Source organism: Erithacus rubecula (assembly GCF_903797595.1).
Source record: "Erithacus rubecula genome assembly, contig: SUPER_Z_unloc_1, whole genome shotgun sequence".
Classification (NCBI taxonomy): domain Eukaryota; kingdom Metazoa; phylum Chordata; class Aves; order Passeriformes; family Muscicapidae; genus Erithacus; species Erithacus rubecula.
The window spans coordinates 4,404,164-4,524,605 of NW_027635590.1; the positions used below are offsets into that span (position 1 = coordinate 4,404,164).

Consider the following 120,442-nt stretch of genomic DNA (forward strand, 5'->3'; position numbering starts at 1 on the left):
CTGAGCTTTGTAATGTATGTCTGACCCTCAAAACATCTGTTCGAAATAAATTCAATTTTATTGGTAGATGAATGTATGAGGGTCTGCTAAGGTTTCTATCTCAACTAACCTGAATGCTCCTGCAAATAAGCAGGAACTGTAATAAATTGCTGCCTTAGTTAGACATAACGCTTTCTTGCTATTAGCCAGTGTATTCACAAGTTGATTTCATTCAATGGGTCTACATAAATTATTCTTTACATCAGCCCACGGTAAAAAAAATTCCAAAATACGAAGTACAGCAGAGAAAACAAGTGCAAAAAAACTGAACAAGTTGATGGACTTACTCTGCAGACCTTGAGCATGATGTCAAAGACCAGCCTGTACTGCTGTTGTTACTGACACTGACACTTCACATGCTGGGGGAAAAACATGTCTTTAGTTTGTTACTTCTTATTTGTGAGCTCTTGCTCACACAGGTTGTCATTATCCAAACTGGTCACTGAAAAGTGATCAAACTACTGTAATGGAAACATAACATAACTCCAAACTCACACCTGGGATCAATCTCATGGCTTAAAAATTGACCTCTATAAAACAAGTGGTATAAAAACCTTAATAGAGCCACTCACTCATTCACTGACTGGAATGACAAATAAGATTGTACTTTACTACTATTTCTTTTTCTTAGTCTGGAGGTGGTTTTGCAGGATTCAAGGTAGACCTAGTGCATTCATTCAAAACAGTTGCTCTAACAGTTATAGGCCATATTCAGAAGAATGAAAGAAACCTCCCTGAGAGGGACCAATCTGATTTTTATTTATGCCTCAACATATGTTACATATGAGGTAAAGGATTCCTATAACAGCTGCACATGTTCTGACAGCTGATCAGGGCAGAGAAAACTTCCAAAGGTAGAGGCTGCGAGCAAAGCCCCACACGGGCAGGTGGGGCAAATGCCCCGATGCCCGCAAAGAAAGCCTGCCAAAAGCACCCGTGAAGTCGGGCTGTGGAAGGAGCCTTAGCACATAAAAGCAGACACCTGCAACACAACACTCCCCATTTTTGCCTTACGTTTCTTGGAGGCAGCAGGTGCTCACTCGGAGGCTCACAGGCAGGTGCCATCCGTGGAGCCGATACTGAGAGCGCGTTCTTACTGTAGCGCTCTCCCTCGTTCTGTTTCTTTCTGTGTCTCTGTCTTTTCCCCTCTCTGCTCCTTTTTCTATTCCTCTTTAGTAGGAACACTTACCTCTTCAATAAACAGTTTTCAGTTATAATATTGCTGCATTTGTGTTTTATTTTCATGTTAGGAATCTACCAGAAAGAATCCTCCCCGACTCACCTTTTATAGTGGAACGGGACATTCTCTTTTTTTTTCTAAAGGAAGGAGATATGCAGAGCACAGAAAGCCACAACACAAGTGATTGAACAAGAAAGGTCTTTGAACCAATAAAAAAATAAAAGATGATAAACAGAGATACAGTATTTAACATTCCTAGTGAAAGACCTGGAAACAGTTACTGATTAAATATTTTCAAGTACAAAGTCTTGTACAGTATTGTAAACGGTATTTTATTTTTGCTCTTCTAGTTCCTATATGAAAGTAAAATATCTGCTGTTGCCCATGTACTTCTGTATTTAAATGAAAGGAAACAAGTCTGGATCTTCTATAGTTGTTTTACTGTGCAGACTTGAAACTCTTCAGATTGGGGTTTTTTTCTTTGTTTTTTGGTAGGGTGGTTGACTGGGTTGCTTGGTTTGGTTTTCTTTTTTTTTTTTTTTTTAAGCATCTCTGCTTCTCTGCCTTAGACTTTCTGTCCTAGGTCTAGGGAGAAGCAAAAAAACAACAGGAAATGTCCAAATCCTTTTGTCTTGTTATTTCTGTAGGCTAAAATATTTTTCTTAGATGTCAAATGCAACTCCATGAAAGTGAATTGCTAAAATTCTGGTCAGAGTAAAGCTGTGGCAAGAAATAATCAGGTTAGAAATGGCATTGGAACTCCTATTTTTAAGGTTGCTGTGTAATCACTATATATATATATTAGTTATAAGATGGAAAATCCATGGTTTTTTTCCAAGTGGAATGCAACATACTCCATTTGCTAGCTTTAACTAAAAACCTAGTTCTGTAATTGATGGACAGAAAGAAATTGATGAGGAGAACTTAGTTTCTAGACTAATATGAAGTGCCTCATATTTTATTCTGTTCTGGAGTTTAATTCTTTCTTTGCTTTTTGGGGGTTTTGTTGGGGATTTTGTTTGTGTTTTTGTGGGAATTTTTTGTTAGTAACAGCCTCCTCTGGTACTTGTTTTAGGAAAAATGAAGAAGAGAAATCATAGAAAATGATGTCATTGAAAACCATCCACAGGCAGGAAGTATTGGCTCTCGTACACTCAGCTGGTTCCCTTCTGGAGCATGTAATGAGGGAAAAGAGAGGAGGAGATAATGCTAAGTAGAATACATGTTTATGTGTGGAACATAAAGCATTTTCAAAGACCATGACAGTAAATTTGCAGGATAAATATCATTAACTTTGCTCCTCTGGCAGTGCTTATTCATTAAAATGTCAGGCAGTATAATTATATGTTGAAAAATGAAAATGGAAGAAAATCTGTGATCTGTGGTAAAAGGAGAAAAGTAAATAATAAGACAATTAGATCTTGTAGATCAATTGCAAGATAGCTAAGAACTAGTAGCCTAAAATTAAATATTTTATATATTATCTGTATTATACAGATGCACACATATCTATTAATGTTCACTGTATGGAAACAAAATATATACCTAACCAATATGGATAATTTCAGTGTCATGCAAGGAGTTTTTTCCACTGCTCTTGTTTGCCATGTGTCCAGTTCTGCTACCTCAGCCTCTCAGCTCAAAACCACATTTGCTCATGTCTTAGAGTACAAACACCCTGGCAGCTTTTAACATTGCTTTATACCCCTATTCATTAGTCAATATGAATCCAAATCTTTAGTGTCACACATATTATGCTTAATCTCAGCTTGAATTCCTTGGGGAAAGGTCTGTGCACTGCCTGGAATGACTGTGTAGGGGATGACTGCATGTCAGTTGCCTTTGTGTCATTCCTCTCCTTTGGAGTGTGGGATTTATCACTTGAATTCAGTCTACCTCAGCCAGAAGTTTAACCTTTCTTTTCCTCCAGAGAGAGATGCACTCATCTCTGATGATAAAAAAGATGTTATATTTTCCAGCAGAAAGAGATCAAGGGCTTGTGGCCTAGTGTAGGCTTGAAAAAGTAGTGACTGTTACATCTATAAGTTAATACCTCTGGGAACAGAGATGTCTCTCATAGTCCATTTCACTGTGTCAAAAACTATTTTACTGAATTGCCAAGGGCTGCAGACTGGATCTGAAAGTGCCACACAAGAAATTCTCCTCCTTCTCATCTTTGCTTAATCTGTCAACTTTAAAAATCTTGCTTACATATATGAAGTGAATCAATGGTAATTCAGCCAATGAAAGTGCTGATTAAATAAATATTTGCAAACTATGGACTTCTATTGTCCTAATATAATTATTGTTTCTCAGTTGCTTGATATTATTTGTATTTTTGTTCTGCAACTCTCATTTCTCTCTTGTTTTTTCAGTTCACATTTTAAAAATCTTGTCTTTCTGTAGTCAGCAGAGGGAGCCATGTCATTTACTTATGTGAGACCTTGTCCCTTCAGCTCATCTTAATTTGCTCTTTTTCACTTCAGCTAAGCTAGAAATATTATCTAGCCTAAAAATTTCTTCAAAGTGCTCTGGCTCAGGGGCAGTCACATAGTTAATTTGGCAGACTTTTACAGACTACAAATAGGATATATTTCCCAGGTATTTTATTTAGCGTTAACCATGCCAAAAATTACTAAGAGTCTACGCTCTGCATTATCTTTAAAAAATAGTGAGGTTTGAAATAGTTACATTAAAAATAACCAACCTTGTACTCACAAAGATGTTTGAAAGAGTTGTAGCTTACGGCCAAGCAAAAAGAATAGGTGAGGGCTGAAAGTCCACGTAAGTGAGGCTGACCTAGAATTTGGAGACTGCTGAAACACGCAGTTGCAGGTGACTCCAATCTGCCCAGTTATGCTTTTTCATCTCATATTTGAGCATACAATTGAGTGTGTCCACGATGAACATGAAGTTCCAAGTATCTCTGTTTCTTTATCCAAGGAACAAGCTGACGGATTTCCCTTTTTTCATCTGGTTACTGTTTTTATGAGGAAGATATGAGGAAGATATTTTTTATGAGCTATGTGCTAAAATATGGAAGCTGTACTTCAGGGGACAGTGAGAACTGCAGAGTTTCATTTTAAATATAAATCCTTGAAAATAGTATAGTAAACCAAACCTAGTTTTTAAAATAGCTGTAAAGCTGGTTTCAGTCCTCAAAAAAGAAAAATGTGCTTTTGATGACATAGTTCCTTCTAACTAGGTCAGCCAATTAAATCGGAAAAGACCTTCTGGATGTGGAATAGCTGTGGCTACATTGGGGTTCGTTTTTGGTGTACAAAAATTCCCACCAGGCCTCTTCAAGGGAAGAAACTGACACTGCAGACTGGAACTTAAAATATGGGGTCTAGGTGACCACATATTGATATGACAAAACCACGTAGAATCTCAAGTTTCATTTTTCTCTAGGCGTTGAGTCTCAAAGCTATGGAAGAAATAGCAAAGATGTAGAAGCAGCTGTTCCTTGTGTTCCTCAACTTTCTGAACTGCTGTTTGCACATGAGCAAGGACAGGATAGGGTGTGCCAAAATCTTCTGGAGGCAAAAAACTAAGTGGCTACCACTAAACCAGCTGCCCAATGTAACATGTTTCTCACTCACTAAACTCCGAAACATCAGATGGCCCCCAACTCATATTAATCTCCCATCTCAGAGCTCTTCATATGAAAATTAAGTAGACTATTACAACAGTTTAGGTTGGAAGGTAATTCAAAGGTCACAAACTCCAACCATTCCTGCAGTGATCAGGGAAACCTTCAAGTAGATCAGGTACTCAGAATCCAATCCAACCTCATCTTGAATGTTTCCAGGGATGGGGCACTTCCCAGCTCTCTGTGCAACCTGTGCCATGTTTATGTGTTTACTCTTTTCATAAACAATTTCTTCCTCAATCTCAATTTGAAACTAGCCTCTTTTTAAACTATTTTTGAAGCCACTTCCTGTTCCTGTTTTGCTACAGGTCCTGCTAAAAACATGTATCCCAATCTTTCTCATAAGCCTTTAAACTATTGAAAGGTGGCAATAAGTTCTCCCTGAAACCTTCTCCAAGTTGAACAACCCCTACTCTCTCAGCTGTTATTCAGAGGAGAGATGTTCCACCCTCTGATCATTCCTGTGGCTCTGCTCCGTATTTTGGAGATGCACTCATCTCTACCTTGTGGTAAAAAAACTGCTGAAGAATGCTGCTGTGTATGGAGGCCAAAACTAGTGTTGGTGGTGGAAGAACCCAGTGAAAACACATCCAAGCAAGAAGTCTGAGATTTGGCCATGGGAAGGGGAAGCAGTGTTGGGCTGACAGTGAGCATCCAAGGGCTGTCTGCTTGTCCCTCTTGCTCCAATCTTAGAGGTTTCTGCCAGCCAAACAGGGACAGCTGAGCAGGATTGGTGCCAGCCCCATGTGCTGCCTGGCCCACTCAGATAGATGAGAACTGCTGCAGGTTTGCTGCCAGGTTTTGTGGCACAGAGGGAGCTGGTGACCGGGCCACTTCCTTGCCTGCCCCTGCTGTGGAGGAAGATGCCAGTCAGCACAGGAGAGGGGGGCATGCCAAGGCAGACACTGCTCTTCCTGCAAGCCAGAGCTGAGTCGTCTGCCCTGTGCCGCTTGTGTCTGTGTGTTTCTGAGTGCTAGAGGAATCCGCCTTGACCCTGTTAAAAGTTAATTTTTGAAAATCATAGTTCCTTTATCCTTTGTCTGTTTCCAATTGGTTTCTTTTTTCCTTTTTCCCATTGGGCGGCATCCATTTCTCAAATCAGCAGAGCCTCTATCCAGCCTCTTCTGACACCTGATTGCTGTCATCCCTGCAGCAAAGTGATGCAGGAAGCAGAGAGATGACCAGGAGCACTCCAGCATTACTTTCTCCAATGCCAGCTCACAGCCACACTAAGAATAAAAGTCCTAGACACCCCCAAGCCTGTTGTGGGATTCCCTTCCTGGTCACCCAGGGAATACTGCTCTACGTTCATTTCTGAATCGGCCACTCTTGCTCTAAGGTGGAAAGTCCCTCCTGTGGGTGTTCTGGTGTGGTTTGAAATTGGGAAAACTGGGAAAGGTCTCTTCCCTTTATTATTAACTCCATCCTACACTGCCTTTGGAACACTGCTTACTGGCCAGGTTTTTCCCAGCCGTGGATTTCTGCATGAGGAAAAAAGTGCAATTGCATTTCTACCAAAAGGTAATGAAGAGCAGGGCAGCAAAAACATCCTGTGGAGACACAGGCTTTCAGCTGTGCACACCGAGGCTTTTGATTCCTGCCTCATGCAGTGGACATGTCTCCTCTGTGGCTGCTCCCACTTCCCAGGTGCCCATGTCTATTAGGTACAAGACTCTGCAAGTGGAACTGAAGAACCTGGGTATGGCTGCTGGCACTACAGGAGAATGGAGACTAAACTGTCTGGGATGTGCCTGGCCAAGGAGGGAGGCACGTGCAGGATCTGCTCTTTGTCAGCAGAGAACAACTCGTGGGTGACGCCACGCTTGGGGACTGTCTGGGGCTCAGCAATTGTGAAAAGTCTCTGTGCTTGACTGGCTTTGTCCCTCGTTGTGTGCCTTCCCTTGTCCCTGGGCTTGGCAGCTGCTCCCCAGGGCTGTGTAGCTGTGTGGCACAGCTGAAATGCAGGAGAGCCTCATTTGTCTGCCCTTAGAGTGGCTGCTGGCCGCAGTCTCTTCAATCTGGAAGCTCAGTCTGGAGGACGAGTTCCCCTGTGTTTGGTCTCAGAGCCAGGACCTGTCATCTGCTGTCCCAGGTGGCACTGAGGGCTGCCCAGTGCCTCAGGCTGGTGTGACCCTACTGCAAACAGCAGGAGGCAGTGGCAGGTGATTGTTTCCAAAGTCATGTCCTTCAGGGGCAGTGTGCTGTGTCCTTTGTCCAGCCCAGTCCCAGAGTGAGGGATCAGGTACAGGAACTGCTGCTGCTGCTATTGCTGCTGAAGTCAGTGACGGGCAGCTTCTATGCCAGCAGAACTGGTCACTCATGAAGGTGGGTGCAGATGGTGTCCTGGAGGGTGTGAGGGAGCTGTCCCTTGTTGTTATTCTCCACCAGGGAAAGCTGGGCCAGCCAGGCGTGCATCAACACAACAAACAGGAATTGCAGTGCGTGAGTGACTTCCATCAGTGTCTGCTGAGAGTTTTGACCTTTGAGATGAAGTGGTACAAAGTCATTTGCTATAGGTCCTCTCTCTGTATGTCCATGTTAGGTAAAGCTGCTAAATCATCCTGCAGCACAGCAGCAGGGAAAAAGGTCTCTCAACTGTGCAGGTGTTATAACTTGCCATCAATCTGAGCAATGTCTGTTTACAAAGGGGGCCAAAATTTCTTGAAAAGTGAGACAACAGTTAATGATTGTTCCAAATAATGGAACAGTTGTGGTTTTGCTGTTTTCCTAAGCCCACCTTTCTGTAGCCTGTCCTCCTGGTCTCTGCCTCATAGCTCCCATTTTGGATGGGGCTTGTCCGTTTTGAATTATTGGTTTCTTAGCACCACCATCTACTGAGCTCTAAGTTCCACATTCTCTTTAAACTGTTTTTTCTTGCTTTCTTTACATCCATTACAGCCAGTTCCCTACAGCTCACAGATATGTGCAGAGAAACAATGTAGAAAGTTGTTATGTGCTACACTATAAAAGAATATAAGAAGATTATTTATAAGGAGACCTAATTGTCCTGCAGGTAAATTTACAGTGGGACTTAGGCTCTTAAAATGCAGAGTATTAAGAGCTATTGAACTTCTGTGACATAGTGGTCTGGGGAAAAATTTGCCACGGAAGGAGAGTTTCACATCAAGTAGCAGAATAGTAATTTATGTCTGCTTGTTAGAAATGTATGAGAGTATAAGACAAGAATCTCTTTGTACCTGTGAAAAGTTCTGTACAGAAAATGGAGGAATTCCAGCAGATGTTGTCAGCCAGGTTTGCCTGGAAGTCTAGAAAACACCCTTGGAGGTACATTTTTATTCACCTCACTGACTGGTAAGAATGTAGTTAAGCTGTAATTGCAATGCCCATTGGCAAAACCACTGGCCGAGTAGTCTCTTTTGAAAAATATGGTGGGGTTTGTTTCTCTTTTTCTCTTTTTTATTTTTTTTTTTTCCTCATTGAGCTGTTCTGTGCTCCAGTGAATTGGTGTGCTCTTTCTAAATGTGAAAGGAGAGATCAGACTCAGGGTTCTAAGGCAGAGTCAGTTTATTTCAGTTTGAACTGGATGCCACCAGAGAGGGACCCTGACCAAAGAAATCCCTGGGCCTTTGTACCCTTACACTCTGTGCACCTGACCTTCACGCACTCATCACGTGCCCTGCATGAGCTTCTTAGTCCTATGGTGATTTATGGTCTGGGGTCTTCTAACACCTCACTGGATTCTCCATGTTCATGTGCCATTAACTGCTCTTATCTTACTGCTGGGGAAGTCTTGGGGCCCTCCAGGGTCTCAGCCCTTACCTGAAGATAACCACTCTTTCTTTGTTTTCTCCCCTGCTTAGCCATTATGATAACAGAGTTCATTTAAAGTTCAGCTACTCTAAGGTTTGAGCAGGGTGCTCTCATGCTAAGGAAAAAGCAAGTTACAATTAAACTTTAACCTACACAGACAATTTCTAATATTCTACAAGTAAACTTATTTTAATCCCCAACAATAAACTCCTAGTTTACATCTAGCACCTGATTTACAGTGCAAGTTCTACCTATCTCAAGGCCGTACAAGTCATCTCAGCACCCTTGTTTGTTGGCTTCTTCCCTTTTAATGGAGCTTTTGGTGCTTCTGTTTGAGTTAGTCTGTTGTATGTCATTCATGTTACTCTCTATTCTGCTGGGATACCCCCACCTTGTAACCAATCACATACCCATCCACAATGTAAGAATCAGAAATGGAAATCTTGCACTCTCTCAAGCATCTTTCTCCAAGTCTTAGGGGATGACTTATTGCACCCAATGGGGAAGCCACTGTGGTCTGATGGACAGTTATGAGCTGGTAAGTCAAGGGCAAGAGGGGAACATATGTGCAAAACACGAAGTTTTGCTAATATGTAAAATTTGCATACAGTAAATCCACCAAATCCCTCGTACTTGGCTAGACACCAGGACCTGAAGCCAAGCCTGTCTCTATTTGTCTTACCTAAGAACTAGGGACCTTTCTGGCATGTCAAATATCACTGTTTTGAAGCATTTGAGTAGGATATTGTTACCACACTATAGGCAGAATGAGAGGGTAAAATAAACAAAAATAAGTAAGCCCTGCTTGTATATAATAGGTAGTAATTTATAGGTATTCAGTGAAATTTTTAAATGAAATACAAATGGAATAAATCTCCTGTATATCCAGGCGAGCTGTAAAATTGTGGTTTACAATATGTAGTAGACTTCTCAACACTATGTTTCATGAATATTATTGTATGGCTGCCTGTGATAGTATTAAACACTTCAAAATAAATGTATGTTTTGCATATGAGCAAAACCTGACAGTCACACTAGAAAGAGCAATAGCATGCCTTATATCTTATGAGTGTCAACAGAACTTTTGACTAGATTATTTTTACTAGCTGACTTTGCATTCAAACAGGAGTCTGTCTTAATTATCCTTGTTGAGCACACCGGCTTGCAGCTGCTGTTGTTGCACTCTAACTGCCCAGCATTTTTGTTTCAAACACAAGGAAATGTATATGGAATACTGCCAAGTTACCACTTGGCTATGAGTAACTCTTGGAAAATATAAGCCAAAACCTCTAAGATGGCAATACCTAATGCATTACAATATGTATGTAGACATTATATCTACATGACTATGAAAAAAAGAAAACCCTGTCTGAAAAAACAGATTTCATGGCTTCAGTCTGTAGCTGCTTTGGGCAGTATATACACTTCTACAGCCTGTGAGGGCACAGGTTACTGTGTGATATACACACTGTGGTGAAACGGTGTTGCTGTATTGTATATAGTTAGAGCTATACACAGTTCTACACAGCACATCACATTTTGAGCTCCAGCAGATTGAAGTTTGGTTTTCTGTGATCAATCACTGATGAAGGAAGATTTGTCCCATCTTAAGCAGCTTCTTCAGCGGAGCAATCAATGCCTGCATAAGTAAATTTCTCATATAGGGTAGTATTCACATAGGTCTGGAAAGGAAATAAACAGAGCAGGTGTGATGCAAGGTACATTACCTGAAGAACCCTAAATAATGTTGAAATTACACATAGCCTAATTCTGTCATTATAGGTACATTTATATACACATATATTTATAGAAAACAGTTTTACCTTTCTGTCTTCTAACATCCTGTTCAGTGACACCAATATCTGAGCAAATGATGGTCTTTCATATGGTTTCTCTTTCCAGCACTGTCTCATTAGGTCATACCTTTAAAAAACCAACACCAACATGTCATAGTTTAGGTACCTAAGTTCTAGTTAGAAATTTTTGATAATTTAATTATTGTGCACATTCCGCTTTTCAGAGGGAAATGGATTTCTGAAACTGAAATGACATTTTCTGTAGTTGGTTACTTAAAAGAACTTCTTTTACTCTGGAATAATCAAAAAGCTCTCTTAGAGCTAAAACCCTGGCATGTTGTCTAAAGAACAGGATAACTACCTGAAGCAGAGTACTTGGGAAAGTATTCATAGAAAATTAACAGTGTATGCTCTGTACAAAAGCACTTTTGCATTTTTTAATTTTTTTAATGTAGTTTTTATAATTTCCAGTAAAAAAAAAAAAAAAAAGAGTCTGTTAGTTTCTTATAGAAATCGTCTAATTTCTATAGCTGAGGTTGTGTTTCTCTGTTTCTTTTTGTTTTTTTTTCTAAGGCAATACTCACACTTCATCATCACAGTTGAGAGGCTTTTCCAGTCGGTACCCTTGAGGGAGTTTTTCATATAGTTCTGCACATGTCATTCCACAATATGGTGTTCCACCTAAAGTTTAACCGTTGGCATTAACAGAAGCAGGCTTTAGTAAAAGAAAGTTTAATTTCATAATAGAATTGGAAAAGTATGACTGACATAGTGACAGCTAAATTAATCCAAAATTGGGGGATGCTTCACAGTACATTTTTGTTGTTAATGCTTCCTTACTGCTTGATGCACAATATGGAGGAGAATGATAAAACTAAGTGTCAGTTTTCTCAGTGGCTGGTCTAATTCTCTCTACAAGTCTGAGGGCCAGGATCTGCTAGTCTTCAAAGTGTTTTTTCACTAGCGTTGCTATCACTGGGCAAGTCATTCCTTCATTAGCATCATCGTAAGAACATCTGGTGTGCACTCATGGAGCTCTTGCTGTCAGCTGATTTTGCCCCTTTCTGCAGCTATTTGCTTGCTTAGACTCTTGATTTTCCACACTGCATCCATATCTAGTGCAAACCCATTTAGTAAGGAAGGGCAGGAACAAATCACAAATCCAGAGCCCAGTTGGCAATGTACACTTCAGTCAGTAGCATCTGCTGGCCAGCAGAGCATGGGAACACCTCCAGGGCAAATCACAAGAGAGGTGTAACACAATGATTTTGAGTGGTGCAAGGCTGTATCACAGTCATGGTGGCTAGAGGTGTCTGCAGAAATGAATTCTAAATTTGATTTGAAGGTTAATGTTCAAAAGTTTTCTTCATGAATATTTGGAGTAGGAGGTAATTAGTCCCCCAGCCTGCAATAACATTAAAATAGAAGTCTTGATTCAAAATGCAGGAAAGCTGAGAAAATCCACTCACCAAAATCAAAACGCGCTGTATTAAGGCTATAAATCATATGATATTCTGGAATTTATATTTAGATATGGCCTGGGTTTTATAGTGTCATGAAAACATGGTCATTATGGTTCTTTCTCACTTAAAATGGTAACTGAATTGAAAATTTGACAATTGCATTTCCAAGCCTACTGAACCTAAATAAAATGTAGTAGAAAAAAAAACAACCAGGAAATTGAAAACTATTGTGAAACAGCATTTTTTAAAAGACTGAGTGAATGGAACTGCCTTGGTGCAGATTGTTTATTTGTGCAGTTCAAAATTCAGATACTTACCCAAACTAACAATTTCCCATAAGAGGACACCATATGACCATCTGCAACAGAGAGAGATTATGAAGCGCAACAAGAATGCAACAGGAATTAATATTTTTAAAAGGCAGGTAGTTTTGCTAGTATTCAGAGAATACAGGGAAGTGTGGTATGTTTTTCTGTATTTTTTATACAGTTTTGTATAATGATGGGGCTTGTAGAATCAGAAAGCAGGAAAATTAGAAAAATTAATTCACACTGAGTCAAGCAAAGACATTTCTCAGGCTGTGAACTTTCAGCAAATACTGTAATTACAGAATTGCTTTTCCAAATTCAATTTCTAGGTTCCTAAATAAAATACAGATTTCCTCGGGGTTTCCCAAATATTGATTAGGTCTCCAACTTTGAATGAGAAATACAGCTAAAGTAGTGGGGCAGATCCAATAGGTTGTGAACACAGAACTTGATCAGACCCCAATGAAGAAAGAAATAGAACTTTTTTGTTATGTGTTTTATTTTTTGCTTCCATTGGTCACTCATGCTGACATGATTACTGAGGATTTTGAGTTAAGAGTGGATGTCTCATGATAGCTGTCAAACTTTTCTTGATAAGGAAATATATTTATTTGTTTAAAAATTGCCACTTGAACACATACTTACACATCACTATTTGTGGTGTAAACACTGTAATTCAAAGATTCAATTGCCATCCATCGCACTGGAAGCCGTCCCTGGAAATTATTTCATAAAAGTTTATTTTTCAGTTCTTGGTATAGCAATAAATTAGTTTGTATGCCACCAATCATTCTGTGTTACCTTAATGAAAACTGACTTTATGCAAGTAAACTTTGTCAAGTAAATAAACTTAACTTGTGCAGTTTTACAGAAGAAATTCTTTATTGTGAGAATGGTGAGACACTGCAACAGGTAGCCCAGAGAAGCTGTGGGTGTGAGAGTGTTCAAGGCCAAGCTGGATGAGGCTCTGAGCAACCTGGTCTAGTGAAAGTTTGGGTTGGAGCTAGATGGTCTTGAAGGTACCTTTCCAAACAAATCTTTCTATGATCCTATGATGATAGGATTTGCTTTCCAAATGAACAGTTCACATGAAAGCTAATAGAAAAATGATCCAGTCAGCATCAAATGTAAACAGTACCTCAGATGATGCCTCTGACCATCCTGTTGCCTTGACAACACAGGGCTATTTCTAGTCTATAGCTATATGATGCTTTTTACGTATCTTCCTCTTTCAGATCTCCCAAGGCATTAGCTCTGGACAGTCCTGATGTATGTCTGATTACCTTCTTGCTAACTTTGGCCTTGTTCAATAGAATTAGACCACCTTGACACATCTGTTTTACTGTCATCCATATACATACAAATAATCTAAAATTACATCATATATTATAGTAATGCTATAGGATTTATTTACAAGTAGATGTATTCATGTCTATATTAATAAACATTCATATTTTTCATGGTAATTAATAACATTTAAATAATCAGTTCTGTAATGCCTGTAAGTTTACATTTTTTGTTCATATGAAAACAAGATTAAGTAATAGAAAATCAAAATTATGAAAACAGACTGTATCAAGTTGTTTTGATCCTTACCATGGTCTTCTTAACATAAACTTCTTGACCTCTGGATAAGCCAAAGTCAGCTATTTTTGCAACATAATTTTCTCCAACCAAGATATTTCTTGCTGCCAAATCTCGATGAATAAACTAAAATGATGACGATGATGATGATGATAACAATGATATAATAAAATAAGGAAATCAGTATAATTGATTTTGACATGTATTACTTTATTGCTATATTGCAAACACTTGGAATATGAATATAAAGCAAAGAAATTGGCATGATATGTCACTAAAAAGAAGATTTTCAACTTTCTCTGAAAATTAAAGCAGTTAACTACCATATTTTAAGTTTTAATGCCTCTTCCACAATTCTCCATGACATAGTACTTGATAGATTTATATGGAGACAAGAAAATAAATCTCATTCAGTGGTGCTGTAGAAGTGACAATTAAAAATTAATTTAATTAAAGGGCATATTCCCAGAGAAGTATTTGGCATGCTTTCAGTGGATAGAGAGCTGAAGACTGACCTGTTTCTGGCTCAAATAGTCCATCCCTCTGGCAACATCTGCTGCAAAATGCAGAAGTTGCTGAGAGGAAAGTGTAGATGCAGTACTGTTGGCAATAGCAAATGCTGGGTCTGTCTCTAGTACTCTGCTTTTCCGAAGGAAGTCCAGTAAATTTCCATGGGGGGCATATTCAATAGCAAGGTAAAGATATCCTAACAAAACATCAGATAGTGAGTATATCACAAAGTAGGAGAGAGTCAGTAATAGCCTTTGGAAATTTACACTATCTGGAGTGAAAAAAGAAATAAAACAGACTAGAGGGAAATGTCCAGCAGGCTAATTTCTAGCAGTAGAGAGGAATTTAGATCTGGTGTTGAACATGATTTCTGGAGTATTAATGTGGTCTTGGGGATCCAAAGACCAGTTTATCTGACCTTTGAACAAATGTTGTACACAGATCTGCTAGTGTTTCCGTGGACTGTGTGGGCTATATTATGAGAGGGGTTTTTTAAACTAATTTTTAAAGTACATGCATTCAGTAGTATCTTACCCCTGTGTTCACATGCTCCCAAAAGATTGATGATGTTGGGATGATGTCCCAGTTTACAAAGAACTTCAAGTTCTCCAGCAAAATCTCTGTGATCATCTTTTGAGGCATACTCTGAAAATCAAGAAAACATGCATTTATGGTTTACTTTGAACTCAATTTAAAATAATATGTTTCCAAATTTTGCGGAGTCTGAGATGCTTGGGCCACTGCTGTTTCAACCCCAGTAGAAAGAGAAGAACTGAAAGATACATTAAAAGAACTGAAAGATACAGAAAAGAACTGAAAGATACAGAAAAAGGAACGATTTTTCAAACAGAGAAAAAAATATGAGAAATTAATATCTGTAGAAGCTACCTGCAGAGAAAGTAAGCATCTTAATACATCCTGTCACTCGCCTTCTTACCTGAGAAAAATATTGCAGCAGATCTTATGAAAAGTAGCTTCCTAAAGATCCCTCCTTATGTGTGCTGTTGATTATTTCTGCCCCATATGCAGACCTTGGCTATTATAAAATTAATCATCACACTGAAAAGTGTTTTTCAATTTGCCTAGACAATGACCTAGTGAATTACAATAAAACATGCACATTCTTGCAGTATTGTAGGCATTGTAGCTCTCTCTGGATCGTAGATGTCATACCCAATGACAGAAAAAAAGAAAACTGATGATCATCCCCGTGGTATGTGTATATACAGATGCATAGGTGCTGTTGTCTCTGAATAGCTGAAGTGAACAAGATGAACAAATGCTGTGCCCCAAGACTAGCTCTCTGCTCCTATCTATCCAATGCACCTTGCCTTGCAGATGAACTCATGTGAAGCTCATACTGATCTACGAATTGAAAAATACACCAGTTAATCATGTGAACCACTGAGGAGAAATAGAAACCAGCTTCACCCAGAAGAAATACAGCGGTTGACAAATCTTGGCATAGTGACACCTGATACAATTTAATTAGCAATTTTGAATATTTATTTTAGCTTGAGAACAGGGATACTAAGCATTTTATACAACAGATAAACATTTCGAATACACAATCAAGAAAACGCTTTAGTCAGAATCCCTGGGTTTTACTACCTTTCATCCTTTTTATTGCAGCATCCATGCGTAAGCCATCTTTCTTAATGCGTGCTTTCAGGACTTGCCCAAAGTTACCTTCCCCAATCACATCTTGAAATTTTATGTCATTCCATTCAAGAACTGGATAAATAGTAGGATCTGGACTGTTTTTGGCTTTCCTGCTCAGAGTCAGAGTACCTGAGTTAAACTGCAGAGCTGGCTCTTCCCTCTGCAACAGAATTAAGCAAATTGTATTAACTGTGATTTCTACTTCAGTGAGCAATGCCCTGCTTACATTTCCCAAACATCTTTGCTCACTCATCTACACACACACACACACACACACACACACACAGAGAGAGAGAGAGAGAGAGAGAGAGAGAGAAAGCTCAACCCATCTCTTACATATACAGAGTGAGTACACTAGAGAGTTACACCTACTTTAGGTGCAACAAGCAGTTCTGCCTGGATCCACAAAATTAATCAGTCTTTTTATTTGTTTCTAAGTACCTTTTGGACTGGGGCCTCCTGAACAGTTTTATAATCATTCTGAAGGACATGGGGAAAAATAGTGTAATAAAACTGATCTCAAAACTCACATTGGGCTTAATTAAATCTTGTTTTGTTCAGGCTCAGTAGGAATTGTGAGCCAAGAAGAAGCAAGGAAATACAGAGAGAGGAAATTGTCTTCCTCCATACTTAAGGAGACATCTCTTCAGTTATACATTGTCATGAAATATTGCTGTGGGAAAAATGTTAGGACTAGGAGACAAAGCTACTCTGTGTGGTCTGCAGACTGATCAGATCATTGGCTGAGCCCTCCACCACTGTTTGTGAATGAACCTTTTTAGATACACGTGGAAGAGCTCTTTGGGCCAGCTTCATTCTGCTCCACAGGTTCCCCTCTGAAGGCAGAGAAAAGCACAGAAAGCAGAGGGATTAAGAGATTGCAGCAGGATACAAATGCATACATGTGTATAGAGATATCTCCATGGGATGTTAAAACCTTCAGCAGTTTTCTCACAGCCAAAGCTGTGATGTTGCCATTGACAGATACTTGGTGTACTGTCCCCAGGTTGAAAAAGGATAAATATGTACCAGCAGCTGCTGATACTCAAAAGCAACATTAAATATTTGGTTGTTCATCAAAATCAGGCAGGACTTCACAGAGGCAGAACAGGCTCCACTATTCTGTCTGACTTGGTACTTATCATACAAAAGTCACAAGTGTGACAAGGCAGAAGAGGCAGTACAGCAAATAGTCTGCAAATCTTTTTTCAAGTTTTCTACTTCCTAGCCTGTAACTGTGATGGCTTTACCTTTGGGGTCCCTAGTAGAGAAGCTTTACAACAGTACTAATTGCACACCTAAAGAGAAGACAAGGTTTGGGAAAGCCAGGAAAAAGAAACTGGAAGAAAAAACAGGAAAAAAATGAGCTAAAGTTAATAACCAAACTGACACTGGGAAGCTGGAAACCCACCACCACATTTTGGAAAGCCTGAGCCATTCGATGCTGGAAGTTGGCTCGCTTTAACTGCAGCATGATGAGAAAGGCCAGGAGAATTGTTACACAGGTCATCCCTGCAGAGCCAAGGATAGCAATAAGCAGCATTTTGCCTCCTTTTGATTCATATGGAGCTGTTGAGGAAGGACATAAGAATTCATTATCATTTTCAGCTTCTTCTGAATTTAGCAATATACTAGGAATGTGTAACTGAACAGTCCTGGCTTGTAAACTGTTTACAGACCTAAGGATGCATCCCTTTGTTTTCCAAAAATGTCAGAAACATTGGTTGCTCTGAATTTCAGATGCATGAGCACCTGCATATTCTGTTGAATTCAGTCAGAGCAGAGATGAGGCCACATCCAGTGATCCAATGATCTTGCCAGATGCAGCTTCTTCAATTTTTGAGTCACTGGGCCCTTTTTAGTGGATATACACAAACAGCGTATATTGTCACTTCATCAATACCATGCAGTGAATTAAGAATTAAATTTTGGTGCTGTGTTGTGCATCAAAATTAAGAGCAAAAAAAAACTCAGATCAAGAAATTAGTACCATGAGAGTCTCTTAGCTAGTTAGTTAACACGACCAGTCCTGGTTTGTGCAAAGCCAGTGTGGCAGATTAACTGACCTTTAGTTTCTGGAAGAGTCTTCAATTCAAATGATGTGTTTGGGTTGCTCAAGCCAATGTTGTTCTGAGCATTAATCTGAACCTGGTACACAGTATCTGGCTCGAGGCCCTTGAGGTGATATTGAGTAATGCTGGTGTTCTTGATGATAATATCAACGTGGTTGTGCTCAGCCTTGCCATAAATTTTGTAGCTGATGATGATGGAGGAGATGGAATGACCCTCGGCAGCTGTCCAAGAGATGACTGAGGATGTGTCTGTGGTGTTAGAAAACTTGATGTTGTTTGGTGCAGGAGGGATTCCTGAGAACAAACACAAACACACAAGGCATTGGTGTGTACATCCACCTCTATCTCATTTCCACAGAGAACAAAACATTTTCCTCGGTACTTTTGCTCTGCACCAAAACAAACACAATTTGTTGATGAACTGTGGCAAATGGATGCAAAAATTTTATGCTCTTGATGGGCTGTCATCCTTGTAGCAGGATTCCATGCTTCCAGCAGAGGTTGGAGTGGTGTTGTAATCCAATACCAGAGGTGTAAGGAATGCCTTAACCCTTCCCTCCTGTCCCTATCTTATTGGCAGAGAGCCAAATTTCCCTCCCTGACCTTTTCCTAGAAAAGACTGTTATCTGAGATCCTCTTTCTCTTTTGCCCTGGGACCACCATGAAGTAAACTACGAACACTGAGAAAGGCAAGGAGCCTCTTTTGAACCCTTGTTTATCTCATGCAGTGCCCAGCTCCTTCTTACAGATACTGCATATTGCAGTTGGCGTCCAACGTGGGGCTTGAAATTAAGAGCCCACAGGTAGCTAAAATCACACTTGGGGATTTTTACACTTATTAGGTCGATCAACTACCTCCATGCTTGGTAGCTGTTTTTATACAGCCCCAGGTGTACAGGATTGAGCCAGTAGCTTTACTCTAGTGCCAGAGTGAGTCAGCTCAAGGATAAACAGCTTCCACGAACCACACGACAGCCCAGGTCTGCAGGACAGGTAAAAAGTCCCTTGTGGGAGGCAGGAACCCCAAAATTTGCCCCTAGTGGTGGGGAGGGAGTTTCCCAGGTGGGCTGGCAGCAGCGCAGCAGTGGGAACGAGCACTAGGACCCTGCAGTGCCGCAGCAGCAGCAGCGATTCGGGCAGAGTGGCTCCTGCCAGTGCACACAGGAACCACAAAAACAAACCCCGCTCGGAGCAGTGCAGCTCATGGCTCTGGCATTGTGCAGCACCTGGGAGCCCCACAAAAGCAGTGCAAGGTGACAGGGCTCCCCCGGGGTTGGCACAGCCAGCAGAACTCATGACACGTGTTCGAGGTTAAATCATCCAGATCACAAAAACCCCTGCATTCCCTTTTCTCCTGGCATTTTTTTAATTTCGGGTCAGAAAAGAGTCATTTTTGTTTGTGTGGGTGTTGTGCGAAAGTATAAGGTATTGCGCAGATCGCTTTTAAAACATCATAATGGGTGCACAGTTGTCTGCACATCAAAAGAGTGTGTTTTCCCAAATTCAAGAAATTTTACATGCTGAAGAAATGACAATTTCTAAAAAACTGTTAAAGCATTTTGTCTCTTGGCTGTTTTTTGAAATTCCAGACTGCAAATTACAAAATATAAATTCAGTTTTATTTTGGGATAATGTGGGAAATTTATTAACATCTAAGGTAGAGAAATTTAATTCTAATGCTGCTGTGTTTCTTCCAATATTTTTACAAGTACGCAAATGCTTATTAGAAACAGAGAACAAAAGACAGCCACAGATCAATCCTTTAAAACTCCCCCATCTCCTCCAAATTCCCCAGTCTCTGAAAAGGGCAAAATACGAGAAATACCTCAGGAAGCTACTAAGCTTCCTCCTCCCATATAACCAAGTTCTGAAAAATCTGAACACCCTACTAGACAATCCTCTGTATACCCGTCTCTTTCACTCAGTTTACCTCATGGACACTGTGATAATAGTTTGACAGGAAACTTTCCTTTGTCTCACAGTGGGGACTGCATGGTATATGGCAGCAGTCATGCTTCAGCTTCCTCCTCCCACAATCCTTTCTTCTCCTCAATCCCCTTCCCTGCCCCCTTCCCTTTCCCCTCTCATAATCCGTTTCTGCTCCTGTGTAACCCTACACGCACAAGTTCCCTTCGTCACCTCTTCCCGGCTCAGGTTACAGATCCCAATCCTCCTAATTACAGGAAATGCCAGGGAGAGAGTGATAACCTAGGGACTGCAGGCAATGGGGGAGGGGAAGGTTCAGCTAACAGCAGCCATGCTGTCCCTTCAGTGGGGGAGGCTGCACTATCTCCGAGGCTGATATATAAAGAGACACCTAGCCCTAAATCTCAAAACTTAGAAGACTATATACCATCAGGTGCTCCTGTAGTCTATGTTAGTAGGAGAAATGGCAAGAGAAATTACCAACCTCTATCATACCAAAATAAAAAAGAAATTAGTAAAATACAAAGAGAATTTGGTAGAAGTAGTGAAATTTTAAAGGCATGATGAAAGCAACTTTTACTTCAAATGAGATGATACCTCATGATTTGAAGGATCTTTTCAGGTGTTTGCTAACTCCCTCAGAATATGAATTATGGTTTAATATTTGGAAATGTTCTTTAATAGTTCTTTCAACAGAGCTTCACCAAAGCCCTGACAATTCCAAAGATTCTAAAAATAATAATATTATACTTAATCATTTATGTGCTGAGGGAAGTTTCCATTGCCCTGAAAAACAAACTCAAGTATTATCTAAATTCGTTTTAGATAAAATTTGCAATATAGCTGAGAAAGCTTTTAATCAATTGCCAACAGTTAAAGTAACTGGTAGTTATATTCATGTTAAACAATATGATTCTGAGAACTTTTTAAGATTTGTAGATCGTCTGCACACAGGTGGAAAGACAAGTACACAATCCAGCAACCCAGGCAGAATTGATAAAAGAGAGGGCACAGAGAAATGCCAATAAAGCATATTGCAGAGTTATTCTAAGTCTTCCTATGTATCCAGAACCAATTTTAGCACAAATGATAGAAGCCTGCTGCAGTAAAGCAGAGCTGTTCAGTGCACCAGAAAGGAATCCAAGGCCAGCAGCATCCAAGCCTGCAGCAGCTGAAACACCACAAGCAAAGAAGCAACCAGTGCCACCTGAACAGCTGCAGCATATCACCTGCTTCCAGTTTAAAAAGCAAGGACATTTCGCTAAGGAATGCCCTCTTAACAAGAAACAAAAGAAATCCAACAAACAAAAAAAATCCAACAAGCAAAAAAAATCCAACAAACAAAAAAACCTGAATGTTCAGCGCGAGCCCGCTATTAACATAATAACGTGCAAAGATATAAATACTGTGGGCACTACTCTGGCAAAAGCCTCTCTCTTAAAAACAAAGGAGGAGAACTGGATAAAAAGTGTGGGTATACAAAACAAATTAAATGTCAAATGTTCTATTAACCAGGTCCGACAGCCTTGTGGTCGTTTCAGGCTGGAGACTACCAAAGTTTTCATTTCAGTCTACTGACTGGACAACTATTACAGTAGACTTGTCAATAGATGTAACCATATTTCACATGGAAATGGAGAGTGAGTATTTTGTTGTTAGAGACACAGCACACACACCCTCAGAAATTGAAGTAGCCCCCATGATCATGAAAGGAAAAATATCCTGCCTCATAATATTAGCACGTTGTTCTCAACCACCATTCTACCTGTGTATAGGGCAAATCTTAGCCCAAGCCATTCCCATTCCAGCAGAGGTCACAGCAGATGGAAAATCACCTGAGGCCTGCTGGGTAGAAATGGTGGGTGAGGAAAAACCTTCTTTAGCATGCAACCTTACACATAAATCAGATCATCTCCATGTGGAAGGAGTGCTTGACACAGGTGCAGATGTGACGATCATTCCAGAAAGGATATGGCCTTCACACTGGGAACTGCAACCTGTGGCTGGAAAAATTCAAGGTATAGGAGGAATCAAATTGTCAAAAATATCAAAAAGCATCGTGCAAATTGAGGGGCTGGATGGAAAACTAGCAAGTGTCCGTCCGCTTATTACAGATTACAAGTGTCCCTTATGGGGGAGAGACACCATGTCCCAGAGGGGAATTAGAATGATTATCCCTAAAACTCCTCGGGATTTTTAGACATGGACACTGTGGAGCGCCCTGCCCAGAAATTAACGTGGCTAAGTGGCACCCCAATTTGGGTAGCACCATGGTCAATGAAAAAGGAAAAGCTTAAGGCACTTGAAGAACCTGTAGAGGAGCAATTGGCAAAAAAACACATTGAAGAAACAACGAGCCCTTGGAATCTCCTGGTCTTTGTAATAAAAAAAACAGGGAAGGACAAGTAGAGACTGTTACATAACCTTAGAGAAATAAACAAAGTAATTCAGGACATGGTGTCCTGAGATGGGATACCATCTCCAACAGTATTACCTCGCGATTGGCAATTGGCTGTAATAGACATCAAAAATTGTTTGTTTTTTCCAAATCCCCCTAGACCCTGAAGATGCCCCAAGGTTTGCATTCTCAGTTCCCTCCATGAATCGAGAAGCCTCAATGAAGTGTTACCAATGGAAAGTGCTTCCACAAAGTATGAAGTGCAGTCTTGCCATTTGCCCGTGGTATGTAGCCTCATTTCTGTCCCCTGTGAGTGCACAGAGAAGGGAAGCCATAATATTACATTACATCAATTATATGCTTGTGTGTGCTCCCAATAACCTGATACTCCAACACAAAGTTTTAACCTCTGCTGAATTTCAATTGCAGGAAGACAAAGTTCCGAGGATGCCACCTTGGAAGTATCTGGGCTTAGAGATTACTGCACAGACCATTGTCCCACAGAAATTGGAAATCAATTGTAATCCCAAAACCCTAGCAGATGTCCACTCCCTGTGTGAATCTTTGAATTGGGTAAGGCCCTGACTAGGCCTCACTGATGAGAACCTACAACCCCTTTTCAATTTATTGAAGGGGGAGAGAGAGCTGTTTTCTCCCAGAGAAAATGACCCCAGAGGCAAAAACTGCAATCAAAAAGGTACAGAAAGCATTGGCAGAGATGCAGGCTCACCATTATCAGCCCGAGCTGCCTTTCAAATTCATTGTGTTGGGAAAACTGCCACACCTGCATGGTCTAATATTCCAGTGGATTGAGGGGCAGAGAGACTCACTCTTAATCATAGAATGGGTCTTCCTCTCTCATCAACGATCCAAAACCATCACTCAGCCACAAGAGCTGATGGCTCAGCTGATTCAGAAGGCAAGGATGAGACTGCATGAGCTGGCTGGTTGTGACTTTGCATGCATTCACCTCCTGGTCAAACTTTCTGAGAGAAAGAACTCTCCTGAAAGGCTGACCAAAGAGATGTTTGAGCACTTGCTCCAGAGCAATGCCAGCCTCCAAATATCTCTAGACAGGTACAGTGGACAAATATCAGTCCACGGCCCAGCTCATAAGTTGTTCAATGAGGAATTCCACCTCATTCCTCATAGAAGAGGAGCCAGAGACCACTCGAGGCTCTCACAGTGTTCACAGATGCATCAGGGGCCTCTCACAAGTTGGTGATGACTTGGAGAAACCCACAGACTCAGCATTGGGAAGCTGATGTCGAATTTGTGGAGGTTTGCCCCAAATAGCCAAGCTGGCTGCCAGGAGAAATCGCAGAAGGGAATCAAATGGCAGACTCCCTTGCAGCTGAGAAAGCAAGCCTCCCTGGCATCTTCCAACAGGCAAAACTGAGCCACCAGCAATACCACCAAAATGCTCCAGGTTGGTTAATCAGTTCCAGCTAACACGGAGTCAGGCTTGAGCTATTGTGGCCACCTGTCCCAGCTGCCAGCTCCAGGCCATGCCATCACTGGGTATGGGGGTTAATCCCCGGGGCCTTGGCAGCTGTGAAGTGTGGCAGACAGATATCACACACATTCCCAGTTTTGGTCACCTCAAATATGCACATGTAAGTATTGACACATATTCAGTCAGTTTATGCCTCTGCCCATGCAGGAGAAAGAGCTGTGCATGCCAAACAACACCTAGTGCAAGCCTTTTCAGTGTTAGGGATGTCTAGGGAAATCAAAACAGATAATGGCCCAGCGTACACATCCAAGGAGTTCCTGGAATTTTTTCAGCAGTGGGGAGCGGAACATAAAACTGGCATCCCCCACAGGTCAAGCTGTGATTGAGCGTGCCCACCAGATGCTCAAACAGGTCCTTGCTAGACAGAGCAGTTCCACTGTGTGGATGTCTCCACAGCAAAAGCTCTGTAAAACCCTGTTCACTATCAATTTCTTGAATTGTTCATTTGAAAATATGAGTCCTCCTGTGGTATGTCACTTTAACGGCAGTAAACAGTTCAAATTGTCTCAGCATCCACCAGTTTTGATTAAGGACTCAGAAACATGGTAAACCAAAGGTCCCTATGAGCTTGTTACCTGGGGACATGGTTATGTGTGCATATCTACTCCCTCAGGCCCCCAGTGGATTCCCCAGAAGTGGGTGAAACCTTTTGTTCCAAAAAATCCAGCTCCAGCAGAAGGAGATGAGAAGCAAGTAGCCATTGCTTCAAAAAGAAGATGCCACCGGAAAGAAGAGAAAAAATCTTCATAAAGAAGTACATTCTGGCAGATAAAGACTTTTAATGTGTTTTAAAATGTTTGTTTTTCCTTTTAGAGGAAACCTACCCTCCACTCAACCCTGTGAAGAACCCCTTCCAAGTTGTCTTCTCGTTAACACTGAACAGTCTAGCAGCGGCCTGGATCATCCCTCAACCACGTCAAAACGTTTGGGTGACCCTGGCACAGACACTCCAACAAGAAAACATATGTCTGTCCAATGCAGCAGCAAAGGATCCTATGTCCACCTGCCTGGTAGGGGTCCCATTGAAGGTTGGAGAATATTCAGCCAGCTTTGAAATACAGAAGCCAAATGAACTTGCCAAGTCACACACCATTCCATTTTACAAAAATCCTAGGCAGCAAGCTGTAATGAGTAAAAATCCCATAGAAGAGTTGCTGTCAAAGTTGCCCAAAGCAGCTCAGGAACCTCAAGAATTAGAGTTATTGGGTTCCTACCCAGCACAATACTACATTCATTTATATATCATCCCAAAATCTACTAACACTAACAAGTTCCATCTCATACGACAATTTCGTAGAGAATTCATGGCAAAAATTGGTGTAACATTCTAAACCACATTGCAATGGGCACTCCAACGTATTCAAGTCCCAAAAGTCTCCCAAAGGGATTGTTTTTAATCTGTGGAGACCGGGCATGGGCAGGGATTCCTTCTTGGCTTCTAGGAGGGCCATGTACCTTTGGGCAGTTGTCCCTGTTAGCACCCAACGAAACCTTCATTAGTGATTGGACCCACAAAAACAAATCGGCTGACAAAATACAAAAAACAAGTGCTGACAATTTGGATCCAAACTGTAATGGTTACATTTTCCATTGGGCCAAATAAAAAAAAAAATTGCTGTGTCCGTGTTTCTTCTGTGGGTCGCAGCAGCCAAAGCTCTAGGTGAATTAGGCCACCTACAGTGTTGTTGTTAAACAGGCAAATTTAACATCAACTGCCATCAGTTCTCTCCTAAAAGATGAGGAAATTACCAGGCAGGCCACACTCCAAAATTGTGCTGCTATAGATTTTCTTCTGCTACTGCATGGACATGAATGCCAAGAATTTGATGGACTTTGCTGCATGGATCTGACCTCAAAAGCTCCTAATGTCCACGCTGGCCTCTGAAACATGAACAGTTTGATAAGACAAGTGAAGCAAGAATCAAAAGATTGGTTCAATGAACTGTTCAAAGGCTGGGGGTTCTCAGGGTGGTGGACTTCAATAGTTAAAACAATTTTGTTATTCTTTATTATTCTTTTCCTTGTAATAATTGTGTTCAGGATTCTATGTCACTTAGTTTTTAAAGCTATTAATGGTATCATTCCTTCTACCTCGGTTTTTTTCATAGAAATGAAAAACATAAAACAATCTAATTCTCCCACCAATTACAAATGGTGGGCAAAATCATAATCCCAATCAAAATAAATTTAATATTTTTCCCCCACTTAATAAACAGAAAACGGGGAGATGTTGTAACCCAATACCAGAGGTATAAGGAATGCCTTAACCCTTCCCTCCTGTCCCTATCCTATTGACAAGAGCCAAATTTCCCTCCCTGACCTTTTCCTAGAGAAGACCGTTACCTGCGATCCTCCTTCTCTTTTGTCCTGGGACCACCATGAAATAAACTATGAACATTGAGAAAGGCAAGGAACCTCTTTTGAACCTTTGTTTATCTCATGCAGTGCCTAGCTCCTTCTTACAGATAGATAGGAAGGAGTTACAGCATATTGCAGAGTGGTATTCACTATACTGTCTTGGATGAAGATACACATCCTCTGAGTTCTCTCCAAGCTACACCATATTTGCTTTCAGATTAATGCAAAAAGGATTAATTTCCTTTTATACTGAATCATCATTCCCTTGTAATTCCCAGGTCTCATGCTTTCACCTGCTTCAGAGAGCAATTACCTGCCAGGCTGTTAGAAAGAAAAGAAATTGATACCAGCATTTCTAAAAATCTAATCAGATAAACCACCAGCAGTGCTGAGTGCTACACTTGTGGACGCAGCCATGAATACCAAGCTAACTAACTTCCCCTGGAAAACAGTACCTTTACGTGTTCTTAGTGCAGCTTGGTGTCAGAGCTCAGGAAAGCGGAGTGTCCCATGACAGCCATTGATACTTCCACTAATACATGTAGGATTTCCTTGAGGTCCTCCTTATATGACCTCTAAGGAGGAAGAAGCCCACCTTTCCAGTGTGTGGTAAGGGCAGTGTCATGCATCAGCCATCCAGATGGACAGCTGATTGGAGGTACTTCATTCACATAGAGGCTTTGTTGAGGTGTTGTGAAAGCACACTGCTCACACTCAGGGAATTCAAGGGTAGTCTTCAGTGTAGCACACTCGACTACACTTTGCTCACAGGGCTTTTATATTGCATTGTATCTTCTCTTCTTTAAGTGCTGACTATTTCTGTATTGTCATAGCCGAATTGGGAAACAAAAGAGCTTGGAGTAGTGGACTGTGATGGCTCATCATTCTGAGGAGGAAAAAATGCTACTTGTGTCAGAACTACGAGTTGCACTGAAATGAAGATGTGGATTCTCAAGCTTGTTTTTCTCCATTTAAAAAAACCCACATTAATAGTTCCTGACAATATCCAGCAGAAGAATTCCTTTGGATGCTGAGCTTTCCAAATAATAGCAATAACAACCACAAGCGATCATCAGGAACTAAGTGTTACCAAAATAAAGGATTACATTTAATGTAGTCATCAAGTGACAATTAGTCTCATCACTGGGGGTAACATGAAGAATTAAACAGAAGGATGTGAATCAGCACTTACTGTCACTGAAAGTCCATGCATACAGATAGTTGCTCCATTCTCCTTGGGACCTGGTGTTCACCCGTACCCTGCACATGTATTGCTGTCTAGGCTCAAGATCTTTAATGATCAAGGTGGACATATTTCCTGGCACTTGAGTAATAACACTGTTCTCGTCACCGTTGTCATTCACGCTCTTCCTTTCCACTTCAACACGAATATCATCCTCTGTCCTCAGTGTTAAAGGATGCCATGACAAATTCAGTGATGTCATACTTTTTGGAAAGAGAGTGATACCTTCTGGTGGAGGAAGACCTTGGAAAAGCCACAGTGAAACAGGGAACAACATTTCATGTCTGGTATCTAAGCTAAAACAGGGGTACAAGTTATTCCCAACCACTTGCCCCAGTTTGGGGTGACATAGGATAATTCTCTCAGCCATCCCACACAATGTGGCAGAAGTTACATCTAAAAGGTGTTGATAGTGCCACAGTATCTTATCAACAGATGGTGTGCCAATAAAATAGTATCTTCAAGGAGCTGGTGTTGCAGATGCACTTTTTAGATGTGAGAAGCCAACAGCTGTTGTCATGCTAGATAGGTCCTGGTGCAATCCTCATTTATTCTGTATGTCAGTATTTAGTTTGGGATCTATCCTAAAGGGACTAAAAAATTTCCCACTTGTTAAAATATCTTCATTTTTAAAGTAAATTGATCTAATACTAAGAGGAAGAATGGCAAAAAAGTGATTTTTATCTCCAACTCTGCTGCAAAACCAGCCAAAATATAAAAATTTTCCTTTCTCAGATCCCTCATCTCTAAATCAGGTAAAACAATAGCTTTGCCTTTTTCTGATTTTCTTCACCTCTGTTTTTTGGTTTGTTGAGTTTTTTTTTTAACCTTGCCTTTTTTTTTTTATTTTCAATATCCCTTTGCCTGAGATTCTTTTGAAGGAGTCTATAAAGTTTTCAAGTACAACCGTTTTTTCTCAAGTGAAAGTGTTATTGCAGAGATCAGGGAACAGACCACAGAGATAAACAGCAGAAATACCACATTTGTGAAAAGCCATGGTGGTGCCTTACCAAGTGCAGCCGTTGTGAAGCTGGCCTGTGGTCCAGGATGGCCTTCCCCACCTTCCCCTTGCCGACTCAGCTGAACACAGAACTGATATTCAGTTTTGGGTTCCAAATTGTCCAGTCTTTTAGTTGTGCCTTTTACTGACAACAAAAGTCAAAAGAAAGTTAAGCCATGGCCCGTGTTGAAATATGTTATGGGAGAAAATGTTTGGAAAATACAAGGTAGGATACTCAGGTTCCCTTTTTAGTTGTTGTTCTTGATTCAGTAGGATAAACTAACCAGAAGTATAAAAAAATATTTTTAAGTTGAGCTCCAGCCTAATCCAAAGGTGGCTTCATCCACCCTTCTTTCAGGACAAAACAATACTGGTTGCTTAGTCAGTGTTCTTTCTGTACACGGATCTTGGGTTATACTGATTTAGTAACAGTTGTAAAAGTTCCTGTAATGTTTCCTGTAGTATTTTAGGGTACACATAAAATTTGGAAGCTTATCTGGAGGTCATTGAACTCGTAAGTTCATTTCATTTTGCCCATACCATTACTGATAAATATTTTGGTAAGTAATTTGTCTCACTAGGGGCACAATGAACACAACACAAGATAGTAGATGCCCCATCATATCTCCATACTGCCCACTGCTTTTGAAAACCTTCTGTTTACACAGGAGTTTAAAACAACTGGGCCCAATACTGAGTACACTTAATCCTAAGGAAGGAGGGGAAAACATTTTGTTCCTGAAGTGAATATACAGTTCTGACTACTGTTGGTGTAACACATCCACATGAACACTATGTATAGTGATAGAGTCACACAGTCACAAAAGGTTTAACTTCTATGCATTGTAGAGTCTTTTGAGGCTTATTAAGAGCAGAAACACATGATGTTTCAGTTAGTAGGTGAAGTTTGTCTGAAAGGGAATTAAAGAACATCCTCTTACCTTCCACAGACATCCAGGACTGATAACGTTTGGCTGGCTTGTACAGAAGCTTTGTTGATACAACAGGTCCATCTCCATTGTGTAACTCAGCATTAATATCAATTATGAGAAAATTATGTCCTCTGTCTGTCAGCCTTGGGGCATATTGTGGCACAGGAGGAACTGAACAAGAATGCAAGTATTAAACTAACCTTTTAGGTTCCTATATCAGTAAGACTCTGGTTATTCCTAGATCTTTAGGAGAATGAAACATGCTCGTCAAAACTCTCACAAAACAGATGGGGCTTTATGCACTAAAGCTGATAGCTAAGATATTTAAAAAAAAACCCTTGGGTTTTCTTCTAAACTTTATCATTACACTTATTCTTTCAAGATACATAATTAGTATGTTACTTATAATGGGTTTCTTTTCATATTCCAACTTTAAATATTTATTCAGGTATTTTCTGGCAGTGAAGAGAACAGAAAGCTCAGCCATACTAGAGTATAAAGCTGTGCTTAAAACTAGAGAGACAAAGACACTTGAAGAAATTAATGCTTTTACCTTTGACTGTAACTTGAAATGGTTTCTCTGCCATTCCTGCTACTGTCTGCACACTGCAAACCCAAGTTCCTGTATCACCGGGCAGGATTCGATTAATTCTAAACATGGCTTCAGAACGGTTACTGGTAGAAATTTCATCAGGCTGAAATTACAAAATATGTACAGGACCTGAAAAATTTGGGCATTTTGGAGTATTTCAATGATATCTTCAGTTTAGTGATATCTACAAAAAGCATCTATAATGGTCTACTCCATATTTTCATATGTGCTGAAAAGCTAATGTTATATAAGTTAATACCCCAGAATACCAAAATTACCTATTATGCATAAAAACAATAGTATGTATTAACTACAGATAAAATCATTAGAAAAAATATTAGAAATAGCACAAAGCATCAGGAGCCTACCCTTAAGACAGTTCCATCTTGCTTCAAGAGTTTGAATTCTTCAGATTTAGGAAGTGGCATCCCTGTTGCTATACAAAATGGCTTGAACTCGACGCCAGAATTGAGTTCCACAGGATCTTGCAAATTTACTATCTGAAGCGAAAGATCTGCTGAACCTACAGAAGATATATTATTGTTATGTCACCCTTCCAACAGACATTTGAAAAAACAGGTTTAGGTGTGCAGGTAGTGTAGGTGTCTGGTTCTGCCTGCCCTCATGTGGGCATATGGAAGAACCACGTTCCGCAAGGTCAACATTTTGACATAATTTTATATATAATGTGAGAAGGAACGAGCCCTGTGTTCACTCTTCTTTCTTTTTCTGATCCCTCTCCTCTCTTTCTTGTTGACATTTTAAGCACAAAGTCTTACCATGGCAAAATCATGCACACATTTTGTTCTGAATGTACAGTACCTACTTGCTGTCTATTTTGTATTCTGTTTGTAACACCAGAGAGATCACAATGGTATAATTTGGCTGGTTGGATCACAGTCTTATTTCTCTATTTGTTTTTGTTCTTGAAAAGTTTCACAAATCAGCAGTGGATTTCTTACTTTATTATCCAGATAAAATAATAAATGCTGAGTGCATCTTATAGAATACCTTGCCTGAATCCAGTGAGACAAGGTAAGTTCAGCTTTGTAAACTTAACTTTCTCCCAGAGAGACAGAGCAGTTTTAAATTCTGGTGTTACTGTCTCACTTTCAGGTCATGAAGCTTCTGGTATAGGAATGCATGCTGCCAACTAAGAGGTAGGTTATGGCAAAAGACATTGAGTTTATACAAAAAGCTTGATGTCCAGCTTCTGTCAGGGATGGATGTTAAGATCACTCAAGTCCTATGGTGTAAAGCTTGAAAATCTAGTAATATCATCCTGATAAATGCAATGTATAGGTCAGAGGCTTAAAAAGACTGTATTGCAATGAGGCTGTACAGAAGTGTCTGCACCCCTGGAAAGTAGGGCATGGACCAAGAACACCAGCCTGGAGTGGTAGTGCTGTACCAGCATTAAGATCTGTTTTAGTTACACTGAGAACAACCATTTGCTACCTTACTTTACCTTTTTTTTCACATTGCAGACCATGCCATCCGAAGGAGCAGATGCAGCCCTTAAATCTGTCACATGTTCCTCGATTGTGGCAATTACATTTGAGTTTGCAATCTGACCCATAAAACCCAGGTTTGCATTCTGCAAGTACATATGTTACAGTTAGTGCAAAAATACTAGAAAATGTCTTCCATTATTTCTCAGTCTCATTAGAGAAAAAAAACTTTTTACATGACTGTAAAATATATAATCTGTTACCCTCCTCTGTTGTTCCCCTTCTGTATTTCCTGTGTACAGAACATGAGGGATCCCCATTTTTTTGTTTTGTTTTGTTTTGTTTTTTTAGCTATACCTTTATCACATTCCAGTCCCATCCATCCTGTGGCACAAGAACAACCATATGGATCTGGTAGGCAGAACATAAAGTTTCTGCAGCCATAATTTTCTTTACAGGTCTCTTCACATGTTTTACCAAAAGTGTTGGCTCCGCAAGCTGTTGAAGGGAGAGAGATAAAGAATAACCCATAGGCATTGTCCGTGAAAGAGCTAATGCTTCTAATGATACTGCATTAGACAAGAGAAAAGATGAATTTAAATTGAAAATAGCACTTTGATCATTGAAATACTAGATATATTAACAACCACAGCAACTTAAGCCACAGTTCTAATTGTCTAATTGTCTAATCACAGCTTGACTGTTCTAGTAGTCAGGTTCAGGCAGCAGAAACAAACAATTTTCTCACTGTGAGGATCTGTCAGCCAAGCATCCTTGCTTTAGATCTGTGGGGACGTAGATTCAGCAATTAATTGGGTTTATAAGCCTTTCTAATGCAAAATGGACAAGGAGTGCCATGAAACCCAAATATTCTTAGCGGTGAATTCATGCAAAACTGCTAATGTCAAGGTTTCACTTCTGTGATAAAAACAGTGCTATGCTGGAGTGGTTCAGGTGTCACCTATTCCAACAGCATAGCAAAGACAAAGCACCCTGTGAGCACCTTACTGGCTTCTTCAGAAGCAGTCAGGGAATCTCTAGCATATTTCTTAGTGCCAGTGTATCCTTAAGATGTCCTGTACCACTATACATCTAAGTTAGTCAACAGCACTGAGCATACCCATTTCAAGGGAATCATAGGACAGCCCAGATTGGAAGTGACCTCAAAAGACCATCTGGTCCAGCCTTTTGAGAGAAAAGGAGCCTAGAAGATACTAGTTGGCATAGTGTCTAAGTGCATATTGATCAAGAAGTGTTGGAAACATTCATCTTCCCTAGCAACATAATCTCTACTAGGAGAAGAGAGAAAGAGAGAAATTACATCACAGCTGCAAGAATAGCCAGAACAGAATCCAGGGTTCATCTCACCCAACTCTGTCCAACTCTAGCACCAGCTGAAAATGCTGTAGCTGTCAAGAGTAGTACCAGGCACTCCATATGATGCGTCCCCCAATAATATGCCAGTTTCTGTTACTGAGAACAAATTATTTAGCAATCACTGAAAATATTATTTACTTACCTTTCTCACAGGTTTTTCCCATAAAACCTGGAGGACAGATGCATTCCCCAGTATCTTCATGACAAATGCCATTGTTTGTGCAGGAAGGGCAGTGGAAGCTACAGGAAGGGCCCCATTTCTCAGCTTCACATCCTTTTATGGAAAAATATAATGACATATTTGTTGTCTTCTTATTCAGTAACCCGTTAAGTTGTAATATTCTTTTTAGAGCAAACAGTAAAATACATAAAAGTACAATCTATATGGACTCCCACACTACAGCCAACTGGATCACTGTAGTTAGTAAGGTAGCAGTAGCTTCAAAATCCAAATTTGGGGCATTACATTTATTCATTCACAACTCCTGGAATTATTGTGTGGATATTCATAAACCAAATGTGTGTTATCATAATAAATATTTTCTCTACAGTCTGAGATATTTGAATAGCTATCTATTTTTGACATAAATTTTATATTTCTGTCCAAGTTAACAGAATATAGTTTTCTTTCTATCTGATACACAGCAGCATAAGCAGCAAAGTATGTAAAATGCTTAATGGAAAATACACCAGTTCTTTCTGTCATCCAGTAGGAAGTGAACCTTGAGAGCTAACTAAATCTAAGGTAGTTTGTGAAGTTATAATAATGTATGCTAAAGATGATGAACCTCAGGATAAATGAGGTTTGGATATATTTGGATATATATCACAGGAACAGGGAGACCCAGTTAAGAATTACCTTCTTCATTAATTCTTAGTGCTTGAAAAGCTGACATGCTGACAAAAGAGCTAGCTGTCCTGGAAATAGCTAAGATGAGCTGAACTTAAATCTGATGGGGTGTTTTTTTCTCTCTCAGCTGTTGACATCAGCTTGGACCAAAGAGCCTTGGGTAAAATTTTTTTCTGACATAATCTGAAGGGAGCATATGGCAAGAAAGATTTTGGCCCTTATTTAGGCACAGTATATTTAATTTCAGATTAATTTTGACTTTTAAATTTGGGCACAGTATATTTAATTTCAGATTAATTTTGACTTTTAACTGTTAATCATCACCACACATTAATGGAACTTACGTCTTACAATAAGCCTCGTGTAAGCAGAAGTAAAAAGGTTTCCTCCTATATATCTGGCAGAGTAAATCCCAGCATCCTGTGGTTGAACTTGAGGATAGGAGACTTCCAGTTCTCCCGGTACTTCGTGCCTAGGCACAGAGTGGATGAAGGAGCCTGAGGAAGGAGCACACAGATACCACAGACAGGTATCATTGACCCTCTAAATGGAGAAATGAATTTGTATTCCTCCTGAAAGACAGCTGGGGCAAGGTAAGCAGCAGAACCAACAAATTAATTATGAATTTTCTGACAATGCTAGCTATACTAGTTGTCTGTAATTGAAGAGGTGCAAGTAAAAAAAAAGCTCAATCTTGAGGAGATTAGTAGATAAACAGGACAAACAACTTCACAGTCTGCTAAGAGCTTAGTGGTTAAAAGTGTCCATTTTATTTCTTGGTCTTTTCTGAATTAAGGGATAATAGTCCATAAGGATTCTTGGGTGACTGGAGTTGAAGAGCAAATGCCAACTTGGTCCAATTTAGTCTGACTAGCATGAAAATTTAATTAGAGCACTAAAGCAGGATGAACTCAGCTTTATCTTTTCTTCCCAGATTTAACACATTTTCTGTCTCTTCTAGGTTTTTTCACCAAAGAGCTTATTTATTTTATTCTAAGTTTGCATGCTTGGTCATACATGTTGCTAAATAAGGCAATAGTATTTAGTCTTCTTCCATCCCTTTGAATCACCAAGTAACAACATTTGAACATTGGTAGCTGTCAAAGAGAAGCTGCATCCATTAAATTTCAGGACCCCCAGCAGTCTTTCCACTCCAGTCTACCAGAGCAAGGCTGCTGCAGTAGGTTAATGCCAGGTCCTGCTAGTTCTCACTAAAAGATTTGTGCACACGCTCATCCACACTGTACAAACAAAGTCATCCACCAATATACCCTCACAGCACAACTGTGATTTTATGACTACTGCATGTCCACAAAGTAGCTTGCGTTGGAAGATAAAGATCCTCCAGTTTTGAACCCCCTCCCATGGGCAGGGACACCTTGCACTAGATCAGGTTGCTCAGGACCCTATCTAACCTGGCCTTGAACACTTCCAGGGATGGAGTAACCAGCACTTCTATGGACAGCCTATTCCAGCAATTTACTACAGGCACATACAAGAATTTTATTCTTGTATTTGATCTAAACACACCGTTTTTCAGATTAAAGCCATTCCCCATTGTCCTGTCACTGTCAGAAGTCCCTCTCTAGGTTTCCTTCAGCTCCCATCAGGTCCTGAAAGGCTGCTATAGAGGTCTCCCTCTGGGCTTCTTTTCTCCTAGCTGCAAATCTCAACTTGCTCACATTAACAATGCAGACAGCTTGATCCTGTTCTGATTCACAAGCACAAATGGCTGAATGACCATTTTGAAAGGTATCCTCATGAATCAAATTGTCCTCACCTTCCACATCCCCTTACAGTCACACTAAAAATGCAAACACTTTTTCCCCTTTTTCCTACTTTTCTTAAATTATTTAGAAGGTAAACAGTACCAGGCAGGACCTCTGCTGTCTGTGACCATGCATACTATCAATTTGGCTGTTGCCAAGTTTCAGGCAGCCCAGAAACGTAAACTTTGCTGAGGATCATAACCAAAACAGCAGAAAGACTGTGGGCCACTTTAGTCCATGACAGAACATGACAACCATTCTCCTTGAAAATTAGAAGAACAAATAATGAAAGGGATTTGCTCTGAAACTGTAGGGTGTTTTGAATGTATCTTCTGAGTTACAAGGTGCATAACAAACTTGACAGCAAAGCATTAAGAAAGTTTTATGATTACAGTCTACTAAGCAAGGCTCAACTCTTATGGCGTGTTTTCCAAGATGTTATGTCAATGACTGAAAGTAATCCTGTTTAGCAGAACCATTTCATTGTCTAGACAGCCATTGTGAGATTCTGTAATGGGGAAGTAATACTTGAAAAAACTGAAGTGAAAGACTGCAACAGCTAATCACAGGAGAAGCCTTTACTCCTCTTTTCCAGCTGCTGAATTAGAACTTCTCAAAAATGTTGTTTCCACATCAATCTCAGCTGAAAAACTTGACCTACTGGCCACAGGGGATCTTAGATTTTTTTGCTGAATTTCCAGATGGAATCGCAGCTAAGGGAGTACCATGATTTAGGCAGTCCTGCTCCAACATCTCATCTGGTTCTTTTCTGAGAAACTGGTAACAGGAGATCACAAAATTTTTCTAAGGACCTTGAAATGACAAGTGACAGCAAACCTGTGTTCTGTGCCCTGACATAGCTGAATCTCTGAAGAAAAAAGAAACAGGTATTTGAAGTCTACTTTAGCTATTGCCTCCTTAAAAGACATCTTTCATCTATTTAACTCTTCCAGCCTGTTGAAGTGTTCCAGGTAATCAGTAACTGGGTTTGAGGCTGCCTCACTACATGAGTTGTTTGGCAATATGTTTTTGACACTTCCTTACCTCATCCTGCCCTATTTTACTCCCTTTTTCCTGGTGGTTCACTGTAAGCTAGACTATCAAAGATGGAGCAGAAAATTACATGTGATTCCCACAATTGTGATTTGTTGTGTTTAACATTCTGATTGTGAAAGCACTGTGAGTTTCAGTTACCTCTATTTTTTGTACATTTCTATAGGAGGTAAATAGCAACCTGCACATATTTCCAAATATTTCCAAGCAGGAGCAACATACAGCTGAATAGCGATTTCATGTGATTTGGGGCCATGCTAGAGAGAAGAGCTGGCATTACAAAATTTACAACCTGACTAATTCTTGTAGATGAATGAAATAAAGATTAGATTTTGTTAACAATTTTTCTTTCTAATAGCAGAGTACTGGGCATTGTAGAAAGTAAATGGCCTCAAAAAGCCTTTTGGAGAATGAAAAGTATGACTTGAAAAGCTGTAGAAATGCCATGAAATATACACTAACTGGGCCTTCACAGTGGCCCAGAAAGAAAAACAAACAACCAACCAGACTAATATATGAAGAGATGTAGAAGGAAATCAAAAAGCAAAGAAAAAAACAAAGTGAAGATATAAGATATTGGAATGATGTCTGCTAGAGCATGGGCAACAGCAGCAATAACTTTAAAATAATTACTTGGCACTCAGCTAAAACAATGATAGCAGGAAGAGAAATGAAAAGAAAGACAATACCATTCTTGTAGATCACTGCATCTTCCTCTTTAGATGCCATTCTGATGAAGGAGATGTTCACATGCTCTCCCTTATTTGCTGTAACAGTTAATGCCATTGGGTGGAACGAAGCTGAAAACAGACATATATGATAAATTGCAGTTACAGTCTCTATCTGGTCTCTGGCCTGATAGTTGGGAATGGTTTACAGCATAAGACTCACTCAGAATTTGACATCTCAATTTCTTTCGAGCATAAAGTGGTTCTTTACCATCAGCAGCCTCAACCTACATTTTGGCAAAGACAGAGAACTTGCCTATACCCTGAGACAACAGTTTGCCACTAGAACCTGAGGCATGAAAATAATAGTTGGCTTTGGCTGAGTAACTGGAAACGGTTTCTGACTAGGCGCTTCAACTGACTGTAAAACACTTTTCCAAGTTTCCTTATCCCTTAAGACATTTTTATAGCAGACTGGGAAAAGTACTGGAAATTTTATGGTAGGGAACAAGCTGTCACTGGCAAACAAATACCTAGGGTGATTTCAGTTCTCTTTTACTTAAGCTTTATAATGCCCACAATCATGCAGGGCTGGGAGGAGTTGAGGTAGGATGGAGTATGTCCGTGTTTGTGTTAGTTCACCAAAATCTGGGAATACAGGGTGTTGGATTGCAATAAGAACCAAAGGCAAAAAATCATATTCACAGGCTCTGGTACTTTTACCAAAACATTCTCACCTGGAAATATGGCTTAGTGAAAATAAAAATTCTATGTGAGGGACTGGCATAGGTCAGCCAGTTTTCCAGCAGGGAAACTGAAATTCATTTTCCTGCTTAAATAGAAAAATACTTCTATACATTTGTTTGTAGATCTCGATTTAAACAATGAAGAAAGCAGTAGATAGAAGGATTTTCTCAACATTTTTGCCTATTCCTTATCAGTATTAGTGGAAAATGTCATCAGAGGATAATTAGGGAAGGGACCAAAAAACCTCAAGAAATAGCTCTTTCTGAAACCAACAAAATGGTAATTTTAATTACCACATTTGTCTGAAGCAAGTTAGAAGTTAAGGATGCTTCCTTTCATTTACTTTGAAAATTCAAACAGTCAGTTGTGTTTTTAGGACAAATTCAGGTTCTCAGGTCATTTTTAGCTCTGAGGGTTTATGCCATACTGTCGTTTACATGTTATATGGGAAAAAAAACTCCTCTAAAATTAGCCTAAAATTTGACTTCTTAACTCTTCAGCTCCTTACCTGACTGAGAATTTGATAACTCTGTACTTTCCCTTTTAGACCACTCAGGAAAGTGACATATTGATTTAAACCAATCCCTTTCTTCCTTCTAGATTTTAAGTTTTTTAGCCTTAAGTGTTTCTCCTAGGCAAGTTCCTCCACACGAGTCCATCCATCCTTGTTTTTTTCTGCTGCTGCCACCTGCTTCCCCAGCAAGGTGAGTGGGACTTTTCTGAAATAAGACCCACCTGAATTTCAGCTGAAAGGAATCCTTGAAGAGCCATTCATGCTCCTAGACAGCTCTGCAGTTGCAGAGGTTCTATTTCTATTAGTTACATTTAATTCACAGCAAATTTTTTTAATGAACATATGTATGAATTAATAGGAATTGTTAGACAATTTATTAATTAAAAACTGCCTTTTATCTAGAATCATGCCTCCTTTCTTGGTTCATTTTTACAAAACTGGAGACAAAATATCCTTTGGTTCATGCCAACAGTTGGAGAAAAAAAAATTGGAGCTTATGGCTGGCTAAAATTTGGTGTGAAAGAAATACACAGAGATAGGATCAGAAAACAGAAAAAATTATGAAGTAACTTTCTGTCATGTTTTATGTGTAACAGAGCTGTGAAAAATGAGCAGACAGATGCTACATCAAAGTTTGTATGAGGCTGATATTCTGTCAGTGGTGATATTCCACAACATTATTTTGCAAAATCTGAAGCAGTAAAAAAGAATAATATTCTTACCATTAAAGAAAGAAATTTTTGATATTTTCCTTACAAAACAGAATTATAAGCTAAAAATCAAACTATTTGTATTACATGATGTAAAAATAAATAAAATCTGGGCAAGAATGAAGACATTTTTATCAATCCAAGCCAACTTCTCTCCTATGATATTATTTCCTTGAAAATTTTTACATTTTTGATGTTTTGTTTATGGTTGTTTATAGTAGTAGATAACTATTGAATTATTTATATATAATTATTTACAAAATGGAATTTCCTTCCTCTGTACAGTTCTAGTGGTTATACTCTGAGACTCTGTCACATGTTTTCATTCTTTTGTAAGTTATATCCAATTGATTTCAGCAGGAGTCTTCCTGCTTCACATTAAGTACATGCATTTGTCATTTTACCTAAACACTGATATCTACACTTAGTCTTAGAGAAACAGAGAATTCTAATATAGAATAACGAAATAAGATTTCATTAGAGATGAGCAACAAAAACTGAAAATAATTCGAACTTTCTACCAGCTCCCAAGTTAGAAGTTATTTATTAGTAACAAACACATAGTAAAAAATCATTATCTATTTAACAAAAAAAAATTCAACAGCTTTTGCAAAAAATTCATTGTTAGCTACAAATGATTCAAAGGGGCTTCGTTGCAGTGCTTTTTGGACCAAATTTAGTGAGACAATACTAATTGTTTTAAGAAAATATTACAGTTTTGTATTCTCATCTATTTTTCTATGCATGTTAAGCTAAACCACAAGACTTTTCTACAGGGTATTGTTGCAGTGGAAAGGAATCCACACTCCCTGTTGGGTTCAGTTCCAACATATTTTTAGACTGTGACTTGTATTACATGATTCCACATCTCGAGTGTGCCAATTCCTTATAGAGACAACGAATTGAGCTGCAGGACAAGTGCCATAATGATCTACTGCATTTCCACTATTGTCTCATTTGACAGCTCTGTGGTTGAGTTTCTGTGGGGAAAACTCAATTACATATATGAAAATAAACATTTATTGTGTGGAGAAGTTGAATAAACTGTATTTAAGTGGAAGACAAACATTCTGTGATGCTTTATTCTAGAGATGTGTACTTACACAGTATAAGCACCACTCCCCATAAGAAGATAAAGCATAAACCCTTCTCTTTCACAGCATGTATGAATATTACATGTGTAACTATAATGTTCCAATATAAAGAATTCAGAATGGATTTGTTTCTTTCCGAACAGCAGATGTAAAATATACCAGGAAAACGAACCTGTTATCTTTCCAACCTACACAGCAAAATTCTTCATTGTATGTTCATATTTGATAATAGGTATATAATCAGGCAGATGACAGTTCCCATCAAGTCTGTAGGGCTACCCAAATGATTAATACTTTGTGAATGTTTCACCAGGTACTTGCCAGAAGGATGCAAAAAAGTGTCTGGGTTTCCAGAAGTGCTGCTTCTTCCCTTGGCCTTGGTGTCCCTAATGGGAAACTGCATATTTCAACTCAATTTTTGCTGTTGAAAAACATATTCTGCCTTTAAAAATTATGAAGACAACAACTCTGAAGTGGGAAAAGGTCTGTTTTCCAGATACATATGCTTTGCCAAACCTCACTTTCTTTAACCTCTTTCTCCTCTTTCTGTACATGTTAATAACTATGAGAATTTCTGAGGCACCTCTTTCTCACCTAATTTCTTAAATCTGATTAAATTATATGATGAGGATTTGCTAGTTTAAATTTTGTTAGTGGAAACCTTTGCAGACAAAATCTGAGAAAGGGATTTTAGCCCAGAAATTTATCCAAGAAGCCTACCAACTGCTGGTGTGAATGCTATTTCTGTTTAGAACAACATTTAAAGAAGCCATCTAAGTTTGTTTATTAAAAATTCTCTGCCCCTAGGCTCACAGATACAAAGAGGAAAGAACTGATAATTCAGAAGACATTTTTCCACCCATGCATGTTGCTTTACAACAGAACAGCTAGAAAAGTGCTCAGCTTTCTGGCAGAGTGCCATGGGCAGGGTCACATTGACATTCCATGGACTATTATCTTATCTCCTCCTAACTGCTAACTCCTTTGAAACAAAGGTGTTGTCAGTGGACATCTACAGAGCTTTCTTGGTGACCAATCCAACTCTTCAAAGATCACATTTGGTCAGGGAAAACATAAACCAAATGAAAATGTACTTGTCCTACTCAGCTTGCTTCCAACCTACCCATGTTCAAAGAAATAATAGACACTAGCTGCAACTCTTACAAATATTTCCTTTTATAAATTTCTTATGTAATTTCAGGAGACACCACCAACAAAAATTGCTCTTACTAAAATCTTATAAAGAAAGAACAAAATTGTCAAGTCTCCTTACAGACCGGTTGCCATGGCATAAAACATTAGCAGCACAGTAAAACTATTAAAAATCATCTTCGGTCTTGAAAATGTGATTTGCTGCAGAAAATTACTCAATATTTCTTGAGCCTTTCTGTAGTTGATGCTGATCTCTGCTTTGGAAATTGTTCCAGAAGTCTAACGATGTCCAGAAACAACAGAAATTTTGAACATACGGAAATGCAATTTAATGGATCATAGAAATTTCACCTTCTTGTCCCACTATATCCCTGCCACTTCTGCTTTTACTACTGTGCATAGACTAAAACTAAAATCAAATTAATAATGTAATCTGTATGGGTTTTTGTGAATAACCTTCTCAGATTTTGGAAAATTTATCTGGATTTCCTTTCCAGTGCTGATAGGAATCATTTTTTAATTTTTTTTTTTTCACACCATTATGAATCCAGTGTTGCTGATCTGTAGTTTTACTAAACCTTAGGTGAGGCAATTGTTTTCTAGGCTCAGTTGCCTTAAGAAAAATAGAATTGTGATGTTTAGCTATCTACATTTCAGACTCATCAATTTTTTAAAATGGAAACCTGTTTGAAATCACATGTCTGGAACCCAGAGCAGGAGTTGCCATGTTTATTATTCCATGGGGTCAGTAAGGCCACCGTAGTTGCTGACTAACTGCATCTGTAGCCAGATGCAGGCAGAATACTTACAGATGTCTGACTAACTTCCACAAGGAAATGACTAGCACCTAGTACCAACCAGTTTCTCTGCACTGAATGAAATAAAAACCCCGACCTTGAACTAAGTCTATTTTTATTGACTCAGGACTGCCTTGCCTGGTCTGGGGCCATGTTTGTGCTCACTTGTGTCAACCAGGGATAGCTGCCAGTCTGCAAGCAGTTCCTTGGCAAGTTCAGATCTGACCACTATACTGTACCTCCCAGTGGCATCTTCATGGTGTGTATCCTTGTCACCTCATCCTTGAGTTTCGCTTCACAGTAATATGCTCCAATAGTTTCACTGGCCTGTTCCCTCTTCCACACCACTGTTTTGGCTGCTGCTCTCTTGGAATCTTCATTAACTTCCAGTGGTTCTCGGTGCTGGCTTGCCACATCCTCCTGGTCCCGGCCTATTGTGATAGACTCACGGGAACGCCATTTGGAAGTGACACAGATAAGTGATGTCTCAGAGTTGCCCACCAGAGGGAAGGAATTGATCAGTATAAGGTCCAGCGCCGCTTCTACTTTACCTAAAATTAAAAAAAAAAAAAGCTTCAGATGAAAAAAAATTTACTGCAAAATTTGATGTGGGCAATCAATCACCATGTAAGCCGTGTCACCCAGTGCTCAGAGTTTCTCTGGCTGTTGTTGCCCACAGCTTTTGTGCAAAACTGGATAAAAACAGATTAGGTATTCTGCTACAATGACTTGAGGATTTATTTTTTATGACACAAACAGATGGAATTTGCTCTTCTCAGAAAAGGCAGTAAGACTTGAAAACATGTTGAATTTCCTTCAAGAGCTGTTGTAGATGCCCAAGGAAAACCATAGGTAGACAAAGCAGATAGATCAGTGTATAGACATGCACACAAATGCCTCAGGTATGGTGCTTTTCTGGTAACAGAATTGGTGGGTGGTAAGGTTGTCAGTTTAATAGTGTTTCCTCAATCTCCTTTACATGGATTTAGTGTGTATGAGCTAATGTAAAGAGATTAAGACTTCCAGTTATATTGAACATTTGGGGTATTTTTTTGCAGCTGTTTTATGAATTTGGACTAATGATTTCATAAGCAATCACATTAAATATTTGAAGCCCTTACTGACACTGGCAAGACCCATGCTTCATAGCAACTTATGCAAAAACAAAGAGCAAGTTGGCAACACTCGTTAAGTGAGGTCAGGTTGATATCACTCAAAATTGCATCTTTTGATCAGTAGGAGCGCCAGAAACACATAGAGATTAAAGTTTCTTTGAAAATGAGAGATACAACCTAATTAAAATATCCTCTACCATAGTGCCACAGTTTTAATTGTTCAAATGTGCATAACTGGAGGGAAATTCAGCTCTCCTATAATGAACAATTGGCAAATAATAGGCGTTTCCTTTATTTTTTAAGTTCAGGGTAAGGAGGGGGGAAACACTAACATTTTTTCCAGCTGAAACAGGAAGAATAATTGATTTCTTTTATTCATCACATCTATTTTCCTGATTTGGATACAAGTATATTTTGTATTTACATAGAGAGACCTAATATTTAGTGCTGGTCAGCTTCCAAATGTTCTCTGATGGGAAGGAAGGGGTATAGTCTTAGATAAGGAAGGTCAAAAGGTCTTAGTGCTGACTGCAGGTTTTGCGTGTGTCTCTGCCGTGCTCCGGCCAAGGGAGGAGGTCCTCCTCTGCTTTCAATGCAAGCAGCCACTCTGGGGACTGGAGTATCTTGACAGCACTTTGACACTTACCACACCCAACCAGTCTCCCACAGCCACCACCCTTTCATGTGCCAGCCCAGATAAATTGCAGTATAATGGAGAACTGCAACCTTCTGGAAGGGTTGCAAGGAACATTAAAGTAAATATTGCATAAACGTGCAGGTCAGAAAAGTCAGTTCATCCTGCTGCACATTGAAAACGTAAATCCTTTGGACAAAGTTAAAGAGGTATGTGATGGAAATGAGGTCAACTCATGCGTTTGTTTTGTGGGGCATTTTTCTCAAGGCTCCTAGTTTTATACGAAAACATTTGTGCTTTTACTGTGGATCAGATTCATCAGTCAAAGGCAAATATAGTTCAACCATCCCTGAGTGCACAATCACTTTAGATCAGCAAGGATCACATGCCAGGTAGAGATATTCTTAAAATCATAAACTGCCAAGATCCTGGTTTCTGCAAACTCAGAATCAAATCTGTATTCAAATTCTGTGACTTGACATGATTTTCTGCTTTGAGGTCAGCTTCAGTGTTAGAGAGCAGAAGTGAAATATTTTGATATTTCTGTCTGGCATGGCATCCACAAGATCTGCAACTGCCTTTCCAATACAAAGCTGTGGGCCCAAGGGGTGTCAGAAGACACCTGGTCATCCAGAGCTCCAGTTCCATTTTCCCTAGCATTTCTCTGTTCCTCTGACCCCCACCAAAGATTGAAAGGTGAAAATAACACCTCTTTTTTTTCCCCTGCATCTCAACCCTTTAATACTCTGAGAAAAACCAGTTGGAGAAGTCTGAATTTTGAGGAACAGCTGTCATGCTGCTTTTGATCCATATGCAAAGCAACATTCCACCAGATTTAGGGCATTTGCGCATATCTTGTTTCTCATAGTAATAAAATTAATGGAATAAACATATAGAATATGTAGATTATTGCTTATTTAAACTTGAGAATATTCTGGGTGAATCAAAACCTAGCTCTGTGAATGGATAGTGTTCTAACTCATTGTATTAAGATTGGGAGCTTTTTGTCATATTAAACACTGCAGAGTAGCCCAGACACCTCAATGAGGCAGATAGAACACATAGGGAGTTTCTACACCAAAAAAAAAAAAAAAAAAAAAAACAAAAAAACCCAAAAAAAAAAACCCACAAAGAAAAAAAACAAAAAAAAACCAACAAAAAAAAAATTCTGCCTCTAAAAGGATTTTTTTATCTATGCTTAAGTATGGAATTATATGTCAAGGCATGATTTGGCAGCTGAGGTTTCACAGCTGGAATATATCACAAGCAGAAATTAAAATAATTAAAGTTTTGCACTAAGAAAGCTTTAGATTTGATTTGGAAAAAAAAAAAAAGTGATCTTAGCAATAGATGATAAATAAATAGATGACTCTGCTGGGTGGATACCAAATTGCATATCTTTATGGTAATGCAATTTCAAATAAACCAACTGTTCTTGCTAGAAAGGAACTTACCTACTCTGGCAAAATTTAGTTAATATCCTCAATGTTAATAAAGGCTTTGAGTATGTGAGAAACAAATAAAGACAACAGAATTTAGCTCTGAGAAAAAGCTCAGAAAATAGAGACAGGAAGCAGCCTATCTCAGCAGCAGAGGACAATCCTCTGTGCAGCCTTGAAAAAGTCCCTTCACTCCTGCCCTGGTCCTTGAAGAACAGACCTTATCAGGAAGGCAATTTGCTGTGTGTGCAAATAGGTTTTGAGAAGAGAAAGTGCTTGCAGAAGGCTAATGCTGTAAATGGGAAATACCATGCAAGGAAGACCCATTCCCAATTATTTATGACACATCACTCTCAGTGATGCAGTGCTTTGAGTCTTTCTTGTACAGTGAAAATGGCATCCTCTAAACAAGTTTAAATAACAGCACAGTGACTATATCCCAGACAGCAAAATGAATGGAGGCAAACACTTGCAGTTCCTCTTGGCCCACTGCAAATTACAGGATTGTCCTTTCTCTTGCATGGGTGATACTCAGCTGTATCTCTCATATTCTAGTAGAGATTTCTGCAGCCCAGAGAGCTAATTGTATCCTGGGCTGCATCCAAAGCAGTGTGGGCAGCAGGGGAGGGAGGGGATTCTGCCCCCTGCTCTGCTCTGGTGAGACCCCAGCTGGAACCCTTCATCCCACTCTCGGGTCCCAGCACAGGAAGGACATGGACCTGTAGGAATGGGTCCAGAAGAAGCTGTGTAAATGATGGAGTGCTGTAGCACCTCTCCTATGAGGAAAGGCTGTGAGAGCTGGGGCTGTTCAGCATAGAGATGACTCCAGGGAGACCTTGTAGCACCTTCCAGCTCCTACAGGGGCAACAAGAAAGGTGGAGAGGGATTTTTGTCAATGGTATGTAGTGATAGAGTAAGGGGTGATGGTTTAAAACAACAGGAGGGTTAATTTAGATTAGATATAAGGAAGGAATTTTTTACAATGAGGGAGGTAAACCTCTGGAAGAGGTTACCTAGTGAAGCTGTGGATGCCTCATCCCTGGAAGAGTTCAAGGACAGGCTGGATGGAGCAGCTGTCTAAATGAAGGTGTCCCTGTCCATAACAGTGTGATTGGAACCAGACAATCTTAAAAGGTGCCTTCCAACTCAAATTATTGTGTGATTCTATGATATTCATCTGGGGGAATTCTGCTAAACAGAGAATAAATTTGTCATCTTTAGTCTGTAGTCCCTGTGTGTTCTTATTCCCCACTAAAATGCCATTCATACAGGCACAGTCATCATGTTTTCTGTGCTGCCTTGCACCAGCAAAATTCGGCTAGGATCAGCTGAAAGAAACAGGTCTCAGAAATTCCCTGGAACACATCCCAGACATAGTTCAACTAAAAGAGCAAGCAAGTCTCTGATAAAGATTAAAATATCACTGCTCTAGATCATTATTGGTGCTAGACACTAGGGTTCATGAGCAAATGTGGCAATCTTGACCTGAGATAGTTTAATGCCATAGATGAGTACACACAGCAACCCTTAGGAGAAAAGTGTTGATTTGTCTTTCCTTTGACAGTCCCTGCCCATATAACTTCCAAATTTCCTCTGTTAACTCTTGTCTAGTCTCCAGGAAAACATGGGAAAATTCTAGGTATTTTCTACCTAGTGTGAGGCCTTTGCAAAGTTGTCTGTTACTTGGAAAAAATGTTCAACATAATGGCTTACACTCCTCTTCCACAACAAGCAGCCAGAGTTGTCAGCTCCATCACAGGATAATCACACCCCACTGTCCTACAAAGCACATATAATATGGACACAGGTCATATTTGCAAGAGGTATTGAGAATTCAAATTCTGAGGAAAAGCTTTAGTTGTTAATACTGACTGGTAGCGGAAACAAAAAAATTGTTTAGACATTACATACCTAAAGATGTATTTATTTCCTTATATTTATAGAGTTTTATTACTGATTGATTGAAGTGAGTATAAGAACTACTCTTCCTGGCATTTGGAGTGTAAGAGAGGAAGGAGAAGGTCTGATGGAAGAGGTAAGCAGAAAGATTAATACTTTTAAAGTACTAATTATTTAAGAGAAGATTAAAGGACAGAAAATTCCAATAAATTCCACTCCATTTTTTACCATGTGAAGCAGAGAATATATGTAATATGTGATGCTTATATAGTACCTTTTTTTTTTTTTCTTTTACTGCTAATGCTTGGAACACAAATTATTCCTGCTATTAAATGTCTGTGAACAGAAATATAAAACATGTAGATACTATATTGGCAGGGAAAAAGTAGAATCTGTGCTTAGTTTTGGTGCTTTATGCAGCAAGTGAAACAGTCCATTGCATACAACACACTGCAGGATTTAAAAATCATTTAGACAATGGTGAAAATGTATGTCCCAAATTTTTAAGTCATCAATCCTTCTTCCAGCAAGTTTCTTAAAATAAAACAATGAGCACTCCCTCTGCATGAAATAATAAAATTTGATTTAGAACACACCCAACTTGCTAAATAACCTAAACCTCAGTATTTTTCATTGTCTTTTTTTTTTTTTTTTTTTTTTTTGTAGTTATAACTTCAGCTCTATCCTCTACGGTTTCAAGATTTAAATTAATCTATTTAAGAATACAAATGGCAACTATACAAGCAATTCTGCTGAGGAAGTATAGCATTTGATTAATTCTTGGGGAAGTACTGAAAAAACAATAAATTGAAAAAAATTGATTAATTAACCAATGTGCAAGATAATCATGCTGGAAATAATGCAATTTAATTTGAAGAAATAAATAAAATAGAGACCAAATATCTTCTTTTCCAAAAAGAAAAAAAATAAAGTAATCCTTACTTATTATTAAAGCCAGCCAGAAACTAACCCAAAACATTAAATGTTTAGGCATATTTTTCACAGGGAGAGTAGAACATACACCAAACCAGAATCTGGCATTTTTGTTCTTTTTTTCTGAGGTCTCAACACATATATTATTTTTGGTTCATTCTGTGAAAAAGTAAATAATCTGGGGGGCTTTGAAACCATGTATTCATTGTATGGGCTCAGTGATCTATAAGTGTCCTGGAAATATTTTCTGGAATGCAAAGACAGCAGCAGCTCAGGTAATTTCTCCCAGTGAGTCAGATTCTCTGCTGACAGTTCATTCCTCCACAAGAAAACAAGGGTCAAATTATTGCTTTTCAAAGAAATTAAGATTCTCCACCATACAACAGGAACAGCAGGGATTTTAAAAAAGACAGAAATTCTCCTGAAAAACATGTTATAAATGAGCTAACAACCATTTATTTCTCAATAAAACTTATTTTGTTGTTTATCTAAAGAATCTTGTTGCATTTTACATGCTACTACTATGTGCAGCTGTGGAATGTTTAATTCTAATACCAAGACCACTTGCCCTTAGAAATAGCGACTATTTGTGGGGGGAAGGTATTGTGAAACTAGTAAGAGATGAAAAATTGCTGACAGGCTATCACACTGCTACTTAGCAGTAGTAATAGTAGTAAAGCACATGTGTGAAAAACAAAGTAGCTTTTCAAGGCTATGAGAGCTGCCCATCTTGGTATCTGCTCATCTGCTTTGGGTGCCTCTGGTGCAGTGGAAGGAAATGCCACTGTTTTATTTTATTCTTTGCATGTCTGTAGTTTCACAGTCTATCAAAACAATCTTTTAGGATGAAGAAGCCAGAATAGAAACTGTGCTGCAGCTTAGTTGGGGTTTCCAGGGGGAAAGCCATGCCTAAATATGTTTTGTTTGTTTGTTTGTTTGTTTGTTTGTTTGTTTGTTTGTGTTGGGATTTTTTAATTGTGTTTTTGGTTGGTTTGTGTGTGTGTGTGTGTGTGTATAACCCAAAACAAGAAAGAAACCAAAACATGGTTTGTCATGATTTCTTGGCTGACCACAAGTGAAATGGAAAACAACCTATTAGAAGCAGTTGTGCAAGTACTTGAATCTGACAGTATGCCAGGTAATGCTGAAAATGCTGGAAAAGGGAGAAGAATGTGGGAAAGTTCCAGTAGAACAGGCTTGTAGTTCAGGTGCATCTGGTTGGATTTGCAGCTAGAAAAATATGGGTATCATATCCTCAGGAGAGTATGTGCACATCAAAATAAATATGTCCATCGCAAGGCTGGCCCTTGTCAGATGCATTATGAAGCTCTCATATTTGTACTGCAAATGTTTACTGTTTGTTGAATGTGGGCATGTGCCAAGCTGAGGTAGGCAAAATAACATAGGTAAACAGTTAGTCAGTGCATACAATAAGCATGAGGTTGGCTGTCTGTGAACACAGACCACTGGGAGAATACATTCTAATATGCTCTTGCCTGTACAGAAGGGCACCCTCACTTCACCACTTACTGATTTTTCTGTGTAAAGTTGCTGAGAAGTGTTTGTGGTGCTAAGTACACTTTGTGACTAAGGAGGCCAAGGTCCCTGACTAGTGGCTTGTCTGTGATGAACAGCCAGGAAATAGCACACGGGAAAATCATCAGCACAATCAGAAGTGCAGTTGGAACTGCATTGTCAAGGAAGACTTGTTACACTCCAAAGGAGAAATTAACTTCATTAGTCAGGCTGAAGTGCAAATAAATAAATAAATAGTAGGCAAGGAAAAAATACCAGCCTTGAAGTAAAAAGCTTGCACTTCTGAAAAGAGAAAGGTAATTTCTCAATGTATCTTTCAAAAATCCCTTCAGAGCTTAGTAAATGCTGAGTATCATTACACTCTAAAGGGGTTAATAGTTTCAAGTGATGAATTGCAAAATATATTTTGATAGCTTTTTAACTTCTTCAAGATGACCCTTGTTTAACAGTTAGAGAACATTATCAAATCTGTAATATAAACATTCAGTATTTTAAACTCCTTATAGAAAATCCTCTGTTTTAGACATGGATTGTTCTTTGCTGTGTGCCTCCACTGAAACCACAGTGGAACAGCACCCTAAATATGATCTACCAGCACAGAATAGGGACTGTCTTTGGAGGGCAGTTCTAATGGCAGATTCTCTAAGATTTTCATCACTTTGCTCCCAGATAGACATTTCATTACAGAGGGACCTGCCCATGGAGATAAATCTGTTTCACACAAGTAGTAGGTGCATCTGGTTTTTATTAATTGCTCCTGTGTCTACCTGACACTCTTCATAACACCATGACTTCTTGGTCTTCCAAGAGAGAGTTTTTATTTGTTTAGGAGTTGGGTCTAGGCCAAGCATGCACATGTATGTGACTGATACAGAGCTGGTTTCCAAACCCAGTAATTCTCATTGTCAGAATGTGAAGGACCATCTCCCCTGCCCTCAGCTGCTCAGGGACAGTCAGAATTTATGACTTCTCTTCTCCCTCTTGTACAGTAAAGCCTTCCAGATAAAAATCTTGTGGGTATCAGACAATCTGTGCAAAATATTACAACTTCAGTTTTCCCTTAAATGAAAATTCAGCAAAAAAGGAATCTACCCATCTCTAATTACGACTAAGTATGAAAACCATATAATGCATGTGTGTTCATGTATCTATATATGAAAGTTGCATCTAAAACAATAGCATATGTTAATATTGAAAAAATGTAGATCTGATTCCTTTAGTCCTGATGTAATGCCTTTTCACTTCTGACTATTACCAGCTGTTGAAATGACCTTTGGGAACACAAGCTTCCTGAGAGCTACTCTGCACTGCAGTAGATGTGAACCAGGCACAGTATGGCAGGCAGATGCAATTTCAGGGTCTCACAAAACACTTCAGGAACAAAAGGTGAATTTGTTTAAAATTCCTCTAATTCACATTAGTTTATAATTTAGGTGTCAGAAAGGTTGTGCATCAGTGTAATGTCTGGTCATGTAACAAATATCTGATATTAAAACCTCACAGTTATAGTTATGAAATACCTGAGATTAAAAGGTCAGAAGTGGTTTTCCTTAATTTCTTTGTGTAAGGTTCAAAACTCCAGCACTCAGCCACACAACACACTGAAATTCAGGTGTGCCACTTTGATCAGAGAACAGCCTATTTGAAGATGCCCACAGAGGCCTATCCCTTTAATTATGGGAAGAATGACATTCCTGCTCACTGTCACAAGCATGAATTAGCCACTGGTTAATACAGGTTTTCTTTTGGTTAATTAAAGCTTCAAAAGAGAAATAAAAACCTTGAAACAGAATTGTTAGAACTTTCCAACCCAACTAAAAATTTTGACTTGTCATTTGGAAAAGCCTACAGCATTCTAAAGGTGCATGTGTGTCTGATAATGTATGTTGAAAGTTGTTCAACCTTCCAATTATGAAAATGAGTCACATAATAATGACAATTTAGGGGTTTTTTTAAAACATCTATTGGTACCAAAAAATTACAGCCATCAATATCGATAATAGAGAGCTATTGAATGCTACTGCAGTGGTTTGCTGCATTGGTTTGCTGCACTGCTACCTCTTTCTAAATAGGCTGTTATAATCTTTTGAGCCTTTTACCATATATGGCTCCAATAGCTAAATCAGAAAAAAAAAAATTCTGCATTGTTGGAAAGCCACTGGATTTAAGATTATTGGCACAGCAAAACTATAGTACAGAAAATTCCATCTTGGAGAATGGAGACATTTAACAATATATTTGTTTCCTGATAGAAACAGTCAAAGAAATGTTCTTGAAGCTAATTGTGATTGTTGTTGCTTTTCACCAATCCTTTACTGGTGGTGATCATCTTGCCAAAATAAGGTTCACACTTGAACATTCCTGTTAGTTCACTGTGAGAAACTGCAAGCAGATTTCTAAACCATCTGAGGATACCTGAGGATGCCTGAGGCATTTCTGAGGCAAAACACAAGTTGTGGCAATCGTTCCTCGCCTTTAGAGGAATTAATAAATCTGCAGTTCTTCTTTGGTCAGAACTTAACAGACTGAACCTAGCCACAAGCTTGGCATTTGGATCCATACTTCAGGATAGATGTCAGCATAATTCTGCTGGTCCAAAATGTCAGGGACACAAACAACGCAAAAAAACCCCCAAAAACAAAAAACCAAAAGCATGTGGTGATACTCAGTCTAGTTTGAAGAAGCCCAACAGGATTAAATTCAACTGCTTATCAGTTTAATTGAACAAGTGCTATGGTATGGACAGAGTGCAAAAGTGAGCATTACTATATACTTTGAATGCCACCTACCAAACTGGACCATTAGCTCTACCTAATAATAGAGCACTGCTATTAAAAATTTAAAAAATTTAAATCAGAATCCATTTTTCCTAATGGGAGTCAATTCAGTGGTTTTCACCTTGAAAAAGGGTGGAGTGGATTTTGTGCCAACCCAGCAACACGCCCAGAGAAGCCCAGAATCATCTGAGAGAAGGTTAAGCCAGTTCAGTGTCTGTGCTGAGTGTAGACCCTCCCCTGCTCAGGGAATTCATTCCTGCTTTCCTGAACTCCGCCTGCAGTATCTAGAGGAAAGCAGGCTCGCATTGTCTTCCACTGCTCGCCCCAGGAAACATGATATCATTCTCAAACAAAAGCGGGAAAGCTGACAGATCTATTGAGATGGGTGTGACTACAGCACACACCTCGCTGGTCAGACCCTGTGGAAAATGCAGTGACTAGCAGCTCATCGGTGCTGGGCTCCGATGTCTGTGCTCTCCACACTTTTATGGCTAATCTCTGCAAATTACTTGTTTCTCCTGTACTTGTGTCTTAATGAACATCGTTGCTGTCTGTGTCAAATAGGTATATGAGACCATGCAGCGAAACAGGAGGGACAAGGGAAAAAGTTGGAATAACTGGACTTTCTTTTCTTCTCCATCCATCATGCTTACAGCACCAGATATTTCCAAAAAATTGTAAAACTGGGAGTGATCTGAAGAGTAAGTAGGTTGAATCCATGTGCAGCTAAACAATCAAGATATTGAAGCCAAAGAAGAGGAATTGGTAATAACAATATCAGACTATTAGGGCAATTGTTAGAAAAGAATATTTCTAAACATCATTTCAACAGATTAAAAACTTTTTTTTTTTTTTTGGTCTGCATTAACCTCTAGCTTTTTATAGATGCCAAAAGTAACATCTCATATTCACAATTTTATTATCAACAGCTGTTAGCATGCTGCTAATCAAGAAAATCTGTGCAAAACAATTGTGAAGAAATTTGCATGGAAATGAGGGCTTCTGCCTTTTCTTGCTACTTTCTGGCTTTCATTGTAGGACAATTTGCATTTCTACAAGCACATTACATTTTTACTGTAAGGTGAACTGGAACAATCTATATTTATCTCAATATAATGTTCAAGGGTGAGTCAGAGTCTAAGGTTATCATGTGACTTGTATTTTTATTTTACAGATATCGCAGAAGAAACTGACTAGAAAATCAAAATGAGGATTGTAGAAGCAATACTCAAACGTGGAGTAACTTTGAATCTGGATGGCAGGAGGATAGTCTTCCTCATGCCTATACTTGTAATAGGTTCAGCTATGCTGAAATTACTGCAAACTAAATTTTAATCAGTACAATATTTTTTTATACCTTTCTACTGATATATCTTATGATAATTTCTGACTTGCTGAACTAATGACATTGCTAATAATACCATATAACTGTATATTTAAAGTGTTTTTAGTTGATCTTGTATTTTCCCTCTTTTTTGTTCATTGACTTTCATCTAAATTTCACTTGTGGAATCTTGCCTAAAATCAGTTACTGGAATAGTTACACACATGCAGTGCACAGCTAGGTCATAAAGTCAGTCACAGAAGAAGCTGACATTTACTCTGTATCTAGAACAGATTTCTTAGGGAAAGATGGTTTCAAAGTTTTTAGCTATATTAAAATATTGGTACCATTTGGCAGAAAAAAAATCATTGCTGCAACATGTGTCAATAAATAACTTCAACAGTTAAAAGCTGCAGCAGTGGATCCCACATGCAGTTAAATCACCACCAGTTGCTTGGCCCCAGTCCTGCTCTCACCCGCAGAAAGATCTCTACACAGAACAGTGGACTCACTGAAACAAACAGGAATACTTAAATCAGTAAAGGTAAATACTGGAGTGAAGGGTAGACAGTAAAAAGGTAGGTGCATACTGCATGAAAAATAAAGAAAGGCATGACAGATCCATTACAGCAATTAAAGCCAAAGTTTACCTGAAATCAACAGGCTGAATCCATAGAGAACCAGGTGTGCTAGAGGGTCCATGCTTTCCAAAGTGTATCCATCCAGTTCTTACAGTCGCTCATGGAGTATCCTTTCCCCGGGGTAGACCTTTAGCAGTTGCTCTTGTCCTGCATGGTACGCTGTTTACAAGTCACAGGCAAGAAATCAGAGCACTGGCGCAGGCTGGAACAGTCTCATTGCTGTCTGAGTACAGGGAGTTTAAGTTCCTTTTTCCTGTTTCCTTTGTAGATTAGGATGGGAAAGGCAGGATCTTAAAGGCATTTTTGTATCAGCAGGACTGCAAGGGCAGTGCAAATCTCGTCCATCCAGCAATACATCAAAACAATTATCTGGAGCTGCTGGAGAAGCAGGGGACTGCTGTTGTTCACAGTCAGCAGAATAGGAACAATGATGGCATCCTCCAGCAGGCGGGAGAGTGCAAGTAAAACATCCTCCACCTAGGAACAGAAGGTGGAAAGTGTTATTATCTCCTTCTTAAAGTCCACGTCTGCTAACTTCTCAGAGTGCTATCATATTTTCCTTTATTTATTTAATCCACATGTAAACTGCTAGATGCAATGCATTTCTGCACACAATAATGAAAATATGAAGAAAACAGTAACAAAGCAGCCAGCTGAATCCAATATAGACCAAAGCCATCCACAATCCAGCAAAGTACTCCCTTAGTTAATGTATTTCACTGGAAGCAATTTTTCTTTACATCTGACAATTGGAAACAGACTGAAAACTTGTTGCAATAATAAATCTCGTACAGAGTTATTATGACTTCAGTGGGATTAAAATGCCTGCATCACTCAGGGAGGTCTTGAAACTAGGAAGATAAAACAAAACACAAAGAAAAGCAGGAAATAAATAAATAAATAAATGGAAAGGCAGCATTCAAATATATAAACAGAATTGAAAATAAAGAGCAATTTTATTTGCCACTTGTCTAAACATGATCCATGACAATATAATATTTGGAAGTTCTGTAGTCCTGCCAAGATGCCAACAGACAGAATGACTTTTATGGAAATACAGAAAAAGGAATGTTCAGCAAAATTTTGGAAATGGGGTTATCTACTGTTATTTAATTTCCTTTTTAGTCTTTGCTTATAGTGCAGATTTCACAGAGGAAGTCCTGCACATCCAAGATCTATTGCCACAAGGAGAGATGGGTTACAACCACAGCAAATGGGAAGGCAGCAGCCTAGAGTTCCTTATGTGTGTCTCTCCTGTCCCTCCATATAACTGAAAGCCAAACTAGGTCGAAATTTATACTGAAAATACACTTTGAGTGCAAAAACATAGTATCAGGTACAAACACTACTACAATTCTCTTACATGTGAAGCAGCAGAGATTACTCCTTTCCAACTGCACCATAGCTTTTATAAGCCTGCAAGCAGAGATCACTCCAATATCAGAATACTTTATGTATTAGTAGATATTAAGTATTATTGTATTTCCTATTTAGTGGATAGCTCTGTTTTGTCATTCATTTAACCTGCTTATAAGTTGGCCAATCCTCAATTATTTTTTAATGTCTTTTGATTTGTTGAGGATTGGGGAGCAAGGGGGGAAGGAGAGGGAAGTTAAAGAACTGCAGTCAAAGCTGTGGTTATTCAGATTGCTATGCTAAGTTTAGAAGGGTTTTTAAAGTTTTCACTTAAATCTCACTTTCCTGCTGTAAAGAGGTCACTGAGGAGAAATGCATTGTGTTTCCATTAGAAATACACCTAAATAGAAAGCAATGCTCCTAATACTGATTTTACAGTATGAAAAATAGGCCAGGTGAGCTGTTCATTCTTTTGTGAAGAACCAGCTTGTGCTTACTGATCATTTCATCTGCCATGATGACAAGGTAGTTATTTATCTCCAAAACAGAGTGGACAGCCTGAACATGTAGCATTCCACAAATACAAGAAGGTTGCAGAGGCCTGCTGAAGCCTGAAGAGAGGAGACACATACTAACCCAAGTTAGAATTTGTTTAATGTACCAGCATCAGCAGGATTGTGTACTTGATTAAACAGAAATCATTACAAAACTTCATTTTTGAAGAAATAAAGAATAGCATCTATAATTCAGCAAACAATAAAGTATTGCACTTAGGTCTGTTTCTATTTGGAAAGCTCTTAAGTGCCACAGTTTAAATACTTATCCCACTATCAAAATTAATCACATTATAAACTTTTTCTACTGCAGAATTTAAAGGATTTCAATATTCTGATTTACTCTCACTCAACATTAAGTTTCTACTAGGTCTACCTTTCATATTTTCATCCTTATATTTCATGAGACTGACTTGTAAGTATTTTTTAAGGTACATCATATCCATTTTGTGTTCTGTGAAGCAGAAACTGGATGATCGGATCACTCTCGGGTTAGTGAGTGACACAGAAGTGCAGTAGAATTGTCTGTCCCCCCCCCAAAAACAGACAGTCCTGAGATAATGCAGATCCTGAGTCTCAGCCTGAATTCACTATTAATGACCTGAAGAGTTCCAAATAGCCTTTGGCAAAATCAGATAGCCAGTAAAAGAAACCAGACTAAAAGTAAGGATGGCAGAAGGAAAAAAATATGGTACTGAGTTACTCTAACTTTTATTGAAAGTGGGGCTGTTGACTATCAGGCTGCCCAATGAGCATTCTTGCCATATCTTCAGGTAGGTATGCAGCTGTACTTTGGCTCTATAGACCACTCTCCTCTCTTTTCTAAAGGTACTTGGAAAGACTCTAAAAGTTTCAGAGTTTCCCTTAGAAACACCAGTTTTGTTGATTGTTAACTGCTGATTTAAACATTTTTACATCTTAACTCCCAACACAATGAATTCAAATTAGTTGCAGCAGGGAAACAAATTGTCTTCCAACATGTAAATATAACCCTAGCATTAAACATTCTCTTTTCAGAAGGCTAATTTTATGATGTCAAGTGCCCTGAACTACTGACACCAGGCTTTCCTTTTTAGATAAGCAGCATACTTGTCTCAAGGACAACCCATTCATACATGCAGTACCACATGGAAATATGTGAAGAAGAAAAAGAAACAATGCCACTGCACTTCTTTAGTCAGGTAGATGTGTTAGCAGAAATCACATATCCTCTTGTAGTGTCTGGTTGTATCACATTTTTTGGAACCAAGCCATTACTTTGGCCTTGATGTGATGTTAATGTGTGTTAGTAGGAGGCAGTGAAGGAACTTTAGGAATGACTACTCGTCACAGTCAGCTAATGTGAAATGCAGGTTCACAAATTTTAGGGTTTAAGCTTCTTTACTCAAACAGATCCTCTGGATCTTCTCTCCTCTGGAACATAGTCTATGCTGCCAGCTGTAGTCCCTAAGCCATCCATCTGGGACCATCTGGAAGTGAGAGGTAGCAGCCAGGAGACCAGGGAGAGGACTTGTGCAGCTGCTGGTGGGAGCACTCAGGATGAGCACTTCCCCTACCACTTCAGTGGAAGTGGTAAAATGAAGGAAGCAAAGTTTTCTGATGTACATCTCATGCAAACATGGACAGAACAGTATGGAGGAACAGTGATATTGAAATGGGTGGTTCTGAGAAACTTTAAGGTGAGGTAGAAAAGGTAACAGAGTTTTTTGATGTGCCTCATTCTGAGGAAGTGCAGTTTCTTTATGCTTTTTCTACTGCTTCTCCTGCATATGCATTTTTAGAAGGCAGTCAGGGCGGCAAACATAGCTATGATCCACTTCTTTTGTGTATTCTTGTTTTCTTTTCTAAAAGGAGTTTCTCTTGGAGAACATAGCCTGGAAAATGGCTAAGTACTGAGCAGTCTACAGAATGGCTTAGCCAAAGGGATGTGTTTCTTTCCTGTCTACCTTGACGCTGAAATTAAAAGGAATTTACTAAATGGAATTAAACACAGAACTTGATGGGTATATTATGCTTCTTTCAAAGGGAAAGCTCAGCTGATGAAAAAACACCAGAGTATTTCAGAGTAAAGTCATTGTAAAGGATATTAGGCCATTTGCGTAACAGCTATGCTCTGAAAACTTCTACTCTGTGAGTCACTTGTATTCCTCTGAAGAATGCTTCATGTATATTTTAGAACATACATGGCCTGCTTGTTGTCAGCAGGACGACAAAAAAAATTGCTTCTCTGTTCTACTACTTTCGTTGCAAGTTTTTTACAACATATTTTGAAGGACAAATGAGTCTGGTATTTACGTTTAATGGCAACAATTGTATATCCAAATATCTTTATATATTGATATAAAATCTCCCCAAATTGTGCACAGCAATAATACTGCTTAAAGTAAAAGGGCATGAATAAGAAAAATTTTAACTTTTTGTTGTCTGGAGAAATAAATGTGATCTTTGCAGGTCTGACTGTTGTTTACAAGGACAAGGACATGGGTCATGCCAACTAGATCTCAGGGGTAGGGTTCTCAGCTATTAGGGTTACAAAAATTCGTACTTAATCTTCTGCTTGTACAACCTACTATCTTCCACTGACTAATTATCACTGCTACTATTATTTAATAGTGCTTTTTAATAGTGATTTTGAACAAGTACAACTTAGTGATAAATTTGCTGTCCACCTGCCTCTTCTTCCAAAACTGGGATTGGCAATCTTGCAGAAATCTTGGAAAACTGAAGGCTTTACTTAGAATTTTTTCTCTCATGCATAACTGTTAAAGTCACTGATGCAACTGATAATCTCTACTACAGTCACTATTTTATTTTTCTTCCTAATTTTAAGAGGTGCTGAGCTCCCCCTCACAAGTATTCATGGGCAAAGTTGAGTTGTATGTTGGAGAGAGGTTTTGTACCTTACTCATCCTTTGCTGCACAACAGAAATCTTTGGGGTAATACAAAGACACCAGTACACAGTGAACCAAGCTCAGTCACTTTAAATGGACATAGCTTTCAAGGAATTAGCTCTACAAGAGGAAACAAGAGTGGATAATTTACTTTTTTGTTTTTGGTTTTGGTTTTGGTTTTTTTTTAATGTGGAACATTTCCTCCCATTTTACACATTTGGCATATTGTCCAGTTAGTCCTCCTTCCTGAAAGAAGGACCTCTAACTGTTGAGTGCCAGTCAGTGCAAGAACATTTCTTCCTCTGCTCCAAGATTCTGTCAATCCCAACAAATGATTGATCAAAGCTAGGATTTTAATTCAGATCATCTCTGTTGCAGTGAATGCTTAAAAGCTTCCTTCCTCTTGAATTAAAAAGAAAAAGATGACAACTATTTTGTTTGGGAGTAATCCAGTTTTCTTCTGAGTGATTGACCTGCATTTCAGAGCCTTCCTCTGCACATACAAGACATATATCATTTGATGCTCAGCTGTTATTCACAACATGCAGCTGTTCAAGTGAACTCCAATTCTAGGACCACCTTCAGAATCGGAAGGGTTTTCACTCCAATTGCTATATCCACCACACCCAGATGATTTATCATCATGAGACACCAAGGAGCTCACTCAAAGCAGATACTTTAAGAACAGTAAGTAAGCTTTTAGCATCTTTCTCCTCAAACCAAGACATTCCAATGGCTAGCAACTCTTCATAAAGCCTGCACTCTATGCCTTGTATTTTTGTTTTATGCTTGTAGTAGGAAAATAGAAGTGTACTGAAAGAACTTACAAACACTTCACCTTGGAAACATGTCCCTACAATTGTGAAACAGCAAATACTAGCAAATACTACTAACTTGAGCCATTAACTCAAGTTGTCGGGGAGAAAAGACTCTAAGAGTTCTGTCTATCTGGAATTGCTCACAGGAATTTTTGTCTTCTGAGATCACTAAGAGAAATAAAAAAACCAAACTTATTTTGAAAGAAAAACAAGCTTTTAAAAATCACCATGAACAGTAATGAAGGTAAGATGAAGCAGGAAGACCAACAATAGGATTAATCTCTGCTTGCAGCAAAAATACAATTTGCCTGGAAATATGATCTCCCAGAATACATGGGAAGAGGTCTGGTGCACTGTCATGCCATCGTCAGCTGGGAACGACAGCAGTCATTCCGGCGCTCGCTCTCAAGCAAATAACATGGCAACAAAAGATCCTTTGGTTGACAGTTTTTAAATTGAAACGCTTCTTTTCATACAGTGTGTCATCAGACTGGGATGTGGAGTGAGAGTATCTGTCAAACCTGGCATTCTAAGCCTCAATGGCAACTTACTGAAGGGAGTCTAGGTATGGGAACTTTTAACGAACTGCTTACATGTAATTCCACAGAGCTTGTTGAGGTGAGTCCTCATGTGTAGAGCGGTAGCTGACTTAAGGCATTGCAAGGTCATTCTTGAGTTCCTTTTTTTTTTTTTAATGGCAGTAAGGGAGAGACTTCTGAGTACTGAAAGCTATATGTTACTCCTACCTTCAAAAGAGCAAGAAGAGTGATCCAGGGAATGACAGACCGGTCAGCTTCATTTCAGTCCCCCAAAAAATTGTGGAGAACAAGGCTGGATATGATTTCCCTGGACGGGAAGTTGATGATGTGAAGAGAACAGATTTATGAAGCAGAAATTATGTTTAATAACCTGATAGCTGTCCACAACTAGGCAACTAACTCAGTGTTCAAAGAGAGAGGTGTGGATGTTGTTTACCTCAACATAAGCAAGGTCTTTGCCAGAATTTTCCATTAAATCCCCACAGATAAGCTACAAAGTATGGTTAAATAAGCAGGCTTGGGACTCACTGTGTGGTCAGGGGACTGAAGCCCAGTTGGAGGCCAGTCTGTATGGAATACCATCGCCATGGACATTGGGGCAATACTGTTAAACCTTTCCACTGATGACCTAGACGATGGGTCAGAGCTCACCCTCAGGAGCTTTGCAGATGACACAAAGCTGGGAGGAGTGGCTGTTCAGAGGTGATCTAATTAGGTAAAGCAGGCATCCAAGAATACCAAGAACTTCCACACTGATACATGCACAATCCTGCCCCTCTGGAGGAACAATCAGGCACCCATGCACACTGAGGGCTGAGGGTCTGGACACTTTCTTTACTGAGAAGGACCTTGGAGCCCTTCCTGGTGTACACCAAGCTGACCAAGAGCCAACAACGCACAGCAAAACAGGTCAGCCGTATTCTGGGGTAAGTTGAGAAGAGCATTGCCAGGCAGGCTGAGGGAGGTGATACTTACTCAGCCCTGGTGAGGGAGGTGAGCAGAAGAGATTTTAAATATCTCCGTTCTGCAGATGCTGCCAATTAATTAAGGTCCTCTCAGTGTGAAGTCATAGTATAAAAAGGATAGAAGATTGGTAGACAGCAATCTGTGTTACTGAAGTATACACAGGAGCTTTAGTGAAAAAAATAATTATCTGGTACCTAAAGTGTACAAAAAAAAATAAATAAATAAAAAAGATAAAGAATTAAAGAAAAGGTGATTTTCACTGACACTAGAGGAACTACAAAGGGATACAATTTACTCAGTTCACTACTAGGAGTGAGTTAATAAACTTCCACAGGGAGATGAAATACTTGCCACATAGTTCATCACTCAAAACCCACACAGCTCTTTTCAGCCATGAAAATGGTGGCTATCAAGGATCATAAGGGTGAATTGTTAAGAGAAAGAATGAGTGAAGAGATTATAATATAGAAACAGGTTATCTGAAGACCCTGAGTGATGAGATTCTAACACAGAAACAAGTTATCTGAAGATCCTTCAGGAGAGCAAGAAAAAGAATAACATCCTGGAGAAAAGGGTTTCATGACAGGCACCTCCTGTGAACACAGCAAAAACCTGTGAACTTTACCATGCTATCTTAGAGAATCACTACCAAGGAATAAAACCTTCCCCTGCCCCGAGAGAAAGCAAAGTCAAAGCAGTCTGTTTATTCAGTCTGCAGCTTTTTTCCATTGTTCATTACACTATGCTATTCTAGTGCAAGTGGAATTCAGGAGGTGATCTCTCTGGCTGATGGTTTGATTGGTGAGAATATTAGACTTCAACTTTATCTCTGCAAATAATGAGCTTTCTCTGGAATAGCTGAAACTCCAACAGGAAGGAAGAGACTTTAGTGGGAATTTCCCCTAGATAACAGTCCTTAGTTTATAGATATCCCATTCCATTATCTCTAAATATTCTAAATATATAGAGCAACACCATTTAGTGAGGTGAATGTAGCAAATGAAATTAGCAAATACAGTGCTCTCTGCACAAACCTTCAGTATGTTTAGCTTACAGATTTCTTTATACTCAAAATGATGACCACAGATTTGAGGAAATTAGTGACAAAAATACAGAACTATTTTAATGGAGTCAGAACATTTCCTAATAATTTCTCTACTCCAGTTTCATGAGGTGAGGTGAATAGTCTACCTCTTCTCTGGAAAACTTTTCTAAGAGAGAGAAACAACTATAAATCCAGATACCACTGCTTTTTAGTAGTTTCTCTCTACAAGCCTAGTTTACTCTTTAGCTAAGACCTCTATCAATAGTAACTGTGCTTCTTCTACTTGATCAGGATTAGCTTACAAATATACCAGGTGAAAAAAATTATCAATAATAAGTTTATAAATACATTACATGTAGAATGTAAGACAAGTATATAAGTATATAAGTGGATTTTTTTTTTATTTAAACATCTTCTAAAATTTCTGTATCATAAAGTACATTGTTATTTTCCAAGTCCTGTTTTTGTTCTATATTGAAACTCCTTCTTGTGGATTTTTGTCAGAAGTTCCATATGACACTGCTGCTTGAAACTGAAGGGAAAAAACATTGCAGAAAATACAAATAATTTTCTTTGCTATTTCCTTTACAGGTGAATACTACAGCAGTAAAATGCTCCACACAAAATCACTGTTAGATATGTTTCACTACTTTTTAACAGTTTGCTCTTTATAATTACATCTTAAAAAATAAAGAACTTAATTCTCCAGTAGGAAATGAAAATTTGCTGGCACTTGCCTTTATTGTAAGATTTTACAGTTGATTTTAAAGTTGAAGCAATTTCAACTTTAAAAGATGCTTCACATACTTAGATGCTCTCCTTACTTGGTATAAATTGCTATCTACATAGGTATGGTATGCTGATATTACCACATCTTATTACATACTTCATTTGAGATAATGCATAGGACAGCCTGTCAAGCAGTTCTGCTCCATTTGGCAGGGGTAGGACTACAAGACAATTAGAAATTCAGTGTGTCACACTTGAGATGCAATTCAGCAATGGGCCTCAGTAACTCACTGGACAGTAGTTCTTTCTGTTTCTAAAATTTGTATGTTTATTTCTAAAAATTTTAAACAGTGCAAAATAAGGAATAGTATTAAAATCTGTAACCTCTAAAAGCCTGGAAAAATAATTTTAAGAATGTCTGTCACCCTGTTGGTGAGTGAATGATCTCAACAGTCCAGCTTTCCACACAGCCTTTGCACATCTCTCATTGTTGGTCCATTTGGGCAGGAAGGAAATGCCTGGGTTCAGTTCTTGGTGTTCTGTAAAGCTTCTATGAGAGCTTCGTTGTATTCTTTGACCAGCTTTCTTGCATTTTTCATTATTGGCTGGTAGTCACTCTCCCGACTTTTTGTTGCTATGACTGATTAACATAATTAAGGAAACAAATTGTCAGTGTAAACATGAGCAGAATCACAGATCACAAGGAAACCACAACACCATACATTTCCTTCTATGAAAACTGTCACGGGATGAAAGGATGAAAATAGTGGAAAAAACTCAAACTGGGGCTAAAAGATTTACACTAATTTAGCAGCTGCCATCTCATGACAAACACTGTAGAAAGGAAGCGATAGCAGGCCTAAGTCACTTTTGTTTTCTATAAACATATATATAGGCAGTAAGTCCCTCATGAAGGACTCTGCTTATTGTTACATTGCAAACCAAACCATTTCAAGGCACTCAGTAATAAACAGCCATACAGGCTGGCTACAAAAGTCCCAGTCCAAGAAAGAAGTCTCTCTCCAGTAGCCCAAGCAGACATAAGTACTCTATATAAGGGTCTGCACTTGGATAGGCAATATTTCATACCAAGTTAAGAGATTCATTAATATCCTGATCAACTTTTTCTCTTTGTTTGTCTTACAGTCTTTTCTGTTAAGAAAAACTGTGTTAAAGAGATTGACTTAATAAAATATTCCTGTAGAGGCTCCCTTAAAGAGAATGTGGCTCCAACTATATTACACAGTCCAAAACTTTTTGTAGATATTTTTCTAAGAATTAGAGCACTTACCAGATTTGAGAAATGGGATATTTGGTAAGTGCACAAAACAACATTAAAAAAAATAAATAAAAAAAATATATATGCATATATATATAGCTATATATACATGCAATAATTACTAAATAATTATCATCACCATCAGTATTATTTCTGTGATGGCTAGGCTATTACAGAATTGCCTGAAATATATCCTGTGCCGTTTTCTGAGACATTAAGGAATTCACTGTCCAACACACTACACTAGATGTTGGAGTCTAGTTTTGGTGTTATCTTTACCAACTACATTTGCTACTGTAATCATGTAAGAGTAATGTTGTCTATCTTAGAAATTTCACATTTAAAAAAAAAAAAAATTGATTTATTAAATAATTTTAAAGGAGTAATTTTATTGCAGTGAATTCACTGTCCCTAGAATGTAAAATAAAAGTGCAGCCTGGTCCTATTCCACTCTCTATCTAAGGAGACAAAGATCTAACTAAGGAGAGAAATAGGAAAATAGTATCTGATGAGAAGAACCATCAATTCTATTTAAAACAAACTTCAGTGCTTTTCCTAATTTCAACAACTACCTTATGAAAGTAATTTGAAAATCAGTAAGTAACAATTTTGCTGGTATGAGTACTGGAGTACAACCTGTTAATTTGGAATGCATAAAGAGAGAGCTACAAGACAGTTCCCCCACCCCAGCATGTTTTCAAACGATGCGACATTGGCAGATTAACATCAGGTAAGACTGGACAGATGTGAAGATAAACTTTGTATGAAACCCAGAGGCAAACCTTAGAAAGAAGGAAAAATTCCAGACTGCAAGACAAAGTTTATGCTTTAGGACCCTGTAACATTGTTTCAGACAACACATGCAAGTTTTGCTATATATAATATCCACCAACTAACCAGATATTTGCAAAGGACTGCCTTTCCCCTCCTCCCTTGTCTTCTGCAGCCCATTCCGTCCTGTCTTATTCTGCTGGAGGAAACAGACTTCTTCCTCAATTAATACAGTGTGTGAATTTGACTCTTACTTCTTAAAGAAAAGGATACACTCCTTCATCATAAAGTTATTTTGCTCATGGTACTGCCATTTCCTCTCCAAATTTGTAAGCTGAAAACACAAAAAGAGCCAAAAATGAAAACGGTAATAATTATGCACATATTTTACACAAATAATTTTGTATCAGTGCCTTGTACTCTATCAACACATAAGATCACATTAAAAACACAGAACATATATAATTTAGGCTTCATAATCTATCTCTATAAAAGCACTGATGAAAAAAATCAGATGAGAATTCAAGAAATAAAAAGGTGAAAAATTCAGGGAGATACTAATTCTCATTATGTTTCATATCATTTAGATTGATCTTTTCATAGAATCAGTAAGATCTAAATTCACCAAAGATACAATATTTCCTGACACTGTCTTGGATTTTGCACTGCACAGAAGAAACTTCCTTACTTCCATAGTTAAGTTTCCTGTCTGATGGCAGAAGTTGTGATAAGAACAGAGCTGCAGCGAGAAGATTGTAAGAGTGTGGGTTCAGTGCTGGCACTTCTTCAATACTTTCAGCATCAACAGGAAACTAATGTGGACATTATATTGATGGCTGCTTCCTTACAATACAATTTTGTATTTGTTTTTCTGATGCTACTGTTCAAGGTTCTGCGTTTCAAGATATGAAGATGTTATTTTTAAAAGTAAAACTAAAATCACTCTAAGACTAAACTTTAAGTGGAAACTAAGGTAATAAATAAGGAAAACTTTTAAAAGCTTGTTTTTAAGCTGGAAGAGATGAAAATAGTTTCTGTGTAAGTCAAACCTTAACAGTAAAGAATCAGTTATCTAGTGTACAAGCTTGCAGCAAACAAGGCAATCATTTGTCTCCAAGACTAGGTATTTCTGACCAAATAGAATTTTTATTGTCCTGTTCGTAGACATTGCTGCACGCACAGTCATTAAAGGAGCCTGGAACTGAAATACTTACTATCTTGCACAGAGAAAAGGAAAGATTCAGTGTATTTTTATAGTGACTGCTTGAAGACCAGTTGACATCTTGCAAAATTGCCCAACTCCTCCACATTTATGAACATTATTTGTACTTCAAAATGCTTGATGCATGTCAAGTAATCAGTTATTATAAGACATACCTTAATTCAGCCTCATTTTTTTACAGTCAGAACATAAAAAGTAAAGAAACAAATCCTTTTCACATACATGAAAACAGAACTGCCACAGCTTAATGAACTGAAGAAATGCTGTACAACTACTATTTTATATAAACATTAAGCCTCATGATGCAAGTATCTTAACACGTTTGGGTATGCATTTCTCATTTACCTAAACTCTAGAATTTGATCTTGGGAAAAAAAAAATACACAGTATCTCAAGTCTTGCACACTTTGGCATGTAGCTTTGAGGATTTATATCACCACCCTAGAATGATTAAAACAATCCGATGCTACAAATGGACACATATGCCTCAGTCAGAGCTATATCTTCTCATTTGCTCCACAACATTTATTTCAGAAGAAAGCCAACTTAAACAGGTACAATATGACCTTCAGTTTTTACTGTATTAGAAAAAATAACAGTTCTAAAGGACAAATATCTCAATGGGCTCAATTAAAAAAAAAAAGTGAAATGCATTAATAAAAATAAGTTTCCCTTTCCACCTTATTTTAAGGTTGTCTATTTTTCTTCTGTGCATTCAAAAATATATGCCAGTAAAGCTCTGACACCAAAAGGACAGAAATTTGTGTGTGTTTATAATGAAAGAATAGAAGCTGCCCAAGATGTAATAAACATCTTCTTTCCTGATTCACTTTTGAAATGTAAACATACATATATACCAAAGTTGTTTAAATGTGAACAAACACTTAAACTTCAGTGGCCTGCAAAGAGCAGAAGAATAGGAAAAAGGAAAATGGAATTAATAGCACAGATTTATAGAAAAAAATATCATCATGACTTTAAAAGCAAAAGGGATCTTAGCTAATTAGTAATGACTTTTTTTTTTTTTTTTCCCCCTACTGTTTATTTTTAAGTTCCTCCTCAAACTACTGAAACAAAGGAAGGGCAGAAGGTAGAGAGTTCTGAGCAAGATTAAGACAAATTTAAAGGATACACAAAACTTTTAGCTCAGAAAGATCTCTGCTAGTAATCCAAAGCTTATAAGCCATTTGTAGGCACAGTATTAACTTTTGTTTGAAAACGACAAATAAAGCTACATACATGCAAGACATGACTTAGAAAACTGATCGAGAAAGAAGATTCTGTCTGTACAATGCTTCATGTGTATGAGAAAATCAAAACCAAGAAAGAAACAACTGAAGGGATAATATGTAACTTGACCTATACCTGAGAATGGGTCTCATTTTCTTGCAGCTCCTTTTTTAGTGTCTCATACTCTGTATTCAAATGGTCCATTATTTTCTTAAAAGCATGGCTGCGTTTTGTTAATTTTTCTTTGTCATCCTGGAGTTTCTAGTTAGAAAAAAGCCCAATGCAAACTGATTAATGGATGAATTCACTTGCTGTAGGCTTCAGGCACATTACTTCAATTTACTTTTCAAGATGCTACTTTTTCCTTTTAGAACACATTCATATGCATAAAGAACTCCTAGGTTTTTCTCTAGCAGTGCATGCTCTATCCCAAAAATAATAATGATTATGACCAAGATGTATTCTTAGACAATAGTGTATGAACACCAGTGAGAATGCTGATACTAAGAATTTGTGGGAAATTCTCTTTTGCTTGTGTTCTGTGTTAGATTGCTAAATTCAAAGCTATGAGTAGTCAGAAATTACGTAGGAGTTTAGCTGAATTGCTAAAATAGAACAGGGAGATTTTGTGGAAGGAGGTTATCAAAAGATGCTCTGCTGAATACCTGCTATATGTACTCAGTTAATAAGTCACGCATATAAGCAAGATAGTATTTGGATTCATTTACACTGATGCGCAATTCTGCTTTTTAGCTGTCAGGAAGGACTGTCAGTCACTAAACTGGATTCCCCTCCTTGAACTAACTAACTCCTTGAACTAACTGCTCAAAACTGTTCAAAAGCACATACTTTGTTTCATTCCTTTCATTACCTTTCTCTTTTCTTCTCCTGATGCTTTTAGAGCTGGCAAATTATTGTAGATATCCAACTCGGCTTTTGTCTGTTCAATTTTGTCTTTAAGAGAAGCCAGTTCACCAACCATCTTGCCCTCCAACAGTTCCATTTTCTGGAGGTCCATCTGCAGTTTTTGACTCTCTAGATCACCAGACACACAATCTAATTAACACTATTTTTTTTCATAATACATGGCCCTTTATATAAAGATTTATGTTATATTTAACCAATATGAACAGTTCCTAAATATACTTCTGATTTTTTATATTTTTGGAATGATTAATGTGAAAGAAATAAAATCTTCACAACCATGCCACAAGTTAGACTCATACAGTATAATTATTGTGTTATAATGCATAAGTGAAGAGCAATGAAAATGTGATGATCTTCTGTTTCACAGAGTTTCTACTTTTAATGTTTATAGCACCACACAATTAATTATAGTACTACAATCTTAAAGCAGTAGTGATAACTTAGAAAAAGTTTATTGTAATGATTCCCACAAACTGAAGAATTATTTTTATTAACTTTTTAGCATACTGCTATTTTTATTCATGCTGCTTGAATATAGATAAGGTTTAATTTTAGGGCAACAAATGGCCAAACTTCCTTTAAACATTTGCTTTGTACAGTAAAGCTTTCATACATACTTTCAAATATCCACAGAAAAGACCACAGCTTACAACAACAATATGGGCTGCAATATACAGCATTTACTTCTGACACTCCATTAAAAACATAACAGAGTTACAGGTAATTAAAGGAATTAGAACTATGGGTGGATTTTGACATAAAGAGGACTCTAGAGATTGAAACTGTCCAGACATGAGACATGAGAGAGAAGGAAAAATACAGCTACACAAAGTCATAAAAATACTTTGGGCTCAGTCTAGGGGTAAGCTACCTACTCAAAATGTGGAAGGTCTAGATGTTGGCTAGACTTAGTTTGGATGGTTTTGTGACTTGACCTGTCATTGCATTTCATTCACATTCCTGAACATTAAACACATGGCTACATCTTCTTAAGTTTCAGATCTGTGTCTAACTCACAAGAACAACACAGATAATGCAGTTTTTTCTTACACTCCAAAGTATTAGGCAACACAGGCCATTGGGAGGAATGAGACTGCACAAAAGATATTTTCTTGGCATAGGTTTGCATTCTGAGATTTATGCTGATCTGCTGAAAAAACAGACAGAAAATTTCCTCCCCAACTTAACCAAAGCAGTATAAATCTTTAAGGCAGAAGAAAATAGATATGTCTATGTGACAGAAAGGGTGTTCACCTTTCCAAAAGCTGGGTACAGTTTTGTCAGTGGATTTATATGGGAAAATCTCCCCTGATCAAAACACTCTCAGAGCAAGATTCTGCTACTAATCCCTCTGCTTGTGTATTTACGTCATATAATTATAAAATATAATACACATAAAATTATATTTTAGAGTGAAACACTTCCTTTTATTAACATTTCTGGCTTATTAAATAGCACTTTTATGATTTATTTAGGAACCTCAAAATAAATCAAAACGAAGAAAAACCAAGACTTTTGTATACCATTTGAAATTATCCTGAGTAAAGCTGATCCATAAGGTAAGATTGAAAATGTCCTGTATGTGCAAGGGGCATTTATATAAATATGAAAAATGCCCATGTGATTTAAAAGAAGGATTTAAAATCAAAATATTTTTGATTTAATTACTTCACATGGAAGTAATTCACAGTCTGCCATCCACTGCAAAGGGCTTAAGAAAACACTTTCACTGTATCTACAATATTTCACAGCTGCACCAAGTTTCACAATGAAGTTTCTGGTATTGGTCAGAGACAGATTGTAAACCACAACTAAACAGATCACAGCTTTATTCCTCTTGTCCCTATTGCACTGTGGTTTTAAGACAAATGCTTAAGGCCATCAGTAAATAAGAGTTTTAGATCACAAACAGTAAAAAAATATAGTAATAAAAACCCTCAGATTGGAAGGAAATAGCAGAAAGCAACTATAGATGTTAATGAGAATTTACTTGGGTTTTATCACAGCATTTTAACCTTTTATATAGATGTTCTAATGTACATATTTTGTTATTTTAAAATTACACATAGTTGACCAGTTGGAATTTATTTCTCACAGAAAGAGCAGTACCAACTTAAACGCCAAAAAGGCAAAAAAAAATTATTGAACTGTAATGTCTTATACAACCACAATGTGACTGCAATAGGTATTCCTATCCATTAACACTTTCTGGAGAAAGAAACTGGAAGGAGCAAATTTTATCCTTATCCAGTAGCAGACTGAATACAAAAACCTTAAAACTGAAAAAAAAATCAAAATTCCTCTAGGGGAAGAGACAGGAAAAGGATGCAGCCCAGTTCCTTCTGATAGACCATGAAGTTGCAGCATCTAGTATGCAGTGTGTATGCAGTGGCAAATTCTCAGAACAAACTACAGTGACCCAAGGAAATGTTTTTGGGAAACTATGCCATCAGTGCTTTTGTTTACCCTTCATGGTTTCCTTTTCTTTTAATTTTTTTAAGGGTTCTGCTGGTGGACTTTTTATATCTTTGTTATGGCACGAAAATATGGAAATAAAGATTTTAATCATAACAAAAAAATCCTGAAGATGACTGTGCTGTAATTCAAAGGTTAGAAGGAACTTCAACTGTGCAAACTGTGCATTCTTTGCATTTCTGAAAGGATCTTTAGTTGTTTGTCCTACTATCTGTGAATCCTAGCTGTCAGACATTTACTTAGGAATAATTTGTCTGCTAAAAATTATGTACTGTAACTTCCTCCTCCTCCCTTGCAGAAAAAGATATGTTTCTTTCAATAATGCCTCTATAGCACTACATGTTTCCAGAACATCCTTGTATTGTAAAATATTGTAAAATGCTTATAGGAAAGACAAAAAGTCGTATTTGAACTTTTAATATAAGAACCAGAAATTTAAACTACACTACAACTGCAAAATGAATAGCTGCAGACAAGCAAACAATAAGTGTTCAAACATACAACAGAAAATCAATTTCCCTAATATTTTGTGCCAAAAAACTTCTTATTTACTCATAACTACTTTGAAGTCACAATACTGCTATTTTGAAAATTACTATGAAATACAACACGCAACAACCTTCTAACAAAATGATTTATCATTCTTAATTCCTGCCCCTTCCTTTCAATCAAACAAACAAGGAAAGGTTTGCTGAACCAATAATGATATTGGCAAAGACATAGAACTGTGAGGACAATTCTACCATAAACAGTTCAAATAAAGAACTAATGGTATGGGAATGAAAGAAAACTACTGTAGACTTTTTGAAATTACAGAGAACATCCTCAAGACGCTAATAAGTTTTTTTAGCATTTTGAAATACTCAAAATACTCAAGCATTTTCAGTATTTTAGTATTTTGAAAATAAAGTCAAAATGAATATTCACGCTGCAGAACTGAAGCCCTGGGATTTGGGAACTATTCATTGTTGTTGTCAATTAACTGCCTGTGGTACCTTTGGAAAAGCATAAACTATAAATAAGTGATATGAAGAACTACATTTACAAATAATACACGGTTAGATTACTGTGGAAGACTCCGCTTCATTTTATTAAACACTCCTTCAAGATCATGAAAAAACTTATTTTTAGTAAAATCAAATTCTAGCTCAATTAAACCCCTCTATTGAAATACACTTGTTTAACATATATCTGTGCAAGGAAGATGATCATTTAGTGATAATAGTAAGGCAAGTATAAATCAGTGTACATACCTATTATAAATACATAGTATACAATATCTATCAGATAATACATATAAATAAATGAATAAATGTAATGAATAGAAATAAATTGAGGAAAATAAATAAGCTGTTAGTCACAAGCATTTCAATTTGTGAACTTACTGCTGTATTTTAATATTTGGAGATCACTTGGTATTTGGAAATCTTCTACATGATGTCAGTGTAACAATGCAGGTAGCCTTTATTATTTTAATGAATTAATTAGAAAATCCATTTCTGATCTCACCTGTAATCAGATTCTTAGCAGTGCTCTGTGATTTCTGCATTTCACTTGATTTGAAAGTTAGGTCTTCCTGCATAATCTTCAGCTTTTGATTGGTAACAGATGAAATTTGTTTCATATGATTCAGATTCTGTGTATTACCAACAACAACGATAAGAACATGCTGTATTTTTGAAACAACTGGTAACTGGACAAGTAAGAAACCCTCCTGTCTTATGACACTGTTATTTGAGTGATATAAACGTGAATGACTTTCTTTCTGCCAGCTTCTGATAAAAATGTATTGACAGGCCAACACAGATGAAATAAAAATGCAGCAAATTTAAACTGTGCTTCCATATAAGTTTGTTGTAAAATAAGTGACAGTGCCTAAATTATATCTTAAGGTATACTATATTGAAAGAGGTAGTGGATAATTAAAATAATCATGGAATCAAAATATTACTCAGATGAAAGTTGTCTATAACATAATTAATGGGAGCCAAAACCATCAATAGAAGTCTTGAAAGTGATAAAAAAGGGCAGACTGCAAATGGGAATAGTTCCTGAACAATTACATTATTAATTTATAATATTTACATTAAATATTATGCATCAGGGTATTTCAGACATACTTTTAGTAGATCAGAGGGGCAACTGGGATATTTTTAGTTCAGTAATACTAGTGACAGAATACCCATGAAGTGAGATATGCAAAGGGATAAACAAATATTGCAGTCGTTTTCTTTGCAGTATTTGGAAATATTTATCATTATTAATGTTAGTTATAGCAGAGATGAAGAGTTACAGAAACTATGAAAATATTTCTTTGTTCTGGTCACAATATTACATACTGTTCAAAACTCTTCACCCAGAAAAAGACAGAAATTAAACAAATCCTTTTTTAATTACAGCTGTACATGGTTTAACGTTTAATCATTTTAAGAGACTATTATGTAGGTAAGTATAAATATATAAAATCCATCATCCTTCTTTGTCCAACCACTCTCCTGTTCTGTGTGTCTAAAATACTAGCTTACCAAAGGAGGATGGAAATGCTGCTACGTGCTTACCCTGCTCGAGTGTTCCAGGAGTGCAACAATGTTGGTTTCTATTTGAGCCTTTCGTTCCAATTCCTGATTCTTTACATCTTCAAAAGTCTCTAGAAAACCTGGACATTAACAAACATGAAAAACAAGGCTCTTACTTATACAGGTGCATTGTTGTTTCCAGTCAAAACTTTGTACTAAATTGCAAAGCAGTATAGTTTCAGATAGCTTACTTTAATTGTTCATATAAAAGCCAGGTGGTAGAGACCTTGAAACTTGTGAACTTATGGGCTGGAATGAAAAGAAGAATTCTTCCACTGACACATACATGAGGCCACCACTTTCTTGTATAGTGTTTAGGTGAGAGTTGCCACCCAATGGGAAACAAATTTCATCCTCCCTATTTCTGATGTTTTTCTAGGTCTTCATTTTTCTGAAAGCTATCAAAACAGGCTAATAAATAAAGGAAATGGGTAACTGCATTATCTCTAATGGCCTGGACCAAATGCCAACCACGGTGAAAGATGTGAGATCTGGTATCACTCTTCCTTTCTGTGTGATTTCCCTCAGCTACATGTCTAATTTATGTTCTTTTGAGTAACTGTCCAACTGAATGTGACAACACAGTTGCAGGTACTCTAGTAGGTACTCTGCATCTGGTTTTTAGAAATGCAACGCTGTATTTCTGGTGACAGAGATATTCTAAGATAAAACATTTTGGACACATCCCACAGAGGTTAGAAGCCCAGCAAGATGCCACCCAGAGCTCTAAGTCACGATCATTTCTTTCCTGCTGGGTCTTCTCCTGAAACACGGCTCATACAGACAGGAGCACTTGGGAACCATAAGGATTTGCATGCTTTTTATCTGGATAGAAACTGGAGAAATCCTTGTTTGGGCAAGAAGGATTTGACAATGACAGAAAAGCATTTTCACACATTAATAAATATGAACAATGAAACTACAATACATTGACAGATAAGCATGTAATTCTATAAAACTGAGCCTACAACGGTGAAATTAGGACCTTAGAGAAGTAACTATATGATTTGACTAGTGTTTTTCTCCTTTGGCATTCTGGACTCAATGGTTTTTTCGTTTCAAACATTTGAATTCATTTAAGAACATTAAGCAAGGTCTGTATTTACATCTCATCACACTGCTTTTTTGCAAGCAACTTTATTTTTCATCACACTGGCCTGATTTACCTTATTTCATTTGAATGCTGTATATTTCACAGATTCAGGAAAACTCTTGAATGCAAGAAAGTGCAAAAGGTCATCTAATTAATTCACTTGCTCCAGAACAAAACCAGCTATACATCAGTAATTCAGATGTTTGTCCATATTCTTCATATGCACTGCTCCTGACAGAGATTCTTCAATTCCACTGGACAATCTATTTCAATGTTTGGTAAGTTTTGTTGTTAGGAATTTTTTACTAATATCCAACCTGAAATATTTCTAGTGGTATATAATTCCTCTTCTATCCTCCACATATATGCAAAAATAAATTACTCTGTTATTGTTTGAAACAGCCTTTTTATACATTTGACAACTGCCATAAATTTTCAAAAATAAAAGACCCATTCTTTTATATCTCCTTGCAGGTCGTGCTTTCTGCATACCCTCATCAGTTTTCTTCAGAACTGATAGCCCCCTTTTCTTCTTCCCCCTTTCTTATGTGCAGAACTAAAGACAATATTCTCATCTGAAGAACTCAATGCACAGGGAAAAAGATTACTTCAGATGTTTAACAAATTACACTCCAATGTACACCTACTGTCGTGGTGTTTTCCTTGTTAGTCTGATACTGCTCAGCCATGTTCACTTTGTCTTTCACTCTCTGAGAAATCCACACAGCCGTACCTAATGAACTGCTCCCTACTCTCCATTTCTGCTGCTGATTATGCTAGCTTAGTCCTCTCCAAACTCTTTTGTAATTAATTTCTAACATAACAGAAGTATACTAAATCTATACATACTATACGTGCTATAGTATACTAAATCATGTCCTCCAACACGATTTAAGCTTTTCTGATGGACCATTTTCTGCAGCTGTTCTGTCAGATGCTCTCTCCCATCATCCAACTGATTAAGAAAATACTGACTAACCTGAACATCCAACACACTGCAAAACTCCACACAATGCTTCCTTTCATTTTAGCACAGAATCTTTTACAATTGATTTTTTAACTCAATGCACAATATAGGTTAATAATAATATTTGCCTAGCTTGCTTCTAAAAGCACCCCAAGACAGCAGAAGTTGTACTGAGGTTAAAGTACATATTATCTGCCACAACTTCCTTTTTCTGCAGTATTTTTTCGATACAAAGAAGGAAAAGAAGTTGTGCTTGTCAAATCAATACTAGTGTTATTCATATTCCCATGCCTGTAACATTACGTATTGTTTGTTCGCACAGTTTTCCCAAATTATTTCTGGAAACATATTAATCTGACTGGCCTGTATTTCCCTGTCCCCTCTTTTTCTACATAGGCACCATATTTGCTTTTTTCCCATCCCTGAGAATGTTTTTCCCACTCCTGGAATGTTCCCCCAAATCTCTTAGGTCTCAGGTCCCCCAAATCACTAACTGGTCTGGAACTGTATCAATAAACTTTAAAGAAGAGTAGAAGCAGAACCAAAACCCAGTAAGTCAAGCCCTGTGGGACACAGTGTACTAATACTGCAAATCCAGATCAAGTGAGCTTTTGTCTTTTTGTTCTCAGGAAACTTGGTATGTGAAAACACAGAAACTCCCTGCATTTTGTCTTACTCATCTTCTTTTGTTATCAGCTGAGACCTTTCTTTCAGTATCATGTTACCTGTAAGTTATATAGCATATTTTTAGAGAACACTTGAAAAAAGGTATTATATCCTTTGAACCTCAATGACACGTTTACTGACCATTTTCCCTTTTGCTGAGTAACAGACACACTTTTTTTTAAGTTCCTACAGTATATAAGGAATAAGGTATACTTAAACCTAGTTGTTTCCATCCTCTGCTAGATGCTACTAAAGTCTCTACAACTGTGACATGTAAAAAAGCTTCAGCAACATTGTTTTTCAGTAAATAATAGCTATGAGAAGCCCTAATTTTAAAGAATTACATTCTATCTACAGTTTTCCATTTTGAAGTTCTGCTTTTAATCACTCAAACAATTAACCACAGCTTGGCTTTCATAAAATGAAGCTGTGTTCCTAAGACATTTAATGGTTGATGAAAAGCCTTGAAAAACACTCAGAATATTTGTGACTCCCCTGTAAGATATCAATTATCTTGTCCACAGAACAAGACTGCTGAAACAAGACTGACTGATCTATATGCAAAGATCACCACATCAATTATTCGATGCTATAAATTAACTATTGTAACAATAAAACAAAACCTGTAATTTAGTGAAATTAGGTCAAAATATATATGAATAAAAAATATTAGGCTAAATAGCATTAGACAACTTACTATCCATGCTTTCTTCCTTCTTCTTCAACTCCTTGTATTTCCAATTTTCCTCTCCTACAAGAGATATAACATTGATTTAACCTTATATTGTCTCAGGCCTGGATTCTTTACATCCCTAGGAACTACAGGATTCACCCTATTTCATGTAATGTAGTCATTCCAACTATGTCAGATACATTTTTATATTAAAAAGAAAATAGCTTTAAAAAATCAGCCTCAATGCAATTTTGACAACCTTTTGGTGTTATAGCTTCTGATAGGAGTGGGATAAATACTTGGCTTGGACAAAGGAAGTTCACAGTTTTTTTTCTGAAGTTATGTGAATTTCAGTAATAGTGAACAAACGCTGTTATGTATTTGGGCACCATGATTACGCAAAACTTTCTGCAGCCCTTAATATATGCTTAATAAATGAGCCACTTCAACTGCACTTTCACCTAATAGAATGGACTGTCATAAGGACACACATCTTGCAAGAAACTGATAATCTCAGGGAAATAAACAGGAGAACTATGCAAGCAATGGTCTCGGAAAATGAAATGCACAGAAAAAAAGCTTTACAGAATTAGTTTTGAAAGAACATTTCCATACACCTTCAATATAGTGGTACTAGAAGTAAAGAAAAACATACATCTTTACCCTATTTTTAATTTCAACTACTGATTATAAGTAACTTATAATTTATATGTTTTAGTAAAGTAGGATACCTGACATACTTGCCACAAGAAGATGATACAATAACTAGAATAATTTTAAGTTTCAAACATCTAAATTTTTTATTGAGTCTGTTTTATTTTCAACATAATTTTTAAATTTTAAAGGATACAAAATAAAATAATCAAACAGGTACAGATAAAACTGTGCAAGCAAATTTCTCTAGGACTTTTTATTTGTGCACCCCTATGCTTTCCTTTTTATCTAGTACATACAAACAATAAGAACACCTGAGGGGCCCTAAGGGCCTTTGATTCTGCTTCAGCTTCCTGGCAGCTATGGCTTTGCTCCTTGAACTCTCTCTTTCATTTTGCAAGGTAAGACTCCATTAGTTAATAACTTAGCCTGGCCTACTCTTAAAAATTCTAGTAATGGTGAGCCATGAAACAGTCACTTGTCATGCACTTATAGAAAAAACTATTTGAAGACCACAACTTTGAGATGTCCTTTCAGTAAGTTTTCTTTAAAATACGCCATTAATACACAAATATCTTAACCTCTCCTTCAATGTATGAAGGCTTAGGTCTGTTGCATTATGAGTTAATGCTAACTTTAACTAATCATTAAAGTTAACTGCTAGTATACAGACCATGTAATAAGTGGGTGAATTATTTAGTTATTTAGGTTTTTTTCAGGCAAAACCTAAAAATAGTTACTTCAATGTGGTCTGTTTAGTACTTTTCCTACTCAGAAACATTTCTAAATATTTATCCTAAAATATTAAAAAATTCTTAGTTAAAATTTCTATGTTCTTTTTTGTTTTTCTTTTTTTTTTTTTTTTTTTACGGGCTATTTCACCTGATATTTACATAGAAAATTTTAAAGGTATGTAATAATGTTTAAATACTGATGCAGAAGTAAAGTCATTGGAGAGGAAGAGTGCACAGGAATTTCAAGAATACACCAAGATGCTGATTTAGAGCACAAGTATGAATGGTCCTCTGTGATTCTCTCTCCATTCCCTAGAGAAGGCAGCATTGGGAGTTTACATTTATGTGTCTTAAAGCTATTCTTTATAAATATGTTTATTCCCTCTGTATTACACTAAGAGGTATAATTCCCTCTGCATTATACCACAAAGTAACTTGATTCTGAATATTCTGACTGGTACTGATATGCTGACAGAGAGCATGTGCTTTCTCCTACATATGCTTCAAACTCTCTTCTTCAATAGACTTGTTTTTCTAAAACAGTGAAAGACACAGTCCAGAAACAAATGATTGTGTGTGTACACTGAACTATAAAATGTGAAAAACAACTCGCTTCTTACCTTCTGTATTTCTCCAAAGTTAAAATTAAAAAAATAATTGCAAGCCAAACAAAAAGGAAAAATCAAAGAACAATAAAATTTGCAATTCTATTATCTGGAAACACAAAGCTAATAAAGCAGTCTTAATAAATTATTTAAAAAAAAATGAAATACATCTGTAGAAATATGAAATATTTTGCCATAGAAGAGATGATAAACAGATGCAAATAGACATATGAAATATTTTGTCATGCAAAAGATGGTAATGTCTGAAACATTTGTTTAGAGGCAGATTTTTAGGTATTTATTCACCTGTAAGAAACTTACAGCTGGATTTTGCACTGATTGCACAAGAACAATCACAAAGTAAGAAGGACATCAACTCCTTAATCCCACAGAAGTTAAGTAATTTACTATAAAGACTTTCAGAATGGAGGCATATATTTATGTAATTCCTATCTGAACAAGATCTCTTGTAACCAAAAGGTTTTCTATTGCATGAATCTTCATTTTGTGGAGAAACTTTTACAGCTATTAAGAGTCCATGCTCAAACTAAAATTACTTCCCCCAAAGCCATAGCTTCCAGTGCTAGGACAAATTCCAAACTAACCTAGCCTAAGCACTAGCATCAGGTGTTTAGCAACACCACTGAAGGTGGGTACTCCCCATTTATTATGACTGAAAAGAAAAAGGCTGTACCTGTAGGCACAGGACTTCTCATGGTGATGAGTACTGGATGTTTGCATAAGCCTAAAATTTTTAAGCAACTCATAAGTATAACAGTTTGTTATAGGGCAAACAGACATAGCTCTGCATAGTCTCCTACAACTCTAATCATATTACCTCGATTGTTCTCCAGATCCATATCAAGTCGTTGAATGACCTTTTTAAAATAATCTGTTTTTTCTTTTACTTCTGCCAACCTAACAATAGATAATAGATAATAAATAATGAAAGTCAAGTTTAAAACAGTGTTGCAAAATAGTTACTTTATTTTAGACAAAACTGCAGAGAGGTCAAAAATAAAAATAGAAAATAGAAATTTACCAAAACAAAAGAATATCAGGATGATTCTTGTTATTATAAAAGATATAAGTAAATCATCTGTCACTTTATTCTTCTGTTTATTAAATATAAGTTCTGTAAATCCTTTTCATTACAAAACATTATTTGTTGAATCATCAGTAATTCTTAACTTACTCAACTAGTCCCTCTGCTGGTTGTTATTCAGCTTTGGAGTGGTACAACATAATTGTTAAACTTCAAAAACTGTATTCCTTAAACTGTTTTCAGTAAAATCCAGTAAGAAATTTCCAAATAAAACACTCTGCTATATAATCAATCAAAGTGTGAAATGAAACTATACTTAACACATTTCTACATAAAATCTCAAATATAATTCTTTGTTACTGTTATATATTAAAAATTCTGCAAAGCAAGTTATAATACAACTAAAATACATTAAAATTTCACCAATAATTATAGTTGGAAATATTGCTTAAAAGAATTTAAACTTATTTCTCTGAGATTTTATGCATTATCTCCATTTTTTTGCTTTCAAGAAAGAGAAATCAAAAGGCTCCAAAGCAGAAGACATTGTACTATTTTACCTACCCCTCAATATTTTATATTTATTATAAAATTTACTTAACTTTCTGGCCAATCTTCGGAAATACCCAGTGCCTAAGAATCAAGAAGCAATGACCTTCTACTCTTAAAAATGGAAATTCTGTAACTCTTAGGTTTTAAGAAGACATAAACAAACTTAAAAATGTGACTGCAATGTCATGCAGGTTCAATTTCATAGCTGTCCCAGAGGAGTAGCTCTTAAAAATCAATATCTTCTTCAGCCTTAAACCAGTTTTAAGTTAGTGCTACTACCAATTCATATTCTCAAGGTGCATTCATAAGGGAGAGAAGTATCTTACTATGCAGATCTAAATGTTCTAACACAATAAAACTTGTTTATTCAAAACAGAAGAACATATTCTATTCTTTCTAGAAGGTTAAGACTAGTACAAGTTGTGCTGATGTTCTAAAAGTCTGTATAAATAGACTTGTGAAGGAACAGAACTATGTGTCTTTAGGTGTACATGCAATTTATAACAACAGTATAATGGGGTTACTCACTGTCTTTCCATGCTTGCAATTTTTTGACTATCGTCTTTTATCTATAAAAAAGTTCAACAACTTTAACATATGAAATTAAAAGCACAAATGAAAAAAGGAAAATTAAAAAAAAACCAACCTGAATTCAAAATACAGGCAATAGAAACTTAGCATTTGAAGCCACAAATTTGTTATATAGTCCAACAAGAAGTGGTATGATTTAAGCATTATGTCTTCCAAATATTTAAAAATCATGCTTTAAAATAATCAAACACACTTAACATTGGCAATTCAGATCAATAATCTATAAAGCATAAACAGCTAGCTCCAGTGTAGACTATTGTAAACTCATACAATTACTCCTGGACTAGTATAGCTGTTCAGGGACTCTCTGGAGTTAGGTTACAAGTGCTGTTCAACTGGATCAGTTTTTCCAACCAATATATCTCCTTAATAGGAGCAAGTAAACCAGCTGGAAACCTCACCATGCCAATTTTGTTTTCTTAAAATGACAGAATAGTATGGGTTAGAATGAACTTTAAGATCATCTCCAGCTCACCCTCCCCATACTCCCCAGTCCTGCCATGGGCAGGGATGCCATCCACTCAATCAGGTTGCTCAGCACCCCCATCAAATCCGGCCTTGAACACTTCCAAGGATGGGTGGTTTGTAAAGATTTCTTTTTTAATTTTTTTAAATTTCTTTTTTAAGAAAGGTGTGGGGCAGAGGAGAAGTGTTCTGAAAGTTTTATTCTAAATTTTATTATTTTTTCTTATAGTTCTAGTAATAAAAGTTTTCTTTGTACCATTTAAAGTTAAGCCTGTTATGCCTTCCTCCTAATTCCACCTCACAGCAGAAAGTAAGTAAATAATCCTAGTAAGTACACTGGCAATTTAGCTAATGCTAAAACCCTCAGCATCAATTAGTACATTAGCCAAGAAATTTGAGATTAACAAACCAAAACCACTACAGAAACCCACATGTTCCAGTGCCTCACCACCTTCACAGTAAAGAATTTCTTCCTAACATCTAATCTAAATTGCCTGTCTTTTCATTTAAAACAGTTTCCCCCACCCTAGCGTTTTCTGCCTGTGTAAAAAAGTCACTTGCCCTGTTTCTTATAAGCCCTCTTTAGGTATTGGACTTTGCTATAGGTCTCTCCAGAGATTTCTCTTCTTCAGGATGAAAAGCTCCAATTCTCTCATCCTGTCCTCATAGAAGAAGTGCTCCACCCCTGGGATTATCTTCACAGCCCTCCACTGAACCCACTACAACAGGTCTCCAGGTTTTGGCTGAACCTGAAATATCCCAACCTTCCAATTAACTAATTATTTTTAATGTCAGATTATTTGCGCTGCCTAGAGCATACATAAAGGCAAAGTTCATACTTTAGTGTTTTCAAGTATTATCACCCCTAATGATACTGACTTTGAGAATTTTTTACATAACATTTGCTATTCTTGCCTGCTTTAGTAATCTCTCTCTTTCCTCCTGTGGAGACTCCATGTTCTTATCCTCAGCAATCATTCGATCTCGACGTTCCTTGAGCTCATGGACCTCCTCATACAACTGCACAGCTCTCTGTTTCATCCCAGAGTGTGCTATTTCCTGTTGCGAAAAACAAACACCTACTAGCTATTTTCAGACGGGAAGAGAGCACTGTGGTAATCATGCTTTAGTTAAGTAACACTTACCTATACTATATACCTACATATATATATTACAAGTGAAGCTTATTTCTTACAAAAAGTACAGAGATAGTAAACAGCACTTTATAAAGTACTTTATAAAAAGTAAAATTTACAATCCATATTGCCAATATTACAATTCTGGAACAGAATATGCCAATCAGTTACTTCTTGATTTACAAGCTCTTCCCTGGGCCAATTTACTAGCAGATTTACTACTTCACAGTTTCTATAGGATTTCAAACTATATGCAACATTCAAAAAGGACTGAAAAATATCTAGCAGTATTTGAAAATTATACTTTCTGACTGTATGCTTCAGCTCATAAGTCCTTTTGTTCATAAAAGACGCAATATGAAAATGTTCTCCTCAAAAAAACATTTTTATCCAAAACTGATTAGAAATTATTATTGGAAACCAGAGAGGCAGATTTGCTTTCCCACACTAGAAGCATGATCCTACAGTATCTGAAAATTTACAGAAAAGATGTCATAGGTACTTTTTTCTACTGTATTATTCTTTACAAGAGCATTTAGGAAAGGTTAGTACAGACACCACTTGTTGTCATACGTACAGCTCTTAGACTCTCTTCCTTTACATTTAGTGCATCCAATTCCTGCTGTTGAACAACCAATTCCTAAAGAGGAAGCAAAATGCAAAATTCAGATATAAATTACTACCTGATTAACTACTTTTTTACTCTAAACCCTAGTATGTATCAAATACTGTAAATCCTCCCATTGCTGCTCTTAAAAATTTGAAAGGTAAGACTCTATCCAGCTCCTTCACATAACTCAGATGTAGTAAACACTTGCTTTCAGCATCCAACTTTTCCATTACTCTTATCATTATTATTTGCAGTAGGGCTACTACCAAAAAATTGTTTGCCCTTTTTCTACTACTTTTTTCTTAAAATCAGTACCGTGCGTGGAACTTATTATCTGTACTTCGGAAGTTCAGAGTCAAATTTTAAAATCTGAACCAGCCATGACAGTTTCTTCATAGTCCAGAAAGATACAGGTAAGCCTGACTACTGATTCAGCTCATTCTAAGACAGATGAAAAACACTGAACTCATCTCTCTACAGACTATACACAGAAACTTATAAGATTGTATGTCTTGAACGCGATCGTCTCAGAGCGCTAAAAATGTTACTCCTGTTATTAAAATTAGGATTAGTGAAATAACAAACATTTCATAAAGCCCAGCTCACTCTCTCTGATACATTCAGACATCCAGTATTAATAATAATAGAAAAAGCTAGTCAGATGCACTATTGTACACAAGAAGAAACTTTCTACTCAAGTGAACTACAAAAATTGCTGGGGTTATTTTTGATTTCTGCCTGCTTTTTACATATGATGAAACATCTAAGTATTGTGTGGCTTTTAAAAACTGCATGTCAAACCCTAAATTTACACAGAAAATAGTAAACATTATTTCTTCCTAAAGTATGAAATATAGGGAAGGCAAAGTATTTGGTCTGAGACAATTGCTCTATTTTCAGGTATTTGTAAAATTGATTAAAATACCAGCAAGCTTATTTTATCGTATTTATTTAAAATAAATTTTATCTAAATAAAATTTTGATACTTAAATCTTAAATTTAAGATTAAATTTTACTTAAATTTTATCTAAACCAAATGAAACCAGTTTAATAATTTAGGTAAGCATAAACAAGCCAACCTGGGAGAGCTTTTCATTAGCAGCTTTCATCTCCATATATTTAGCTTGATTTTCCTGCGACATATCTTTCAATATGTCATCTGCCAAAACCTTTTCACGCTCGATATCTTCTTCTATAGCTTGATTTAACTTTTCTTTGCTGTAAAAATATAATGTTTTTGTAACTTTTACAAGAAATATAATGGTTAATATATATTGCAAGCACTCATTTCAAACTCCAGTATTTCTCCAGCCTCATTGAAGTGCTCAGTGTAACACAAAAGCCTAGATTCTATGAAAATGAGTTACAAACTTGTGCCTAATATTATTGGAGCTGAATTAGCTATACGAACATTCACAAAACGAGAGAATAGAAGAATTCACTGTCTTTATAATACCCACACAGTGCTCTCCAACACTCCCACACTGTCTATCTGCATTCATCTCAACACTGGCAAAAGTATGGTTCTCCCTCTCAATCTGTGAATTTCTGGTGTAACAACAGGCAGTTTGAAATAACGACACTGGTATGCAATTTCTGAGTGCACATTAAGAAAATATATTATAAAGATATCAGGACCTGACAGCACCATATGATGATGATGAACAGATTACTCTTTGCAAAGAATAGTTGATTACTTTAGAATGGAGAGTCATTTCAAAGGTCTGAGCAGTGCAGTTGCTTAACTATGCAATAACTAAGAAATTAGGCATTTTTTTACATTCTTGATTTAGGACTTTAATCTTGTTAGGAAATTGTTAGTTTGCAAATATAAAATCTTTACCATTCCAGCTATAGTGAGCTACAAGCTTAGCAGACTTAAAGAACATGTAAAGAATTGTTCTCGCTGTTTTATGATAAGCCTAGTAATCTCTACTAAATTCCTGAAAGCTAGAGAGTCAACTTGAGAACATACTTAAAGGAAGTTTAAAAATAAAAAAACAACACTCCTGGGACCCTCAAGACTACACCTTAGTTCCCTTCATTGTTCATGAAAGATTGCTTTAACGGTTTGCTTGTTTCCAGAGTGATTTCTCCTGCTAAGAATGACAAAATCAGCCAAACACCTTCCTTCAGGATTTGTGTTTTCTTTTTCACTAACCTTATCTGAGGTGCAAGATGAAAGTTGTAAATTGTGTAACTGACACTAGTGGACAAAAGACTGCAGAAAGAAACGTTTCTTGTGCCCTCAAGTTTAAGAGATGATGCAAAACAATTGAACTACACAATGATAATTTCAGGGTAAGGAAATAATGAAAATATTGAAGAAGCAGAGTAGAGTTGACATTGGAATGGACTTCTGAAGGTTGTCTGTCCAACCTGTGCACTATTGGAAGCATGGTCACCTAGAGCAGGATGTATCAGTGTCTTTTTCAGGTTTACAGTATCCTGAAGGACAGATACACCACGACTGGTTTAGGGAATGCTTTGATGTTTATTCACTCTTAGAAATCGAAGTTTTTCCTGATATTTAAATGGACTTTCCTGTTCTCCCACATGTGGTCATTGTCTTTCATCCTGCCCTTAGGCATCACTGAGATCAGTTCCATGTTCTTAACCTCTGGCCATCAGGTATTTACTTTTATAAAATAACCACTAAGCCTCTCTTCTGGAGATGAAAAAATGCCAGTCCCCTAAGCCTCTCCCACAGTTTCCATCACTTACAATGAATTCTGAAAAGGGTATCAAAAATGTAACCACTTCCAACTAGCTTCCAAGAAAGATCTATAATCTTGAGGAAACTGAGGATATTACATAGAAATTCTGACAGGTTAGCTGACCCTGCCACAAAAATGCCTTGGATTTGATGATGATAAAACAAATCAAAGTTTTGATCTCCCACTTAGTATGGCAAATTTGGAGTGCACTGGGACTGCATAAGAGATACTGGATGATCGTAATATGACATTAAATTTAATACCCTCTTGAGACTAATTTATTCAGATCCAGTCCAAATATGAGGCCCTCACTGCAAGTCCACAAGTTTATAAATGGTGAATTATGTTATATGTGGTAGTTGAAAAAGGAGCTAACTTTTAAGCTACAAGAGTAGTTTGATCCAAGACTGTTTGAGAGGCATGGACCTAGGAGCTATTAGGGAGCTTTCGTGTTACTTCTTTATTGAATGCTCCTCATGCTTCAGTGTAGGCCTATGAAAGCTGTCGCAAGGTCTCAGCAGTGACAGCTTCTCTCAGATCAAGCCCAAGTGTAGACATGGAAGAAAGAAAATAGAGAAAGTGCAATAAAAAATTCAATAAAATTCCATATTAAAAAAAAAAAATCAATAAAATCAGCTAAGGGTGCTGATTTTCAGAAGAAATCTACTCTAAATGTAATTCTCCTGGAGACACTGCAATATGGCTTAGACGGAGCTTGTATTTAAACACAAACACGGTGCTTCTCCTGGAGATCACTGGCACCTTCAAAAGAGTGAGAATACAGTTTACTACATGTATAGCAATACCACTCTTGAGAGCAATGGTGTCTGAAAGCTCTATGGGATTTCTCTCATCTACACCTGAGATTTAAAGTGTACAAGGCAGGACAAGGAAAGAAACCTATTCTCCCAGCCCCTCTATTTAAAGTGTGTGTGGACACATTAGAGAGCATTCTTTTTACATGAGGCAATTCTCCTTTCCTTACATCATATGGACTCCTGGCTAAATACTTCAACTTGATCCAGCATGTCCTTGAGACTAGAAATGCCTGACTTAATGTGATGAATTTTCTGTGGCAGAAACCTTCTGAGGAGAGGCTGCAACTTATTAATTTTTCAAGAGACAATTTAAAAATTAGCAATGGCTGTCATAGAAACACAATTCATTACCACAAGTAATTTGAAAACTATGGATGAAGCTGAATCAGGGATGAGGCTTGGAAAAATTGTAGAATGTTTTGAGATATTATGCAAAAGAAATAACAACAAAGATGTTACATGGACAATAACAACAAAGACATAGTGAAGTAAACCAATTTATACAGCCAGATATTGGAGAGGAATGTAGAAGGAAAGGAGATTAATTGTTCTGTAGTTTGGTGGTATGATTGGACAGAAAGACCACTAATGGAAGTAAAAAATTACAGGACACAGCACTTATATATCAATATAATCCCTTTTTTTTCAGCCTGTACATAGACATTCACACCAGAGCAGAGCAAGTATGATTTGCTTTTAGAGCTTCTCCCTGAAATACAGCCCTTATTACAAACATCCTTACAGTGCATGCAATTCTTTGTAAATAATGAGCTTTATGTATCACCCTGCAGCTCCTCTGACAATGATGTTACTGAAATACAAGCATTAACACACAGTTAACTAGTTACTAGGAAGCTTTACTTTGGTATGCAAATATCCTGACATTTTCTTCATTCGATGAATGATCAAATTAAAAATGCAAGTCTTTTTCAGTCTCCAGTATTTCTTTAATTGATTATAACTCAACTTGCACATGAATCACCTCTGGCATTTAAACTCACTGCTTCCTCTATGATCTGGAACTTGATACTTCAGCACTTTACAATTAGACTTTCCTATTGGCTGCTGATCCAATTAAATCCAAGGTGATTATAAGAAGTTGCTCAACTTAGTCAATCTTTTGCTAAGGATTTTCTAGGTTTATTATTTTTTTACACTGCCTGGTTATTCATCAGGTACAAAGGTTGAAGAAAAATAAAGTGCTGTTTCACCATATTATTTCTTGCCAGTGCACTGAAAAATCTACACATGTGTACATATGACACCTCTAAGACGCAACAGAAAGGTAAGGCACTTGGCATGTCTAATTTAAAATGCAGGCAAAGATTTATACTGTAACTTTGTTGCTAGAGTGGAAGAAAACATCTCAAGGTACATCAAACTTTCAGGAATTAGTATGAACCTTGGACATGCTGAGTTGTTAAGTAAATTCTACTCCATTAGAAGGCTGGGGAGCAGACTCTGAAAACCAGAGTGGTCATATAAACTCAATTACCTCCCCAGAAAAACAAAAATCATTACATTATTTTTAAATGATTCATTTTCAAAGTTCTCAAATGGAAATTTTTAAGAAAGCACTTTTAATTACAAGGAAATATCAAAGTACTACCAATGTATTGCCAGGTTAAGTCTCTTTTCAAAGTAGTTAGTTTAAATAGCAGCTCATGAAATCTAGTTCTACTAAAATGCTAAACTGCAACTAAATTTACAGGTGCTTTCATGTTCTTTTATTGATTTTACAGGTTCACACACACAAAATGCAGGCAGTCACGTTTGTAATACTTCCGGCAGAAACTAAGTAAGAGCTAGGAGTTATGTTTTGGACTTAGACATATGCACATATGTACAAATTTTCCATTTGGTTGTTATTAACTTACAGATTAACATTAAAACCAATATTTAATATATTTTTCTATTCTGTTTAAGACAGTTCTTGTCTTGTAATCTGAAAACTACAATAATTCTAATAATATATATTTATAAATTTCCAGGTTAAGACCTGCTGTGTTTCTGAACATCTAGGAAGCTGTATATTTAAAGTACAAATATGCTGCAAGATCCAGATGCTAAAATGGTCATTTTGGGAGTTCTCAAAGTGCATCATGTCTTCCACTAACAATACACAAACTGGCTAAAAAAAATAATGCAGGTTACAAGTATGACCACTGACAAGTGTAAAACCTCATGCAGAACACAATCCCACAGGGGCTGCTGCTGCTGACAGCACCCCTCGCCCTGCCACAGCTAAATGGCAAAAGGTTAATGAACTCTTTTTGTATTCAGTGTAAGTTTCTGACAGAAGCAGAAATACACAATGGATCAGAGCACTGTAAGTGGCATTTATCTTCCACTTCTTTCCAAGAAGTTATGCAATCTCCAGGCTCATTCAGTCAGGTGAAAGAGGTCAATCCTCTGACAAATGCAAATATATAGGAGTTATCAAATAGACTTGACCAGTTTGTCCTATGACCTCATTTACTTCATTATGATCAGCAAAGGCCTCCCAGCACTCATTTTAAGGACTGGTGGAGATTTTGTAAATTTGACAGGCTGCCTATTGTTCGCATAATTAAACTTCCTGAAGTAATTTCCCCCACTCCTCTCTGTTAAATTCAGTGAATGCTCTGTACAGCTCACTTGAAACAAGTATCTTACACTTTAACTTTTGGGTTTCTATTATTTTGGAAGATAGAAATCTGGCAAGGAGATATTAATATTAACTTGACACCCTATCTTTTCAGATGCTTAAGAAAAAATGGAAAAATTAAAGATTCATTACCTTTTACATAACATTGTCATTCAAGTGTGGCATAAACAGGGACTAGCTTAACATCTCACAGGCATGGTATAACGTTTCTGCTCAAAATGAACAGATACTTCTAATAGCCTCTGATTCAAAGGCAATGACTGAGAGACCCTTTCTTTGAGAGGCGTTGTCACAGTAAGAACCATTTGTAGGACCTTTCCTAACTTTCAAAAAAGTAAGACTTGAATCTGTACAAAAACTCCACCACTAGAGATTGAACCACGTTTATTTATCTCCAAAGACTGGAGCAACAACTATATCTTCATAAGAGACAAGCTGAGTTGAACTTTTTGTCATATTATAGGTTATATTGTGTACAATAAAGAGATTACAAGATTGATCTTCTAATTCACGAAAGTGCTTAGTAACTTTCATAAGAATATAAAAGAAATCTGACTGGACAGACCAACAATTGTCTAGTAGAGTACTCTGCCTCTGTCAGAGGAACAAGCGAAATTGTATAGGCAGAACATGCAAACGTCAATACTTTTTGCAGTTTACTACAATCATAGTCTTCCAGGACTCACAATTGCTTTAATAGTGATATTAATGACTACAGCCCTTTCTATTTGTTTTATACATGTATGATACTTTTCTTTATTAACTTGTCTAACTAAACCCTTTTCTATTTGCTGATATAGTCTGCACACTGGATTTTAGGTTTGGCTCAATTAAGTGAAAGCTGAATTCATTAATTCTGATAACTCCTGTTTTTTCACCTAATTTTACATTGCAAAATTTATTAAACTGTCATTGAAATAATTTTATCTACTAATTTGTAAAACTATCACTACAGAAGACACCAGTAATTCTGGTCTTGATATTCCAAAGTGTTGCTTTTTACTAGGTTACAAACATGAAACTCTACTGGCTTGTGATCTCAGCTGGAATACTATTTTTGAATCCAGTCACTGCTGACTGCAACATTACTTCCCAAACTGTAAGTTTTACATTGATGTGAACTGCCCTTATTTTTGAAAGATACACTTGAAGCAGAAGGCATTTTTAAAACTGTTTCATAAACATAGAAGTTCTGAAGAAAGATATACAAAAGCGAGGGAATCCTTAAAATCAGAGGGTTTTGGGAAAGCTGTGAAAAACAGACCTCTGAAATGGCAGAACTGCAATTAGAGCTAAGTGACAGCCCTAAGATTTGTCAGCAGGAAAGTTATATGAGATGTATAAAGCAAGGACAAATAGGACAATGGTCTGTGTATTAAAGCTTGGCTAGAATAACTTCCTGAGCTGCAGGAAAATTTATCTAGCAAAATATTAGGAAGGTCTAAGCTTAATATTGGAGCTCCAAACATTATATTTTAAGGCTTACAAGCAGGTATTGTATTCTAAATAAGTAAGCAATGTTCAACCAAAAGTACATGCACTTATAGTGGATGGACAGAACTACTGTGAACATGCTTTTGCTTTTTGTGATTGGCCAAAAAACTTTCAAAGCATGTTGTAACATCACATTCTGTGGCTGCTTCTGCTGAGGACATGAGCTGCTAACATCTTCTGGTTGTCCCAACTGTGTAATGAGACCGATGCTTGAAAGAAAATAAGAGAGCTCGAGATGTGCTCCATAGCAGCTTGGCCCCATTCACGATTCTGTGCATAAACCAATGGCCAGCATTAAAAATGCAAGTAATAAGTAATTTTCTGTGTAATGGACAACCAGCTGATTAGTCATTTTAAGTGGGTGAATAACACTGAAACATATTTGAGATGATTTTGTTATCTCAAATTCTTTGAGACAACAGGAATGCTTCTTTACTTATATAAATAAATGTACTCTTTTCAGAAAACAAAAATATTTCAAGGTATTGAAAGCAGAGACTAAAATCAGAAAAGACCATAACTATGCTAAATTTTAACACAGAAAACCAAAATGAAGTTAAGTGGTAGAGCAAATATAAATATAATAAATTTTTTGTTGAAGGTTGACTCCAAGGATGTTATTTGAAATTAAGAGTAAATAATGTTTTTAAAAAAATACATTTTAGAAGTCATAATTGAATTAATTGAATTAATTTGAATTTGAATTGCAGTCTTGAATAAAGTTACTCTAAGACACCTTCTTTCCAGATCATATAGGAAAGTAATTATTTTTAATCAACAAATAATTCATTCCAAATATTAATTCCAAAATGTTATGTCAAAAAATGTAATTGGTTACATTTTGGATGACCATCACATAAAGGCCCACGCATCTAAACACAGAGCTCAGCACTAAGTGTTCTGGAACCTCAAGTCTCTAGACACTAGGAGAATTCATTCATTGAGTCAATTAAGAAAGATGTAAATAAAGCTTAATGAAGAGCAATATAACTTTTCAAGAGACAGTATTAAAAAATAGAAGATAGTTTTCTTTTGCCTTTAACAGTCCTCACTGAGACACCTGCATTAGTAGACTTTTCTACAGTATTTAATAGTTGTCATTGTCTTTTTTTCAACAGGTTGCTTGTGAGGAGTCTGGAAAGAACCTCTTTAATATCTCTCTCAATCTTTTTCAAAACGTTACTAAATTAAGCCTCAAAAACAATAAAATCACTTTAGAAGATCGTGACAAAGAGATTCTTGGACATTTTATTAACCTCACTGAACTTCATCTAAATGAAAACAACATTACTGTACTAAACAATAACAGCTTCTACAATATGAAAAATCTCGTAACTCTGGATATTAGCAACAACTGTATCAGCACAGTTCATAAAGCAGCATTTGCAGGATTAAATCAACTCTCAGTGTTGAATCTATCCTATAACATGATTGCTCAGCTGGATTCAGACACGTTTACTTCTCTAGAAAGTCTGACAGTTTTAGATCTACAGTATAATTTTCTGAAATATTTTCATATAAAATCATCTTTTAAACCAATTAAAATTGTTTTAGCTGAAAACCCATGGATCTGCTGTGACTTCCTTCACTTACAGATATGGCTAACTGCCTCCAATGTGACATTGGGTGAGTTTTGCTACAAGCAGTATTTCGTATTTTTTTACATCAAATATCTTTACTGTTCATTTTTTTCTAATGAGGATAAAATCCACCATCAATTTACCCATATTATGCAGTAATGCCATCCATCTGATTTTTTTAGATTAGAGTGCCAAAAAAATACCAGCATCCAATAACCTTATTACTGCTCATATTCGCAGACAATGAAAGCAACACTACATGTACATTGTCAAACATGGATAAAATCTCCATCAAGATGGCAGCATTTCACACAGCTGACTGCAAAATTGAAAAGACTTCTTTAGAAAACACTGTAACTTCCACTCCTGCTATTCATCTTAGAAGTAGTGCCTTAATAACAGCTCTGAATCCAAACAACATCACTGGAAACAACAGAACTCGTGCAGGTAATACGCAAGTATTTCATTTTACTGCTTTGTGAGCTGTTTGATTTGCTGTACCATGACTTTATACTGTTTTGAATTCCTAGTACACTCTGACTCTTCAATAAAAGCCAGGGCTACAGAACAAGCATATTTCCATGTTCTGGTAGACAGTTACACACATTACAGTGAATGTTAAGGTCTACTGAGTAAGTATTCAAAACAGATAAACCCCACAATTCTCAAATGACACCAAAAAATGATGATGAAATTTCAAAGCCCTAAAATTCAGGTAATTGTCTAGATTTCTGCCTAACAGAACTAGGGAAGGAACTTTAAAAAAAATTTGCTTTTTCCAAAGTAAATGCATTCTAGTAGATGTAGCTGTCTTCCTAAAATTGTGATAGCATGAACTTACAGATTTTCCTCTCATCCTAACCGTGTTCAGCATAAAGGATGTAAATGTGCCCATTGCACATTCTTTGGAAATCTCAGGGATAGCCTCCTCTCCTTTCTTCACCTTTCAATGTTAATCTTACATGCCAGTTAACTCTTCCATCCTGAAACTTTTTACTTCTTCCTTCTGGCTAAAGCAGGAACATTATCTACAGATATACACAGAAATTATAAGCTAACACTGTGGCATGTTTCTTTAGCTGTACCATTTTATAATTTATTTAGGGTACTGGCCAGTACACAAAATCAGATTCTAGATAGAGACTACTGGCAACTACAGTTTATTGAAATTTTTATTATAAAAGAAACACAACTGAAAGGTCATGCCAAACAAAAGACATGGTATTTTATGGTTCAGGCCTTATCACCATATAAAAAAGCCTGGGAAACAGAATTTGAAGCAAATTACTAGTTACTTTTTCCAAAAGCTAATCTTGGAATTTAAGTTTTGGAAGAAAAAAATATTTTATTATTTTTTTCTTTTCTATGTCCCTAGAGCTTTAGCTTTGATATAGACTTCAAAACAATTATTTTTTATAAAAAACATGAGTTAGATTTACAGTGCTATGAAATATGAGACGCACATACATTATTAGTCTCGTGATATTACTGACTCCCTAACAACACAGCAAAAACATTCTGCTAAAGCTATGGAGACAGTAATCCCCCTACCAATGTTTACTTAGTGAGTTCTCAATTTAACTTTGAAAAAAAGTCATACGTGAGTTCTTGCTACTACTCATGAAGATTACTCTTCTTTTTTTCCTGTTTTTTAAGAGTTACCACTTGTTGGCAAAAGTTGGACCTTCCTAGCGGGTGTCCTAGGGTTTGTCCTAAGCACCACACTCCTGATTTTTACTGCTGTAAAATGCCCGGCATGGTATCACTACTTGATCAGCTATCGTCACCGTCGTCTGAAAGAAAATGATGCCGAGATGTTTGAACAGGAGTTCTCAGCTGACATAAGTCCTTCTCCTTCAGTATCGGGTACAAGCAGTGAAGAACCCATTGTAATATTTGAGAAAGTTCATGCATGTGGAGATGAAGAAGATGGATTCATTGAGGATAAATACATAGATATTTATGTAAATGAGGAGCGTTAATGTCTTAAATGACAGATGCTGAACTGACATTTCAAAATGTAGTACACTTCTATTTTATGCTTTGTTACATACAATACAGAATGAAGCAATTCAGCCTATCTCCTCTCCTCTTGCCAAATCCATAACAAGATTTTCTGCATCAATCATAAAGTTAAAAATGGGGTCATATGCATGCATTATTGGCACAACAAACACTTCAAAACATGCAAAAAATACTCATAATCCACTTTTGTGTGGATGTATTTGGCTACTTGAATTGGTGGGCTTAGTGTATATTGTTTGACATAAACAAAGTAGCAGGTGAAGTTGGCATAATCATTAATATTTCATTGTGAAGAGGTCTAGAAGAGAAAAATAATTTCTCTAAAATGTTGAAGCCGTCCACAGCTAGACTGAGTGCTGGCTCCAAACCAATGGTGCAACAGCTCTGCAGTCTATTAGGCAAAACTAACACAATCAAAGAGTGGAGCATTTGGGTATATTTTTACCCAAATTAGCAGAGTAAGAAAGACCAACTGCTGTATTCCCAAAAATGTTTATGTACAGTGCAACGATGAGTTACCCTTACTGCACTGCTACTGAATCAAGTATTTTCTCTTAATATTTTCTTAACACTTAAAAATGCATTCAGGGTGGAACAGACACATTTGCAAATTGTTAAAAATGACAGTATTAGTGCAATGTGACATTATTAGCCAGCAAATTGGTTGCTTTGGAGTGCTTATTGTTACATAAAATCTCATTGCTGAGATTGCTTTTACTGGCAACAAGCAGGATCATAGAGCTTTCTCCTGCACCTCTCTTGTGTCTAAATTAACTATCTCAAAAACTCACCCTCTGAGCCTATCACTACACAAGCCATTCTCATAGCTTACAAATTCTTATTGTAAGCATGTCACCAACCTCATCTTTCCCTCTACACAACCCTACTTTAGCAGCCAGGCAAAAGTCTATTTCTGACTCCCGCTTACTTTCTTCAATCTGCTACTCCATGACAAAACTCCCAAAACTGACAGTAGGCTGCCAAAAGACAGGAATCTCCACAGCCAGCTAACTCTTCCTGGATGGCAAGGCAATTATCTTCAGAGGAGTAACTAGAGTTTAATACCAGGAACTCCAGCTGCAACCTGGCAGTAATGTATCATCTTGAAATTGTTCAGGCATCGCTAGTGATATACATTGCACCGTAGGATAATGGGTAACACTTCATTTCTCCCAAGCTGAGTTATGAGAAGTTGAGTTATTCTAAGATGAAAAACATGCACTTAATGTACTCACGCTTGTCTTTTTGTGAAAATTTCATCTATACTCTGAGCGTCTCGGTCATTCTGATCCTTTAACTTAAAAAAAAAAAACCACAAACAACTGAAATACAATCAAGTTTGTAATAAATCATGGAATCATATAGGTTGGAAAATACCTCTTAACATCATCAAGTTCAACACTTAACACTGACAAATCCACCATTAAACCACATCCCTAAATACAACACATACACATTTTTCAAACACTTCCAAAGAAATTGATTCACTTACAATTTCTGTGGGGTCTATTCCTGAAACACTTAGTAATGTATTGTTTAAAACTACACAGACGGGATGAAAAACATTCTTCTCTTTATGATAGAAACATTGTATCTTTATTATTCAATCAAATTCAAGGAAAAAAAAGTTGCTTTCACCAAGAAACATTGAGGTCATTTTTCAACTTACCAAAACAACCTTTACTGAAACTTATTGCTTTTGTTTATGGACAAAGTGACCCCAAGAAATAAAATATGCATGATGTCATTCACGCCTTAACATCTAGAGGATGTGTTAGAAAATAAATAAGGAAAGTAAAGGAAGAAAAAATTCTTTGATTTTGTGATGGCTATGTCATAGATGTATTTAATATTTTTTACACTGGAGACATCTAAAAGGCTGAAGTAAAAAGAGAACTTAATGTCCAGAAGACCAGGAAGCTTTATCAGGCAGTGGAGTCTGCTTAAATTTGCCTCTCCTAAGACACGTGTTCTGAGCTCCCAAAAAATAAAAAAAATAACAAAGATATTTTAACACTCATAATTTGCATTGCTATAACACCCTTCTCAAATTTAAACAATGGAAAACTATCATGGGGCTGTTAAAATAAGACTTCAGGCAAATGACTTACTGCTAACATGTTGCCAACATTACGAATAATTTAACTGGAAAAAAAATGGCAAAGTTTTAAGTTAGTGCTATGCTTTTTTAGAAATGTCACACATTCAAAGCACCAAGAAAGTAACATATCATTTTACTGTTAAAGCACAGAAAATATCCTAATTCTTACCATATTGTAATCACGGATCACTTCTGCCATATCTGTACTGGTGTTAAGTAAATCCACAACCTGAAACAAGACAGAATTCCAACCTGTTACTGCTCTCCTTTTCCTTAAAAAAACAATCAAATGGTTCGAGTAAACACAGAAAATTTTGGTTATTGCAAATGGAAAACACATGATTTTGGAATCTGAATAGGTCGCATGTCATTTTCAGAAATAATAATCATTATATGTCGCTGTTCTAAGCACTGAAATATTACACAGCACCAATTTCTTAAATCTATATGCAGATGCTTCTCTTAATTTTATAGCATACTTTTTGTTTTCATCTCTTTCCATTTCTTCCCTTTCCAACAACTAAATAAGGTCAGTATTAACCAGCATATTTTTATATAGAAATGCCAAAAAATTGTTTGGAATAAAGCAAAAGTATTACAAAGTAAGCAAGAGAATAAATAGGAGCATTCAGTATCAAAATTTTGACAGCAGCATACCATGTTGAAGTCTGCTAGCTGACCTTGAAGATCTTTGATTTCACCAGCTAAAGCCTCTGCCCTAAATATGAAACAAAAAGTCAAACTTCAAACAGTAACATTTGCAATGTAAAAATAAAACAATGAAAAACACAATTATTCACGGATTCCTTGAAGCCTGCCCAATGCCTGAAAATAGTCCTGTGACTTAGAAAGTTAGCACTGCATTTGCTGCAATACATCTCACCGTTTTTCATAGGACAAATAGACAGATTTCTCTTGCTTGTACATTTCTACTTCTTCCTGAAGCTTGTTAATTTCTGTTGTAAGTTCATTTGTTTTACTTCTGAAAAAAATAAAGAAAAAATAATCATTAACATTTGGATGTACAGCTAAAGCACAACTAGAAGAGTAAATGCATTTTACTATAGGAGATTTGCAATTGATATGTATCACACTGCACCTATTTCAACTCAGCATTTCTAAGAAGAGGTAAGTGTGGGAAAAAAGTAAAATGGTCATATCAGAAAAAGTCCTAGTTGCTGGAAAACTTTGGCCTGAAATAAAATGTTTTAATTGGCTTTTTGTCTTTGCTGGTAAAACAGATGTGGAAACTAAAAAAACACAGCATAATTTCACAGAATATGGGTAACATCCATATTTAAAATGAAATCTTTTAGGACTAATTATTCAAAACTATAATATGAACATCTGATAAAATCCTCCATGCAATAGTTTGCACAAGATCTTGCCTTTGTCATTGCTAGCTGAACATTTGATCCAAGTAAACCATCTGAAATGTATAACATAAAAATGTTTAGTTTTGCAGTGCTACTTCTTACAAAATGGAGCTATCAGACCTAACAAACATTGGAGGTGGAAGCTCAGAATCACTGATCCCCCCTTACTAATGCTGTGAGAGAGAACTTAACTTAGCAAATCTAACAACAAAACCTCCAGGGAATCTACTACCTTTCATCCCACAGAATACCCACATGCAAAATAACCTTCACTCTTAGAGCAGTACTCTAAGTGCATTGTAAGTGAACACCACTTATTGCATGCTATTGTCAAACTTCAACAATGTATCTGAAAGGGAACAGACCATTAAATGTGCTGTTAGACATACCTCAGCACCCCAAGGTAGTATGTTTTATCCATTATCTGCCTCTGAGGACCTGATAAGAGATCAAGATGATATTTTGTTTTAAACAACCCCTAACTTAGATGAACTGCAAATCAGGAAAACAATCTGCAAAATTTACATTAAAAAATTACACCAAATACCTTTTAGTGTTCTTAAATATTTATTATCTAATTTGTAAAAAGGCAGTTTTTAGATTGTTGTGAAGATAAACATTACAAATACAGATATATTAATAGCTACTACATAATAGAGTATTTTAAGTACTCTGTAGCGATGGAATAAAACACAATAAGCTTGTTGTATTATTTTGAATTATTTTTAAAGACAGATCATTTACAGAAAAATGCTTATCTCCTTTGGCTGCCAAGAATAATGACAGAAAAACGGATATTTTAATTACTCCTTCTTTTTGCTGCTCTTTTTAATCACAGCTCTTCATTCTGCAATTTACACAATGAAGTAAAGCTTTTCTTTAGAAAACTAAATATTCTTTCAAAATGTTTGCAGACATCTTGAGGGCTATTTTCAGTTTAAAATACCTTTCATTGCAGTTTTTATTCCACTTAATCCCTGTTGAGTCACCGGACGGTCTGCAACTTTTATCTGAGACGATAAAACTCCTCCAGGAGTTAAAGAACCACCACGAGAACCAGGTCTTGCTGTATTAGGAGGCATCTATAACAAAAAAACAAAAAACCAAAAAAAACAAAACAAAAAAAAAAATTAAAAACCTATCGAGTCTGAATTATTACTTAATTATCCTTTAGCAATTTCCAAAGCAGTTTAAAACTTCAGCTATTCTCTATACTTCTTCTGTAAGAATCTTCTAGTATTTCCATCTCTTCAGGGAAGCTAAAGTTTAAGTGAACATACGCTGTAGAAGGTAGGGATTAACTTTGAGCAGCTGTTCACTGTTCCATCTATCTGCAACATTAATGCTATTTAGATTTCTCAGGTGAACTCTGGTTGCTGGATGTCCCTGACTCCCTCCAGACAAGGTTTGAAAAACTTTATACAAAACCGAAATCTTAAATTCTTCATAAAGAATAACTTCTCCTCGCTCCAGTCATGGTACTACTGAAAAAACAAGATTGGAAAAAAAAAAAAGAACAAAATTCTAAATAGATCAAAATTAATAATACACTAATTTTTAATATTTTCTAACATACCGCTGTTCCTATTCTGCCTGCTGACGGAGTCCTTGATGAAGACGCAGGCCTCGATGAAGAGGTCAGCCCTACTCCTGCTCTCGAAGCAGAACGAGCTGTGGGAGGTCTATTACTGCTGGCCATATTCGTTTCCTTTTTAACTTCGCTCTGGTAAGAAGAGAAAGCATCCTTTGATTTGCTCAAGGTCCTTAAAACTGTAAGAGACCGAGTCTTTAAAGCATAACTTATTCGAATGTTAAAGGGGGTTAGTTTTTGGTTTCATAAGTAATCTGCAAAGTACTTTCCTACTAGATGGTACAACAGGACTCAGGAAAGACCACGTAATGTTCATGAGCAAGCTGAGGCAGCAGTCTCTTATCAGTGAGTCATCAGCTTAATTCTTGCGACATTTATTGTTTCAATATCTGAATGAAAATCTTATTGAAACAAACTGGAAGCGAGCAACTGCTGCAAATACTCATTCGGATTATCTACAGAGGATCCGTAAACCATCGCCCGTCACTACGGCGATCCCGAACTGCGATAGTCCTGACAAACCGCGGCATCCTTCGCCACTCCCGAAGGAGCCCATCCCAGCCGCACAGCAGCGCAGCGCCAGCGCCCCGACCGCCCGGGAGACCCTGACCCCTCACCGTGCCCCTCAGCCGCCATTAGCCCACAGGCAGCACCGCTGTATCGTAGCAACCACTCGCTCACATATCGCGATGGCCACAATTCTCGCCCCAGCCCGCCGCAGATACCGAAGACTACGACTCCCAGAGGGCCTCGCAAGAGAAGAGCGGCAGCACGACCGCCTGCGCGAGCGCGGTGCCTGCCGGGATAGGAAGCCTCGTGTTGGCCCGGCGGCGCGCCTTTTGACGACACTTCCGGCGCGGCTTCCGGCGGCGGGGCGGCCCGTGCTGTGTCAGGCCGGCGCTGCCGCCATGGCGGGTGAGGGCAGCACGTACCGGCTGCGCTGCTCCCTGCTGGGGCATGGGCAGGACGTGCGGGGCCTCACCCGCGGCCTCTTTCCGGAAGGCGGCTTTGTATCTGTTTCGCGAGACAGAACCGCGCGTCTCTGGGCCCCTGACGGGTGAGTGCTGGGCCGCGGCGCAGCGCAGGTCGGGCCGGGCGCTCCAGCCGGTGCTCCGCAGGAGGGAGAGCGTGGAGGTGCCGCCCCAAGGAGCTCCGCCCCTGCCCCGCCGTCTTTGTCTCTGCATCCGAGTCCTCCTCAGGCGCTGCCGGCAGAATCGGCGTAGCCGAGGGAGGTGACGGGCGGTGGGAGCCCGTTCACAGGAGGCGTTTGTGGCTGGCATTGTCACTTGCATAGAATCACGTTAAGGGTTTTGAAGGACCCCTTCGAGATTATCCTGTCCTAGTCCCTCAACCACGAGCAGGGACACTTTTCATCGGAACGGTTTGCTCACAGCTCTGTTCGTCCTGGCCTTGAGCACTTCCGAGGATGGGATATCTACAGCTTCTCTGGGCAGCCTATTCCAGTGCCTCATCACCCTCACAATGAAGATCTTCTTCCTAAAGTCTAACTTAAGTTTTTCCCCTTTCAATTTGTGCTTACTATTTCTTGTCCTGTTGCTACAGTCCATGAGGAAGAATCCCTCTCTAGCTTCCCTGTAGGCCTCTTTAGACACTACAAGGTTGCTATGAGGTCTCCATGCAATTTTGTCTTCTCCAGGCTGAGCAGGCCCAACTTCTGCATGCCTGCTTTTGGGGGAAGTTTATGTTTTTAAGCGGTTTGCTGTACATCTATGTTGTACTGTGCTTTGGAAATGGTAACAATGTCAATAGTTCCACACTTTTTTTTTTTTTTTCCTAGGTAGTATTAATAGTATTGTTTCCACCTCATGGTATTCAGTGCCAAAGTTATCCTGCTAGGTAACAATGCTGTGATTTTCACGATACTGTAGTGTGCTTTGAAGGTTTAAAAAAAAATCCTGTTCTTTCTCACCCTTGCTAAGCAAGCTTCTTTAAACATAAAATGGAATGTGAACAAAAAACTACAGAAAATTAAATACAGAAAGACATTGAAAAAGGAAAAAAATATCTCAACTTTAATTTTTTTTATACTGATGTTGCACAGAGTTATCTCCTACTGAATTTGTCTAGTTGAATTCACAGAGTGAATTTTTCAGCGTATTACTTTGACCAGAAGCAGTACTGCTAAGGAATGTGTACAGGAGATAGTGGAGATATGGGATATTGCTGGAAGCTACAGGATGTACCTCTTCCCCAGATTATAGTTTTATATTGTGACCTGTATTTTAAAATTACTAGGCCTGAATATTCTTCCTGTTGCCTTCATGTGAAATGGAAACAATTGGTTAATTTGCTGAGTGCTTACATATTGATCTCCAAGCTCTGCTAATGAGGTGAAGAAAAACCAATCTTAAGAGGATCTCATCATAAGGGAAAGAACTTGCCAAATTGCACAGAAGTTTGCAGCAGGAAAAGAATTCTAGTTCTAACCCATAGTTTTTGAGAACTCCATGTGAAGGAAGACATAATTTTCTAGTATCAGCTTATAATGTTGATATTGATTATCCTTCCCTGTTTTGAAGGCTCAGGGACTACAGTAGTCAGGGTTCAGTGGGTGAGCACACTGCTGTATGCTGTTTTGGTTTAGCTTTTCCAAGAAGGGAGGTTTCCTTCATTAGCTCTGTGTGCCTTAAGGGGAGAAAATGTTTTAGAATTTAGAACAGTATCATGATTTCCTTACATATTTCAAACTTGCCAGGCATTAGGGTTTGAAGGATATCAGTGTGGTTTCATGTGGTAGGTTGTGTTTTGGAGGTTGTGGGAACAAACACAGGAAAGCAAAACAAGCACATGGCACGCCAACCTGCATGTTTATTCTATGGGAATAAGTGGCTTTTTCCAGTTAATGCTATAACTACTGAGGCTGGCTCAGGAAGCAATGAGGGTGCTGGTCGAGTCAGTTATGATCTTGTATTCCTCTATAGTGCTCCTAAGGAAGACCCAGTGAATACATTTGGCAGGCAATAAACTTCATTTGTGTGTTCTTACTTTAGCATGTAGTCGGATATACTTGTTAAATTGTTACATTTGGTACCATTTCCAAATTTCCAAAAAAAACAATGACATTGTTACCATTTCCAAAGCACAGTACAACATAGATGTACAGCAAACCGCTTAAAAACATAAACTTCCCCCAAAAGTAGGCATGCAGAAGTTGGGCCTGCTCAGCCTGGAGAAGACAAAATATGTCTTCAGACAGAGGAAGATGCCATGAAGACAAACTATAGCTATTTTTGGTCAAATTTGGCATGGTGTTTACCAATGAGCAAGACAAAAACAAAAGTCCTTCCAGGCCTATCATTGCATTGAAAAATAAGTGGAAAGCTCTGGTATTGTGTACTGGGCAGGAATTCTGGGTTGTAATTTTTATCTCAAATTTCATTCTTTCTAGGCATCCATCATACTTATTCAGCACAAGGCAAACTTAGTTATAAATTCAAGAATTGCAATTACTCAGATAAAGTACTGTTTCTGTCATGATTCTAAACTGATTATCTCCTATGTTTAAGTCTTAACAGGGGTTTTACTGAGATGCACTGTATGAGTGGGCACTCAAATTTTGTATCTTGTGTGTGCATCATACCTCCAAGTGACCTCTATCCTCGTGGGCTGATTGCAACTGGTGGCAATGATCATAATATTTGCATTTTCACAGTTGACAACCCAGCTCCTCTTTACATCCTTAAGGGTCATAAAAACACAGGTACGTAGTAATCGTATTTTGGAGTTTTTTACATACAAGTTAACATTATTTATTAGAGAGGAAATTAAATTGAATTTATAAAACTAAATTTTGATTTGTTGGTATGTAATATAGCAAACTGTTTAATTATGACCTCTGCAAATAGGATTTTATAATCTTAATTCATGCAGTGGCCATTCATTGTAAAGATTTCCAAGTTTATCCTAATGAATGTTTGATCTTTCACTGTCTCTGAATTCCTGGCAATTCACAGAATGATAACACTTTTGTCAAGAATTACACTTTAAAGAAGCAGTTAGTTCTTCACGTATTGGATTTTTTTGTCAAATCTGATATAAGTAGAAAAAATCAGCTTCCTTAATAAACTTTCTCTGCCCATTTTGTTACTTAGATGGGTATTTAATATTGATTGGTGCTTTGTGTACAAAGCTTTACACTGTGTTGCTGGAGCATTTGCAGATTATCTTTATACTAAGTCTTTGAATGTCACCACAGTTTCTGTGTGGTAGTATTTTGCCTTCCAAGAAGGTGAGCTAAGTATTTTTCATATTAAATAACTTCTTGGAAACATAAATATATACCCGTAGACAAAACTTTTCTTTTACTTGAAAACTACGTATTTGCATTAATTGTGTTTCTTAACTAGTTGTCTAACCTGCTTGTCATCATATTCTAGTCTGAGAGAAGAGATCTGTGACTTAGAATTTTAAAAATTTGAGTGACAAAAATATTCCAATTTTTTGACCTGAAATTGAAAATTTTAAGCAGCTTCTTTCTAGGTTGCAATGCAACTACAGTTCGTTTCATTCTTCACTAGACTCCTCAACACTAAATATGTTATTAATACCGAATAAATCCTCTTAAATGAATTTCTTGAAATTTCTGGCATAAGATTTGTGGCAGTGCAGGGTGCTTGTCAGTTCTGATTTGAATGTTCATTCCAGTTTGCAGCCTTTCATCTGGGAAATTTGGCACATTATTAAGTGGATCATGGGATACAACAGCAAAAGTCTGGTTGAATGACAGGTGTATGATGACATTACAGGTATGAAGTTCCTCTATGTGAATATGAAATAAGTACTCTGAATTTGATTCTGACAAGTCTTAACGATGTTGGGGTTTTTGCAGGGCCACACAGCTGCAATATGGGCAGTGAAGATACTTCCTGAACAGGGATTAATGTTGACTGGTTCAGCTGACAAAACTATAAAACTGTGGAAGGCGGGCAGGTGTGAAAGAACGTTCACTGGTAAATGTTGCTGCAGTTGATAATTTCATTGGTGTGATTTGTTCTTGTCAAAAGAGAACATAAAAATCTTACAAAAATGTGGGTAAACTGAGCAATATTTAGGCAGGATTTTTAAAGTCTTGAAGTACTTGTATGTCCAGAAGCCACATGAATTCTAAAAAAAAAATATTTTTTTCAGAGAATTGTGGGTGATTAAGTTTTCTTTCTGACTGCTCCCACAAGGATTTGTTGCCTGGATTTAGATGTGAGCTGTGTAGAAGTGGTATACTGCTGCTAATGGAGACAATAACTGCATTAAAATTTTCCTTTTGCAAAGGGCATGAAGATTGTGTGAGAGGTTTAGCTATTCTCAGTGAAATGGAGTTCCTTTCCTGTGCTAATGATGCTAGTGTTCGAAGATGGCAGATCTCTGGCGAGTGTCTGCAGGTGTATTATGGACATACAAATTATATATACAGTATCTCTGTCTTCCCTCGATGTAAAGGTAAGATTCCTTCCCTACTGTTACACAACATTCTTGAAAATGAAATGACAGGGTGTGTATTCTGATGTTCTGTGGCACTGCCACAACTAAACACTGGTAGCATTTGATTTTTTTCTTGCATCTAGTGTAAATAGATTTAAAGAGACATCGAGATTGACTCCAAGTTGCACCACTGTCAAGATTGCTCTGGCAGTGTATAGGATGAAAATATCCTGGGTTAGGGCTAATTGAAGGCTTAAGTAAAACTTAGATAAAGCAGTAGACAAAACTATTGTCTTAGCTGCCACCTGTATTTCAGTGCGGTTGCAGAGTAGTAAAATAGTAATAGTAGCATGCCACCTTGAGATAATGTAAATTTAGATTTATATCACATTCACAATATGCATTATATGTAATTTAGGTTAAGAATTTTATATATGAGGCTTAATTACATTTGTTTTCAGAGTTAGAGATTTAGAGGTTCAGAGCTAACTGTTGAGCCAGTTGCAGAAGAAGTTCCAAGTCAGTGACCTTTGTGTGGTGTATGGGACACTTGCACATTTGTTCAACAGGTAAAGTGCACGTATATGGGTTGACACATATATTGTATTCCTGTGCCTTAAAATTCTTCATTGAGGAGTCTGTAGACTTTTGAAAATGCTTTATGTGTGTTTTCTGATAAAGCAGGCTTACCTTTGAAACAAATGTGAACCTATGCAAATATAGTGCAAGGTGAAAGTATGATGATGACAAAATTGTTCAGGCCCCTTAAAGGAAGAAGGAATATTTCTTTGTCTTGGGCACATTTTCATTCACTGCCTGGCTGCTTAATCTGCAATTTATACACTTAGGATTTTTTGAGGAGACAAGAGAACAGTGATTTTCTTTTTGCTCTGTACTTTCCTTTGAGAGAAGTACTAGATTGCAGAAGAGTTCTTTTACTGTCGTACCCAGTTTCACAATGGCATCTAGTATTACAGTATCCTAAAAATATACTTCAAAAGTTTTTTTTTTAAATTTTTTTAATTTTTATTTTTAGATTTTGTAACTACTGGAGAGGATAGATCTCTTAGAATCTGGAAAAAAGGGGAATGTGCTCAAACAATCAGACTCCCAGCTCAGTCTGTATGGTGCTGCTGTGTTTTAGACAATGGTGACATCGTAGTTGGTGCAAGGTATCCAAACTTTACTTTCAATATATTTCTAGATCCAAATCTGACTGCCCTTGAAGAAATTGTTAGCATCACTTTGGATGTCAAGTTTCATTTATATTTAAAAATAAATATAAAAATATACTTAAAAATAAAGCTATCAAAATGTGTGTGTATTAAATTTAAACATGTTCTACACTTCATCCAAGAATTAAGTTTTTTATGTCATTCACAGAAATATGAATGAAAAAATCTTTGCAAATGTAGTAAATCATTAATAGATTTGAGAATAAATTTAGTAAGCATGGTATAATGAACCCTTTTGATAGGCATATCTTATCTTGATTTTAAAATTATACTGAAGACAGGTTTACCTGCTTGATTCCTTCTCTGTATTGTTCTAGTATGAAAGTGAATTCCTTTCATAACAATAATTGGGAGGGGTAGTTAGAAATAGTGATGGCTTCTGTAAGCATAGAAGTCACCATTAGAATTTATGCAGTCATTGTGATATTTAAAGTAGTATTTCTATTTGAATGTTTTCTCTCCATTCAGTGATGGTATTATAAGGGTGTTTACAGAGTCCTTGGAACGTACAGCAAGTGCTGAGGAGATTCAAGCTTTTGAAAATGAGCTTGCCCAAGCATCCATTGATCCTAAAACTGGTGATTTAGGAGATATCAATGCTGATGACCTTCCTGGAAGAGAACACCTTAAGGATCCCGGTAAGTTATTGTGCTTCTGTCCTGTTAGAGATGCTTCCAAGTCTTGGTTTCAGGTGTTGAAATTTCAGCTGGTTTCCAGACTTAATAGGGTTACTGAAGGGAATGGCTTAATTTTGCTCTACTATCTTTCACTGATTCTTTTGGAAACAGGTTTTTGGTTTTTGGCATTTTTTTAACTCTCCTATGCGATAATTTAGAAAAAGATGGAATTGATGCTACAGTATGCATATTTGAGATGTTTTCTGCCTGTACTGCAAGCTGTACCAAGATTATGTGAAACAGATAATTTATAAAAGGAGTACTGAGTGTGCAGGTTTTTCCCTAATAAAAGTAGTAAATGCAAATTTTCTGCTTTAGCTTTTGGCTTGAAAGATAGTCTTGATGGGCTCGGTTCACACTTTGTAGATACTTGAGAGGTTCTTGAGAATGCAGTAGAAGCAGTAGTAAACATTATTCTTAAACAGACAATTACTTTTTCCCAAGCTGAAGTAAGCAGTGACTTCAGCCCTTGGCTATTACCAGGAAGTGGCATAGATCTTACATCCATATGAAAGTTCGCATCTTGTTAGACTATGGGAGAACTTCTGAAGTACATGACCTATGTGTTGCTTTGGCCACTTAGTCTGCTGGTGTATACTGCTACCATAGTTGTAAAATGCTCATTAAGATTGCTGCTATTCTTGTTGTGACATGTTGTATTTTGTCTGGTTTTTTTCTGAGATAGATTGATTTTCTCTACAGTAGCTATTATGGGACTGTGTTTTGGATTTTTGCTGAAAACTGGGTTGATAACACAGGGAATTTTTGTTACTGCTGAACAGGGCTTACACAGGGCCAAGGACTTTTCAGCTACTCACCCACCCTACCAGTGAGGAGCGTGGGGGTGTGCAAGGAGCTGGGATGGCACACAGCTGTGACAACTGACCCCAGCTGTCCCATACCATTTGGCATTATGCTCAGCATATAGAGTAGGGGAAGGAAAATGAAGGGGAAGGGATATTTGGAATGTTGGCCTTTGTCTTTCCAAGCTGATGGAGTTCTGCTCCTCTGGACACAGCTGAACACCTGCCTAGCCATGGGAAGTGGTGTATGAATTCCTTGTTTTGCTTTGATTGTGGTTTTTGATTTACCTTTCTAAATCTATCTCAGTCCCCAAATTTTTCACTTCTACTTATCTGATTCTTTCCCGCATCCCAACCACGAGGCCAGTGAGTGTGTTTGTGTGGTGCTTAGTTGGTTAAACCATGACATGTATCTACTTAATTCCTGTGCTGTTACTCCAAGTGTTGTTGAACTATTTTTAAATTTTAATGCTGGGCACCATTTGGATATTTTTCTCTCCTTTAATCATATCCTTGCAATTGTTTGAACTTCTGGTTACAGGAACAAGAGATGGACAGACACGGCTTATTAAAGATAATGGGAAAGTAGAAGCATATCAATGGAGTGTCAGTGAAGGAAGATGGATAAAGATTGGTGATGTTGTTGGTTCTTCTGGAGCCACACAACAAACATCTGGAAAAGTTTTATTTGAAGGAAAGGTACATGCAAACTGTTAATTTCTTTCATTCTTTCCTAAGTAACTGATCTTTGTTCAGATAAAATATAATTTAGAAAACAGGTATTTGAAAAATATCTGTATTAGAAAACAGGTACCTTTTTGTTACCTTTGTTCTCAGAGGTAAAAGTATAACTACAGTTTATTTTATTACTTACGAAACACACTTTGCAAAATGAGCATGCCAATGACACTAATTATTTTGGAGAAAGATAAACCATTAGTAGATAAATTGTCAAGTTCTATGGTATTTATTGTTAATACCTTGAGAAGTTACTTTCCCAAAAGGAAATTAACTTTATAATTTATCATGCAAGGCTTGCTTAAAATATTAGGTACCTGGCCTTCTGTGCTGCTTGTCTTTAGTAACTGTTGAATCTAAAGACAGGTAAGATGACCTAAAAACTATATATGCTGAAAATTGTTTCCTTCTCTGAAATGTACACAGAAAAGCTTGTCAGGGTCCATCATAGAAGAAGAAAGATACTGATTTTCAGTCCTAAAGATTTTCAAGAAACATTAGGAAATTTTTTGCTAGCATTAAAAGTGAGTTTTTAAGACTGAAATTTCTTGAGGCATCTGATTGCTCTATAGCTTTAGCTATATCACTATAGCTATATAGCTCTGTAGCTTTAGAGGGAGCAGAAGTACCCATGAGAGTGACCCAATGCATCTTTATTTTGCAATATATCTGTACACACATTATCATTATCACTTTTACTCTGGCCTTGAGCAGAGAATTCTGGAGAATACAGGTTTAAGTCTTGCCATGGTTTTGGCTGGGACAGAGTTGGTATTCTTCTTAGCAGCTGGTACAGTGCTGTGTATTTTGGATATAGTATAGCAACAGTGATATAATACAGTGATGTTTTGGCTGTTGCTAAGTAATGTTTAGTGTTTATCCTAAATCAGCAAATGTTTACTTGCAGTCTCTCTGGAGACTGTTACTGATGTGTTACGTAAGTAGCAGTGTTTTAAGTTTTTAGGCTTAGGTCTGGGCCATTGTTAAACTTAAACTGTTTAATACATCTTTATGTAAGAAATGCCGGAAGACTTCTAATGTGTTCTTATTTTTATTCCACTTAAAGGAATATGACTATGTTTTCACCATTGATGTAAATGAAAATGGGCCTTCATACAAGCTACCATATAACATCACTGATGATCCTTGGCTGACTGCATACAACTTCCTGCAAAAGAATGATCTAAATCCTATGTTTCTGGATCAGGTGGCCAAGTTTATTATGGACAACACTAAGGGGCAAACATTGTTGAGTACAAGTAATCAATTTTCAGATCCATTTACAGGTAAATATTTTAAACTTATGTGATGACATTTTTGTGTCTTCACAGTTGCTGAGGATGCACTCTTGACTGATCTTCCACACCATCATTAGCAAAGATGGGGAGCAGGACTGGATGCAGTACTGACCCCTGTGGTATACCACCAGTGGCTGGCTTTCAGTAGATGTTGTAATTATCACCATCCTCTGGTCGTGGTTGTTCAGTCAGTTTTCAATCCACCACTGTCACAGAATCATAGAATCATTAAGATTGGAAAAGACCTCTAAGAATATTGAGTTCAGCCATTAACTCACCACTTCCATGTTCACCTCTAAATTACATTCACAGGTGCCATATCCACATAGGTTTTTTGGGTATTTCAGGAATGATGATTCAGACACTTCCTATGGGCAGCCTATTCCAATGCCTGACCACCTTTCCAGTGTAGAACTTTTTCCTAATATCTAGTCTAAATCTCTCCTGGTGCAACTTGAGACCATTTCTTCTCATCCTGTCACTTATAACTGACTGAAAAGACTGAACCCCACCTTGATGCCTTCCAAATAGTTGTAGATCAGTAAGTTCCACCTGCAGCTTTCTCCAGGAACTTAAGCACCCCCAGTTCCTTCAGGTGCTTCTCATAAGACCTGTGCTCCAGACACTTCACCAGCTCCATTGCTCTTCCTTCTCTGGACTTGCTCCAGCACCTTAATATGTTACTTGTCATGAGGGGCCCAGAACTGATCACAGGATTTGAGGTGCTGCCTCACCAGGGTCAAGTGCAGAGGGACAGTCACAGCCCTGGTCCTGCTAGGACAAAAGCCAAGATACCATTGTCCTCCTTGGCCACCTGGGCACACTGGCTTATGTTCAACTGCTGTTGACTAGCACCCCCAGATATTTTTCTGCTGGGCGACTTTCCAGCCACTCTGCCCCCACTTTATGTCTACACTGAGTTGCTGTGACCTGGGGGCGGGGCCCAACACTTGGCCTTGAACCTCATAGAACTGTCTGCCCAGGCAGACTTCAGTATTGTAGCTCTTGAACTTTTTCTACAGATACTCCCATTTTCTTAAATGATTGAGGGCAAAGACACAGATAGTTCTAAAAAAAAAAAAGGGAAAAAAAAAAAGAAAAAGAAAAAAAAAATAGAAAAATCTCCAGCAAAATTCAAGTCAAGTCAGTTGTAATTTTCAGTCCAGTCTTTTTTTTTTTTTTTTTTTTTTTATAGAAAGAAAGCTCCAGTTTTCATACAAGATGCACTTAAGGCAATTAATAAAATACAAAAATTTAACTGGAGAATTAATTCTCTTAAAAATAAGTGAAATACATAGATCACTTTTCAGACAGGAAATGGAACTAGAGCAAGTTGATTACTGATAAGCTAAACCTGTTAATCAATTACATCCTGCTTGCCAAAACCAAGCTAAACAAAATAAATTAATTAAATTTATTTCACAAAGATGAATTTAGGAAGAAAACAGCATTAAAATAATTGAGCTAAATATTTTTCTTTCTTTCAATGGACTGGAAATGGGAATACACTCTTGTCAGGTTATATGTAACTAACTCTGAGAGCTGCAGTTATCACAGAAGTAATTAGGTTAGAAAAGACCTCTGAGATTGAATCTAACCTATGGCTGAACACCACCGTGTCAACTGGACCATGGTACTAAGTGCCACCCATCCAGTCTTCACTTAAACACCTCCCCCACCTCTGTGGTTAGCTCATTCCAATATCTAATCACCCTTCCTGTGATGAAATTCTTCCTTGTTTCCAACCAAAACCTCCCCTGGTGCAATTTAAGGCTGTGCCTTCTCCTGTAACTGGATGCCTGGGAGAAGAGACCAATCCCCAGCTGGCTACACTCCCCTTTCAGAGAATTTTAGAGTGTGGTAAGGTCTCTCCTGAGCCTTCTCTTCTCCAGACTAAACAGCCCCAGCTGCCTCAGCTGCTCCTCATAGGATAGATACTCCAGACCTTTTACCAGCTTTGTTATCCCTCTCTGGATTTCAATAATGTCAAGCTGTGTTTGATAGTCATTGCTTTTCTTACTGTTTTGAATAGGTGCTGGACGTTATGTTCCAGGCTCTTCATCTGGATCAAGTACAATACCTGGGGCAGACCCTTTTACAGGTAATGTAAAATTCATATCTGTCTGGCTAGCACTCAAGATATGCCTTTGAGTTGTGTTCTGTTGCATTCTGTGTTTAGCTCCAGACAGCTGCTTCTTGCAGTTTTCTGGTGCAATAGTGTGGAACAGCCTAGTAAGGTGGGCTCTGCCCCTGCAAAGCATACTGAGATCTGTTCAGTAGAGGGGAGCCCTCTGCTGTCAGTTCTGCCTCATGTCACTCTGTCCACTTACAGAAGTGTGAGGACCTACACGTTCTGTTTTGCCAGACTTCATATGCATGAACCATAGATTAGGTATATTCGTAGAGGTAATTTTCTATTTCATTTTTGCTTTTTTTTTTTCATGATCTTTGTTATACCATCCACCCTGTGTTTTAGATTCTGGTCCTCACTGATACAGCTATTGTAAAGTTCTCCTTACTAGTTTAGCAAACTTGTTTCCAAAGATATTCCCAATTCCAGCCCGGAATTGGCAGACTTAACCCATCCTGGTTAGAAGGTCTTGCTCCTCAAAGAGGTTCCTGTCTGTAATCCCTTAATGCCAATTTTTTGTCTGCAAAACCAGCTGTGCAGTGAATTGCTGACCTGCTTGATGAGTCAATTTCTATTCAAGCATTTTTGTTTTGTTCGGAGTACCAAAGAAGTGCCCTTCACTCTTGGTCCTTGTTCTCAGGGCTCTCTAATGACTTTTGATATCCTCCAGGACCTCCTTGGCAAAACCCGTGGTGACCATGTGGAAGCGTAGCAGGGTAACAGTCTGAAGGCCAGGCACGGCTAGACAGTGTTTCTGTGATAACCTGCATCGTTGCCCCCAGCAGAAGCGCACCTCCCAAGTTACCAGACCATATGCATTATGCAGAGTAACCTACCTGCAGGAGGTTACTCTGCTTCCCATCAATGCTGCTTGATTTTTCTGGTTTTGCTGACGTGAGGTGCAATCTCAGCTGGCTCTTAACACGTCCCTGCTGGGTATTTGTCCACAGCAGTGCCAGTGCACTCACTGCCTGTTCTGCAGTTGCAGATCTAAAGGTAGAGCAGAAACCTTTGTGCTGCTACAAAAACTAACAGCCTTCAGTGACCATCTTGATGGTCTTTCTGTGTCCAGCTGTTTCTCCTCCCTGGATCTGTGGCTCTGTGGTCTTGGCAGATGGAGGCCTCTCTGAGGCCTCAGTGCAAGAGAGTCCACCCGAGTCTCTCTGACAGCAGAGACCACTCTTGGCCCAGGCACAAAGGGAGTCAAGGCCAGGGCAGTGTGCCTCCTGCTGGAACTTGTTGAATAAGGTATCTGCTGTGCTGGCCTCTGCACCTGTGAGTGCCAGAGATCGTGACACAGTGTCTCCTACCTGTGGGCTCACTTAGCTTGTGAATGCCATCCATCATCACTAGAAGCCTGATACAGGCATAGATTTATTTCTTAAAGAAGCATTGAATGCTACTTTGTAATTCCTTTGGTGCAGGATAATCATTTTAATAGTCTTGTTTCAAAAGTAGTTACTAAATGCAGGTATAGGTTACCTCTTTACTGGTGGTTTTATTTAAAAACTTACCATCTTTGTTAGGTGCTGGTCGCTATGTTCCTGGTTCAGCATCAAATGCAGCACCTCCATTGGGTGGGGTTGATCCATTTACAGGTAAGAGATAATGTCCGACAGTGAAAAGCATTCCTGAACTTTTGGGTTGCTTTTGTTTCTCTGACATGAATTCTGCATTGATGCAAAGCCATGCTTTATTAAAAATAGCATATTGAAGCTGCTTGTTCTCTGAAACTATTAATAAAAAAGGGATAACAGAGCCTTTCTTTATATGCAGGAATCAGGCACACAGGCTTTAAAATGTATAATAATAATCTGAGACGATTATTGATCTCCTAGTAGCTAGGTTGTCCATGAGAGAAACTATACAGTTTCTTATATAGATATATAGTTAATGGGCTTTACACAATAGCAGCTACTAAATGACTTACGAGTTTGAGAAATCATTATAGGTGATGTTAAAAGCTTTTTATTGCTCCTTCAAAAAAGACATTGCAGGCTACTGTTCATGTGCCATAACTTGGTCATATCTGCAAATCTTCTAATACGTAAACACTTCCATTATGAAAACATTAAAAATACAAGATTTCAGGTACAGAATTAATCACATAATTAAGAAATTACTGTTAATAATTTCAACTTGTAAATTTTTACATAAGGGGTCACAGTTTGTGAAGGTATTGCTTTCAGTTTTTACCCTTGGGAAAAATAATGTAAGGAATGACAGCTATTTGCATAGATATTTAGTTTTTTTAAAAGGTATTTTTCTGAGTAATATCCAGCAATAGAGAGTTACAGCTAGAACACCATTCTGTGTGAGACAGCTTGGTATACTGTTGAATGCTCTGTATTACCTTTCTGTAGGAGCGAGTGCCTACCAGTCAGCTGCAGCTAAAGTTGAAAATATTTATTTTCCGAAGAAGGATGCTGTGACATTTGACCAGGCCAATCCTACGCAAATACTGGGTCAGTGTTTTAATGTCAAGGATGTTTTTTTAAAATGTATTTGAAGTAACTTGACTAACTGAACTTTTTAAAAAAAAACTGTCCTTGATGCTAGGTCCATTATGTTAATCTAATACCTGGATTTTTAAATCACACTGCAGCTTGAATATAGCACATGTCATAAGCAAAACATGATCACATAATTTAAGTAAAAATAAAAAAAATGTGACCACACTAAGAATATATAGTTTCTTTATTGTTTTTAAAGAGCAAAAAGAAATTATATTTCAATATGAAAGCTCTAATGTTCTTTTGACTCTTATCTGCATTTTTATCTTTATGTAGGCATTTCCTAAAATTTTTCTACAAAGTCTGAATCTTTGTGTTGTACTGTTAAAGTTGCACTAATAGTGGAACTAATAATTATCATTGTGTAAAAGCTTAAAATTTGAAATTACCAAATTGGAAAAAGTGTTTAAAAATCTGGCCCCCAAAAAACACTTATTAGTTGTTACTTGTTTATAAAGTGCTTTTTTTAGCATTTCAGTTGAGATCTCAATTTGTGAAGTCTGTTATTGGAAAGGTGTGCCTCTTCTGTTTGCATTACAGGCAAATTAAAGGAACTTAATGGCAGTGCAGCTGAAGAACATAAGCTTACTGAAGATGACTTGATAATTTTGGAAAAGTTACTGTCTGCAACATGCAACACCTCTGGAGAAACACCTACAGCACAGCAACTTCAGACTTTATGGAGAGCAGTTAACTGGCCCGAAGGTAAACTCTTGCAATTGTTTTATGGGTCATCTCATCAGTGCTACACCATGAACAACAAAAACTAGTCATGCTGTATGTTTCACTGAGTCTGTCCCAAAGACTTTATAGCCCAAGTAGAAAACAGAAGATGACTAAAAGGTGCTAGCAGCAGTGATCAGCTTCAGGGGCAAATTTGATAATTGGTGGTCAGGTTTTACTGACACAGTAATAAGCATAAAGGAGAAACTTGATATAAATTCAGTTGTCAGGAAATAGAGGAAGGAAGTGTGAACTTGGCATCCTAACATGTTACCAAATGAGAGATGAAGTTATGGAGATAAATTATCGGGAAAAAATATCAAAAGTAGCTCCTGTCTAACATGGTAGAGAAGAAGTTACTGATACTTGGCTATATGATCAAAACTGCATTAGTGAAATGACATGCTGGAAGAATGTAAGTAGAGGTGATATAATTACATTTAAAAATGTATTGTCATCACTAATGGATTAGAAAAGGTATTTTGGTTGTTACAGCACATTGTGGAAAAAATAGTTGTTGGTCTATGCAAATATCTTCAGCATAGTGAAAATTAGCTGCTTTATTAAAAGAGCAAGTGAAGATTTACTGACAGGAAGATCATGTTTTAGTATGAAAAGTTCATCTCATTTTATATCACTTAATTAAACTGTGTTTTGCATAACGAGGATGATGGCCAATGTCATGCCTTCCATACTCTTTATATTGTTCAAAGCATTAATTCTGAAGATTCTGCATATCTGCAGGAGAAACCTCTGTAGATAGTGGACAGGTTCAGCTTTGACTTGGTTGTGAGATTGGGATACCAGTAGTAGATCCAAGAAACCAGATATATTCAGAATTTGGGAAAAGAGGGACACTACAAGCTTTTGGTTCAGTTTCCTTCCAATTTCTAACTCAATTGAGGACATATTTTTATTTTCTTTTCCTGTAAGCAGTTTTGGAGCTATATTGTGCTGTAAATTATGGAATGAGGACAAAGGGAAATGCTGTCTGTGTAAGAGTGTTCAGTCAGTGAACTTTCAGCTTTCAGAGATGTTTTTGGATTAGTTACCATGTCTTATGCTTGTCTTCAATATTACCCATTAGAGATTTTAGAAAAGATTTTAAGATTTTCTGCAAAGCATTATGTTAATCTTGCATTGAGCATTATGGATTTTTTAATGATAATGGTATTGTTACTAGAATGGATTTGTCAATATTGGTCTTTATGAATGTGAAACAATTCATGATTTACTTACTTGCATGAAACTGGTACTGTCTGTTCAGAAACCTTCAGGTCTAAGAAGGTCTGCATCTGGAAGAAACTCACTGATAAATTTACATATAATACAGTATTAATACTAATTTTTTGTTTTGTTCTGTTTCTTAGATATTGTCTTTCCAGCTCTAGACATTCTTAGATTGTCTGTCAGACATCCCACTGTGAATGAAAACTTCTGCAGTGAAAAGGAGCACGTACAATTTATCATCCTTCTCCTTAAATTTCTGAATCCTAAAGGCAAGCAAGCAAATCAGCTGTTGGCACTTAGAGCTCTTTGCAATTGTTTTGTCAGCAATGCAGGCCAGAAGCTCATGATGGAACAGAGGGATGAAATAATGACACAAGCAATAGAAACTAAATCAGGCAATAATAAGAACATCCACATTGCATTGGCCACGCTGACATTGAACTATGCTGTATGTTTACATAAAGTCAACAACATTGAGGGCAAAGCTCAATGTTTGTCAGTAATCAGCACAGTTATGGAAGTTGTTCAAGATCTTGAAGCCATTTTTAGACTGCTTGTGGCTCTTGGGACGCTAATCAGTGATGATACAAATGCTGTCCAATTAGCTAAGTCTCTGGGAGTTGATTCTCAAATAAAAAAGTATGCCTCTGTATCGGAACCAGCTAAAGTAAAAGAATGCTGTAGGTTTGTTCTTAATCTGTTATAATAACTTTTTTTCTTAGCACTTGAAAGACAGTGTATGCAGAAAAAAGATGCTTTTGTTCATATTTTATGGCAGACTATACTTGGGAAAATACTGTGGATTAATTACACTTGACGTACTGCAAGATACAGAGCAAATAAAACTTTTTTAACTGTTTGTCATTGGACTGCTTTTCTGATCAGTGCACAAAACTTTGCAAGGAGTCCTGACATTACTCAGATAAAAACAGATCACCAAGAAGTCAAACCATATCAGTACTTATAGGTCATCCAGACAGAAAGGTAGGAAATAGCTGTTATTTAGTGACAGTCAACTCTTGACTCTCACTCCAATCATATTCTGTGTTTCAGCATGATTAGTCTGTTTCTTGACTGGGTTTTTTTCAGCAGATGAGGGGCCCTGAGATGTCTTAAGTTCAACAGTGCATTTCACAAGCTTATTAGTTAACATTAACTCTTGTCAAATAGCCTGGTAAGGAAATTTTCATCAGCTTTCTCTACTTCCTTTTGAAATTTAACTTTCATGGCTCTTAACCTCTTTTAACCTTAGGACTAGATGACTTTTTGAGGGGTAGAACCTCTACCTGCCATATGGATGTTGTGCTTCACTCATAAACTTGTATTTTGCAGCTTGTAAAATGGCCTGAACTTCTAGAGAAGCCTTTAACTTGACTTTTTACTTTTTAAGGGTATTTAAGAATACCCCACTAGTTAATAGCAGATGTCTTACTCTATGTTGTAAAATCTAGATGACTAAAAAAGGGCATCTTGAAGAGTGGGAGAGCAAGCTACATCCATAGAAAAGTTTGAGCATCAGCAGCTTGAAGAAACTTCCTAGAGGTGGTCAGTGTACCCTGCCTGTCAGTGTTTTAGGCATTTGGAGAATGTCCTTGACAAGAAGCTCTAAGTTTTGGTCAGTCCGGAAATGGTGAGGTCCTTCACAACTGAAATACTCTGTTGTAAACTACCAAAATCAAAAGTCAAGTTTCATAAGGTAGCTCTAACTTTGTGTCTGTGCTGACTGTTAAAAGGGAAAATAATACTTTGCAGTTTATTCCAGCAGATCTAAGATGTTCACATCAAAAGGGAGAAGTTATTTACTACTAGTGAAAATACTACAATTTGGTTTAGAATTAAGATGAACTGAAGAGTGTCAATGTTTAAGTTACATTTTTCATTAGACTAATAGAATAGAAAACAGGGAAAAAAAGCAAACTTCTGGCACATGTGCTCCACATCACATGACATCAGCCTATGTTGTCTATGCCAGATGTTAAGGATTTTGTGACCAAGAGCTCTTCTGTTTTGCTCCAGCTGCCTGAACTAAGCTACTACACTGCTTCAGCAACCTTTGTCTCTCCGATCCTTATTTGCACACTTGTACAGTTACACTTTGGATGGATTTCCAAATAAATACCCTCACAGTCCTGATCGTGGTCTGAGTCACACATTTTCCTATTTGATTCACTGGAGGCTCATATATGAGGCAGTTCAACAAACCTTTTGTGATTTAATAGTTCTTAATAGATGAATCCCTTTCTGGGAAAGCATCTAAAAAGCTACTTTTAGGAAACATGTCTGTGAAATCATGTGCCTATCTGTTGAATTTCGGTTGCCTATTATACAATTGTTCTTGAAGCTTCAGCTTTCTAATGTTGTGCTCTTCAACTGTCTTTGTACCTGTGCTAGCTTAAGAAATTATACTTGTCTTAATATTTTTTGTTTTATTATTGTGGGATTGCTCTGTTACAGATTCTCATTACGTGAAAATTGTTATGAATTTGCCAGACCAAAAATTAATGTTTATATTAATAAACATACTCTTGCAACTCCCAGGAAATTGTATATTAAAGGCTATTAAAAATTCACGTAAATTTATGGAAAATTATGAGGCACAGCAAAGCATCCTTCTGGGGACTGCAGCACTAAGTGTTAGGTGAGAGGAGCAAAGCAAGCCAGGATTGTTTGGAGAGAAAGATACATGCTGCCACAGGGGTACTGTGATAGCAACTCCTCCATGACCTACATCATCTTAGGAAACAGGTAGTGCAGAATTGTTTTTGCTGTTGTTTTAAATGGCGCTGTTTAAAACTCCATTGTTGTTCATGTCAACACACAAATGCATGTAAGGGTACTGCACAATATATTGCTCGGATCACCAGTAGAAATTCCTTAGGAAGGAATGCAGGATGAAGTTCCTGTTGAAGTGAAAGAATGTTGTAAGGTGCCAGACATGAGGTCCACAGTGTACAATCTTTTGAGACCAGAGGCCATTGAAAGCAACTACGTACCTGGCACACAACTGGGAGCTGGCTTGCTATCTACAGCAGTAAATTTTGAAAAAGTTGATCTGTGTGCTAAGGGCTCCTGATTTCATTCATCAGGCAAGTAGTTGAAGTATGTTGGAGTGATTTCAAAAGCCCCTTGAAGAGAAGCTGTGTTTTCTGCTAAGAACTCCCAAGTTTCTCAGTAGATGACACAATTCTTTTGGCATCTTTTTGTAAGATAGAAAGGAAGATTTTAGAAAGAATAACCAACAGCAGACACTAGCATGTCATGTTAAAGCATTCTTGTTAGGCATGGCTTGAGTTTTATGAAGTGGAAAAACTTGAGATCTACTTAGACCTTATAACCCAACTGTTGGTCTGTACAAAACACATTAAAAAATAGTTTGAACTTAAGTATGAACTACTGTAGCAGCATGGACGTGAATGATGAATGCTGCTACTTCTCCCAGCGTCTTCTGAGAAAGCCAGATAGGAACAGTCACTGAATTCACAGTTACACACACCACAGATAAGTCAATGAATAAAGACAGAAAGGTTCTTTTTGTATACAGTTCAGCAAGGTTTAGTGCTACAGTGTGCTAAAAAAGTCCAGGGACAAGAGACAAAGATCACTGCAGTGTCTTGGTTTAGGTATGGGGTCAGGGGGGCCAATGGTCTGAGGGCACAG

The 120,442-nt window shown here is 37.5% G+C and overlaps 4 protein-coding genes across 6 annotated transcripts; 2 read left to right on the forward strand and 2 right to left on the reverse strand.

Annotated features, from left to right (window-relative positions):
* Window positions 1-8,378: 8,378 nt before the first annotated feature.
* TEK (TEK receptor tyrosine kinase) lies at window positions 8,379-54,953 on the reverse strand. 3 transcript variants are annotated; one of them, XM_079330895.1, is made up of 23 exons: window positions 54,492-54,953; window positions 42,424-42,735; window positions 37,192-37,302; window positions 34,025-34,177; window positions 32,973-33,104; window positions 31,811-31,951; window positions 31,471-31,599; window positions 30,371-30,525; window positions 29,964-30,105; window positions 29,420-29,581; window positions 28,489-28,623; window positions 27,428-27,721; window positions 18,032-18,331; window positions 17,377-17,534; window positions 15,915-16,125; window positions 14,838-14,948; window positions 14,309-14,499; window positions 13,806-13,919; window positions 12,855-12,925; window positions 12,219-12,259; window positions 11,023-11,119; window positions 10,466-10,565; window positions 8,379-10,324 (listed from the first exon to the last, which is right to left on the reverse strand). In XM_079330895.1, the coding sequence occupies exons 1-23, from the start codon at window positions 54,541-54,543 to the stop codon at window positions 10,250-10,252; spliced, it is 3,387 nt and encodes a 1,128-aa protein (XP_079187021.1). In that variant the 5' UTR covers window positions 54,544-54,953; the 3' UTR covers window positions 8,379-10,249. The 3 variants fall into 3 exon arrangements, with proteins under 3 accessions (XP_079187021.1, XP_079187022.1, XP_079187023.1); XM_079330896.1 differs by lacking the exon at window positions 27,428-27,721 and having other exon boundaries at window positions 54,492-54,952; XM_079330897.1 differs by lacking the exons at window positions 18,032-18,331; window positions 27,428-27,721 and having other exon boundaries at window positions 54,492-54,952.
* A 7,165-nt stretch (window positions 54,954-62,118) lies between these two features.
* IFT74 (intraflagellar transport 74) lies at window positions 62,119-100,744 on the reverse strand. The gene is made up of 20 exons (XM_079330905.1): window positions 100,619-100,744; window positions 99,987-100,133; window positions 99,357-99,492; window positions 98,800-98,848; window positions 97,918-98,016; window positions 97,692-97,752; window positions 97,204-97,263; window positions 96,169-96,230; window positions 84,732-84,870; window positions 83,620-83,682; window positions 82,822-82,965; window positions 81,379-81,419; window positions 80,092-80,171; window positions 77,285-77,338; window positions 73,844-73,941; window positions 72,795-72,921; window positions 68,755-68,918; window positions 68,019-68,144; window positions 65,705-65,765; window positions 62,119-64,021 (listed from the first exon to the last, which is right to left on the reverse strand). The coding sequence occupies exons 2-20, from the start codon at window positions 100,107-100,109 to the stop codon at window positions 63,906-63,908; spliced, it is 1,803 nt and encodes a 600-aa protein (XP_079187031.1). The 5' UTR covers window positions 100,110-100,133; window positions 100,619-100,744; the 3' UTR covers window positions 62,119-63,905.
* Window positions 84,877-96,159, forward strand: LRRC19 (leucine rich repeat containing 19). The gene is made up of 5 exons (XM_079330906.1): window positions 84,877-88,472; window positions 90,841-90,933; window positions 92,447-92,954; window positions 93,149-93,355; window positions 94,565-96,159. Exons 1-5 carry the CDS (start codon window positions 88,446-88,448, stop codon window positions 94,888-94,890), a joined length of 1,161 nt encoding a protein of 386 aa, XP_079187032.1. The 5' UTR covers window positions 84,877-88,445; the 3' UTR covers window positions 94,891-96,159.
* A 94-nt stretch (window positions 100,745-100,838) lies between the features above and the next one.
* On the forward strand, window positions 100,839-118,685 carry PLAA (phospholipase A2 activating protein). Its single transcript, XM_079330902.1, has 14 exons — window positions 100,839-101,058; window positions 103,529-103,722; window positions 104,667-104,767; window positions 104,851-104,971; window positions 105,288-105,455; window positions 106,474-106,609; window positions 107,141-107,310; window positions 108,694-108,851; window positions 109,957-110,176; window positions 112,221-112,289; window positions 113,846-113,917; window positions 114,683-114,784; window positions 115,373-115,537; window positions 116,926-118,685. The coding sequence occupies exons 1-14, from the start codon at window positions 100,910-100,912 to the stop codon at window positions 117,489-117,491; spliced, it is 2,391 nt and encodes a 796-aa protein (XP_079187028.1). The 5' UTR covers window positions 100,839-100,909; the 3' UTR covers window positions 117,492-118,685.
* Window positions 118,686-120,442: the final 1,757 nt, after the last annotated feature.

What these genes read in the sequence shown, in the direction of transcription:
- TEK (XM_079330895.1), bottom strand. Translation starts at nt 54,543, where the DNA reads ATGGACCCTCTAGCACACCTGGTTCTCTATGGATTCAGCCTGTTGATT. An exon ending in TGCAGTGATCTACAAGAATG is followed by an intron (nt 34,178 to 37,191) that starts GTATTGTCTTTC and finishes CTCCTTCCTCAG; the next exon opens with GCTCCTTCATCCACTCTGTG. An exon ending in AAGATGGAACTGTCTTAAGG is followed by an intron (nt 30,106 to 30,370) that starts GTAGGCTCCTGA and finishes TTGTAATTTCAG; the next exon opens with CCTGATGAAATTTCTACCAG.
- LRRC19 (XM_079330906.1), top strand. Translation starts at nt 88,446, where the DNA reads ATGACACCTCTAAGACGCAACAGAAAG. An exon ending in CTCTAAGACGCAACAGAAAG is followed by an intron (nt 88,473 to 90,840) that starts GTAAGGCACTTG and finishes GCTTTTTACTAG; the next exon opens with GTTACAAACATGAAACTCTA. An exon ending in AAACAACAGAACTCGTGCAG is followed by an intron (nt 93,356 to 94,564) that starts GTAATACGCAAG and finishes CTGTTTTTTAAG; the next exon opens with AGTTACCACTTGTTGGCAAA.
- IFT74 (XM_079330905.1), bottom strand. Translation starts at nt 100,109, where the DNA reads ATGGCCAGCAGTAATAGACCTCCCACAGCTCGTTCTGCTTCGAGAGCA. An exon ending in GGATCTGGAGAACAATCGAG is followed by an intron (nt 77,339 to 80,091) that starts GTAATATGATTA and finishes TATCTCTTGTAG; the next exon opens with GAGAGGAAAATTGGAAATAC. An exon ending in CAGGAGAAGAAAAGAGAAAG is followed by an intron (nt 68,145 to 68,754) that starts GTAATGAAAGGA and finishes TTTTCTAACTAG; the next exon opens with AAACTCCAGGATGACAAAGA.
- PLAA (XM_079330902.1), top strand. Translation starts at nt 100,910, where the DNA reads ATGGCGGGTGAGGGCAGCACGTACCGGCTGCGCTGCTCCCTGCTGGGG. An exon ending in TGTCTTCCCTCGATGTAAAG is followed by an intron (nt 105,456 to 106,473) that starts GTAAGATTCCTT and finishes TTTTATTTTTAG; the next exon opens with ATTTTGTAACTACTGGAGAG. An exon ending in ATTTTCAGATCCATTTACAG is followed by an intron (nt 110,177 to 112,220) that starts GTAAATATTTTA and finishes TGTTTTGAATAG; the next exon opens with GTGCTGGACGTTATGTTCCA.